We start from the raw sequence: 101,176 nt of genomic DNA, 5'->3' as shown, positions 1-101,176 counted from the left end.
GAAAAGAGAAAGTGCTGAGTCAGCACCTGTACCTGTGGAAGGACAGCCACTTGACGCCATCACACAACACCACCCCCGACGTCATCAGCAGCTCTGCAAAGTAGAGCGTCTCGATGCCGTCGTCCTCGTGCTTTTTGAACTGAATCCCTGCCGTGGTGAGCAGCTCGATGGAGTCCTGTGCGTACATGTCCTCTCTGACGGCACAAGAGCAACACTGCTTGTCACCAAGCAACTACGGGCCATCGAGCGATTAGAGACAGAAGCAAGACGAGTAGGGTAGAAAAAAACAACTCATGTCTGATTCTGTCAGCAGTGTCTCTTTTGTTCTAGGATGAGCCACAACATCTATGCCTAACCAAGATACACTCACTTACGTGAGGTTAAACTTAAAATTGAACTGCCAGGTGGACGTTCCTGGAGGATATTCTCCTTGCTCATTCAGAAACGTGAGGCCCAGCTGGATTATCTTCAGCAAATCCACGTTGCAGCGCAGCAGCTGGTACTGGTAGTCTGCGTTGCTCCTGAACTCCCCGATAGGTCTGGCTACGACACCGGGGAACTCTGTGTCCTGCACAGACGGACCCCGTTACCACCCCAGGAAGTCCACGAGTGGGGGAGGAGACATCAGCGCCACTCACCATAGCAATGTAGTTGTATTTCCTAATGACATGTCGGATCCTCTTCAGCTCCTCCTCCAGGTTGTTGGCCCAAACCTCACATATTCTTTGACTGTGGTCCACTGTAGCTGCGGGCATAGTGCCACTTCAGCACAAAAAGAGACAATAAGAGGTTAACACACAAAGACCAACGCTATGCTAACATCTGGATGTCTGTAGAAAGGAGCAGACAGATGTTGGATCAGTAAAAGGCTCATACTTAAGTGAGGTTTTGATAGTCATCTGACTGACACTTGGGATGATCTTCCTGTCCTTTTAAGCATTGTACTTGTACATAATGCAGGACCTCCAACTTTCCCTGATCCCGGAAAAACGGACGGAACATACCAAATACACTTCCTGAAATGGAAATGGCAATATTGCTATTATCATTTTTAAATAACTAGTACAGTGCCCGTCGGAAGTGTGCATTCATGTGGGAGTTTAAGTCGAGTTAATTATGGCAAAATGAGTATGTGTTTGAAGGTTGGATGCACAAAGACGTGTACATACTCTGTACTCTGTAGTGTTATAAAGGGGTTTATTTGTGGGTGCAAAGTAAAATAGTGTGTGTGATTTCCATGGTTTAATTCTATGAGACATGAACATGATAAATGTGTTTGTTGTTGGGTTTTTTTTTTACTCACTTTTATAATTTTTTGTCTGTAATGTATGTTTTTTGGAGTCATTATGTGTATTTTTGTATCTTTCTGTTGTGTTTTTGTATAATTATAGTTTTTTTTGTTGCCATTGGAGTGTGATTCTGTTGTCATTTTGTGTATTTTTTGTGTAAATATTTAGTTTTGTGTATTGAGTCATTTTTATGTTTTTGTTGTTTGGTGTATTTTTCTGACATTCCACGTCAGAAGGAGCTTCGACTCCCACCTCCGGGAAAACTTCAACCATGTCTCGGAGGAGGCGGGGGACATTGAGTCCGAGTGGGCCATGTTCCGTACCTCTGTTGCTGAGGTGGCTGATTGGTGCTGTGGCCGCAAGGTAGTCGGTGCCTGTCGTGGCGGCAATACCCGAACCCGTTGGTGGACACCGGGGGTGAGGGATGCCGTCAAGCTGAAGAAGGAGTCCTACCGGGCCTTTTTGGCCTGTGGGACTCCAGAGGCAGCAGACAGGTACCAACGGGCCAAGCGGAGTGCAGCCACGGCGGTCGCAGAGGCAAAAGCCCGGAAATGGGAGGAGTTTGGTGAGGCCATGGAGAACGACTTCCAGACGGCTTCGAAGAGATTCTGGACCACCATCCGGCGTCTCAGGAGGGGGAAGCAGTGCACCGTCAACCCTATGTATGGTGCGGATGGTGCGCTGCTGACCTCGACTCGAGACGTTGTGGATCGGTGGGGGGAATACTTCGAAGACCTCCTCAATCCCACTGACACGCCTTCCAATCAGGAAGCAGGGCCCGGGGACCTGAGAGTGGGCTCTCCTATCTCTGGGGCTGAGGTTGCCAAGGTGGTTAAAAAGCTCCTCAGTGGCAGAGCCCCGGGGGTGGTTGAGATCCGCCCGGAGTTCCTCAAGGCCCTGGATGTTGTGGGGCTGTCATGGCTGACACGACTCTGCAACATCACGTGGACATCGGGGGCAGTGCCTCTGGATTGGCAGACCGGGGTAGTGGACCGGAGGGTGTGTTCTAATTATAGAGGGATCACACTCCTCAGCCTCCCCGGTAAGGTCTATTCAGGGGTACTGGAGAGGAGGGTCCGCCGGATAGTTGAACCTCGGATTCAGGAGGAGCAATGTGGTTTTCGTCCTGGCCGTGGAACTGTGGACCAGCTCTACACCCTCAGCAGGGTCCTTGAGGGGTCATGGGAATTTGCCCAACCAGTCCACATGTGTTTTGTGGACCTGGAAAAGGCATTTGACCGTGTCCCTCGGGGATTCCTGTGGGGGGTCCTCCGGGAGTATGGGGTATCGAACCTCCTGATAGGAGCTGTTCGTTCCCTAAATGACCGGAGTCAGAGTCTGGTCCGCATTGCCGGCAGTAAGTCGAAATCATTTCCGGTGAGGGTTGGACTCCGCCAGGGCTGCCCTTTGTCACCGATTCTGTTCATAACTTTTATGGACAGAATTTCTAGGCGCAGTCAGGGCATTGAGGGGGTCCGGTTCGGGGGCCTCAGTATTGCATCACTGCTTTTTGCAGATGATGTGGTCCTGTTGGCTCCAAAATACCGTGACCTTCAACTCTCACTGGATCAGTTCGCAGCCGAGTGTGAAGCGGCCGGAATGAGAATTAGCACCTCCAAATCCGAGTCCATGGTTCTCGACCGGAAAAAGGTGGAGTGCCTTCTCCGGGTTGGAGATGAGGTTCTGCCCCAGGTGGAGGAGTTCAAGTACCTTGGGGTCTTGTTCACGAGTGAGGGAAGGATGGAGCAAGAAATCGACAGGCGGATTGGTGCGGCGTCTGCAGTGATGCGGAGTCTGCACCGGTCCGTCATTGTAAAAAGGGAGCTGAGCCAAAATGCGAAGCTCTCAATTTACAGGTCGGTCTACGTTCCAACCCTCACCTATGGTCATGAGCTTCGGGTCATGACCGAAAGAACAAGATCGCGGGTACAAGCGGCCGAAATGAGTTTCCTCCATAGGGTGGTTGGGCTCTCCCTTTGAGATAGGGTGAGAAGCTCAGTCATTCGGGAGGGACTCAAAGTAGAGTCGCTGCTCCTCCGCATCGAGAAGAGCCAGATGAGGTGGCTCGGGCACCTAATTAGGATGCCCCCTGGACGCCTCTCTAATGAGGCGTTCAGGGCACGTCCCTCCGGAAGGAGGCCCCGGGGAAGACCCAGGACACGCTGGAGAGACTATGTCTCTCGGCTGGCCTGGGAACGTCTCGGGGTCCCTCCGGAAGAGCTGGAGGAAGTGGCCGGGGAGAGGGAAGTCTGGGCCTCCCTACTGAGGATGCTGCCCCCACGACCCGGAAATGGCTAAGCAGAAGAAGATGGATGGATGGATGGTGTATTTTTCTGTAATGAATGTTTTTTGGAGTCATTTTGTGTTTTTTTTTTTTATCTTTCAGTTGTCTTTTTGTACATTTTTTGTGTAAGTGTTTTTGGTTGCCATTATAGAGTGAATCTGGAGTCAATTTGTGTACTTTTTGCATAAATATTGTTTAGTTTTTTGTTTTACTTTACTCATTTAGAATATTTTTATTATAAATAAATAAATACCTTGTGTGTGTTCCCGGGAAATGTTTGAGACGCTGATAACCAAACTCCATAGACATTGTAGCGCCATCAGAAAAGTAACAAAACTGTGCAAAACAAAACATAAAGCTCCAAACTACAAGAGTGAGTAAGTAATAAATTAAAGTATCATCAACAATTCGGCTGTCTTTTTTTTTAAAAACAAAAATAATTTTTTACCTTCGAACCGAATCGTCAGAGCTTAGCTTCCATGCACGGCACCACAGAGAATCTGCAGTTTTCCAGATGAAGTATTGAATGTGTTGGGAAAGTTGTCTGCAAAAGACTCACCAGTGGCTGACGGTTTCAAATGATCTATTCAGAGAGCTCCCGTGTCTCGGACTAAACTATCTTCTCTATCGCTTGTGTGTTTACAATCCGCGTCTGCTTTACTGTGTTCGCAGCGATTGGCTCTGGCCGCACACGTGACTCTTGCTCGGGTGAGGAGCTGTGCAGTAAAATAGATATAGATGGTGCACTCGCGCCTCCTCACACCCTGAGGTCAAAAGCTGAATAGGTTTCATTTCGGGGCCGTCCAGAAGTGAAATAAAATTAAAATAAACATTTTGAAATGACCAAATTACTCCAAAACAACAGATACACACACTTGGGGTATTTGGAACCCGTTAACCAAGTTTCAGGTCGAACTTGAACCGCTTGTGGGAGACATTTGCTCCGGACGCGCGCACGCACGCACACGCAACTTGTTTTTATAGGTAGATATTTTTAACAAAAATCAAGCAGAAATTGTAATGCAATTAAGTAGGGGTGTTGAAAAAAATCGATTCGCTGATATATTGCGATATTACGTCGAGCGATTCTCGGATCAATTCAAAATGCATCCATAACAATTTTTATTTTCTTTATTCTATTTTTTACCTTTATCTAACCAGGAAAGTATTTTTTACTGCAGGAGACATTGTAACTGCACAAAGAAATGCACTGAAACCTGGGAATGTTGACCAGCTTGTGTTTTTTCAATAAAATCTAAAAAGAAAGTACTAACTTTCTGCATTTATTTGTTGATCGAGGCATATACCTCAGTTAAGTTGCACTAAAGTCATGTTGCACTAAAGTCAAAGTTGGTTTAAAAGCCACAGGCAGATTGTATGTTATATTTTTATTGTTGGCACATGGCATGTTAAAGCCAATGTTTTGAGTGTAAAATATGCAAAAATATTTTTCATACATAATGTTTTCATGAAGGTGTACACATTTACAGATTTGTTGTTTCTGAAGTCATATATAGGAAATTTTATTTGCAATAAATGCCTTATACTTTAATGTCAGGATATATCGTATCGGATCGTATCGTGACACAAATTGTATCGCCAGATGCCAGGCAATGCACAACCCTACAATTAAGCAATATAACACGAGAGGGAGTGCTGTTATGCTAAAATATCAACACTGGGTTAATAGTATATAAGTGACAAGAGATTATGATTTGTTTATTTAATCATTTGACTCTGCCAACAAAAATAGTTCCACAAGTGGAGAGCACATAGTGTACCGCGGTGTAGTTAGTCAAGATTGATCTTTTTCGCATCTCGTCTTCGTAAACGATTAGTTAGAGAGACGGAAAAGTAAATTCTCAAGCAAAATATGACCTCATTGGACTCTATATGATGGACTTCACCTTCTGAAATGGAAATAGCGATATGACACAGACTAAACCCTTACCAACATGTCTTGGGACAATATCACATTTACACAGATTTTTCACCATAAAACAGGTTTTCTAGCAAATAGATGGATATCAAAATCGAGCTCCAAATACCGCATCATCTCCGCACGTACTTGTTTCGTTGCTTTTCTGCCATGTATTATTATCAGATTAAAGCCATTAGTTAACTACATTATCCATATTAAGCAAGTTTTGAACTTTAATAGTCTGTAATGACATCTACGTAGGGAAAGCCAATGAAACGCAAATTAAACGAAAATGTGTGAACTGATGCAAAGATGACACGAAAAACAGTAAACTGAAACGTTTTTTGGGAAATCTGGAAAGGAAATATAAGATGTTCTAATATTGTAGTCAATAAATTTAACGCTTCAAAACCAAAACTGTTTCACAGACGACACAACGTCAGACACTAAAGAACAGGGATGTGCATTGCCATGAATCTGACAATATGATACAATTCAGGATTTGCATGTCACAATACAATATATACCAATATATCCAGATACTAAACAATATGATTTATATCGCAATATCAAGAATTACAAATTCCAGCTGTACAAGTACAAAATGGTATGAAATACAATCTAGTTCATATATATATATACTGTATATATGTATCCGTAGATATCTTTATATTCTGTTTTGCTCATATTTTTCAATCTGTTTCGATTTTTCTATTCTCTATTACGTCTTTTGAACTATTACATCACAGTATTTGCAGCGGAACTACCAAACTAGTACATCAACTCCAGGTTCAACACTTTGAGCAATCCGCCATTTTTATTTCTCGCTTCTATTTTGTAGTCCAAGCTCCAGGATGCCGAAGTTACGAGAGGATAAGTCAAAATGTTCGGTTGTTGGATGTAGTAACCCACACGCTTCATTATAACGTCTCCCAGCATCAGAACCTTTTCGAAGTGCCTGGTTGAGTTTTATTTTTCACGGAAATATACCCACATCTGTGGGTAAGGTCATTTTTGTGTGCGCGAAGCACTTTAAGGATGACTGCTTCTGCAACCTCCACCAGTATAAAGAAGGATTTGCCGAAAGACTTCGTCTGATTGAGGGGTCAAATCCTTCTATCTTTGGAGACGACGAACAGAGCACTTCAATAAGCTGTAAATAACACTAAAAAGTGTGATAAGACGTCCCTGTCATTGTTTTGTTAGCATTAGCAGTTGCACCGTCTTCAGACTTCATATGTTAGCGCTGTGTGCTCATTTTAGATTCTTGATGATATGGCCTACGTGATTTAATTTAAGTCTAAAGTTTTCATTAATCATTTCATTTTGCCGTTTTTGTCTTTGAAAAGACTGTATTAAAATGCATTTCGTGACGTTAGCTTGGCGCTAGCGTTAGCTCGGTGCTTGTGTTAGCTCACTTGTTAGGGTTCTGCAGGTTCATCATCTTCATTTTCATCTCGCTCCGCCGGGTCAGACTCTGGCTCAAACATGTAAGGCTGGATGGACAAGTATTCCGTTGTTGACATTTTGTAAATAACCTCTGAATAAACTTTTTCTGCACCGCTACATAGCCGTATCTCTTCTATCAAACTACAAAAATGGCCGAGCAGGGTGGAGTTGAAAAGAGTGTCACCTGAAGAGGGGGCGGGGTATGGAGCGTCTCATTTACATTTAAAGAGACCGCACCAAAACGAGTTGCTCTCAGGAGCACATCAGAAAAGGGGTAGAAAAGGGGCCTGTGGAGCTACAATAATGAGAAATTCAGACCCAAGCATTGCAGTTCCGCTTTATATAGACCACAACTGTATGATTTATATGTAAAAAGGAAGGCTTTAAAACCATGATATGTCCCCTTTAAGCCAGTACATGTCCAGGCTCGTCTGATGTTTGCAAGAGAGCATTTGGATGATCCAGAAGAGGATTGGGTTAATGTCATATGGTCAGATGAAACCAAAATAGAACTTTTTGGTAAAAACTCAACTTGTCGTGTTTGGAGGAGAAAGAACACCATACCTACTGTAAAGCATGGGGGTAGTAACATCATGCTTTGGGGTTGTTTCTCTGCAAATAGACCAGTACGACTGATCCGTGTAAAGGAAAGAATGAATGGGGCCATGTGTCGTGAGATTCTGACTGAAAACCTCCTTCCATCAGCAAGGGCATTGAAGATGAAACGTGGCTGGGTCTTTCAGCACGACAGTGATCCCAAACACACCGCCCGGGCAATGAAGGAGCGGCTTTGTATGAAGCATTTCAAGGTCCTGGAGTGGCCTAGCCAGTCTCCAGATCTCAACCCCATAGAAAATCTTTGGAAGGAGTTGAAAGTCTGTGTTGCCCAGCGACAGCCCCAAAACATGACTGCTCTAGAGGAGATCTGCAAGAGGAATGGGCCAAAATACCAGCAACAGTGTGTGAAGACTTACAGAAAACGTTTGACCTCTGTCATTGCCACCAATGGGTACATTTCAAAGAATTGAGATTAAATTTTGTTACTGACCAAATTATTTTCCATCATAATTTGCAAATAAATTCATTAAAAATCCTACAATGTGATTTTCTGGATTTTTTTTCTAATTTTGTCTCTCATAGGACGAACAATTGGTGGCTGACTAAATACTCTCACTCATGCTGGACTGCTTAGGTGTTTTTTTTTTTTCAAATACAGTATACTGTATAAACAACAGCCACACAAACAGGTGCAGATTCATCAGCCTGGGGGGTATTTTATCAAAGTGTTCTTAGTAGAGCCAGGCCTACGGTTTACACCTGGTTTAAAGCCGTCTTTGACTACGCTGGCTTTTTCCATCCCATCAAACTCTTCTCAGCTTGAAACTCTCCAGCTGACAGTGTTTAGCTTTAGTGCACGTCTTCATAAGACCTACGAGATCGATCACAGATTTAATGATTAGAGTGAGGGCGCATGCGCTGCAGCTTTTACGATGAATAAGCAACTAATAGAAATCAATGCTGAGACCAACAGGACGTGACGTCATCGGTTACTGAGCAGTGGATATACAAGTATCCTTATATAGACATATTATTACTGATGACTTAAACACATGGAGACTGTGATCATCTAATTAAAAAGCATATTCTCCTTGTTCATTCAGAAACGTGAGGCCCAGCTGGATTATCTTCCAAAATTATCTTATTTTGGAATTGTTCTATGCATTTTAACTCTTGAGGACAATCACAGCAATAAAGTTCCACTTTTGACAATATATAAGATGTCTGCAGTCATTTTTAAGTGCATTGAAAAATAAAATAAAATTAAAAATCGTAACAAAACTTCAATTTTTCTTTAAAAAAGTTTTTAGGCAAAATCGCCCAGCCCAAATTCAAAATCATAATCAAACATTTACTATGATTATCTGTTTAGTTTCCTTTTAAAACACCGTATTTAAGCAGAATTAAAAAAAAATAAAAGTATAACATTAGTCTTTTAGACTCTTTTTTTTCCTTTTGTAAATATTTGTTGAGTGTTTTAAAGCATCACTAAATGACTTGTTTAAAATTATGACGTGGTTTCATATGAGTGCGTCTGCAGCTTAAGGCAAGCCTGCTGCTTAAACCTGGTCGCCAAGGGCTGTGTTACGATGGCAACTAAGGTGTTTTCTCATTGATGGAAAGGCCGTTCCAGATAAAACCCGGCTTAACGGAGCCAGACTCTCAGATTAAACCTGGACTTAACCCCGAGCTGGGTTTGATGAAATACCCCCCTGTGCAGCTAACACGGTAACACACACACACACACACACACACACACACACACACACACACACACACACACACACACTGGGGCTGAGACTTGGTCACCTCTCACACCAGCACCCGGATGCTAGTCAGTGGCGGCTGGCCAATAGAAGGCGCTAGGGCACAGACCTACCACTCACCACGTTCGTTTGAGTGAGACATGAAAAAAATAATACAAATTGATAACTAATTAAAAATACTACAAAACAAATTTATATCTGTATTTAGATAATCAGAATAAATATTATATAGATAATGATAACATAAAGTTGTTTCGTTCATTTGTGTCTGATTAGTGACGTATTTCCGCTCTAGGGCGCACTCATCTTTGACCATTCACTAGGGATTTAACGATTCACTCAACTCCCGATACGATTCGATTCACGATACTGGGTTCACGATACGATTCTCTCACGATTTATTTTACAAAATGGGACTGTAGACAAATGATGATTGAAAAATATTCCTTTATTTTTTTATAATAGAAAATACTGTATTATTTTCCTTTTATTTTTCATTGTCAAAAGAATTCCTTGATAAACTATTCAAAACAATGCAATTTAACTAAAAATAAATCTTGAATTAATTAAATAAAGGAATGATACAAATGAAGAAGAAGCTTATTAATTTAAATTCTGGTTCTATAATAAACAATGCAAAACTGCATAATAGCTCTTTTTCTTTTTAAAAGTGCCACTGAAAATGTGTTTTGTGCCTTAACAATTGGACTTAAAAGAAAAAAAAACCCGTCATTGCACTGATTTACGTCAGATATTTGTTTGGACCAGCAGAGGGCGCTGGTAACCCAGTGGTCGGTTGGCATGCAGATATCTTGCAGTGAAGAAGAGATGCTATGCTAGCAGACAGAGCTCATAGAAAAACATGACTTTTACAGATATTCACGTAATATTAGATATTCTGTCGGTGCTAAAGGGTTAAGGAATCATTTATGAATATATTTAAAAGTAGAAGGCTGCCAGAAAGAAAGTATTAGCAGATTTTGCTCACCACCAACACATCTGGGTAGCACCCTCTGCTGGTTAAAAAAAGTACTGCGATTCAATTTTCAGAAAATCGATATCAACCGTGATGCCTATGAATCGATTTTTAGCTGCCTTACGATTAATCGTTACATCCCTACCATTCACTCTAGGTAAAAGTTGTACATGCTCAGTAACTCCTCTTCAATACAAGTCTATGGACGGTCCCTGGGCAACTGCGGCTGCGCAAAGTTGAATGCAGCCGGATCATTAACACAGCAACACCCTCCCTCTATGGGAGGGGCTGACGTTAGGGATGTTCCGATACAACTTTTCAACTTTTTCATTTCCGATATGATACCAATATTGTAGCCTTACGTATCGGCCGATACCGATAGTGATCCGATATCAGCATGAATCATACATACTTTTTTTCTCTCTCTCTTTTCTTTAATAAAAAATAATTACTTATTTTGTAGTGTGGAATGTTAGAAAAGGCTTGACCAAGTGATGTTACTCAAACAGAGAACAATAGTCAGAAACAGGAGGTATGACAAAAATGTACCCATTTATTATTAACCAAATGGTTACATAATTTTTAACCTTAAACATAACATTTACAGTATTCTACAATTGAATAAAATAAATAAAACGAGTTGAAAAAAATAATGATCAGAAAATTTGGAAATTAAATCTGATATTCGTTTTTAGGCTAATATTGAACCGATATCCGATATCGGATCAGGAAATCTCTATCCGACGTCACAGTCGTCCGTCATGGAGCGGCTGATTGACAGGTGAAGCCATGTGACAATAGAAGGAGAGAAACAAAATAAAGAAAGAAAAATTTATTAATTCTGCTTTCCCTGCCTTCTTTTTCAAATGTCAGGATCAGAACCAACATGGATAGAAACCGGTAGGACCCATTTAAATCACTATTCAGAAAAGGTAAAGAAACATGAACAAACTAGGATTTTAAATCTTGAACATGTCAATATTATGTAAACTAGGTCATAAATTATATTTTGTCATTTTTTAAATGATGTATGTTCATTTACCATTCCTTTGTTTTTATCTAATTATTTGTTAAACTAACTGAAACAAAAAGCAAAAAAATAAATAAATAAAATGAAATAAAATATCTAAAATAAAATAAAATTTCACTCACTCTATTGTATAAACTACATTTATTCTTACTTGTTTATGGGTTCTGTGGCAATAGACGTGGTTGGTTTGAAAGCAGTTCTGTGACTGCAATGTTACTTACTTATTTATTCAAAGCTGCACAAACCCTGTTTTTAGTGTATGTCTATTTTGGAGTTGTAGCCCCCCCTGGAGAAAAATGCACCAGCCGCCCCTGGTGTTAGTGGCGCGTGACACCGTAAACTCACCGTTCCCGTCTGCAGCTGTTTGAAAGGAGAACCGTCTGAATGCAGAGGTTTGCCTTTGCTTCGACTCTTCTCGGACTTTGAAACACTTTGCATTCAGCGCAGTGTTGATATCAACCAACAGCCGCCATCATCGCAGAGCTGACGGCCTGACGTCATGACGTGTAAAGCGTACGTCACACGTTTACAGGGTCCTTGGCTGCGTCCGAATATTCCCTCCTATCTCCTTTCCTATTCACTGTTCTTTCACCCCCGGAAGTGTTTACTGAGGAAAGGAGGCGCGGCCGTAGGATTATTACGTCACCTTGTTGAAGTGCGTCTTTGATCGTCAAAACAAACATGATCACCTTTTCCTAACTCCTCTCCTAACCCCTTTCCTTAACCCCGTGACGTCATCCACGGGGTTATGAAACTCTTTGCAACATTAAGCAACAAACCAAGTTACTTTTGACCAGATTTACAGAAATATTTGCATCATTTTTTCCTCGTAAATATGTGAATGTCAAATCTAAATGTTAAAGCTAAATCTAAATGTTACATATTAAATCTAAATGTTAAATGTAAATCTTAAATGTAAAAAGTGATTGTTAAATCTAAAAAGTAATTGTTAAATCTAAGTCTAAATGTTAAATCTAAATGTCTCAGATGAAAGTAATATATTTAGGTAATATGCAAATTCCCCGGAAGTACCAAAATAAAAGCTTGTTGACGCAAACTGTTGCTATATGTTATTTTAGCATGCGTAACTGTACAATCGGCACCCCATTGATTTGATGAACTAACTTGAACCCGGTTTGCAATATTTTCCACCCTCCAAATTAAAAGAGATTTTACACGAAATATTACTTTTGCAATCAATGCAATCAAAAATCTTACAAACTATCTGCAGTAATATCTTTTCAAGTTGCTAACAATTAATCTCTTTTTGGTTTATCTTTATGGTATTCACATATGGTGTACCTCACTGTGCCAACCTGTACAGATGAAAATCTAGAACAAACTATTGGATTTATGACATTTTAAACATTTAATTGTACTGTATACATTTCTATTTAAAGCAAAAATAGACTTGCTACAAACAATGCATCTGATAGGCCTGAAAAGTGATGTTTTTTGTCTGTCAAAAGCTGACGATAAGACTTTAATAAACTAAACTAAAACTTAACCAAAATTCATTCGAAAGCCTCTCCCTTGAAAATTGTAATCCCAAAAACAAGATAGAAAAACCAACTTTATTGGTTCTAGTTCAGTTCTGGGACCAATACTCTTTACATTATATATGCTTCCACTAGGTAACATTATCAGAGAACATAATATACAGTAAATTTCCATTGCTATGCAGATGATACACAGCTTTATCTCTCAATGAAATCAGATGAAACTCATCAGTTATTAAAACTCCAGGCTTGTGTTAAAGACATCGCATTCTGGATGAGTCACAACTTTCTCCTTCTTAACCAGGATAAAACCAAAGTGATTTTATTTGGTCTAAAACACCTCAGAGATAAATTATCAGAGCAAATAGTGTCTCTGGATGGCATTACTCTGTCACCCAGCACCACAGTAAAAAACTTAGGCGTTATCTTTGATACCGACTTATCCTTTAAATTTCATATTAAACAAATCACAAGGACAGCCTTCTTCCACCTCCGTAACGTCTCTAAAATCAGGAATATCTTGGCCCAGAGTGATGCTGAAAAATGAATCCATGCATTTGTTACATCTAGACTAACTTATTGTAACTCTTTACTGTCAGAATGTCACAGTAACTCACTAAAAAGTCTCCAGTTAATTCAGAATGCTGCAGCTAGAATATGAACAGGTATTAACAGGAGAGAGAATATTTCTCCAGTATTGGCTTCTCTTCATTGACTTCCTGTAAAATCTAGAATAGAGTTTAAAATCCTCCTGTTAGCATACAAAGCTCTACATGATCAAGCTCCTGTGTATCCTAAAGACCTGTTAGTGCCCTATCGTCCGGGCAGAACACTCCACTCTCAATCTGCTGGTCTCCTGGAAGTTCCTAAAGTATCTAGAAGTAGAACAGGAGGCAGATCATTCAGCTACCAAGCGCCTCGCCTTTGGAACCAGCTCGCAGTCTTAATACGGGAGGCTGCTACTCTCTCCACCTTTAAAAGTAAACTCAAAACCTACTTATTTGCTAAAGCATATACCATATAATAGCGTTAACCTAAACACTAGGAAAGAAGCTCTAAACTTAAAAATAGGAACTAAGAACTAAGATTATATAGTAGAACGCCAACATTATATTCAAACACGATCCACCATCTACACATAGCTCTAATGGGCTGCAATGAGATGTTTTGTTCAGCGACACGGTTGTGCCAGGTTGTAGACAACCCCCCACTTCTGTTCCTTGTTGCATACCCATCATACTGCTTCACACCATTTACACCGATATCCACCCCATATATATATATATATATATATATATATATATAGATATTTATTTTTTATTGTTTTCCTGCAGTCTGTGCCTTCTCCTCGCCCACCGCTCTCTTTTCTGTTTCAGGTGTCTTGATGCTGGAGATAGCGGTTCCTGATCGATGGCTCATCTGGGACACTTGGATGGGCTGATCAATGGTTCGCGGCTCAACTAGTCTGGGACACTTGGATGGACTATCCTTCTATCCTATACTGTTTGTCCCTCTGCTCACTAACCCCAACCAGTCGAAGCGGATGGCTGCCACCTCTGAACCTGGTTCTGCTGGAGATTTCTTCCAATAAAAAAGAGGGAGTTTTTTCTTCCCACTGTCGCTAAATGCTTGTTCATGTGGATCTTGTTGGGTTCTTTCTTCTTTTTTATTATGGACTTTATATTTTGTTCAGCGCTTTGAGATGACTTTGTTGTATTTTGCGCTATAAAAATATTTGAAGTTGAATTGAATTAAAGTCCTGTAATTCATCAAGCATTTTATGCAGATAAAAGGAAAACCACGATAAAACTATAGCTGTTATTACACCAAGCCAGACTACAGTGCAGTAACTGCAGACAGACATGGCTAAAGGGTCATTTCAACAAACTGCCAAGAAAATTGTTAAACATCTAATACTGTTTAACAATTTAGTTACAATGGGGCATTATTACAATTGACATAAAAAAAGAGATTTGGGGCAATGATTTTATTTATAGACAACTTTACATTTTGATTACGTTTTTTCCAGTTGAAAGAAATTATTCTTAAGGTTTTTCAAGACAAATGACAAAAACATGCAGACATATATATATAAAAACAGAATTAAATACTGTAAGAAATAAGGAGATGAAAATTTCAAATGAAAATATCATACAAAAATAGAGAAGCCACATGCTTATTCAGCAGCTTCTGAGCACATATTATTATTAACTGTGTAAAGGCCGAACCTGAGCCGTGGTCACGGTTGAGTAGTTAATAGTTCAGTCTCAGAAAATCATCTTGGGTCGTGAGTGTGAGTGTAAGGTCTAAGGTTTTCTGAAGCGCAAAGAAGCTTGGCTACATTGTTCAAAGACTGGCAGTGATCAGTAAATAATATTAAAACAAATAAAATTCAGTATCCAATGTTTGATTCACTTTCTGTCTTGTTTCGCATTCTTAAGTTACCACAGAGTTCTACGTCGTGTGCTTTTTTCAGTCTCTTTCCTATTACATATACTTGAATATGAGAGCTTAATATCAATACATTTTGTATGTATATTTCTTAAATAATTTGAGTATTTGTTGTTGTTTTTAAACAGAATCAGTTATCAAACTGTTGCTACATTAGTCTTTACAGCAAGATGAGTCATAATGACTTACATTTGTTGCAATTTATTTATTTGACTAAGTTTCTCAGATCTGATCAGAATGCTACGTTCACACACACCAGATATATCTTGTAAATAATCAAAATAATCTTGTTTGCACTTTGATTCGTTTTTTTTCTCCATTGATGCCTTTAGATTGATGGAAGACCATGTTTGGAAAGCTGCACACAGTGACCAGTGTTTCCCAGTACATTATACCCACCCTCAATTGATCAGTGTGGCTCAACATTTGGATAAACTAAGTTAAATACTAAATGTAGGGTTTACAGTGGTTAGGGTTTAAAATCACTGTAAAACACTCAGGCTTACTGAATGTTCCCACTAATCAATAGTGGTTCTGGTCAGTTATACTAAACCAGTGGTTCCGAAACTGTGGGTTGGGGGGTGGGCGTTGACCTTATGGCAAGGGGGGTGTGATTCTTTGCACTCAAAGCACTTTATTATTATTGTTTTAAAATATGTGATTGCACATTTGATGTTAATTTGATGAGTTTTGAAGAAGAAGAATCACAAATTTGACCTTTTTCAATAAAGGGAACATCTTGTTTGTGGGGGGTGGTGGGGTTTGGAAACCATTGTACTAAAGTATTCACTTTTTAAGTTTGGCAGCAAAGCAAACGCACCTCATAACATGCAGACAAAAGTGCAAGTGTATCCTGTATCCTGGCAAATGTAAGGTAGTGTTTAGTGTTTGTTCAGTGAGCGGCTGATTGGCTACATTTACTCAGGCATTGACTCAGGCAGCCTCATCAGAGTCCGGATCCCTGCTGCTGTCCTCGCTGGGAGGTGATCGGCAGCTTAAGTCTGCAATCCCAGACTCCTGGTCGCTGCCGTTAGAGAAGGAAGACTTGGTTGTTTGGTTTGAGTCTGACAGTTCACCAAACATGCTGCTGTCTGTGGCTACGGGCTGACAGGGGCTGCTGGTGAAGAAGCTGCAGGTGTAATCTTGTGGAGTGTTGGCCGCACAGAGGTCATTACTGTGACTCTGTGCTCTAGAGCTCCTTTCACACGTGGCTCTTTTCGTGGTAACACTGAACCGTTGCTCCTGATTCAGCTGAGCAATTTTCTGCAGAGTTAAAGAGAAAAAGACTGCAGTCGTTATTTTTGAACTGAGACGGGACAAACTATTGCAGAGCAATGTTGCACCTGTTTGTGTGAAGCTCGCTGCTCCTCCAGCTGCTGGGTCTCTTCTTGGATGGTGATCAAATAATCCTCTACAGACTGTCGAGGATGTACCCCGTGATCAAATCTGTTAAACAGTCCACTCCAAAACCTATAGAGAGGACAGAAACCCGCTAGGTATCAGTGAGAAATTAGTATCAACTTCCTTATGTTCATTAGTATTCTAACCCTCTTACAGCATCGATATGGAAGCATTTCAAAACCTGTTTCGAATTTCATTGATTCACTTTTTAAAGAGTAACTAAACCCCTGTTTTCTGCTGACCTGCCACTAGGAGGGAAATTCAAAGAATCCCTTGATTATGAGCATTACTGTTGTAGCAGTAAGACACGCCCACTCAGGATGCCCAGTGCTGTACGCAGAGAAAGGCTGTAATACACACATAGCGAGTTCATAGGCTGAAATATGTCACTACAACCACAGGCACCAACAATCATGACGTGAAGCTCAGGGCCCTGCTCTCCCTCCACTGCACACATAGCGATAAGACCTACACACACGTCTGTGCACACACAGAGACAGACGGGAATACACACACAGCTTAAATGTGTCTGTAAATACACACATAGCTTGATGAACCCTCTGATTAGACCAGAATCTGCTGTTTATAGAAGCACAGAGTCAAAAACATCACCACAGAAATGCTCACTGAGGGCTGTGATTGGAGAAAACCCTCCTCCCTCCTCTCAGCGTTTACAGGAGGGGCGGGGCCAACAGTGAAAGTTGATGATGCAGGGGAATCTTAAAGAATCAGTTTCAGCCAATAACAAAATTCAGTTGTAATAGCCGGCGTTCAACCCTTAGTGGCCAGTATATCGGACATTTTACAACTAAATATGCAAAATTTAAATACTTTTACTAAAATGTGAAGAGTGGGACTAGGATCAATCAACAGCACTACTTATTAATACCCAAATACATATGTATTCAGCAGAAAAAGGTTTGGGGTTTAGTTACTCTTTAAGTTACTGTTTCTATTGATTTCTTTCAAAGATTCATATTTGCATTTGAAATTATTCTTAAACCATGTGTGCTCTTCTTTTTTGATTAGATTGGCTTGGAATTTTGGAGAGAAATTTCACTCAATGCAAAAGATGCAAGAAAAAAACTGCATTTTAGGCTAGATTCCTTTTCTTACTGATTCAAAATTATTTTTTTTCAATACAAAATAAAACAAAACGCAGTTTTCTAAGTTGAAACACAACACACAGTCTTAACTGTATTCTATACTTTCACTTTCTCAAATATAAATCTAGCTTAAATAAAATGCAGTATAAAAAAAAAGAACAAAGACAAAAAAATAAAACAGTATAAAAATTTATAACAAACATGATCAAAAAGTAATTATAAAAAAAAAATGTTTGGTGGTTGCCATAAATTTGTGACATAAAAATGAGGTCATGATCCAAAAAAAGCTTTGTAATATAAGTTTGTAATATAAGTTCCCAGTGTTAGGCAAGCATCTTCCTCTGGTGTTCACGCTAGTGTGTTTAGTAGGTTGTAGGCACCTACTTGAAGCAGTGGGGGGCAGTAGACGGCCTGAGGAGCCCTTGAGTCTGGCAGTGGTCAGGCCGGTACAAAGGGTTGGTGTAATCTGCTCTGTTAGTCCATAGATCACTCCAAAGAGAGTGAGTTTTCTCACGCACTCTGCAAAGTAAGAATGACAATTTTCTTTTCATTTTAGGTGGAAAAAGAAAATAAGCAATAAACTCTCAATGAATTGTTTGTGTAAGCAGTCACATTTGCTCTTTGATCAGATGTTTGCATGAAATGTAAAGGAGGTCAGTGATTGTGAATTCAGATTTCAGTCTCACCCCAGTTGGATCTTTTCCCTCTGGTTGTTCCCAATGAAGTTACCGAACTGGCAGGAGTAGACGTGGCTGTGAATGGTGATAAGGAACCTCTCATTGAACTCAAAGCCACAGGGGAACTGCTGCATAAGCTGCCAAAGGCACTCCAGAAACTGATCAAAAACTGGGGACACCTCTTTGGGATCTCCTACCAGGTGGTTGCATCTGGGAAAAAGAAATAAATCTGGTTTTAATCAAGTGTGCACCATGTCATTGGAGTCAAGTCTGAGAGGCAAACCTGTGAGAGAACTTATGTCCAAATGAGATCCAGTCTTTCTCAATGAGAACCTGCGAGCAGGAAAACAGCAGGTTTAAAATGATCCGAATGATCACCTGCCAGTCTGATGATTGTCCTACACATCAACTTAATTACAAAGCAAGTGTTTGAGTAGCTACCATGAGTCCTTTTATGGTTCTGTAGTACGGATCCAGTAGCACAGAAGCCACAGAGCAAACCTGGGCTGTACGATCCCAACCGTCTGAACAGTGAACCAGGACACTGACACCTTCCACAGCAACAGCCTGCAACACACAAACTCACATTATTGGATGTTAAATTGAAAAAAAGAAGTTGAATTGGAACCATTTACTTCTAGGGCTCGGAGGACACAATAAACCTGATATGGGCAACTGGGCTCTCTGGGGCCGAGAAGTAAAGGCACCAAGTAAACTCCAAAAACCACAATATATGATAGAAAAATACACTAAAAGACATTAAAAATACACAAAAGGCAACAATAATAAACACAAATTATTCCAAAAACACACAAAATGAGAGGAAAAAAATTACAAGAAAAATTGATAACAAAAAACCTTGGTTCTTACCAGTGCTAATGTTCAGATTGGTTATTATTCTTAATGCTGACATGAATGTTCCCAGATAGCACGCATAGGTCTCGCCAATGTCGCCCTCAGATCGTGCGTCAGCATTCTAGTCCTAATGCGTCATTTTGTGTGTTTTTTCGCCCCAAATCGGTGATACCACATATGAAATTGTCGAACTGTAAAATGTCACTTCCATGAAGCTGTTTTTGGCTATGCTGCTGAAAATGCATTTATGATCATGAACTGTCTCTCTTTATTTTGTCCACACACAATAAGCTATTTAATGTTAGTATATTGTTTTTGTTGTTGTTGTTGTGATATTGCCATATTCCTATCAGATTTAAGTAAATACTCGACTATGGATATGAAGATATTTATACTAATTGAATGATCTGAGCTAAATAAAGGTTAATATAAGCTGAGAGGCCGCGCTGAGCATCTTTAATCCATTGTCCAAAACATCGGCTAAACGCCGATGTTTCCACAACGTCTGCCCAATGATCAAACGCTCTCATAATACGTCTCGCCGTTGCAACTTCATTCATCGTGCCGACGTCGGTGAGATGTATGTGTGCTATCAGGGTTGATAATATGACCAACAGAGCAAATATCACAGTATCGTGGCCCTTGCTGTGACAAAAGTTGCCCATCTCTGGAATAAACTATACATTCACAAGCCAATATTGCAGCGGTGGCCAATCCTGGTCCTCAAGAGCCACTATCCAACATGTTTTAGATGTTTCCCTCTTCCAACACACCTGATTGAAATGATCAGGATCGTAATCAGGCTTCTACAGAGCTTGGTGATGAGTTAATCATTTGAATCAGGTGTGTTGGAAGAGAGAAACATCTAAAACATGCTGGATAGTGGCTCTTGAGGACCAGGATTGGCCACCCCTCCAATATTGAGAGTGGAAAAATGCAGACACTGGGATTACCCCTCAGACTGACCTTGGCAATGAAGACGCCTGCATTCAAAACAGATTTTATGTGCCTCAGCCAGCCTGAGCTCTCCAGACCCTCCAGGAAGTCAGACATGGAGGGGGAACGCTGCTCACACACTGCAAGCACAACGCAGACTACCTCAGACCCATGAAGCATACCTGCTCAGTAGAGTTCATTAAACTTCCCACAGGATCACAACGGCATTCTCTTTCAGGTTTTTAGAGAATCAGGGCATTATTTAACAAGTACGACACCAACTAAATAAATTGTGCATTTGAAGACACACAGCTCTCTGTGTTGTTCACTGTATTTCAAAAAGGGACAGAAAAATTGTTAACACTTTACTTGAAGTTTCATACATAAAGCTGTCATTATTATGACATGACACTTGTCATTCGCATGAATAAGGTGTCATGAAGGCTGTCATTAAGTGTCATTTGTTACCCTAACCCAGGGTTCTGCAACCTTTACTCTCAAAGGAGACATTTTGCCTAATCTGACTTGGATTAAAATTCTTCCGGAGCCGAAAAAATACATTCTCATTGAAGACAATATAGTGTATTAAATCATATAGAGTTAACATTATATGGAAAAATTTTATGAATTAATGAATTTGAAGGGCAGCAAAATATAACTTGAATTTGAGAACACGTGATCATGTCGATCAACACATGCCAATTGCTAATTTCTTGCAACATATCAGGCATGCACATTAAGCCGGCATGTTGACAGTTAAATAAATCTTTCCCCACACAAATAAAGGCTCTATTTTCTTCCAGAATAGTGTTTTTGTTAGTTTAGTTATCTTAGCAGGGATTTAAAATTTAAGATTAGCCACAGGTGCAAGGAGAGTTGATGTTCTGTAGATGTTGCAGAAGGTGAAGTAGGAAGATGGCAGGTATTGCACAATGTGATGTATGTTTCGGTTAACAAAATGTTTTCCCATAATTTTATTTGAAGTTAATGTCACGAATCATCATTACCATCTGTAAGAAATAATATATTTATATATATATATATATATATATATATATATATATATATATATATATATAAAATATAATAATATATATATTTTTTTAAAGCTATAAGAAGCCTTTGCAAAAGAGTCAAAGAGCCACATAAGGCTCCAGAGCTGCAGGTTGCAGACCCCTGCCCTAACCCATAACCTTAACCCTAACCCCACTAGATCCCTCCACCTAACCCAAAAAATGCCAACATAGCTCCAAAGGTGTCATAATATAGTGAATGACACTTAGTGACAGCCTTCATGGCACCTCATTCATGCTAATGACTGATAATGACAGCCTAATGTCAGCCTTATGTATGTATGTAACCTAAATATTTGCACACTGAAAGCAGTGAAACAGATTCTTTTCTGCATGGACAGCATTTCACTGACTGATCACTTCACCAACCGATAACAGAAAACACCTGTTCACGTCTCATTCACTCAGTGCAGCACTGACACAGGTTGGGGTTTCTTTCTTTTTTTTTTTTCTCGAACAAGTCTCAAAGAGCAAAGCGTCAGGTGAACAGGTTCATCCTGCCTGCAGCTCTGTAACCTGTCTGCATTCAGGCAAGGCTGGCGCTGATGCTGCCATCTGGGAGGTCGTCTATATTTCACTCAAATGTACAGGTAGACTGAGAAAAAGGCTCGGTCTCTAAAGATATTAAGACTTGCCTCTTTCTGCCAGGGGGGCAAAGAGTTACAACAAATCGCAGCTCTAAGTTTTCAGACTTTGAATCACATCATTCTCACGCTCTCCGTTTGTCTTTAGGGGATAATGTCCAGAAAAGTTCACTCCGGGAATCCAAAATATCCCTGGAATAAAAACCAGATGGATTCAAAGTTTTCTGAGGAGCACCCTGCGTAATACCAAGAAATTCTCCTGTGGGCTCATTCAAAGGCTGATAGCAACACAGTTCAGCGTGCATGGCTGTATATTAAAAAACCACAGGGGTGGCACAGGGTCAGTGATCTGCAGAACCAGCTGCTTTCAACAGGCAGAGCCAGGAAATGTACATTATTACCCCAACAAACAACGTAACAGTCATTCAAAGATGGCTGCACTCAAACAGTTTCCAGTGGAAAGTTGACATGATAATTACCATCAAGAATTTTCTGCTGGCTGTTCCTCATGACGTGGATGTTCTCGATGCCAAGAAACTGGAATTTAATGTTGGAGTAGTTGTCTTCATTTTCGTAGCCTTTTCCTGCTGCTCGGTTTGCAATAGCGTTTAACTGGAAAGACACCAGCAGCAGGGAACGTGTTTCATGACTCAACTGTTTTTGTTAGGAAAAAAACAACTTTTCAATTTCGAACTTGCTCCTGTCTAGGAGTCAAAAACATGTAGGTATGAAACTCATTTCAGTTTGATCTCAAACAAGAAGAGTTAAGTGGCATTTTAACATTACTGAGCCTTAGTTTTAACACATCCACATGTCAAAATCTGTATATAAATCAAAATATAAACAAAAAAAAGGGTGTGAAGCCTTGTCACAGATATCGGGTATTGAACGCTTTACAAAATAATTAGCCGTAATTGTCCTACAACCTGGCCAACTGAATTTGATCTGCATACCTTATATTTAACACGCCCACTGTAGCCTAACACATTAAATATATAATCAAACATTCACCAGAAAGAACAAAGAAAACCCAGTAAAGGCAGCACTCCCAATGGCTGCAGAATGGTTAAAAACAACAAAATGCCAAGAATCAGGATCATCTTTCTCACTTGTTTCATGTCAGTGTTGCATTGAGAGAATTTTACTTTAGTTAAACGTAATAAGAAGTTAAAATCCTTCAAGAAAAACACCCTCAGAATAGTCCAAAACAAGTGTCCTCAAGTAAAGCCCACACCACGTTATGGAAATGCACCATTAAGGTTATTATTATATAGAGTGAATTACAAAAGGAACCTGAGAGAAATTAATGTAACCATCAGTGAACTTTAGCACTCAAATAAATTGTTGTCTTTTAATCTGCTAAGCTCCAGCCTCTTTTCTGTGAAAATCACATACCCATAAGAAATAACGCTTTTCAAAGCTTCTACATGACATACATTACCCTTAGTGGTTATAGTTGATGTGAAATTTTGGAAATATATGATACTGAGTGACAATAAATCATGCTTTAAATACAGAAATCTGAAGTCCACCTAAAAAAGAGATTTTCATCAAATATAAAGCCAATTGTCAATAGGGAAGGCTGCAAAGCCAGGAATTATAGAACTAATGTATGGACATTAACTGCAGCAAGTGTGATGATAATAATGAACAATAGGCCAAATATACATGTTTTTGTAAAATAAAAATATGAGGCGGAAGTTTACTGTATTATTTAGTGTGTGGGGTTATCAGTAAAATCTAGCAGGCTTTTCTAAGAAATCCACAAAAAGTTCTTGAAAGTCTTACAAAGAAGTCTTTGAAATTCTGTGAACTATTTAAAATAAGTTTGCAGAAAGATTCAGACTTAAAAACATCTGTGAAAAACTGCAGACGGGGGGAGGATTTCAGAGATTATAAAAGGATCCCATGACTTATTGCTCCAAAAAAAGTGCAGAACTTATCAACATTTTCCCATTTCCCACAACTAGAAGAATGTTCTGCCGGGAGCTTTATTATCTTACTGATAATTATTTTTTTTTTTAAATCAAGGAAATAAACTGGGTTGCACATATTTGATGTAAATGGAAGGGATGTCCCCCACCAAAAAATGCATACAGTGAGCATTTTTAAGGAGTTTGACAGAAATTATCTTATAACAGTGTGTATGGTAGATGAAGAACACGTTGGATACTTATTTGACTTTTGAGAACGGAGGAAGGCAAACAATTATTTAAACTCTCAGAGAGAGTTAAGTCAGGCCACAGTTTGGAAAATGTGATGATTGTAGTAATCAGTTCCTATTCATTTTTACATTCTTCTAAATGTGTTTGTTTTAGCGTGTGAAACTGAATATTTCATGAAGTAATGGAGGGTGATATGAGCCCAGTCAGGATGTTTTCAGAGCCGTTGCTGTGAGGACACAGCTGGCCAAACGCACTGTGGTAAATAACTCCCACCTGAACACACAGCACAGTACTGTATGACTGATACGTTCAACAGACTATTCCTGGGACACAGAGGCCTCACCTTGGGCCTGGTGTCCACCACATAGATGAAGTCGCTGTGGGGATTGGACCTCAGGATGGCCTCTAGCATCTGCTCGTCTTCCAGGCAGCGAGCGCTGAAGCCCGACAGCGGCTGGCTGCTGCGGCAGATGGACGCCTGGGAGGGAGTCAGAGGCACTCAGGAATGTCCTCATTGGTGGATTTAGACTCGTGTTTGTTTTGATTAAACCACAAAAGCATCAGAACTACAGGGAATGTGCACACAAATCACATCGCAGTACTTGTCTATTTATGTATCTGATTCATTCATTCATTTTTATTAGTTTATTATTCATCTATAGGGATTACGTCCTGAAACACTTCATAATATCCCTTCAGTAGACACAGGGGAAAAAGCGTGAGAGTATCTTTAAAAAAATGAAATATGAACTGACCAACAAGCTACCGAACCATGAGAACCTGATCTCTCACTCATAAAGTCTAAATTACGACCATTCCTACTTTTAATAGTTATGGCCACAGAACAGAAATCATCCAAAATGAACATCTAATGCTGTGTTTGTGTTACACTTATCATTTTTAGAGGCTTTTCCTGGAATGAATCCTAAACCACTGGGCTGTGTAATTGTTGACTTAAAGGGATCCTCCACTGTTTTTACAAATGTGGCCTAAAACCTTTGAAATATCATTATACAGTATATATTTATTTTATTCACTTTTAAAAATTAGACTGCTTTACTGTTTTAAAACCTGTATTCCGCCATCTTGAAATTACGTGATTGATGATGTCACACAGCCCACCAAAAAGGACTTCTTGGATCTTCAAAAGTCTGTGATTAATTACTGTCTAACTTTAGCCACCAGACCGTCAGCCGCTCACTGAGCTCTTCTTCTCTGGTTCATTGTCTACTACCAAACAGCAGAGTTTCATCCCCTGCGGTCATAGATTATTTTTTGAGTCGTCCTCTTTCGGTAAACCAAACAGGTTTACATCAACATCTTAAACTTATCCTGATTATTTAGAGCAGTGGTTCCCAATCGTTTTTGTCCCTTGTACCCCCTTCGCATTTTTATTAAATCATTTGTACCCCCTCTTCGCATCATAAGTACCTTCTCCATAATTTCATATGCGTTTTAATTTGTGGAACAGCGGCGTCTCCTAAACCCATAAATGTGTCTTGAACATTGGTTCCCTAAAGCTTAATCTACATATTCAAAACAGTTAATGGAATTTAAAGTGGAATTTAGTTAAAGGAAACATATCATGGTTTTAAATCCTTTCTTTTTACATATAAATCATACAGTTGTGGTCTATATAAAGCAGAACTGCAATGCTTGGGTCTGAATTCCTCATTATTATAGCTCCACAGGCCCCTTTTCTACCCCTTTTCTGATGTGCTTCTGAGAGCAACTCATTTTGGTGCTGTATCTTTAAATGCAAATGAGACACTTCATACCCCGCCCCCTCTCCAGGTTGTAGAGGTGACACTCGGTTCAACTCCACCCTGTTCGGCCAATTTTGTAGTTTGATAGAAGAGATACGACTATGTAGCGGTGCAGAAAATGTTTATTCACACGTTATTTACAAAATGTCAACAACAGAATACTTGTCCATCCAGCCTTACATGTTTGAGCCAGAGTCTGACCTGATGGAGCGAGATGAAAATGAAGATGATGAACCTGCAGAACCCTGACAAATGAGCTAACACAAGCACCGAGCTAACGCTAGCGCCAAGCTAACGTCACGAAATGCATTTTAATACAGTCTTTTCGGAGACAAAAACGGCAAAATGAAATGATTAATGAAAACTTTAGACTTAAATTAAATCACGTAGGCCATATCATCAAGGATCTAAAACGAGAACACAGCGCAAACATATGAAGAAGGTGCAACTGCTAATGCTAACAAAACAATGACAGGGACGTCTTATCATCACACTTTTTAGCATTATTTACAGCTTACCGAAGTGCTCTGTTCGTCGTCTCCAAAGATAGAAGGAATTGAACCCTCAATCAGACGAAGTCTTTCGGCAAATCCTTCTTTATACTGGTGGAGGTTGCTGAAGCAGTCATCCTTGAAGTGCTTCGTGCACACAAAAATGACCTTACCCACAGATGTGGGTACATTTCCATAAAAAATAAAACTCAACCAGGCACTTCGAAAAGGTTCTGATGCTGGGAGACGGTGTAATGAAGTGTGTGGGTTTCTACATCCAACAACCGAACATTTTGACTTATCCTCTTGTAACTTCGGCATCCTGGAGCTTGGACTACAAAATAAAAGCGAGAAATAAAAATGGCGGATTGCTCGAAGTGTTGGACCTGGAGTTGATGTCCTAATTTGGCAGTTCCGCTGCAAATACTGTGACGTTATTGTTCAAAAAACGTAACAGAGAATTGAAAAATCAAAACAGATTGAAAAATATGACCAAAACAGAATATAAAGATATCAACGGAGCACCTGAAGAGACTAATTTGAACCTTTCTGTACTTCTAAGCACTCTAAATATACAACAAAATGCATTTAAGGGCTAAAAGTGAATTTAGCATGATAATTTGATTTAATGATTTTAAGTGATTACTTTAATAGTAAGTAAATACAGTCTCCTTTGTAAAATGTAGCTAATTATAGTCTCCAATTGTCAGAGGTTTGTTAAAATGGCCTCTACAGCATAACATAATGTTTCAATAAATGACAAAAAAATATAGTATTTTATTGAGCAAAAGTACTGCTAGTTTACGGTGAATTTGTCCCAAAAAAGCTTTAAAGGGAACTAGGAACATTTCCCGATTGTTTTTAAATTAATTGTTAAATCTTTCCGAGTACCCCATACAATGTGCTCCTGTACCCCGAGTTGTACACGTACCCCTGTTTGGGAACCACTTATTTAAAGCAACAAAAGGCAGCAAAAATTGTTATTTTGTCCGAAAAAGCTGTTAAATGATCTGAAAAGCAGGCTGAATGCTTCACTCTAATAGAAAACATGACATGTTTACAGGCAAAAGGGTGTGTGTGACATCATCAATCACGTGATTTCAAGATGGCGGAATAAAGTTTTTAAAACGGTAAAGTGGTCCCATTTTTAAAAGTTAATAAAACAAATATGGTGCAAGATAATGTGTTGTGTTAGACATAGATCTTCTAATCTTTCAAAGATTTTAGGCCACGTTTGTAAAAAGATTGACTGAAGAATAATGAGAGAAGTGAAACACACAAGGGGATCTTACGTGATTTTCTTTGGAATAGTACGCCAGGGTGGGAAATCGGCCTCTGCTTCTAAACTTGGAGCTTCCCACTATGACGGGAGGTGTGGCTGATTCCGGTACGAGCAGCTCAGCAGGATAAGTGTCACACACCTTTACTCAGAAACATAGAATAAACACTCCAACAATATGCTGCATTGATGAGTGACTCGGTATGTCTCGTCTTTTATTGAATTCTAAGAAAACTGTGTGTGTTTTCAAAATGCCCAACAGCAAGAACAAGCTCAGATGTATTCATAAAAGGAGAGGATTGTGGACAAATTTAAATATTTTGGCGTTATCTTTGGCTCAACTTTATCATGTTTTAAACATATGTGTAAAATTGTCAATTTTAATCAAATCCTAACATCACTGCCAGAAAATGAAGCTAAAACGTTACTTCGTTGTACGATCTTTTCACATATTGAATATTGCATTACTAACTGGTCACTGACAAATCTGACTACTTAAAAACCAATTGAGTCTCTATATAAAAAAGCTTTAAAAATATTTGATAAAAAACAATTTTTATTTCATCATTGCCTCATACTTGAAAAATATAATATTCTAAATTTTGAAAATTTCAGAAAATTGAAACTGGCTTGTTCGGTTTACAAGATTATGCATGGACTCTCTCCACCATCCTTGAATGAATTAATTAAGTTCAAATCTAGTACAAGTGGTACAGTGACTAGAGCCTCCACCAGAGGCGACTGTGTGGCACCTTATAGACCAGAGGTCTGCAACCTGCGGCTCTGGAGCCTCATGTGGCTCTTTTGAAATGGCTCCCTGTAGCTTAAAATATAAATAAATAAATAATGAATTATTTCTTACACATGGTATTGATGATTAATGGCATCAACTTCAAATAAAATTATGATAAAACCATTGGTTAACTTAAAAATAAATCACATTGTGTAATAACTCGGCCACCTTCCTACTTCTTCTCCTGCAACATCCGCAGAACATCAACTTTCCTGCACATGTGGCTAACCTTAAGTTTTAAATCCCTAGTAATATAACTAAACTAACAAAAACACTATTTTGGAAGAAAATATAGATTTTTATTGTGTGGGGAAAGATTTATTTAATTGCCAACATGCCGGGCTTAATATGCATGCTTGATATGTTGCAAAAAATTAGCATGTGACATCACATGATCATGTGTTATCAAATTCAAGTATTTTTTGTATCCCTTTAAATCTATTAACTCGTTAAATTATTCCGGAAGGACTTTAATCCTGGTGAGATTAGGCAAAATGGCTCCTTTGAGAGTAAAGGTTGCAGACCCCTGGTATAGACACACAGCATTTAGTCAACAGGTGCTATCAGTGAAAGGGACCAAGGTTTGGAACAGCATCCCAGTGGACATCAGAGACTGTACCACACTCATAGTATTTAAAACAAAACTTAAAGGTTGGCTCAAAGGGAACCAGACATGTGACCACTGACCACAATGTTTTGGTTTTTTTAGTCTCAAGTTTAATTGTGTGGATGATCTGTGTGATGATTGTTTGTCTTTAATGTTGTACATTGGTCTTTGTATTTCCTTGATATACCAGGGACTACAGATGGAAAATAGCCATTGGCTAATTCTGGCATATTTACATTTATATGTTTATTAATATGCATTGTCCCTTTAAATAAATAAATAAACACTCCATAATCAGCTCACTGACCTTATAGTGGTGATTGACAGGAGTGAGTTTCCACTGAGAGTTTGGGAGTCCCATTCTGCTGTAATCAGCTCTGACGTCCAAAAGGTCCCATTCCTGCCTCCTCTCCTCCGCATTCACATTTGGCTTGTAGGAGAAACAGTAGAGCTCCTCGTAGCTCTCTGCAAGACGTCAGGTAGTAGATAAACAAGATTAAAAAAAAACTTTTCTGGCAACATTTTGAGAGTCTGAACTGTTTCAAAATAAAGAGGAGATAATAATGAGAACCAGAACCATGATTGGTTTTAAAATAACATGTGAGACTAAGTCAATTCCCTTGAAACAAGAAAACAAGAGCAATAAAAAAATGAATTAAAATGCTTTGAGTGAAGATGTGCCGCTGCTTTTTGATTGTAGAAAATATATTTTATCTGTGTTCCTGATTTTATCTGAAGGAGGAATTGTGGCGTGTTTGGGGTAAAAGTGCTTTTTGTCCATAATCTTTTCTTGCCCCTGATAAAGTGACCTGACCTTTCTCCTGTTTTTCGACGTAAAAACAATCAAATTAGTCTAAAGGTCTGCAGATAAATAATGTAACTGCACATTGTCCTTTAAATAAAACAATAATAAAAACAATATAAAAAAGCACATCTGGAATATCTTGGTGTTGAGTGATCAAATATGGATCTGACCGTATCGATAGACAAAATACATGCAAAAAGCAAGATCCTAATAGTCTTAACAGTTTGTGAATGAACTTTTCCATACAAATATGGGCTTGTACATTCATGTTCTGTCTGTTATTAACAAATCATACTCACCGGGGCGGCAGAGACGCTGCAGGGACAGAAGAATGTCGTGGCAGTCGCGCTCTTGGGGGACGATAAAATGAAGAACCCTGAAATTCTTACAGCGAATCAGCAGTGGAGACCCTGAGGAGGTAGAGGCCAGTTGTTCCACACTGCACACCAGCCCATGAAGCACCTACAACAGTAATTAAAACATAGTTATTTCACATGTATATAGTGTCTATACAGGGGTCATCAACATTTCTTAAGCTGTCAGCTTTTTTAAAAGATACAGAATATCCCAAAGGGCAGTTTGAAAAACACTTATTAAAAAATCAATTTGAAGTAATAGATAATAACTTAAAAGGTATGAAATATTTACTAATACCAGCATCACTTTCTTCATCCTAATTTATGAAATTGTTTAATTTTCTATTACATTCGATAGAAAACACTCATGTTCCTATTTTATTAGCCACTAACAAACAACTTTTAACTTATCGTAAAACATTTAACATTTGCACAATTCAATTTTATAATATTTTACAAAAAAATTCACTTTGTGTTTTTTAAAAACGCATCTAAAACTCATACACCAAATCTGTGAAGCTAAAAAAAAACAACATTTGTCCCAATGTTTCAGTGAAAATAAACATTCAAAGATGTTTCATTTAATACACAAACTTGTGTGTGTAAGTCTGCAAAGGCTCTGACTTCATCTGTATTTATCTTTGTGGTGAATCAGATTTTAGGCCGAGCTCATTGGTGTCACGTTAGAGAACAGAACCCCTTTAAATGTGACGCTGTTGTATTGGAGACAATATGATCTCAGAGTGTGACGTCCTACCCATGTTTCATTGCGAGCAGCACCCTGGCTCTCCACAAAGATGCTGTGGGTGGCAGTGAGGTAGAGGGTGCCCAGCCTGCTCCTCCTGGGGGACACCCTGTCCAGGAGCCGGACATGCTCTACCTGCAAATGACAGAAGAAGACCAGCATCAGGGTTTGAGTCAATTATAATTCTACCAGTAAGTGCATTTGAAAAAATATATTGCTGTTGTAACCATAATTTAATTGGTAATTGAGTTCAGATAATTGACTTTGTAATTGTAATTGGCATGGAAACTGCCAATTACAATTTAATTATACGCAACCCTGGGGAACAATGCTACAGTTCTATGGCTTATTAAACATATGTAGTGAACAATTATTAAAATAAGCTCTGTCAGTGAATTTTGAGGATTATTTTACCATTTAAAAAATATATATATATATAAATCTAGGATTATACAGTATTTTTCATTGATTAGGAATCCTAACAAGGTAACTAAGAGATGAAAAACAATTTAGATGATAGATAATATTTTTACAGCTGATTTAAAACATGGGTCAAAACTGACCCATTATTACAACAAATGCTAACATGAAGCTAACACAAGTTACGTTTTATGGGGTTATTTATTTCAGGATCAATAATTGTGATTAACTGTCATTGAACTTTAGTAATAGATAATGTAATTGAATTTCAGGGGGAAAATTATAATTGTAATTTGAATTGTAATTGGATAAAATGCAAGTCACCATGATCATAATTGATTGTGATTAATTGTATTTTAAATGTATTTTCAGGGGAAAATGAATAACCGAGTTGTAATTGAACATGGATAACTGAAGACGTAATTGTAATTGAAAAGTGTAATTGACCCCAACCCTGAAATTACAGCATCATCCTCAAGATGCACACACACACACAAACACACACACCTGGACACATATGCACTGCATTGTAACATCTGGTAGTATAGTAGTACACATCAGCCAACGTGGTGTACACACACACACGCACGCACGCACGCACGCACGCACACACACACACACACACACACACAGACACACACACACACACACACATACACACACGCACACACACACACATGGACACGTGTGCACTGCATTGTAACATCTGGTAGTATAGTAGTACACATCAGCCAACGTGGTGTACACACACACACGCACACACACACGCACGCACGCACGCACGCACACACACACACACACACACACACACACACACACACACACACACACACACACACACACACACACACACACACACACACACACACACACACACACACACACAGCCCTCTCTGATTGTGTAACGATCCCACCGTACTGAACAGTAATGGAGGCTAATAATAATGATTCCTGCAGTATTTTCGTTACCTTCGGTAGCCGGATGTGCTCCATCAGCCGCTGTGCGTCACACTGCGTCAGCCTCAGAGCAGCATGTGTACAGTACAGTGTAATACCGGTGTAATGCAGTGCTTTGGTTGTAGTTTGGTGCTGGTGCAGAGCTTGGAGCTGACAGTCAGCAGGTAAACACAGCCATGGTGATAACACAGCAGCACTCCAGGGTCCTAGCGCCCGTATGATATGCCATTCAAAATGAAAATCACGCCCTCAGGCCGCTACACACAACAGCATGCTTTGATGATAATGTACATCTGAGGGCTTCAGAACTGTATTATTGACTGGTATTTACAAAGGTCAAATTATTAGGCACACCATCAAATCTAAAAGTAACCCAAGTCAGTGCATATTGTGGTTTAAATAGGTCAGACCAGAAAAATCACATTCCCCAAATCCCAGTGACGGACCTCCAGCAGTGGAAGCTTTAACATGACTGAAAAAACTCATTTGGACTGCATATAATTCTCCATTAGAATATATGAAATTTTTATTTTATTTTATTTATTTTATTTAATTTTGTTACCAATTGTTCCTTAATAATACAATTGGCACACTGTACATTTTTAGTTTGATCGAATTGATACTTTTTGAGATATGGACAATTTAGTGAGGGGGGTTTGTGGCAATTTTCGTGCATCCTTATTTTTCTTCCATTTTCCGCTTCCAATATCTCAAAAAATTACACCACAAAGGAAAGTGAAATTTGGTATAATAATACAGCTCTACCTACTCACTCAGAATATACAAAAAGATCTGCTATACACCCTGTTCGGTGTACATGGCAGCCCCTCAAAACTGGAAAAATGTTTGTCAGGGTTTTGGGCTCAGTAAACAACTATGCATAATGTCTCAGCTCCCTGTAATTTCATCGGCTTTGAGCCATGTATATATGACTGTTAAAATCATTAATGATTAGTTAGATATATTCATTTTTTATATATGTTATTTACATTTTACATCTGTGAAATGACGTGGAATGACCCTATTAGGCTTTAGTCCACCTATAAAAGGAGGAGCAAAACTTTGATGAAGCTACAGGGCTTTCAGCTCAGACACACCAGGTATGAAATAATAGGTCAACACAGGTGAGATCAATTACACCTGATTGACAATCACAAGTTTAAATGTTGGTTTTGATCAGATGATAACATGCAAAGTCAGAACATTGAAACTAATATTCGTAAATAAATGGTAAAGCTACAGCAAGCAAACCTCCGCCATTTTCTTCGCCAGATGTTCGCAGTTATCCCCTTATCATTGATCCTGATCATGGTACATGATCATTCACACTTTAAAGGTTTGCAAGAAATTTCTATCCCCAAAAGTGATAATACAGTAGGTAAATGTATGGGCAGGCACCCCCGTTTTGTTTTAGAAAAGTCTCAATGAAAAGCACAATCCAGATCCGATCTGGATGAAACTCAGTGGGATATTTGAAGAAACCAACTCAACAAAACTGTGTCACATTTTATAAAGATTGGTCAATTATAACCAAGATATGAGTTTTAGAAATGTATATGAAATCTTGCATGGTATAAGGTATATGAGTTGGCGGGGCGGTGTAAAAACACATGATATCTCTCACTGTAAACATATTGTTTATAATGAATTTACGTTAACAACACCAGCAGTTTGTACATTAAATAATATGTGGTGCCATCTATCATATAGGTTTTCCAATGAGTAAAAATGATCAAATTAAACATTATGAACAATATAATAAAGAATACACAAGAATAACGTGGACACGGCACCGTCCTGTTTCTCCTGTCGGTGCAAACAGTAAGGCCATTATATTGACTTCATAATCTGTAATGTGAAAAAGAAAGCATTTAAAACAAAAGAATAAAAAGACTAAGCAGAGGAAACGCTGCACCTGAGCTGACCATAAGCTTTAATTTCTTACTGATAAAACATTACAGAGACATGAAAAGGGAAATCTCACAGCTGTGAGGAAGAAATATCAATCAGAATAATAATGGGCTTAAAAATGATGCAATTTTTATTTTGACGCATGCTCATCAAAATACTTCTATTAGTTCAAATTTAAGGTTAAAGAAAACTTGGGTTTTAGAAATGTCCATGTTGTGATTTATTCTATAACCAGCTGACCAAAAAACAGCCAAAATTCCCATTTGAGTTGAGTTTTTTATAGGACTTGTAATATACAAGAGGCTAAAGTTATCCAGTTGTCCAAATTCTATTTTTGCAGGTCACTTGCTTGTGACCTGTAAAGAAAAGCATAATTTTAAACTTTTGAAAGTCGGAGCTATTGACCCACCTAACTTCCATTTATCCTTTTTTCTACCTAATAAAATAAGACTTGTCAAACTAAGCACAGGGTACGTCCCCCGGCTTTAATCTGACAGAATAATATGAAAAGGCTTTGCGTCATTAAGGTAAATGCAGCATAAAGCATTGCTGTTGGTGACCTCCAGAACTCATCCCTAAACCCTAATGTACTTCTTTTTTTTTTAGAGTGAAACCAAGTAGGATGTTTGGGTCGGTTCAGTTCGTCCCTTTGAACCTTTATTAGGACTAAAAAATTGCTCTTCATTTGCTCATTTTTCTATACCAATGTGTTTTCTGTACTTATCAATAATCTGAACGACAGTGAAAGTGCAATAGTTGTGTGTCTTTATATCTATTAATAAATGCAAATATTAAGGTTTATAATACTTTTTTCAGCTGTGTACAATTGGAAAACAAATGGAACCCTTTTTTTTATCTTCAGGATGTTTGAACTGTTTTCTTTTCTGTTTTAGTGTTAAGAATGAAATAAAGCTGAAATGAACAGGTATTATCTTTCTGTTGAAGTTTAAAAACTCACATTAACATTTACTTTATCTCAGCATCTTTTTTGGTCAGGTTCAGACTTTAAATCTGGAAATCTCTCGCTCAGATTTCCGCCTTATCTGTAAGAGTTCACTCAAACATTTCCTGGTGACAGCACTGTTAACTGAAGCGAGATGCAAGACAAACACCACTCAATCTGTTGACCATTGCCATGTTTTTGAAGCTAGGCCATTCAGCCATCAGCAAGCAAATGCATTCAATTGGCTTCACACAATTAGCGCATGTCAACAGAGAAAATATGGTGAGCCAGTGACCCCTGTCCATCCTTTCCATGGTTACAGTACAAGGACAATGCAAGGAAACATGCTCGGTCCCAAATGAACTCTTGTTTCCGGTGGTTTATTCTAAACGCTGCTGTTGCTTTTTTTTATAACAAAGTGTAAGTTTGGAGAAGCCCTGCTATAGCTGACTAGAGTATACCTACAAGTTTGTGCTTGGGATACCAGTGCAGTTTACAATTAAGTAAAGCATCAGCTTTCCCATCAGCATGCGTGTCAGGTATATCTGCCCCTACAGCCAGGGTGTAGTGGGCAATCGTCCATGATATGTGGCTGCTTGGCTGGATGGGCACGCTCAGACAGAGGTGGTTGTTGTCAGGCAGTCAAGCCTCTGCGCTGCGACTGCCTGTTGCTTCCTGGGGGCCAGCTGCCACCTTCCCACTGAGGCTTTCAGCTGGTTTGAGCTTGTCTCAGCAGTAAGACTCTCTGCTTCCAAACACACCCTCAGAACCAGTTTCCATATCACGTTTGTTAAAAAATAAATAAATGATTTTTTTTTTTTCACTCCAATATCTCATGCTTTTTGAGTCAGAAATGCTGTGAAATTGATTTTTTGTTTGGTGGTGACCCACTGCAAGCTGTGTTATTGATTTCAATATGTTCCCGGGTCCAATAGCTCAGGGTACATTGAGCAATACCTGTCTTACATTAGGAGGACTTACCTCCTCCCTCCCAGGACTATCCACCCTTCATTGACCAATCAGCACTCATGCTTTTAGCTGCACTCCTGTGGGCTGCACTGGGTAAACAGAGTGTGCCTCAATGTTTGTCAGTGAAAGTTGCCTAACCATTTATCAGTGGTGGTTAGTGAGCATCACTACAGCTCTTTTTAAAGAATACATCAGAAATATAACAATTTACCAATAAAAGCTCCATCTTTATCTACAGTCGGAGCCTAGATTTGGTGCTGATGATCTAATGTTGCCTCCACTAATTTTACGCCTCCAAACCACAAGCATGGTCTTAAGATACACTCCATTCTCCCTGATTCCACCTCTGCTGGGTTGCCTCCTCCCTTTGGGGACGTCACTCCTGTGGCTGTGGCGGGACTGGAGGCTGCGTACGGGGGCAAGGCAAGGGCAGACCCTATGAAGAAAGACAGGGGACAGAGGGGAGGAGTAGCACTACTGCTGCTTTTTGCACTACATGCCAACATAGTGAATTAGCCTTCTGGTGAGTTCAGAGCCTGCAGTTCATTGAATCAGTCGAACCTTACCTGCAGCTGCTCTGCTGAGTCTCCCTGCAGAAACAGGCTGGAAACAATACGAGTAGACAGAATTTCAACTTCCATACAGCACGACTGCAAGGTATGTAACTCATAGAGAAGAGACTAATTCTGTGGAGAATGAGCATAGATACAAAATCACTAACTGAACATAGAATTTATGAAAAAAGTCTTTGACTGTATCTTTGATGTTAAGTTTACATTGGATTTACATTGACAACAGTTTAGGTCTTAGGATACACTTTTTAATGTTCGCCTTACTAACTACTTTTGTTCTTTATAAAAGCTTAAATTAATCAAAGTCCTCACAGGTAAAAGTTCATCATACAAACTTCTGTCGTATCTTCTTTTTTCACATACTGTATCAATGGAAATGCTGTAATTCAGCCCACATTGTAATGCTAATAAGATGTCCCATTTCAATCTCTTGGTCTCGCTTCACACAGTAGAAGAGATTAACGCTCATTTGAATGGTCGTCAGTGTTGATTTATGGTTACGGTGATCAAAGTTTAGGAACCCCGACATCAAAGCAAATTACAAATATTTCACCAAAAGAGATGCAATACTTTAAGCCTTTTCATCATATTGTACTGATTCTATTATACGTAGCAGCATCTGCATCAGTCTTTCCAATGAAAAAAGACATTCCTAATCCATGGACAACTGCAAATTCTATACAGTTTAAGTTCAATTGTGTCTCTTTTGCATGTAATTAGTGCACAGAGTTTCTGGAATTTCTTTATGTTAGGACACTATTGGCCTCTTTATGAATGCAGCTCTGTGAAGACTTGGATTTGCACCATAACTCCAAACAAAAGCTTTTGAAGGGACTCATACTGTATAACGGTAGGATTACTGGTTCACTGGTTGGATTGTAGGGTTAATTTCCCCTCTCAAAACTCCACCCTCGTTTCATCTGACTTATTATGCGTCTCAATTTTCAGCATTTTTCTTTTGAATGTCATCACAGCTAAAAATGCAAAACAGGTGGAGCAATTTATCTGTGCAGAAAGATCTGAACGTTGAAGAACTGCAGCAGCCTTCTTTTGAGTTCTACAGAAATGCAAATGCCGATGAAAATAGTTGCTATTATCTGAGTGTTGCTGGAGATGCTAGTGTTGCTTTCATAGAGCTATATTTTAAAGTGTTCTCTTCTTGTTTCTTTGCACTTAATGTGGTCTCACCCTCCACATGCACACAGTCATAAACCCAACAAGCCAAAACATGAGGTATTTCAAGCTTTTCTTTTTGTAATTCCTCTGTCAACAGCTGTCAACATGCTGGAACAGGTTCTGTCGTTCGGCCGCTCCTTGGTTCGTAGAAAAGTGGTTGACCTCAACAGTCTGGAGGACTCTAAGCTTTGCCGCTGTCTGGGAACAGTGGACCTCATAGCCCTGGGAGTGGGTAGCACACTAGGAGCCGGCGTTTATGTCCTTGCTGGAGAAGTGGCCAAAGGCAATTCTGGTCCCAGCATTGTAATATCTTTCCTGATTGCTGCTCTGGCCTCTGTCATGGCTGGCCTATGTTACGCTGAGTTTGGCGCACGGGTCCCCAAGACGGGCTCTGCTTACCTTTACAGTTATGTAACAGTTGGGGAGATCTGGGCCTTTATCACTGGATGGAATCTAATCCTCTCCTATGTGATTGGTAACTGGTGACGATCTTTTGTTAACAGCTCGTAATTTAATGAAAGCTGTGGTTCTTTAAGGATGTTGGCTGCTTTTTTTCCGTCAGGAACTTCCTCAGTTGCAAGAGCATGGAGCGGCACCTTTGATGAAATGATCGGAGGACACATAGAGACATTCTGCAAAACCTACTTCCCAATGAATGCTCCTGGTTTGGCCCAGTACCCGGACTTCTTTGCTGTCTGCCTGATTCTGCTTCTCTCCGGTGAGGCAGCGATTTAGTGCTGAAAATCCTAAAAAAAAGCATGTCTATTGTTTAACAGAAGCAGCATTGTCCCAACAGAGGCTAATTTATAAGCTACAGCTGATGTTATTCATCAACGATGTGGCACATCAATGAATGGAAAGTGCTTAATGGGGCAGATGCACTCTGGAGGGCTGTTGGAGTTTCCTCATTGGCTAACAAAGCCTTCCTCCTCTTTATTAAACTTCTCAGTCACATAAACAACCCCAGCTTTGTAATAACCAGTAGGTTAGTAAAGCAGCTTCATAACCTCAAATCAGAGCTTGTATCATAAGTAACTTGGATGTTAGTCATTATTGTTTCTTGAGATACAAGGTGGACCCCAAACCTTCCACTTGTATGACCTGTTGGCTCATATGCTTTGTATTTTGGCATTGTCTCAATGCCATTACGACTGTTTGTTTGCATTTGGTTGTTTTTATAAGGATAGAACATGTGGAGATTATGCAATGCTGTTTCTTTGTTTTTTTTTTAAGAGTTTCTTGGCAAGAAATGTAAATATTTATAAACCTAAATGACACAACCCATTACATCTCAACCATTAGTTACAAGACCTTTCAAATACTATAAGATTGACTTGTCAAACTTGTCAAAAACCAGCCAAGATGAGGCTGACACCCAAGCAAACACAGTGTGACCAGACATATGCTAATTATGCATGAGGTCAGGTCATCTAATTTACTGACACACACACTCATGCACACTGATTATACTGGAAGTGGCAGAAAAGCAGAGACCCACACATACACTGAGGGGCAGATTCACTTATCTGAAATAAAGGGTGGTAAACCAGGTGTGTCCCTAAATCCTTTGGTGATGCAGTTTCCTCACCTGCTGCGAGGAATTCACTAAGATTACGCCAATGATTAGTGCACGTGCAGAAGTGGTGCAGACCACCCCATTTAAATGAGCGTTTTGCCCGTTTAATGTGGAGACGTCATTGCGCACAAGCACACTGACATTTGAGGAAGTTATATTGGAGGCAGATGGACTTCTCTGTCTGCAACAGAAACATTTAATAACGTATAAAACTAAATAAACAAATAGAAAAGTTTTTATTTTAAATTTTTTAAATTTTAAGTTTTTTAAACAATAACTTCAAAATCTAATAATATTTTCCCTCTTAATTTAATGTGGCTTCTCCATCAGGTCCTGTAACTTTGTTCTGATCAATCCATGAAAAATAGGCAGATTTGGACAGAAACCGTCCTATTGATCTGTTGACGCCATTGATCTGAGTTAATACAGCAACGCAGTCTGTCAATCAGTCAATCAGCACCATTTTAGGATAATCTACTGACCATCATCCAGCACGTTTGACCTCAAGAGTAGCACTATGTCACCACACTCTCATATTGTGCCATCACACCGCAGGTGTGAAGCTTTTTCTCTCCCTCACACACACACTTCTTTCCCTCACACACACACTCACACTTTATTTTCTCATTCAGTGGCTGTTAATATTGACTATTCTTTTATTTCAATTATTTTCTCATACTAGAAAGGGTAACTGGAGCCTTTTTTTCCATCTTTGATGTGTTTTGTGTCAACATTTCTTGCTGTGGATCTCTGCGTGTGTGTTTGCACCTGCTTGTCAGGTGTATTGTATTGTATTGTATTTTTCTGTGCTAAAACAATCACAGCAAACAGTTCCAGATTTGATTAATTGCATTGCTCCCACTGCATTAATTTATTTGCATGTCCTCCTCTCATTTTTCTGTGCGCTTTACGAGATCTGCCTACTTTACATATTCATTAGAGGGAAACACGTTAAATGGAATGAGGGCGCATTCTGACCTGCTGAAGACGCACAGTCCTGATTCCATGGAGTTTGTTCTCCTAATTAGCTGTGACTTTTGCACATGTTTTAATACCACTAAACCTTTAGTGAATCCGCCTCTGAGTTACGGTGGGGAGCGAACAAAACGGAACTGAAATCTAACAGAAAAAATATCCACCAAACAAACTGAAAACGTCACAACAGCCCCACGAAAATCAATACTCCACTTAATCTAAAACTAATCAAATATTTGATTTTTGGTTTAGGGAACACAGGTCAACGCATATGGGTATAGTGCATTATTAAAACATGATAGAATTGCGGTGGAGTTAGTCAAATGAACAACGGCATATAAAATGGTGCTCACTTCGGTTGTCTTTGCGTTCTCTCAGGACTCCTGTCGTTTGGGGTGAAGGAATCTGCCTGGGTCAATAAAGTCTTTACTTCTGTCAACGTACTGGTGCTCCTGTTTGTCATCATCTCCGGCTTCGTCAAAGGAGATACAGAGAACTGGAGAATAACAGAAGAGTCCCTCATAAATGTGACAATAGTTACAAGGTAACTCATATTTATTTACTGGGAAAACTGTGTCAAAAGGACTTGACAGACTGCATACTTGTTGAGAAATGCTTTTAAATGGATTTGTGCATTTTTCAGGAATTTGTCCGTGACCGCCAACGTGACCAGTGACTATGGAGTGGGAGGATTCATGCCCTACGGCTTCAGTGGGACGCTGGCAGGAGCTGCCACATGCTTTTATGCTTTTGTGGGGTTTGACTGCATTGCCACAACGGGTGAGTTATGGTCAGAAATATGATGTGATTTGACCTTCACTAAAGCAGAATCTCATGTTTCCTTCATGTGTGTCAGGGGAGGAGGTGAAGAACCCTCAGAGAGCTATTCCCATTGGCATCGTCGTGTCTCTGACTGTGTGTTTCCTGGCGTACTTCGGTGTGTCGGCTGCACTCACACTCATGATGCCCTACTATCGTCTGGATGAAAAGAGCCCCCTACCAATGGCCTTTGAGTATGTGGGCTGGAGTCCTGCCAAGTATGTGGTCGCTGTGGGTTCACTGTGTGCCCTCTCAACCAGGTAAAACCAGCATTTGATATCAGAAATTAGGCCCAGGATTATAAAAAAGACATGTCTCTATTTTATTTAATACATTCTATAGTAAAAAGGACAGAATGTACAATATCCACACATTGTTTTGGAGATTGGACCAAAGTAGCCTACTTGGTCCAATCTCTGCGTCTTGTCAATGGATTGATCGCTTAAAAGTGTGCAGTGTTTCCTTACTCTCAATATGATTAGATCCTTGCATGTCTTTGTGATGTAATTGTAATCATTCAGTGGTTAAATGTACAATGAGCAAGTTGGGGAGTCTTTTAGCATGGTGTGACCTAATTGTGTCTCTCTTCCCTAAAGGTTCATCATAAAGTTTCCTAAACCATGTTTCTAATTTTACAAATTAGATTACAATTCGAGTGTACCTGTTTATGTTTTAATCTATGATTCGTATTCAAGAATTTTTTAAAGAAAGAACATCATAGTTTGTTTATTATTTGTAGCTCATATACAACCACAGAGAAGATGTTATGCCAGTTACCTAAGGAATGGAAACATTTTCTTTCTATTGCCCTTAATCGGTCAAATCCACATTGACTATAAACATTTAACAAGTTAAATCCATTTTATTGAACATAGAACATGATGGTACACCCTTTAGAGAAGAAAGACGGCACTGATGTTATTCGCTCTCTGAGCCTCTCATGATGTGATTGTTGGTGTGTGATTGTGCATCGGGGTTGGGGGCTCTTGACTAATGTGTTGGTCTTTGCATGTCTTTGCTGTCTCATGCAGTCTGCTGGGCTCCATTTTCCCTATGCCACGTATAATCTATGCTATGGCAGAGGATGGGGTGCTTTTCAAAGCCTTAGCCCGAATCAATCCTAAGACGAAGACCCCACTTATTGCCACTATGAGCTCCGCTGTAGTCGCAGGTGAGAGCCTAGGGTCCATTCAAAACAGAAAACTCAGCAAACCTTTGTCCACCGATCAACTGTGAAAGACAAAGTTGTATTTAAACATTTTCCTTCTATTCCTACAAGAGGTTACCATCTCACCCTGCATACTCGTCTGTCATTCTTTCACAGCTATGTGGGTGTCATGTGTTTTTGTGAATGCCCATAACTTAACTATGAACCCTCTTCTTCCTAGCCTGTTGGGTTCCATGTTCCCTCTGCCGCGCATTCTCTTTGCCATGGCACGAGATGGCATTCTGTTCAAATTTATGTCCAAAGTGAGTAAACGCCAGTCGCCCGTGGCTGCCACCATGGCGGCAGGTACTACTGCCGGTAAGCTCCCAGAGAAGGACTCGCCGATGCTGGGAATGTTTGGTGGATGTGTTTGGGTTGGGTTCTTTTTTTAAACTGGTGCTTATGGTCATGGTGGTGGTGAAGGGGACTGCATGACAAATGTGGTGTAGGGTATTTCAGACATGGACATGATAATTTTTTTTTGCTTGAATCTGAAAATATTGTTTGTACTGCACTTTTTCCTTAATTTAAACCTTTTCCAAACACTCCTTCCATTTTTGTAGAAGCAATGGTAGATGATGATCTAAAACTATATTGTACAATATAATAATTTTATATTTCAGAGATGCTTTTGTTGCCCTTAAAGGAAAACTTTTGGAAGAGAATAAATATCAACAAGCCAGCTCATACTTAACTTAGCCATAACTATCATGACTTCTAGAGGCCGCTGTGAATATCACCGATATTTGGACACTACTATCACATTCCCAAGAAATGGATTAAACCAATTATGATACAGAATCTGTGTCAACAGGAGGTGTGCATTGTCAGTGGGTGCTTGATTTAATTTAATTCTGAATATTTTAATAGTTTTATCAGCAATCTTGTTCAAATTGGTAATAGATATAAACATACACAGGCCTCTATACCAAAAAAGTCACTGTCTCCAAAAATGACCACAAATTAAACAAAACTGTGCAGATTTTACAGGGTTTGTCAAAACAAAGAGCCTTTAGATGTCTAAAAGGCGAATGACCAGTGGCTTGAGGATTATGTTAGTTTGTTGTCAGTTCATTGATGAATGTCCCTGAATTTCCAGACATTCCATAATTTTGTAAATTACATTAATTGATTGCTTTAATAGTGTCATATCTTTATTTCTAATGTCTTTCTGCTCTGTGGCCCCAATTATACTGTATATTACAGTTTGAAATGTATTAGTGGAAAATGAGACATGCACAATCTTGTTGTAGTGATATAAACTATTGTCATACAGAAGCTAAATCGTGTTATAAATCTTGTTTACTCTGACTGTCAAAATAGATTATTTGTTAGATCTGGATCCAATGTAGCCACAGTATTGATACATAATAGATTTACAACAGTTCCACAGGTCAGAAACTATCTGTGTTGGGCATAAACTTAAAATGTGAATGACCTGGTGAAGCGGTGAAGGACATGGGACAGCACAGCAGCACCACAGCACCTGTTATTATTTTTAATACACCACCGTGAGGAGCTGCAGAAATACCACTGCTGTGTGTTTGAACCATGCTGCTGAGATGAAGCCTCGTGCTGAGATTCACAGCAGCAAACTAAAAGCATCACCCCAGTATTTTACACCGCAAATGCAACCCTTTTGTGCAACTGATCCAAACTATTGTGCCATTATCAGTTGTGTGCTTTGAAATTGTGTCTGCATGGTATTTGATTTGTATCTGCTTTTAATCATGTGTTTTATTGGACGATGAAGAAAACAACCTTGTGACTTTTAATGAGAAAAAAAATTGTATTGCATTAATGCTTTTTTTGCCACGTATGACTGTGAACAAATGTTGCTAATAGACGTGTCATACACGTTTAACACTCATTTCAATGCTAAAAATGTTAACTGAGGGTTTTTCTGTGCGTGTTTTTTTACTCACTGCAGCGATCATGGCTTTCCTGTTTGATCTCAAAGCCCTGGTTGACATGATGTCCATTGGAACTTTGCTGGCCTACTCTCTGGTTGCTGTGTGTGTACTGATCCTCAGGTGAGCACAATTATGGCGCGCTATGGCAAAACCTGGAACAAGTCAGCATGAGATAAACGGGGAAACAGCTCACAGTTTTGCAAAACATGCTCGTGGAAGTGACGAAGGAAGCACTCCGTGGTTCAAATAACAGTATGGGAGGTTTGAAAACGGTAAACTTTGTGTTTGAAAACGGCTTGTTTTAATGCAGAGTGATTTCCCCGTTTCATATGCTGACTTTGTTTGGCTATACAAACGCTTTAGTTTTTGGTTTGAGCCTAAAAACCGCACGTTGAAGTAAAACACGGCTTCTAAAGCATCTATTCTAATTAAGGCTGACTAACAATGCTTCAGGAAGTGAATGTTATTATCATAGCAGCAGCAGAGTAATTCATAACTACAGTCAACTATTTCAAATACTTACCGGGTGTCGCTGGCTTCTCCTCCTGAGTTTGTGTCTGACAGAAGAAATACTCAATTTAGGACAGTAATGCAAAGTTTCCCTATAGCAGCAGAGCAGTGCATTGAGTCAAACAAGCTTGAACATTTAAGATCATCCAATGGAGGCAATACGAGCAAAGTTTGGCTCCTAAAAATGAAGTTGTGTTTCTATATGAACACTGCGCTTTGATTCAACACTAAATTAAAGACAAATGTAATTATTTATGGATGTGAATCACATTAAAACAGTTAAATGACATTAAAACAGTTACTGTAAATGACAATCACTGCCGTGGGTTGGCTTAATGCAAAGTAATAATGCATAAACATACTGTAGCTTTTGTTACTGCCCCCCCACCTGCCTGCTCCGGTAGGTGAGAAAACCTTCGGAACTTAAGGGCGGATTTCTCCCTTATGTAACTTCTCCAAATTATCTTTGATTTCTATGGGTGTGACAAAATTTTGAAAGCTTAGAAATTACACATTCAGAATCTGTAAATAACCCAAAATTAACTGTTTCCTGGTTTTCTCGTGGCGCATCACATTTATAAAAGCTCCCAAAGAAATATTGTGAAATAGCTTCCCAAGCTGCTTGTTTAAATGCCTGCGGGCATGATTATGCGTCTTTGTGATTGCATCACACCTGTGATGTAAGAGCTGTGAATGCTGCCATTGTGAGAGTATTTAGTGTCTGCACGCTCCAAAGGAGCTGCTTATTTAGGTTTGCGTGATTTCTATACTCTCAAACTGACATGTAGGCATACACCCTGGTAACTAAACACGACAAGCAAACAAGCTTGGTCGACACTGGTCAGGGTTGATTTTCAGCGTACAATGTGGTTTTAGGCTGATAACTTGATTATTATTTAACAATTTGGGTGTTTGAGAGCCAAACCTTATAAGATTTGGCATTTTTCACACTGATCCCACGGTTCATGGTGTTAAACCATCCATTAACCTGTATCTCAGGTGCAGAATGGACTTATTTATCTAAACTAGTGGTCAGATCAGGTTTGGGATTGGCATCTTTCAACAGTCTGAAAGCAAACTCAGACTTATTCACCAATTAAAGCGATCCCCAGTTGAGTTTAAACACCACTTAGGTTTTATTAAGTGTTATTCTGTCAACAACTTTTTCGAAGCAATCTTGTTCTCATTGTCACTTTAACACACTAAAACTCCAGGCCCGGTTAGAGCACTGATTTCAGCCTACAGGAGAAACAATGATGAATAATTGTGTAAGTGACCATTTAGTTCAAATTGTTGTAGATTTCTCAGCCTCTTCAAATACACAATTACAATGAAACTCACAAATATTTGCAGCGATTCAAGTTTTCCCATACTTTTATCAATTTTATGTCACTTTAAATACATTTCTCAAATTGTCCCGCATAATGTACCCAAATGAAATTAAAATTGGTCACAAAATGAAGGAAATTTATGCGAAGATGCTGATTGTCACTTATTGCTTCAATATTGTCAGTGTCTTACATAATTATAATTTATAAGAAGAGGTGCAAACAAAAGCCACAAACTGCTTTGTATTTGGCCCCTGAACTAAAATGAATTTGACGACACTGCTCTAACATGTCAGGAATGGAAATGTACTTTTTTTGTCCACCTGCCACAGTGCAGGGAAATAACTAAAATACATCAGTTTGGAATTCGTTGCATGTAGCACAATAAATATGTGGAGAAAAAAAAAAGTGATAGTTTTGTGTAACCCGTTCCAATGGTTTTTAATAGTATTAAGTGTCTGATCTTGAGTCTTTGTCTTTCAGGTACCAGCCGGATGGACCTATGGAGCGTCACACAGGTAAAGGAGAGAGGGACAATCTGTCATCTGAAATGGGCGAGTCTGACCTGACAGAGTCCGAGTCTCATCTAAACATGCTAAAAGGTGGCAGCTCTGCCCTGCAGGCTGTTCTACACCCGCCTGCCTCGCCCTCTGAACAGTCCTCCAGTGTGGTCAACATGTCCATCGGAGTGCTGGGTAGGTGACAATAGCTGTACCACCAACTGACTACAGCTCCTTCAGTTTGTGTTTTCTCTGTTTGTGTGTGTTTGCAGTCATGTTTGTGTGTGTGATCAGTTACCTCACAACATACCACATCAACTCACTTCTTGGCCTGGAGGTGTGGATCCTGGCTTTGCTGTTCCTGTGTTTGCTCATCTTCAGCATCTGTGTGTTCATGGTGTGCAGGCAACCTCAGACCAGCAAGAAAGTCTCCTTCATGGTATGAAGCTGCACCTTCAGTAGAACACAGCAAATTATTTGCACTTTGTTTGAATAGTGGGGTAAATATTCCCCCCCCACAGGTGCCTCTGTTGCCCTTTCTGCCAATTCTGAGTATATTCGTCAATATTTACCTCATGGTTCAGCTGAGCGGAGATACCTGGATACGTTTCTCTGTGTGGATGGCTGTGGGTGAGTACTGACCTTAATGATCGCCTGTGACAAGGAAAAAATAAACTTCTCCAAATGATTTAAAGAAATACAATAGCATACTGGACGTATAAACTAGAACAGGGATTCTCAACTGGTCATTAAATCACGACTCGCTTTTTTATTTTTTAGAATTCAACCAAACAAATTTAGTTTTTCAAAAATAGTTTTTGAAAACACACATACACAATTTTTATTTTTAACAAATTTATATATTTCCCTGTGCAACATGCATTTCATAGCGTGCCCGTCAAAAGAAAAGTTTCTTTTAAAGTAAAAGGCAAGTCTAACATGAGAGACATTAAGAATTAAATTTATTTTTGACCTGCGGTCCCGACCCACCAGTTGAGAATCGATGAACTAGAATATAAATAGTGTCTCATATTAGCAACATGAAGAAGGCATACTTTAATCATTGACCAAAATGTCTGACACAAAAGTGTATCTAAGTATTTTTTCTTTTTATTGTATTTTAATAACAAAGTAGAGGACATCAGACTTAAAATAAAAGTCTCCCTTTTCAGTGACTTGATTTTAATCAATATGCCATTCTAATTTTTGTTTTAATACTGAGCGTTTTTTTTTTTTTTTTTTTAATACATGTTCTGTTATGTTTTTGTTCATGAAATTTAAAATAAATGACAAACTTTAATGACAAAAACTAAAAATATTTTTTTTAAGTCTTTTATTGCCAAAGTAGGGTTTTCAGTCAAAAGTCCTGTTTCTGGTGGTGCTGGTTTCTCTGAGTTAGAACTTATTTCATTGGAAAGCCTTACTAAGTTTGTCATGTCAGAGTGGAGTACAACCTGCTCACTTGACCCATTGCCTGCATGGGTTATTAAAGAGCTTTGGCCCACATTTGCTCTTATGTCTTACATATTCTGAATATGTCACTTTCCACTGTCGTTTTTTACTAATTACTTCAAAAAAGTAATTAGTTATAGTTACTCTCTACTTGTTCCAAAAAGTAACTGAGTTAGTAACTGAATTACTCTATAATAAAAGTAACTCATTACCAAGAAAAGTAACTATTTGAGTTACTGTTTAAAAAAAAAAGTTGCTACATGTCAAAGAATTCAGATTTTTTAGATGCGTGTGTCGTGAGGTGCTTCATTAAATTCGAGTTGTTTACAACGGATGTGGACAAAGTCTTCACTCCTGGATATAATGAACACTTCACATACACGTTCTTGCCTTTGACCACAATTAATTTAAAGTAGTGTTTGTATCGTCACCTTAAAAATGTCAACATTTCATCGGACTGTTCCACGCTCGCCATCTCTGCTGCTTCATAAAATCTGTAGTGTGTGTGTGTGTGTGTGTGTGGCGCGTGTGCTGGCACATGAATAAAAACACTGGCTCTGATTGGCTACCATGGAGCATGACGCCGCCTTAGCCAATCATAATCGCTCACCTTGTTTTTAACCCACCTCCTCACAACAGCTGAGTATGAAGCCAGGGATGCTTTCGGAGTTTATTCAATCAGTGCATGTAATGCACCGCATTTAACAATCAGTAACGATAACGGCATTGTAACGGCGTAAAAATTAATTAGTTAGATTACCCCGTTACTGAAAATCAAATGCCGTTACCTAACGCCGTTATTTTAAACGCTGTTATTCCAAACACTGGTTAAACCATTGTTAAAAAAAAACCCGGATTGGATGCCGACTCTCCAATTAACTACAGACTCGTCTCAAACCTTCCATTTTTAACAAAAATCTTTGAGAAAGTCGTCTACTCTTAAATTATGTCTTTAAAAATCTCTTTGATCCTTTTCAATCAGCTTTTAGGGCAAATCACTCCACAGAAAAGGCTGACAAAGGTGGTAAATGATCTGTTACTGGCTATGGACTCCGTCACATCATCAGTTTTATTGTTATTGGATTTGAGCTCGGCCTTTGATACGGTGGATCATTGTATTTCATTAGACAGACTTGAGAATTACTTTGGCATCTCAGGCCAGGTGCTCCGGTGGTTAAATTCGTACCTGTCAGAAAGATCCCAAAGAATTGTATTTAATAACGTCTTCTCTGAGTTCTGTAATGTCAAGCAGGGGGTACCACAGGGTTCTGTGTTGGGTCCATTACTGTTTTCCCTCTATCTGACTCTGCTGGGTCAAATTCTTAACATTTTTGGGATCTCTTTTCATTGTTATGCCGATGACTTACAGCTGTACATGCCGTTGGTTCTGCAAAAGTGTATCCGACATAAATATGCTTCAGGCGTGTATTTTAGCTGTTACTCTGTCAAGACAGAACTGATTGTTGTCGGTCCTGCGAGTTTAAATCAGCAGTTTGATAACCTCAACCTGATGTTAACGTGTAAAACTGTAAATGGCATTGGGCCATCTTACTTGTTAAATCTGTTAAACCCATATGTTCCAACTATGAATTTGAGATCCCACGGGACTGGGCTTCTGAATGTCCTAAAGGTTCATGAAAAACTGTTGGGAGACTTGCTTTTTCATTTCGTGCTCCATTGCTATGGAACAGTTTATCTACTGAAATTAGGCTGGCTCCCTCCATTGATGGTTTTAAGGCAAAGCTAAAAACACATTTGTACACTGTGACGTATGAGTCCTAAAATTCCTGTTTTTATGTATGTCTTTCATATTATTGTTATGATTATTTTTACATGTTTAATGGCTCATCTATTTGATGTATTGCACTGTGATTGATGTACAGCACTTTGATTGAAAGCGCTCTATAAATAAATGTTTTATTATGATTATTATTATGAAACAAAGTTTACAATAACGCATCAATATTTACCATTTTAAAAAACTGAACTAATAACAGATGTTTAAAGGCTTCAACAACAAAAACTAATGTAACACGCTGTGACCCACTGAAAATGGATCTGCAACCCTAAACCTGCAAGTTGAGAACCTCTGGCATAAATCATTTGTATTTAATAGGATAAATAGGTATAGAGGATGCATGAATTAACATACAATCTAGAGATAAAATATCTCACATTTTACAGTATATAGAAGGGGAATTTCCAAGCTAGAACTATACAAACAGTACACAATAAAATTAGATAAAATGTACAAATTCAAGGTAAAATATAAAATACTTTTTTATGAATGACATCTCAAATGAACCACACAATATTTGAAAAACAGCTACACTCTGTTGGGTCATAATTTGTTTTTTAAGTAGTCTAAGTAGTATTTGGATTGGTATGTGTGTCAGAACACTTAGTCCTCTGTCTAAAATGTTCATGCAGTCTTTATTTAGTGAAAGCGCTAAATTGGAGAGGTTACACTGATTTATTTTGAATTTATTTACGCCCTGAGCACAACAAACTACTTTTAGGAATTCCCCTTTCACTGAACCCGCCTATACACAAGGCAGGAGGAAACTGGGTGTGTGTCACGCACACAGCAGTGAGCCAATCAGAAGAAAGAGTCAATGACTTTAACAAACACTTTCACCTTTGTAGCAAAGATTTAAAGGAAATTGAAGAACTATAAAACAGATCATTTAGTACCTTAAACATACATGAAAATGCTCAAATCAGAAAAACACAATCCATTCAAATAGCAGTGATGACTGATGGATGGATCAGAGTGAAGGTAAAGGTATTCCTTATCTAAAAAGAGTTTCCCTCCAAGGATATCATGGTATTTGCTTGACGATTGCACTTCATTCACAGCACAATAATAATAATGAAAACCTCTACTAAACCCCATATGAATCAGTTCACCCTAGACACAAACTGATAACATGTGTTGCTCTTGGAAAGACGTTTATTGAGCTTTTATTCACTTCTTTTGCAACAAATGATATAGGCAGTGGCTATCCGTACGGTTCCGTATCAGTAAACCGACATTCTATCCGTACACAGCACCCCTCATTGGCCAGTTTAGGTCACGTGACAAAGACTAAACCTAACCCTAAGACGCTACGTACGTGTACTTCGGTAAACATACCAATAGCACCGGGGGTTGTCCGTACGGCAACTGTACGAATAATAGACACTTTCAATGATATACAGTACAAGTGCATCACAATACAGTATATTAAAAACACGCAGGATGATGATGGCAATGCCCTAGTGATGATTTTGCACATTTCCCTGTTGCACTTGGCATATAGTTGTATGCGTAAGCAAACAAATGCAATATATATAAATGCATAGGTGAAAAAGGTCATATGAGGTCAATCGTTAGCAGCTTGATAGACATTCGACAACATAAAAAACAACAGACATTAGATCATTGGAGCAGTTTTGACTCTTCAGCGTCAAAAAAAAAACAAAAAAAACATTGACTCTTTCCAAGTGTTCAGTTATGACTCGAATGCATCTGATTTTTTTGCTTTCTTAACTGAGCGAATCCATGATTAACCTGATGAAGTAATCCCACGTTGTCCAAACCTTCTCAGGCTTCCTGATCTACTTTGGCTACGGCATGTGGCACAGCGTGGAGCGTCAGCGTCATCTCCAGCGTGCCGCCTGCAGCCAAAAGAGCCCTCAGGAGAAGGAGGCTGGTTTGGTTTCAGGAGGAAAGGAACAGGAACATTTCATCAGCCCAGAGAAGACCAGCCAGTGTTAAAGACACACACACACACACACACACACACACACACACACACACACACACACACACACACACACACACACACACACACACACACACACACACACACACACACACACACACACACACACACACACACACACACACACACACACACATAGGGAAGCGGCTACAGGCTGCCATGCATTGATGCACCTGTACATACATACAGCTCCAGCGTATGTGCTTTACTTACAAGTACAGCCCGTCTGTAAAGGGCCATGCCATTCATCTTCACACTCAGGAGCCACTGAAGGGACTACTTCACTTCCTGTAGGCCACACCCTACAGCTTCATGTCATGGGAATGGCTGAATTTAAAAGGACAGGTAACACTAAGTTACAGCTGCAGCCCACCTCTTCTGTTTCTTCATGGACTTATATGCAGTTTGGAGAAGGCGGCTCCTTGTTATCGTCTTCAGTTTGAACAGATTTGTACAGTCTATAGTTTTTCCAATGTGAACTCCTGAAGTATTTGCAAGAGTTTTTAGTATTTACAGTGAATTATAATGTAGAAGATCAGACAGAACGTGTTGTTTTTACTACATATTTGAGACTTTCTGTAGCTGTTGAGCAGTATTGCTGCTTTGGCGTTCATGTAAAATGGTCCTGCTTGTATAAAGCCTCATTTACTCCACTGCACTGCAATGGCTTTCCCAGCACTTACAACATCATGCTCGACCTCGCTCACTAGAAGTAGCCCGCGTATGATTTTCAACTTTTCGTAGATTCAAATTAATTAAAAAGCCCTTCCAACATTTATTGATGTTAATGATGTGCCTATACATTAGTTGTTGCTTTTAGTCATATTTAGTTTACTTTTTACATTTTTGTTCGTATGACTAAAAACATACAGCCAAACAGTGTCTTTAGTGTATGTGCTACATGATATATTTTGATATTTGGCAAAAAAAAAAAAAAAAAGAAGTTTGCTGTTTTGAAACAATTCCAGATATGCTTCATAATAAGCTGGAAAGGCCAGAGAAATGGGCAACCTGCAACCTAACAAGAAGCACAACAGTTACTTATAAGTGAAAGTATTTAATGAAATGATGTTTGAGTCTCTGTGCCAATGTTTGACATTGATTCCATCTTTCCTGTGGGCGTTTAACAGAAGCAGTAGTGTTTCACAGTAGAAACAGCTCTGCCTTCTCATCCTCGTGCACTGCCAGTGTCTGACATCAGGCCATTTGGACAATCCTTCCACTTTTCAAGGGGTGGGACGCAAACACTGTTTGTAATTGGTTGTCCTGTTTGGATGGTTCAGTAGCATGAGTCAATTTCCTAACATATCCTCCAGCATCCACACATGTAATGCAGACGTTGGTCATCTTGCTCTTCTTGTTGCTGAAAGCTTGAGCTTTAAACCAGAGTGATTATAAGAGCCTAGCTGTGTTGAATAGAAACAGAATGGAAGGACCCTTACAATGGTGTAGTGTCCACTAGCTGCTAAAATAAACACCCAAAAAAGTTTGTTTCACATATTTGTTCTATGTTATTTCCTCATCCATAAAAGCTTTTTGCTTAATAAAGTTTACCTCAAACCACGTGAAATAAGCAGTAGTCTGTACAGTATTGTTGTATAAGTGGAAATGCCTTTTTTTCCCCTTTTTTTTTAATTCTTTTTTTTTTTTTTACAAAAGGTGAATGAAGTGAGTGAGTGAAAAAAATGAAGAATAATTGTAAATCAAATTATTGTTCTTCCCCTTTAAACCACAATGCGTAGGTTAAACTAGGTATAATTAACAAACAGGTGGTAATAGACCCTTCATTTGATTAATGATGAATGTCTTGTCAATATATGGACTATTTTCCAATGGGGCGGTGCATTTATGTAATGTACATAATATACAAATATTTTTTGTTTCATATCACAGATGTTAGTTGCACCTCAGGTGTGCAGTATACGTTTTCAGTGAAATGGTCCCAAGCATTTGATACTTTAGGTTGGTTCTTCTTCTGTTGCGCAATTCTACTTCGCAATGTAAATGAAGCGACACTGCCCCATCAGTTCGTGTATGGTACTGCAGCAAAAATGAAGCAGAAAGCTTTCATCATGAATTTCCGACATTAAACGATGCGTCGATGCAAATTTTTGTTGTCAACATTATCAATTATGTTACTAATCATTTTTGCATTATTGTATATGTTACACGCAGCTATTTTCCTGCACTTTTTTTTATTGTTTGCATAATAGTCATTTTTAATCATAAACTAATCGCAATTGAGAAGAACACTCCAGTCCTATAATCCTGCAATTTCTTAGAAACAATCCAACAAAATTGCTATACACGAACATTGGTCATAAAATTAGGGAATTTTAAAGTGAAGCTCCATGACTGACATCTGTCATTAAACTTGGGCATAAAGATGGTGGTGAAATTGCACTTTTCCCCACCTAAAATCACTTCCATGGCATATTTAGACACTAATGAATGTTAAAAAAAAAAATTTAAAAATAAAATCAAAGTGTGTGTGTGGACTAGATTGAAAACAGAAGCACCCACAGAAAACATGTGCACTCAAGGATTGTAAAATAAAACCAAAAAAAACCAACTTGAAATCAAATCCCAGTACACTTCTTTTGAAGAAACATTAAGATAAAGTCCACCCTCTTGTGGTACAAAGAGGTATTACAAGAAAGAAATTAATTCAGACTCTAGCATGAAAATGTCCCACAGAAAAGAAATGTAACAAAGTGTTGTCGCTTCGTCGGAAAGTACAAATAATGAACATATAATGGGACTGAAGTGTTGGTATTATGAACAACACTATTTTTCCTTTATTCCAGTGTTCATCTCAACTCAAAAATACACACCACTTCTGTTTTTAACATACAAAATGAAAGTATCAGTAATAGATAATTAAATTTCTTCCATTATCAGTTAGGGGAAATGGGCGGGAAAAAATACACACAAATTAAGGTTTTCATAAGAAAATAATCTTTTTGAAAATCAATGCAATCCACGTGTAAAATTTGACGATATTCAAACAAAATGAGAGGCACAATTACTATTACAGTCTTGTAATTTAAACTTGTAGTGATGGTGAGAGTTGTTTTTTTTTTTTTTTTTTTTGTCAATGTCAAGTAAATATTGAGTATCTCAGAAGAAAAATATAGTCACACCAGCTAAGGTTCCATTTTTCTATTTTCATTTCATTATTTTTGCCTGTTTACACAAAGTATTCTTTAGCATACAGTATTTTACTGCTAGAAAACAGGATTCAAGAACAGTCACATCCCAAAAACTGCTTTGGCATCACTGAGCATTTTCTGACTAGAGTTGGGCAATATATCGTTATTCAAGATATATCGAGTTTCATATTTTGGCGATATGGTAAATGACAATATTGCCTATATCAAGATTTTTTTTACTAATTTTGATTTATACAATCACACAGTACAAATCACATAATACAATATTATTCATAGAGTAAAGTCAAACAGTGTCATTCTTTACAATGTCAATTTTATAGCTTGTTTTACATCAAAATACTACTGCTTTTGCTACTTATCTAAACAGCATGAAAAGCACAGTTAGATGGATTACTGAGTGTGTCCTAACCAAGACCTTCACCTATCAAGCCACACTAAAGAACTCACTCACACATGCTGTCGCTTATAGGAGAAAAAGGCAAAAGTGGCACGTATTGATCAGCTGTTAGTTAAAGGTGCAGTCCGCGACTCTCAGATCCCTCTCTCCCCCTTCCCTCCCCGCTGCTCTCTTGCCCTGCCTCCAAACTTTCCAAAGTCCCTCCCTCAGAGGAGCTAACAAGCTAACGTAAGTCCAACAGCAACATCACAGTAATATAACATGCTCTGTTAAAAGCGTATTACTGCAGCGCTTCTCTCTCTCAATGTACACACACCTCAGCAGCAGCAGCAGCAACAACTCAGTGTCACTTACAGCAGCTCACACGGAGGCTGCTGCATGCACACGAACAACACACGCACAACAGAGTTCTAGTGTAACAATTACAAATCAAACATAATGTAAATCAAGCAGCACTAATTATCTTTCAAGTAGAAAAGTTGCTAATTCCATGTTCTACTCCTCCAGACCATACACTGTAAAAAAAGACAGTGCTACAGCGCCGGGAAAGGGGCAAAGACTTGAGCAACAGGTGTCAGACAGCCCATCAAACACAATCCTGGCTCTGATTGGTTCTTTTTGCTCAGTCGCGGTGCATTCTGGCAATCTGTCAAAGGCTGCAGGAGCAGCAGGAGGGACTCATTGAGCCTGTTTTTTTTTGCACAAACTACTAGTTTGACGTAAAGCTGTCCTTAAATAGTGACAGCTTTAGCAAATATGACAAAAAGTCACTTTTATAAGAGTTGCAGACTGCACCTTTAATACATGTGCCGCTGTGTGGCATTTTTCATCAGCAAATTTAACCCAGAATAGTTTTTCAGGTGAGCCTTTGAGTTAAAAATTTCAAGATTAATATTTTATATTGCCATTTTGAGAAAAAATATCAAGATATGAGATCTGGTCCAAATCATCCATCCCTATTTCTGACCCACATTTCACCCATTAAAACCTGTCTCACATGTTATAAACAGGCAATCAGTTTCAATGCTTCCTTCAGATGTCTAGTTTCTAACTCATGCTGGGGTCCAGCAGAGGGCTGCACACTCCAATCCTGCTCTCTGCTCTGAGAGGAGGGAGTAGAAAGTCCATCTCTCATGGTTTTTTATTTTCTTCCTTCCTGGCTCTGAGGAGGATGAAGCTGCAGATGTGAGCAGGGCAGCCTGCAGACTTCTAACAAAGCTCCGAACCCTGACCTCCTCTCCTCAGGCAGGACCCACTCACAACCACTGACCATGAAGCTGTGGCTTGTGTTCTGCTTGGCTATGCTGTGCATGGAGCTCCAGTATGGTGAGTACAGCCTGCATTCCTTCATCTGTGTGTCATGTGGAATAAAGCCCCAGATTGCTCCATCATGACAGACTGGGCTGACCTTGGAAGGAGTGTGAACAATAGCTACAGGAACTTTGCTCCGATGGGTGCAGAAATGTAAGCTGTGTTCACATATTTATATAAGCAGGATCACACACAAAGAAGCAGAAAAACCATTTTCTGAATTGAAATTATGTTCTTTCAAAAAGCAATAGCGGATGATTTCTATGTGTCTGCGTGTGTAAAGGAGGAGTAAAAAGTGGTGACATTGTGTAATAGTTTCCAAAGTGTTTTAGCAGGCTGAACAAAAAGCAGCTGGATCTGAGGCATGCAGCATGCGTTTCTCATTATGTGGCCTTCACAGCTGACCGTTTGATTCAAAATGCAACATAGAGGAATGAAAACAACACATTTTGGAAAGGCAGAAATCTGCTCTGACCTTTGCTTGTTGTTTCTGTGGTCACATCAAAGAATTATTTCATAATTCTCTGTGGAAAAAAAAGAAAAAGAGTTGAACTGTTCAGAAAAGTTACTGCGTGAAAAGTCTATTATGTGATTAACTCTAGTTTAGTAGAAAGCTGGGACTGAATTTCAGTCAGGATGACTTAAGTCAAATTGTTTATTAGCATACAGTTTAGATTTGGCGGTATAGCTCTGTTCTGGGACCTCTTTGCCCTTCCAGCAGCTACCAGAAAAGCCCAAAGCAAAGGGAGCTCCCCCTCACTCTTCCATGAGCTACATAGAAAAGCACAAGCAGAGAGAGCGGTCAGCAGGACCCCCTGGAACAGAAGCACGAACGTTAGATGCCAACAGGAGACACTGTTTAATTAGACAGAAGAGGAGGAGCTGGGGTGGGAGTGGGACGAAACATGCACAAGTATGCGTGTTTCAGTGGTTTGAATACAGCGTTGTTACTAACTCTAACCAATGGAAAGCATGGAAAATGATCAGCAGGAGATTTACTGAATTAGGGGAATGCTAACCCAGCTGATGGGGCTGGGCTAGCTTGACTACTATGCCTGCCTAAACTAACGCAATCCTCAACATTAGTTGGACCTTTTTTTCTGACCCTCAGGATTGTGCCAACAAGTCAAGCGAAGAAAGGTGGTTGGTGACAATGGTGGCCGTCCAGGTGGGAAGCGAGTGAAGGTTCGTCAACCCAAAGTCAAGGACGGATCCAGTCGAGGTCACTCCCTGCTGACGCAAGTGCTTGACAAAGGCCGCTTCTTGCGCCTCGGCCCAACCCTAACTCTGACCCCTGGCAGGGACGTGGAGCTACGCTGCAAAGGCAACAACATCGGATGGTCCTACCCGACCTACTTGGATACCTTCAATGACTCGCGCCTTAGGTGCTTACAAATCAAAAGCTTCTTTGTGTTTCCTGCGATGAGTTTTAGTTTTTTCATGTTATGTGTCTGACCTCCAGCATCAAGCAGAGCGACAAGTACGGTCAGCTGGTACTGACCTCGCCCTCTGCTGCAGACACTGGGCTCTACAGCTGCTGGGTCATCTTGTGTGACGGCAGTGAGTGTGAGAAGGACAGAGAGAAAACCTACGTCACCTACATATATTTCACAGGTGAGTGACACACAGGAAGGATTCACTTTGCATCAATCACTTCTGATATTTGTTGATTGAAGTCTAAGTCCTCTCTCCAATCAGACAAAGACAACCTCTTCGTTCCGTCCGCCATCTACTTTGAGATCGTGTACCTGCGTCCGGACAGGCCTGCCGTGGTGCCCTGTCGGGTGACGGATCCAAAGGCCAAAGTGTCCCTACACAGAGAAGTCCCTCCAGAGGAGATCCCCTCAAATGAAACTCTGGTGACCTTTGACCCCAGGAAGGGGTTTGTCCTGAAAACTCCAAGCCCTGAAGATCAAGGAGTCCTCTATTGCAAAGCAGTGACCAGAGGAACGCCACAGATCTCTACCAAGTATCAGCTGCTGTATGTGGAGGGTAAGGAAGCGCCACTAACATCCCACAACAGACAACGCAAACGCAAACTGCATTCTCCTTTAGACTCAGGGATTCTGGTCTCACACTGGGACCCACATTTTGCTACGGTCATTAAATTGCAACCTACTTTTTGTTTTTAAATCAACCAAATTTAGTTTTTCAAAAATAGCTGTTGAAAACACACATACATAATCTTTTTTAAAAACACTATCTATTTTTCTGTGCAACATGCATTTCACAGCATGCCCATCAAAAGAAAGGCTTTTCAAAATAAAAAATAACAAATATTTGTTTTTGACCGGCTGTCTGCCACCCACTTTTAAGTCCTGACCCACCAGTTGAGAATCACTTTAGATGGGAAAAACATGCAGGACTGCTGTTCAAAAATGTGGGAGAAAAACTATTTACTGTATTTTTGTATATTCTAAATGTCAAATGAGGCCATTTACTCGGTCAGCACATTGAACGAGCCATATATTGGTTGTAAAGGAATTTCACAGCCATAAATCATCCACTGCAGACTTTACTTCAAGGTGAAGTGAAACTCCTTTGGTTTGTTTCACGTGCGCATTCACCGAAAGGAATGGAACCATGTCTGGATTAGTCGGAGTTTGACAGATGAACTGTTACAGCAGTCTGTTTAACCATCATTCAGCAAAGAAATGGACAGTTTTAGGTTTGGAAATGTCCTTTTCCACACATAGGTGAAGCACCAACTTCCTACTGCTCAGCAGCTCGCGAAACAGTGACAAATTTTACTTTACTTTTTCCCCCTCTTCCTACAGTTCCCAGTGGGCCTCCGTTTGTGAGCCTGGAAACCTCATCCAGCTCTGTGAGAGGAGGGGACCACATCAACCTAACGTGTACAGTACTGGGGGAACCCGAGGTGGACATGAGCTTCACCTGGTCCTATCCTGGTCAGGTAGGAGGGGGAGCAATGCACTAAAAACAGATGTCAAATCCTGAGCTTTAGCTCACAGAGCCATCTTAGCAGCATCCTACAAGAAAGTGAAGGAAATAAACTCCATCGATAGCTTTGTTTCTGTGCCTGTGACAAAGCTTCTCTTTCTTCTGATACATGATTTTTTTCCGGAGTGAAATTTGATGTGACTTATTAACTGTATGTATGTGTAGGGTCATCGGCCAGTTCACATTGAAGCATCCTGGAGGCTGGTTAACAGAGGAATGGGCTACACCACACGTATCTCACAGAGCGTCCTCACCGTAGAAGACATGGAGACCATTGACTTTGGAAAATATGTCTGTAAAGTCAAGAACCAGCAAGGAGAGACCATCATGTCGACCAGTGTCACCTCCAACTAGCCTTAATGATGCAGATGTGGCTCTAAATGTGTATATATGCAGTGCATCGAAATTTGAGCTGTAGATTTCAAACAATAAAGATTTGCTGAGTATGTTTTTGACTAATCCATACTGGTTTTCACACTTGCTGCTGGCTTTAACATAGAAATATAACTTAACATAAAATGACTAAAATTACAACACTAAACAATCACTGAAGAAAATATGTCAAAATACGTCACTTAAGATTTTATATAAATCTTTATTTATTCACATCTTAAAGTATAAAAAAGCAAAAGGCAAAGAACAAGGTGGCCTTCCATATAGAGTGCTTCTGTGCAACTTTTAATTCAGTCTATAACGTGTCTGCACACGGTGTCATCTGAGTGAAGGCCACAGTGTTGTTTAGCTGAACAATCAGAATCTCGAATTCCAGAACGGACAAATTAAACTAAATTCTGCTTTATTGGAGCAGGTGCCACATTGTTATCTGGGGGAGACCGGGGAGCTGGAGAAGAAGCCTGAGCTGGGGGGGGCCTGAAGGTTGAAGGAGTGCGAGGGTGAGCTGGAGGTTGGGGACACCTTGCGGGGGCTGCTTAGGTCTCCGTTATGGAGCTTCCATAGCAGCTCCTCGTTTTCCATGGACAGACGCTTGTTCACCTTGGACTCCTTCTGAAGCGTTTCCTGCAGCATTGCCTGTTCACTGGAAAGTTGCCTGAGTTGCAGCAAACAAATTAAAATCACCATAAGTTAAAAAGGAACTCAAATTGTCCTGGAAAGAAAACAGTAAGAGATACGATGTCTTCATGTCACTTTGCATATTATAGAAACCTAAGAGTTAAATATTGACCATGTGCTTTTGAAATTATCAAAAAGTGACATCAATGAAAATTAAAAACATAAATTAAACCATTCACTTCTTCGTATGAGTACAATGGCAAAGTCTGTTATTGATAATTGTTTATGCTAACTTTAGTTCCAATGTTTGAGCTAATCTATGATAAATAGTATTTTCAGTATAATTGGTGGTTAGTTCCTTAGTTGTTTCCATCTCTAGTGTGTAAATGACTACCTTGACAGAGCAGAGTGTCTCTCCATGCGGGCTTTAAAGTCTTCATTCTCTTGCTGCACCTTCCTCAGGTTCTCATCCAGCTTCATGTTTTTCTCCATCTGGGGAAGAGAAAACTAGTTTAAGATTTGGTTTATTTTGGGGGAACTTGTTGATTGTTCTAGAAATGTCTATTTATTCTGTTGCCCAACTATCTTTTTTTTATGAGCCTGCTCTCTCACCAGTATGTCAATCTCCATCAGCTTCTTCTCCTGTTGGTGGAGCTGTTTGGTTTTTATATCCAGCACTACTTTCAGGCTTTCGAGCTCCTGCTCCAGATACAGGGTGTGAAGGTCCTTCTGTTTGGGTAAACAAACATAAAAAGCTATTTCGGGCGAGAATTCTGCAGCTCGGGCCTAAAAATGTCATGTAAGCAAACCACAGTCCCCTAGAATAAACATTATATCCTGTGTCAGGTAAAAAAAATTGTTAAAAATCTCACTACGGACTGAGTTGTTACTAATGCAGCTTTGTTTTCTTTTACCTCACTCTTTTCTGCCGCCTCCATCCTCCTGTTCTCCTCTGCAGTCAGTTTCTCTATCAAGTAGTTATTTTCCTCAGTCAGCTCTTTAATCCGTCCCTAAACATACACAACAACCAAGTCACTGGTAGTGGTTCACTGAACTAAACAAAGACGCTGGTCTATAACAGTAGTGATGCTGTACTCACAGACACATTAGCTTCAGCTTCTTTCAGAGTTTTGTCTAAAGACTGCAGCTCCTCATCGTGAACTCGTCTAAGCTCTGAAAAGTAAACCGGCTTATAATTAAGACTTGTGCAAACTGACGCCACAGCCAATAATAAAATGAGGATTATCGTTCCACAAAAAAATTCTTATGCATTACAATGCTTTAGTGAAGTACAAAGAATACATTTTGCTTCACAGACTCCCTTCACTGACCTTCCAGAGACTTTTCATACTGTCCTATAACACAGTGTAGCTGCTCCTCGTAGCTGTTCTCCAGCTCCTGCTTCATCACTTCATGACTGGCTTTGAGCTCCGACACCTTTGAAGTCAGGACAGAGAAGGTTAATATTCAGCAGCCAGAATTACATATGAATAATTTATCACGTAGAAGAGTGTTTCACAAATCGAGGTACATGGGGTACGAGAGAGAGAGAGAGAGAGCGAGAGAGAGAGAGAGAGAGAGAGAAGAAAATTAACAAATGAAAGCCTTAAAAATATATGGTTTTATAATGTTTATTTTTAGTTAAAAATGACAATCATACTAATTATTACCAGCAACTCACAAAACAACCACAAAAACACACAAAATAAGAGAAAAATATACTGAATAATAAAAAGAACAGACAAACAAACAGAAAAAAACCCAAAACGACAACAAAGACATTAAATGAGAGATAAATACATAAGATCACTACAAATTATACAAAAAGAAACATACAAAACCACATAAGAAACAACCAAACGAAACCAAAAAACACAGAATAATTTAAATAAATAATACCAACAATGCACAAAAATGACAACAGAAATATGAGAGTAAGCGAGAAATACTGAATAATAAAAAGAGCAGACAAACAACAACAAAATACACAAAAAGATGACAAATTATTTTGATAAGGGTCAGTCTCTTGGTCCCACATCAGGCAGGAAATGACCGTAAATGATAAAACTGAAGAAATAAATCTATTCAGGAGGCAGTAAATATAGTTTCATTCCACTTATTTACAAAACAAAATTTTTTAAAATATGTTATCACTCATTTATTCCATCATTATGCTCTATAGTGGTTTTTTCACAGAATTCGGAGCCAAATGTTATCGTCGGTCATAGGAGGTACTTGCATTCCAAAGTTAGAGAAAGGGGGTACTTGAGCAAAAAAGAACCACTGACGTAAAATATAATGCATCAACATTTTTCTTCAAAGAAGCAGTTTCCTAAAAATGACATTAGATTTTCCAACGTCCACCCACTGTTACACCTACAAAGGGATCAGCTTCCTGTCAATATGAAATCATGAGTACACACCTGCTGCTGCATGAGAGTCCTACACCTGTCGGCCTCCTCCTGGTAGCTGAGATGCATCTTGTCCCACTCAGCCTGGTAGAAGGTCTGCAGCCTCTGCTCCAGCTGAGCCAGCTCCCTCTGGTGCTTCCCTTGTACTGAGTGCAACGCATCGTCCAAGGCAACACGCAGCTCCTCTTTCTCCTTTTCCAAATGTTGTGATGAATGAGTGGAGCAGACTGTGAAAGCAGACAGGAACATTTTACTGAAAGTGGAAAGAAACCATTTCCTATGTTTAGTCCGTGTCTGTGGGCTGCAAACAACAAAAATCTCTAAAGTAACAATTTGCAATGGAAACACAATAATGTAGATTATGGAGCCTCTGTTAGTAGATTATATACAGTTGTGCAGTTTACATACATTGGCAGATATTACAAAATGTGTATACAATGTTTTTTTGCAGGTCTTAATGCACAATTTGGAACTTTTTTTCAGAAATCAGTGACTTGATGAATAGAAAATGTGACATCAGTGGATTAAGTGAATGTGACCCTGAAGAGACCCACATGTACAAAAGAGGTACTGAGGCAATACGTGATCATGCTGTGTTTACTGAAGTAAATATGATGACATATTTTTAAGATAAAGACTGAAATGGGTTAGAAAGTGGCCTGAGTCAGATTTAAAAAATAAATAAATAAATGTTTCCATCCTGTTAAAGAAAGTTTGAACAGCACCAATAGTAAAAAATGGTAAATGGACTTGATTTTATATAGCGCTTTATCACCACACTGAAGCAGTCTCAAAGCGCTTTACACATCAGCTCATTCACCCAATCACTCTCACATTCACACACCAGTGGCACAGGACTGCCATGCAAGGCGCTAGTCCACCACTGGGAGCAACTTAGGGTTCAGTGTCTTGCCCAAGGACACTTCGACACATATTCAGGTACTGGGATTGTACCCCCAACCTCTCGATCAGAAGACGACCCACTACCACCTGAGCCACGGTCGCCCTAAATCCAGACACATATGGGGTTAAAAAAAAAAAGGATTTGGGCCGCATTTGTCTGCAGTCTGAACGTAGCTGTGTCAACAAAATAATTGAGTTTTTAATCAGACAAAGATGCACCATGAAAAAAAGGACTACAGCAAAAGAAAATAAAAATACTGAGGATTAAGGATGAATATTTTTTTTTGTTTCTGCAGCTAAAAAGAGCAAAAAAGAAGTTGGAAATAACCTTTATCAGGACAACTTCTCTGCACTTTGCAGCTTATCTTTACCAACCAGTGAAAAACAGAACCAAAGACCATAAGAGTCTCCAAAACGGTTTCCATATTTGTAAAACCTGTGCTTTTGTTGTTCTTCTGTAAATCCTCACTGCTTATCAACCTTGTTCCATTAGGAGGCGTTCACATCTGCTCTGAAGTGGGTGAGGGAATGTGAATCCACAATCTGTCACCTCTTGAAGTGGCAGCGCACTAAGTGACTTCCATCAGGTGCCACAGAAGTTTAGTTCAAACTTAATAAAAAAAATTACTTTTACATCTACAGAGTTCTCTGTGATTTAAATAGTCCACAAAGCATTACTTAAATGTGAGTACAAAACAATCCTGAGGCCAAATATTATTCAATTATAGACAACACAAGTAAGAGTATGACGTTTCTCTATTTAAGTAATTATAAAGCACTGTAAGAGTCAGAAGATTCACCTTATGACCATCCAGGAATATAAACAAACATTTTTCAAAGTCCTGACTATAGTGATGACAATTACAGATCATGCAAAGCCAACACTAATGCTAACATTGATGATCATAATAAGTGTGAAGGTCTTGTCAAACACATTGATGTGTCTGAGGGGTTAACATAAAAGGAAACAGATTACAAATACAAACAGTGCCTGCAGAGATCGGGCTACTACACATAGCACTAAAGATCCACTTAAGGTCGGCATAGATTTCACAGGCACTCCACTGGGAAGAATGTTTAGAGCACAACTACAAACATGGTCAGCATTTAAGAGCAGTCATGTGGAAGTCCCGAGGCCACAGGGGAGGAGCTAAAACCTGACTGTTGCCCTAAAGTAAGAAAGATTAAAGGTACTGTGTGAGAGCGTCTTTGAGCATGCAATTAGGGAAGGACGGCACATTGGTCATTGCTTATCCAAAGGACGTGAGATTTTTTTTACTTTAACACTGTTTAGTAGAAGGAAATATTTGATTGAAAGACAAAAAAGCACCCACTTGCATACTAAAGTTAAAATAACTAAAGCCTGAAATGCTTCTAGCAACCAAAGAAAGACAAACACTGCACTGGGAATGGGTAAAATGTTAAAACAAAACCAATATGACCCAACTTACCCAGCTCTCCTTTAAGACCAACCAGTTCCTGGGACAGCTTGCTGCACTGGCTGGTGGCTTCATCCCGCTGCAGGGAAAAAATGTAAACAGTCAACCACGTGTTTAGAAAACAGAAATGATTTGAAGACGGTAACAAGCTGATTCATTTGATGATGTGTCACCAATGACAGACTATTCAGAAAAGATCCAAATCTGTGCACAAAACAGCAGAAAATATCAAAATAGGACCACAGCCTGTGTTAACTGGTGAAGGGTAGAAGAAACAAAACATTTACAAACACTGTTACTTGTCCACTTTACAGCAAAACAAGCAGCTTCATCACTGCAGAGCCTCAGAATTCAAATTGGGAAACTCGCAATAACAGCCTGACAGTTCTAACACTACTTCACATGGTCTACATCATCTGTTCACATTACATTAGGATAAAAACAACCAGTTAAGAAAAATTATGAAAGCACAAAGGTTTCTACTCCGTCATTGTCGTCTTCTTTACTGGAACAGTGCAGACAGTTACCCTCTCTTCAGTGTTGGCAGCCCTCAAGCATGCTTTGCTGCCAGAACAGCCCATGGTCCAGGCTCAGCCTGAGGCTTGGCTGCTGGAGTGTCCCACCTTTCTCCAGTGGCTTTGTAAAGCCAGCCTTCCAGAAGAAAACATTGGTCCAGGTGGACACACCACCTCCACCCACACTGCTCTGACTACATCTGAGGCACGACTAAATAAGAAGCTTCACAAGCTGTGGTGAGAGAGTCTATTACCGTATTTCACCTAAAGGAAAAAAAACAAAAGGAGCAGAAGGGGGCAGGCTGCAGTGTGCCTGAGTGTGAGAGCAGCCTCCTCCTCAGTGAGGACAGGTCCCTTTAAGACAGCACTACAGGCAGCGAGAGGACAGCAAACATAAATCGTACAGGGCTGTCTGCCATGAGGCTGGTGGAGCAGGTCTAGTGCTGTGCAATGACCTTATCCAAAGGGATCCGCAGAGGGGCTTCAATACTACCATCCCCCACCCACTCAATCAAAAGGGATCGTACGTATCAAAAACTGTGTCCGCAGTATGATCACAACCTGACTCGTCTTTTCCTGAGCAGATGATCCAACAACTGATCACATTTCCAGCTTGTGTCGTAACATAAGCACGTTTTAATGATTTAGAAATGTGCCATCAAAAAGGTACAGGGTTTTATTTCCTCTCTGTGAATCTGGCATCTATTCCTCACATAGAAAAGTATCTGTATAATGAGTAGAGAAGTCCCTTGTGTATATCTACATGATCCCATATCAGGTGTAGAATAACATATGATGGTGAATTCAGATCAATGACTAATTGCTACAGGTCAGATTGCAAAATAAACTCAGCAAGAAAGTAAAAATATGTTGCTCTCTAAAGAGTTAACATCCAATATATTTCACTTTAGTAAAAGGCAAACAGATCCTTCACTTACTCAGTCCACCTAAAGAAAATCAATATAACACTGAGTTCTTCATGCTTCATGTTTGGTTGTTTTTCATTTCCACATCAAGGCAACAGCTGTGAAACTCTCACACTGATGGCAAAGGTCTGCGTTTGTTTGAGTACGGGTCAGTAAAAACACACCAGTGCCTCTGTTTGTTCAGCCTACATTTTAAATTCATGAAATTATGTATTTATACATTTCCTCTAAGTCCAGCTTACCCTTCATTAGGGAAGGCTGGTGAGGTTCAAAGCTAAAGTCAAAGTAAATGTATTCAATTTTTTTGCAACATGCATAGCAGTCATAGACAAACATATGTAGGTTTGAAAGAATAAGGTCAGTCTCAAAACACAATTTCATGTATCTTTTTTAGGCATTAGGACTTAAATTAGATATGAGCAGTAGAGAGAAATGCACGCTCATGGGCCATGTCAGTGGGAGGGAGTTGGACAATGGCTTTTTAGTTCAAGAGGAACCAGCGTGTTTTTATTATTTGTTGATGTAATCCATTTCACAACCTTGCCGCCTTAACAGAAAACTTAAAACACAAGGGACCTGGAATCCCACACAGTGCCACAGTCGCCTGTGAGAAAAATAGTTGCAAAAGTCCCAATATGTTTAATATGAATATGTTATTAAGACCATCTGAGCAAACCAGTCATACTCGTGTACACAAGAATTCTAAGCCAAATAAAAAAGGGAGTGTGGCTATCTGGTTCAAACAACCGGGTGAAGACGCAAGTGCTGCTGAAAATAGCATGAACTCATCATCTTCATCACAGTCACACACTTTAGCATTTCCCTTTATGTGTTTCAAAACATTTTAGTTCCCGTCTTAACAACAAATTTAGCGCAGTGTCATATGATACATATGACATACAAGTTAATCATGTGATTGTGTTAATCATGTTAACTTGATCAACTACACTGTTACCTGCAATACCAAAACTAAATTTAGTGTATATTGTCAGTTTAGTTTTAAATGCACTGTAATATAAATAAGTGGAATAACTCAGATGGGTGCTTATAAAATATGTATTCATTTTAACCAGAAGCTGAATGGTACACACACGCATACACACACACACACTTGCCAAAAACAAAAAATATATTGTGAACCTCTGCTACATAGAAAATACATAACAGGCAAGTTTTAGTGTTGATTTTTTCAAAACCATAGTTGCATTTCATTTATGCTACATTTGTTTGGATAAATCGTTCACAGTCTGCGGAAGTATCTGTGGACGAGTTAAATAAATCAGTGAAGTATTATTTTACAAATTAAATCAATGGAGCTGTAACTTATAACCTTTATGTGTCAAACTCAAAGACTGTGGGCCTAATTCAGCCCTTTATTACATCAAATCCAGCACCCAGGCTGCTTATTATTATTAGGTCGTTATATATACGGTAACATTTTAAAACAGGTCTGTTCTAGACTGAGCTCGGTTTGTGAGTGCTTTGCTTTTGACCAGAATATTTGACATCTGCGAGTCATAATTTATATCTATAAAACATTGTGAAAATTGTATGTAATTTATGTAATGAAGTCAGTTGTTGTACTACCAAGATCATTTTAATGCTAAAGATATACTGTTAATGTGACAGTAATTAAGTACATCCGTTGCCAACATGAATAAATTTACAACAGATGAGTCAAATGGTGTTTTTATTTTGACAAATCTATTGCAGAGTGTGAACGTCAGTGGTATTCAGCAGTAATAATAATAATTTCTTACCTCAATCAAAGATTGCTGCAGAACAATAGCAACCGCCTCAAATCTGAGGTTACTGGCAGCCAGGAGTTCTTTGAGATGCTGAATGTCGTTATCTCTTCTGTCGGTCTCTGGGGTATTTGGTCCATTATTTTTCTTTGGTCGGGATGTTTGCTGCTGCAGGGGTTGCTGTTCAGAGCTGGCCTTAGATTTATTCTTGTCCACTAAAAGAAGGCATACATTTGGATTTGTTAGGACTCTTGACCATCAACAAACTCCCTTCCATAACCCATGCAGGCACCCTGACAACAGGCTTTCATATACAGTACACAGAGCCTCAGGGTTAAAGTCTGCTGTCTAAAACAGATCAGCCTGATGATTTGCAGTAACACTCCTGACAGCGTTTCTATTAAAGTGGATCCAAATAACACAGTAAATTCTACATATCCTAATTCATCCTACCGTTAAACAAGAATTGGTCACACGGACAGTTTATTTTAGCATGGCAGGGCTACTGTAGGTTTGCTTTACAACTTTTCATCACCGATACATAATAGCAACTATTAATTCAAATGGAGAACATGTTGTTTAACGTGCTACAATGTCAAAATAATTACACTCGGCAATACTACAGTTTTGTAAAGAGCAACAGATAGGGACAATAAATAACACATGTAAATCTCCCTTTATTTACCTCATCCTCTGAATAATGCAGTGGGGACAGTCGGACATTAAAAACACCTGCTTTAATGAGTGGCATATACCAAGCCAGCAGGAACCTTTTGGGCTATATGCTGCTCTGTTCGCCTGTTTGTATTACAGCTGCAACAGGCAGTTATGCATAATAAGCAAAACATTGCAACTACTGACGTGAGTTGGTACAACAACAAAAAAAATTACCAGAGAGCACTTCGAAAAAAAAAAATCTGGAGTGTAGCTTAGTTATTAAAACCAAAAGAAATATCTAGTCAGAATAGTTTCCACCACATCATTTGAACAGACATTTAAACCCAAGTAAAGCTACATCTAGATGCTTTCTGGAAAATCATTACAACACTACAGCAGAGGTGGAAAGAGTACTAAAGGTTTGTACTTGTGTACAAGTATTTAGGTTGCTTGAATTTTACTAAATTAGTACTACATGTAGTAGTACTCGTACAAAAGTACTTCTCTTAAAAAAAAAAAAAAAAAACTTATGTAACTTTCTACTAACTGTTTTTTTGCATTGCTAACAGCTATACAAATCTGTTCATTAAATTTCAACATTTAAATAAATTTTTCAGTCAAACAAAGTTTAGAAATATGACACCAAGGCAATTTGTTTTGTAAAGAAATATTAAAAGAATGACTAATGTTTCTTAACCTGCCTAGAACAGTTCAAACATTTTCCATTGCACTGCAAACAACATGATTGAAAGTGTCTTAAACTATTGGACAACACTTCTGAACCTTTTACTCCATTTCAGCAGGAGCTGGTTTTCTACGATCAGTGTCACATGTGCTGGTTGTGATCATCGAACAGCCTTATGCAATGACGCAGATGAAAGGTTTGAGAATTAAACCACATTGTGTGCGTAGTCAGTAGCCACTCATTTTAAATTTAGTGACATGGTGTAGATTGTGCTTAAATATGAGTACAATTATAGTCTTGTAAATGGTAAATGGACTTGATTTTATATAGCGCTTTATCACCACACTGAAGCAGTCTCAAAGCGCTTTACACATCAGCTCATTCACCCAATAACTCTCACATTCACACACCAGTGGGACAGGACTGCCATGCAAGGCGCTAGTCGACCACTGGGAGCAACTTAGGGTTCAGTGTCTTGCCCAAGGACACTTCGACACAGTCAGGTACTGGGATCGAACCCCCAACCTCTCGATCAGAAGACGACCCACTACCACCTGAGCCACGGTCGCCCTTATATAAGTTAGTGCCCATGAAATGTGCCTTATTTAGTTATAGTTATGTGAGTAATACTAATTCAAAACTTCCATCATTGTATCCCAGAAAAAAACTAATGGCTGTAACGTAGAACACTAATAAATCTGAAACCATGTTTATGCCAAACAGTTCAGGAAGGACAACTTCTGACAACTTTGAGAACCCTGAAAGATGACAAAAATATCAATAATTAATAATTAAAAATCTCTAAATCAGGGGTGTGGCATTTGTCTTTTAAGATGTCATGGTACTTGTAATCAAAGTATGTTGGAGCAAGAAAAGAGGCAAAACATTGCAGGAAAGATTAAAACCATTTGAATTTCCCCGATCTAAAGGCACCCTTATTGTAAGTGATAGCAATAAATTGTAAAATTTATAAAACAAAACAGAGAGCTATCTGTGGTGAAAGCATACAGATGCCTTAATGAATAACAATGTAATACAAAAGGTGGCTTAAGTTCTCTCTGCTTCCACATCCGTGTGTGCAGCTTCTATTAAAACGATAATCACGGTGCCAAAGTAAACTGTAACACAAAAGAGAAACCCAGCCCTCAAGACAAAGAAAGATGAAAGAGCAGGGGAGGTTAATTCCAAATTTGTCAACAACTTAATTTATTGCTTTCTTTCTATCAACTAAATAACTTCTCATTTAAAAAAAAAAATGAATACATAGGAAAAAATGTATACACGCATGTGCTTAAGCAGCACGTTCACGCACATCCTAGTGCACAACTAGTGTATCCGTTAAACTTTATTACTGAGCAAACACTGTACGCAGGTACAGCCCCTTAAAGTAAGTGTTTTACTGCATGTTATTTAATTTGACAATTGTAAAATGATCCACCCTGAGGCTGAGAGTGTGAAAGAACTATAAATGTAATTCTCTCCACAACTTTGCCCCCCTCCCCCCTCCTCAACATTTAATATCTTCTGCTCAATGTTTTTCAGAGCCATTAAAAGATGAGCTTTATAGTGGTGGATTAGGGTTAACTTTAAAATATTTCCTTGCCACAGACATCCATGTGTGTGTACAACTGGCTGCTACGGTTGGGTTTCCACTCCATTCAGGCTTTAGGGATGTCCAACAGGTGACGTAAGATTGATCAGCTGGGGTTGGTGTCAATTTCCCCACTCAGCAATCCCTCAATTCGTTTTTACAAAAAGTGGGCCCAATAAAATCCAGAAAATCTGATCAGAACATAACTAATCTATAGCTTTTGAAAATAATACAAAAAAGCTGACAACACACCAAGCTAAGCCAAAATCTCCCTCTCCAAATGTAGCAGGAGAAAACAAGAGCAATGAATAAGACCTTTGTCATCTATGCATCTAGTACTTTATGCAACTAACTAAATATAAAACACATGCAAAAAACAAAAACAAAAAAAAAAATATATTCGACACGTGCATGCACAAAAACACTTTCTACTGGTTTTATTACTAGTGCCATCATAACTGGTGTTTCTCAGAGCTATAATGCCCTCTGCTGGTTTGGTCAGATAACCACTTAAATGACAGAATGGATAATTAAAACGTCTGTGCTTCCAGAATGGCAGTACTCTCTACAAACAAACAATTCTCTATAGGCTATTACAATAAAGTCAACAAAAATGTCACCGTTTTCTCAGTATAACCATTATTCTAAATATGAACCAGAGCATTAGGCTCACTGCTGACATTTTATTTAGATGGAGAAAGAAAGTGTCCAAAACCATGAGTTAACCTGAAACGCATTCATGCAGAATGTCATGAATGATTCAAAATAGTTGAGCATGAATTATAAATTGTGTACAATCTGAAGAGAAGTCCACTCTACATTTCATCATACAAGGCAAGACATATGTGCTTTACCCAAAGGAAGATGTAAATGTCACCATTTGGACGCTGCTGCTCCATGACAATAGAAAAACTGAAGCTATTGCCATTAATGTCTGAATGCAGACAAGACTAGAGGACAAGTGTTGCTCGCATTACATCGACACTTTAATCCAGGTCACAAACTCCCTGTCTCCCTCTTAGTCTTGTACACTTAAAGAGAAGAGATACTGGTAGATTTACTGATCTATGGCATTGTGCTCAATACTGTGTAGAGATGTCGCACCACTGCACAATGCATGACTGTTGTGAGAATCACTTACAATCAAGCACTTGTAGTGGTGAAGTCATACAAATTGTAGTGTAAATAGTGAGGAGTTTAAAAAAAAAAAACAGAACAGAAAACAAGATTGCTCACTGTATTGATGAAGAAAATGGGGAAAAACCCACAACAATGTTGAGTATTTTCTGGTATTTGAATGTCTGAATAATTAAGAACTATTTCAAAGATACTCCTGCTTGGAGCCACGAATTAAGATCAAAATATGGTGAATGAGACTTGAAACTCCATCGTTGCAGACCAGTAAACAGCCACACTAAAAATAGATTTCAGAACATGCCAACAGTAAACAGCTCCTGTAACAGCAAACATTGATAATCACTGCTTAATATTACAGCACATCGATTTAAAGAAGTTGGAACACCTTTTAAGATTTATTAAACAATCAAAATAAATCAACAGACCTGCTTTAAAAACCACGGTGCTTTTCCTGAATCCTGACAGCAACTGCAGGTTTCGAATCAATCCCTTGGCTGTCAGACGCACGTGGATGTTTGAAAGGGAGAGCTTCGGCGACCATAACATGTCTCAAAACACTTTGGTAAAGCCAACAAATACTTCAAATCAAAAACCAGAATCCTATAGATGTCCAGCAGCCATCTTTCTTTCTTAGGTTAAACAAGCCTTTGGTAAGGAAAGCGTTGATCAAGACGGGAACAAAATAGTTGAATCGATTAAAAGCAGACGTCACATTTACTCCAAATCTGTCTTTGGCATCCAGCCCGGTATGGCAGATCTCCAAGCTTAAAATTAGATTCAAGCGGTGAACACTCCAATAAACAGAAAGGGTCAAAGGCTAGACTACAGTATGTAGCACAATCTGATAAGATACGGTAGGGTGGATTGGGAAAAAAAAAAGAAAAAAATAATTTAATCCTCCTGGTAAAACCAGCCTTTGTCTCTTCTCCAAATAACACAATCTATCAAGGCAGAGAAATATAGCATCCCTGAGCTTGATGGCAGCGCTGGAGCAGAGCCAGGAGGCAATAGGGAGGGAGATGAGGGGGTTGGGACTGGTGGGAGGGAGGAAAAAAAAAAAAAACTGTGGGTGGAGCACAGCATAACTGCATCCAATGGGATTTCAAATCCTTTTTTTTTTCTCTGCGTCACCAGTTGTTGGATGGCAGAGGATGACAACCTCATGCTCAAGGCAAGGTTTGTATGAGAAAAGGAACGTAACATCATGGCTAGCATGGCTTGCTGACACAATGTGTCCTTGGCAATGACTTTGCAGTACACAGATGTTATTTATTGAAGCACATGTTTCCAATGACATATTTAGAGAATACACCAGCCAGGGATTCAACTCTAAAGGTCATAAACATATATACAGTATAATATAGCATAATTCAGAAAGAGAGCACCAGACTGACTAAATGAAATTATAAATATATTTTTTGTGTAACAAAACAAATTACATAGTATAACATTACATTTTGTTCAACAGACGTCTTCTCATTATGAATTAATGCAGTTGAAATTATTTTCTACAACAGTGATTCTCAAAACACCTGGCTTCAGCAGGTTATGACACAAACGATGGAAAAAAAAACTACATTTTCAAACGTTTGATGAAAAACAAAAGCAAAAGCTTCATTTTAACCATGTAGGCTATAGTTTTGATACACACACTCAGGAAAAAAACACAAAATGTTTTCAGTTGTTGTTGGTAGAGGTGTAAATTTATGCACAACAAATACTTTGTCAAAATAAAATATTTCATTTGTCCGCAAATAAATAAAAACGGGTTTATGACCCACTTTTTTCTCTCGACCTATGAGCTGTTTTGTTCTACAAAATATAAAGACAGGGGAGACCAACGCTCTTGGTAGGCAGAGATAATGTTTTCATTGTAAACTTTACATTTTCACATTTTACATTTTCTTAAAAAAGGCTGAACTAAACCGTGCCAATATTTGAACAAAATTTCTGTTTTATTTTTTTTTAAATGGAACGAGTTAAACTTACCAGGTGTGCCCAGAGTTGGTCGAACATATCTTGCAGACGCTGTCCTTCTTAGACTGCTGGTTGTTGAATTGGAAACCACTTTAGCTGTAAACAGAGCAGGCTTGTTTGTTGTGTTCCAAGCTGACAATCAGATGGTCCAGGCAAAAAAAGCAGTTCAAGGAAATATAACCCATAATGAAGCAGGCATTTGTTCAACTGACTACCAAGCTCAGAAATGGTTGTATTTCTAAATGTAGTCTTGTCAAACAAAAATTAGCAAACAGTAAACACTGCTGACCACTTTGATTTAATCACAATCAAAGAGCTTCTAACAAGTGTTGACTGGCCAAATAGCATCAACATGTACAATGAGTACTGTTTACAGCTGATTGACTTGGGACCCTCTAAAAGCCCTATTGTTTAATAGGGGTCATTACTTTAATTGATTAATAGAGAATACAATTCATTTACATTCACAGACATAAAAGAATGATTAAAAAGTGAATGATTAAAAGAAACAACTAATTACTGTGCATAAGTGAATTAGTTAGTGAACTCTTACCTGTTCCATTGTTTGGCCTAGTGGTTGAGATGAGCCTTGCTTTAAAAACTCCAGATTTTAATGGAAGTGGTTTAGGAGTTCCTCCTCCGGAGACTGTAACACAAGAGGACCCAAGTTAAAATTTTGTACAGATACACATTTTCTTGATGTAAATGCCAAAAAGACCCCCACCCACCCCCGCCTGCAAAAAAGAAGCAAAAACCTTGATGTAGTCAATACTCGTCGTCACTAAACACAACACCTCTTCAAATCCCAAACTTTTGGTTTAGTCATTGATCTTTCAAAGATGACATTGTCTGACCAGATAATGGCCACCTTTTCAAAAGGCTCCACCCTTTTGTTCTTTGATATTTATGATAAATCAATTCACATGAAGCAGTAAGTAATCATAGAAGCTAAAATACAATGTTGGTGTCCTACAAAGTGAAAGATAAAGCAAGTGTCAAAATCCAATTTCACTTACTTCTCCAGAGGTTTCCCTTTATTCCATTAAATGCAGCTAGCAAAGGAACGATACAGAAACGATAAGATCCAATGAGAAAGCACGTAAGAAGTGTAAGGTCACAGCTAGTAGCCGTACTCCCTTCAGCAAATACAGACGAATTATTAAAAACAAGAGCTGTAGATTCAGTCCAAGTACAACTTCGTAGCTCAGTGTAACCAGCCATTGGTTTTTATTTTTTAAAAAAGTAATCCCAGGTTTTCTCTTTGTGTCAGTCTCAGATTAAACCAGAAGTGGATGTCTGCTTTCTCTCCTCTAGGCAATGCTGTGTGAACTAGAGTGGAACAGAACCTGTCGTCATAACAACAGCACGAGAAGGGGGGTCCCCCAGTTTGGTAGGTAGGGCAATTCCACCAATCAGAGACCTGCCTGCTGTTGGTTATTCAGAGGATAGGAGCTGGTTTTGCATATGAAACACAGGCCAACTTGGATGGACATATTTCTTCTCTATTAAATCTGTCACTCTTCTCGCCCTTTCTGTGTTTTTATTGGAGGATTATCACTGACTCATTTAAAATTAAAATGTTTTGTCATAAAAATTCAAATGGATATTTATTATAAAGATGAAATCAAACCAAAAAAACTGTTCTATAATTTTACTAATAACATCTGATGTATATTAGTCGAAGCCAGATGTAATTTATGGCTTTGTTTTTGGCTATCAGTATATTACCGTCTGATGTTAGGAATTTAGAGGCTGCTCATTCCCACTGATCATGTCATTTGGTCGTACAAAACTACAGTTCAGCTCATTTAAACAGATTAACTTCCTAACTCATACATTGTTTTTTTTTGTTTTTTTGAGTTAAGGCTTAAAATTAGGGAAAGATTTGCCCAAGAGGAGATTTATATATCAAGGCCAAGGCTTAAACTGGGTCACCATCTAGACAGAAGCCCCTCCCCTGGTCCAGATGTGTCTTTCTAAATCCCATAATCTGTGGCACAAGCATGGAAACGGCAGCAATCATGATGACCTATTGTACATCCTAATGTAATGTCAGGTATAAATGTGTGTTTGACTGACCTTTTGTATTCTCATTGCTCTGAGCAAGCTCATTGGCTTCAGTGGAAATTTTGGATGTTCCCAGGATCTTGCGTGGTAGCCGGAATGAAGGAGTAGATGGAGGGCCATTAAGAACAGGGTGACTAGGTGTTTGAGGAGGTCGGGATTTATTCAGCTGGAGCTTGACACGAGGTGTTAATGGGTTTCCCAGCGCTTGCTTCTCTGATGGTGTTCTTTGATGACCTGGGATAGAAATTAAATCATCAATAGAAGCACTTTTATGCCTTCTTTAGAAAAGTCAATTTTTCTTTGAGATAGATACCAACAGATTCAATAAGCTAGTAGGTAAACGAAAATCTACATTTTAACACCCCATCATATAATACTTTAAGGGGCAGATTCACTACAGGTTTAGGGGTATTAAAACGTGTACAAATGACACTCCACGCTCTAATAAGGGGTACAAATCCCAGTGAATCAGAACTGCATGTCTTCAACGCGTCACAATGCGTCCACAATCCATTCAGCGTGTTTCCTTCTGATGAATATGTAAAGTAGGCAGATCTCGTAAGGGGTGCAAAAAAATGGGAGGAGGAAATGCAAATAAATTAGTGAATCCACCTCTTAGAATTTTAAAATCTAGACTGCCTTTATTTGAACTCAATTAAAAAAAAAATCTAATCAAAGTTATAAATCTTACTAGTGATATATCACACTTCAGTCAATGACTATATTGTATTTGATCAGGGTGACTGTCTCTTAAAATGGTGTTACAGTCTTTCAAACAAGCTGCATTGAGTTGTTATCTAGTGGATTAGAAGCACTCGTCACTCGTTCAAAAAAAAAAGAAAAAAAAAAAAAAAAGACTTCTACCTGTGCTGCTCTTTTGCTTTGACTGAGGTGTAACACCCCCTTTAGATGTCCTGAATTCAAACTTTCCCAGGGTTTCCAGTCTCAGCCTGGTCGATAGACCAGTGGCTTTTGGAGTAGCAGCAGAACCTTGATGTAGTAGGGATCCTCTGGTTTGTCTAGGGGATGAACACACTTGAAATCTACCCTTGCTTTCCTTCCCTGAAGCACATTTGCTTGCCTCTGCCTGCAAAAGATAAGAAATTTGATTAATTGATTAGTGTTAACTCTGAATAAACCCATTTACAAAACCACAGCTTTTCATATTGGCAATTATCTGATTTGACACATCGCTGTTGAAAAGGGAAGAATTATTCAGAAAAAACAATTAAATATAAAATATTAATGTTCTCATGAGTTGATTCCATTATGGCTAATGCAGCAGATTTTGTGTCAATATACTAATAACATTGGCTGAAATCAGATGGAATTTCATACTTTATATAAAAAAACATCTACTCACCATTAGGCTCATCTTTTTTACTTCTTTCTCATCATGTGGTACATCTGTTTTGTTAGGCTGTTGGATCTTTTTTCTATGAGAAGCATCCAGAGCTGCTTTTGTTTGGATACATGGAGTGTCAACGTTGGGGATGCGGAAACTCAAGAACCTTATCATTGTCTTCCTCTCCTTGGGTAACTGAGATGCAGAAGACAAACTAACAGATGAGGAACGCAAGCGTGTCCTAACAGGAGTCTTGTTCTGGCCAAAGGCTGAGCCTGGCCCAACCTCCAGTTTGTTTGAAGTGACCTCTTTAGGAGCAGCAGCAGCTCTTTGGCCACATCTACCAGAGGATTCTTCCAAAGACATCTGGCTTCCAGCATCCTGTGAGGAGATTGCTTGCTCTGTATTACAGGTGGCATACTGGTTTCCTGAAGTCGGATCACTGGCAGCTGCAAGATGGTTTGATGGAGATCCAATGCGTTTACTTTGCTCATGCACAACAGGCTGAGCACCTGTGGACTTCACGGTTGCTGGTGTAGTAGCCAATTCTGTAGGCATGCGTCTCTGTGAATCCTTTACCATCTTTGATGCAGCAGCACCGACTGCAGAGTTCCATTTTGGTTTGATAAGACTCATTTTAGCAGCTGTTACTTTGTGTGTTTCAGAGTATTTACTGTTCATATCTACGTGGGTTTGTTGATATTGTGAACCAAGTCCTGATGGTGCTCTATAGTTGTAAGCTCTTGTCATGACTTTAGATTTCACATGACTGAAGTCTGTCTTTGGAAATGTTTTAATGTCCATTTTCTTGTTTTTGCCTGCTGTAGGTGTCAGTCCAACTGCAGACTGTTTATGAGTTTCAGAGGTTTGAGGCTGTTTAACAGAGGAACACCCTGAGCTGCTTTCACTTTCTCCGTTGCATGCTATATTAAACGTTTCATTCCAGAATTCTATGCTACCATTAACAGGTGTGGCATTAAAAGTCTGATTTAAATTTACAGTGGCGCCGTAGGGAACGTCATACAGTTCTGTGGTGGTCTCATACAAGGAGGTCTCTATTTTATTGATGTCTTCAGTGTCGCTCATGTTAGAATTGCTGTTGTTGGAGTCAGGTGACACCGACATGGATGAGTTACTGTAATGACCCTCTGGAGAGAGGACGAGCTGCAGGCCTCTGTGGGAGAGAGAGACGCCGCTCTCAGCTTGGTTACTGGACATTATGAACGTCTTATTAGACATTCTGGAGAGATTAGCACCACTTCTTCACTTGCTAGGATAAAGTTCCTTCACTGTGACTTGGACTTGGGTCACTGCTCTAACGCCACCATTACATTTTCTGATCAGGCCAGAACATCTGGAAAGAAGAAGAAGATTATTTAACTGTTAGGTTGCAATTTTTTTTAAAAAGTCTACAGTGTGTTACTTCTCTGAACAGGGAATTGCTTTGATGTATCCCTCTCACAAAAAAAAAACATCAAAGTAACGACTGATCACTTCCATGCAAGTAAATATTGAATTACAAGTTTGCAGCTGTCCTTTTATTTGTGTAAATATCAGCCTACACATTTGAGAATATTTTTTCTCTGACTTCACGTTCAGATCATGCATGTGTGAATTTTTTTATTTGGGTTTAAATTTTAATTCTACAGGTTCACATTTTTTTTCCCATCATTTGTGACATGAAATTAATTTCACGTGTGTGGATTTTTTTTATCCACGAGCTCACATCACATTCTACAAGCTCTCCCATTTTGCAACATATCTACCTTCATAGAAACATTACATATTATTTCAAGAACATTTGCAGTTTTTTGACCAAAGACAATTTAATAGATTTTTCCAAAAAGTTTACTAATTAATAATAATAATTTAAAAAAAAGAGTATTCCCAATGAAAAAGAGAAAATTGTTGTTAAAAAAAGAAAAGAAAAAAGAAGGAATATAAAAAGATACACCCACTTTACATTAATGCACCATTTAAACTCATTTTAATACTCATGTACATCATGTAACAAAAAAAAACAAACCTAAGTGAACAGGTTACATTCTTACTTTTCTAAAGGTAATGGGGTGGTTAATAAGCCCAATTTCCCAATTCAATTCCAATTATTCAAGTGGATTTAAGATTGTTTTTAACAATCATCGATTTTTTTATCTTCCTTTTAACAACATTAAATGACAAAGTGTTAACCTTTTTATGTTTATATAGATAGTGTTTGTCTTTTAGTTATTTGTGAATGCAGGTGAACTGTTTAACTGCACTGAACCGTTCAATTATCTTTTCATCAGTTCTTTTGTCTGTTTTGGTTCACTGCAAAAAGACAACTACACTTTCATATTTAATCTGAACAACTACACTGTTTCTTTATTTGCCTGTTCGTTTGTAGGATCATTTCAAACATGTACGCACTGAACTTAACTGGATATGAAAGCTTGCACTGCTATGTAGATATTACTCTGTGTTAAAATGTGCCACAGAGGTGCCTCTGTTGTGGTGGCTGGTGAGCTTGGCGGCACATTCTGATTAAAGATGCATGTAGTGCACTGCAAAGCATTGGACAGCTAAATATAACAGAGGAGCTGGATCGAGGCCAACTGAACTATCGTTACAGTAACCGGTTTTATTCAATAAATTGCATCTGTCAATATTTTCTTTTAAACAAGTCAAAAAAATATTCTAGCATATTAGTGTAATTCAATATGGAAATATTATAAAACACTGTGAAAAAATATATGTACACTCGGTCAAAGTTTTAGAAAACCCTAAATTTCCAGTTATTTATTGCAAGTCCAGTCATGCAAGTCCAATGAATAGCTTGAAATGATACAAAGGTAAGTACTGAACAGCCAGAGGTTATAAAAAGGTTTGGTTACCCAAAACTGAAAAATAATGTACACTTCAGAATTATACAAATAGGCCTTTTTCAGGGAACACGAAGTGGGTTAAATATTTAAAGCTGTTAAAGCAGCAATGAAGGTTGAATCAGCCTTGAAAGCTAGTGCTACTAATTCCTACAGGTGTTCCAACTTTTCCTGGTTACTTCCACCACCCTCTGTCTGCATAAAAGCAGTGTTGGAACACACTGTAGTACCAGACCCTCATGAGCATCAGGTGAACAGTATTGTTCATAGATTCCAAATTTTTTTTTTTCAACTCAAATTGTTTATTTGTTCTAGGCTTTCATTTCAGAGTGCAATGACACAATAAAGTGAATAATTTTCAGGGGTCCTGATTGCAAATGCCCTGTCGCTTTTTGCCTTGACCTTGGAACAATACGCACTAGCAGAAATATTCACACAATATTTTGTGCAGGATTTGACATCCAGCGGTTTGCTAAACTTGTAAAAGTTAGTTATTACATTAGACCACCCATTTTACAGCAGAAAATATTGTGGCACTGTGTGATATCAATAAGTGTTTAGTTTGTGTCTATTTCCATTACAGAGGGTAACATTTGTCATATCGCGTCGATTACACCATTTTTTGCAAGAATAGACATTTCCGTCTCTCTGACCAACCGTTTACAAAGACAATTTAAATGGAAATGCAAGATATTTTCCTAAAACATGCATGTCAGGGTATATTCAGTGTCACCTTGCAATTTCTGGTGAATTTTCATTAAAACAATGAAAATAATTCAATTTAAGGAAGTTAAGTCCATATTTTCCCTCAAGACATGAGTTATGTTCTCTATTATTTTACATATTCTTCAGTATGGAAAATATAAATTAATGTTTAACTCCTGGAATTTACTGCATGTCTTGGAGGTGTGGTTCTTAAGATAAGATGTGACTGAACATAACTTGTGCAACCTTTAAATGTGTATACAAAATACAGGATTCCAGTCATGACATTGAGCCAGAAAGTTGTAAAAACACTCTACAAAAAAACAATGACACAACTGCTCTTAAGCACTTACGTCTCCTGAAGTTAGAGGATTCATTCAAAACATCAAATTCATCTGCAACTCCTGAGTTGCAGGCAGCAAGAAAATATTTCCACACTTAACTTCATGGTGAAAATCTCTTTTCGCCAGTCCACACAGCCCATTTAAACTTTTCAGAGACAATCCAATTACTGCTTTCATTCCAAAGCATAAAATCCAGCAAACTGAGCAGACAGTGAGTCTTACACCAAGAATCCTCCCATAGGCAGAGGCAGTGGTGCTTCAGTAACATCCAGGCCTGAATAAGTATGCCCTCCAATGTGCAGTCATCCCCCCCTCCGTCCCTCCCCGTGGTAACGTGACTCTACCCTTCAGGCCAACACTCGCACTGGATCTGCAGGCTAACTAGCTCCAGCTCCTGTGTCAAACAGCATCAGTATCTTCACTGCACACTAGTCTGACCAACATCCAATCAGGGAGTGAGCTCAGAATAAAGTTACTAAGCAGCAGCAAGGAAAACAGCATGTTTGTTACCTTTTTCCAAGCCAAGCCCTATGAAGGGGGCGTGGCCATGGCCCGCTACACCGAGTTGGCATTCATTGTTGCCAAGCAGCCAAAGCCAATCGTTTATGCAGGAATGGATGAGGCGTAGCGTAGAGGATAAATGAAACGTGAGACAGAATTAATCGGTCTAGAAGCAGGAGAGCGCTTTGCTGCAATCGAACTAATAACACTACAAATGTTACAACGTAATCAGCTGAAGATCAAACAGTCTTAAAATGTCAGTAAAACAAGTATTTACACAAAAACTCTAGTGTGACAAAAAAGCCTAAAGTTGTATACAACCAGCTCAACACCTGATTCCAGAGATGTGACACTGGAGCATAAGACCCCTTTAACACTCTTTCTATTTCTGCTTAATCTATATGAGAGCCTGACCCTAAGAACTACAGTATGTCTAACAGAGACCAGTGCCCGTATTCACAAAGCATCCTAAGGCTAAACATAGCTCCTAGTGATGTCACTCTTAAATAAATCTTAGAATTCCTCAGATTTTAGAGTTTTCTTAGAACGTTTCCTTGTTAGAATAAAAGTTATTCACAAAGCACCTTAGGCCTTAAGATAGCTCCTGAGGTGAAAAACTGTAAGGAATCGTGAGGACGACTTTTAAGAAGCCTAAACGTGTCTTAAACAGAAACAGAGAGAGGATGGAGAGATTTAATAAGACAGTACCGGCTTATATTTATAATAATTATCTTTATTATTATAGTGTTTCTGGTTTGTTTTTGTTTTTTTCACACCATACACCAAGTCACATTTTTTGTATTGTTTTAATTGGCAATAAAACTATTCTGATTCTGACTTCTCACACAGCTTAACGTAATAGCAGAGTGCATGGCAGCGCGATTTTGTTCGCTCCCTTGTTTGTGCTGTAATTTCTGCCCTTGCTTTGTCTGCAGAAGGTAACAGTGCTACACACTCATATCTTGTGCGCACACAGGAAAGGGAACCACACACTATTATCAGGGCAATGAGCTCCCAGCTCTGCCTCTTCCCTTGTGATGTAATCCCAGGACCCAGTTTCAAACTTAATAATCTTGTAATTCACTTTTTAAAAGAGCTCCAGCAATCACAGTAATCACTGACAGCTGTGTCTGCTCCACCATTAATATGAAACACTTAAAGCGGTAAAATTACCAATGTGGACAGTTAATAAGTAAATCAATATAATAATCGGCATGTGAACGACATTCAAACATGTTAAGATGTGGACAAATTAATAACATTTTGATGAATTAAATTAATTTCATGATTAGACATTTCTTAATGCAGTCGAGGTTTGATCAGTTGATTTTATTCTCCATTCATTACTAGGAGCACAGTCCTTTTCTTTTTCTCCCCCTCTCTAACAACCAATCACAGATTTTAGCAGACTGCATCATACCTAGCAACAGGGCCAACCACGCCTCCTCACTAAGATACTAATTTATGTGAACTTCTTGCGTAGAGGTGCTCTCAGAAACTTCCTGAATCACTTTTAAGCTAAGATTCCTTGCTGGGAATTTTTAGGCTAAATTAGGAGCTCTCTGAAAGGACTGTGAGAAGCTTTGTGAATACGAGCACAGATGTAAATAATAGAACAGTATTAGTCTTATTAGCTCCAACAGTTCTGGGAGATCAATTTACAGCTTGGAAAATCAGTTAAGGGATCATGATATGCAAGAGAATCACCTAAATAATATGAAAAACTAGAAACGGTAATTTGAAAACAACATTTAATGCACAACAATAAAGACTGAATGAATGTGTTATAGAGTTTGTTTTGGGTGAGAGTACCAGTGGCAACAAATATATTGTATAACAACTCTGGAACATTCATAGATTACATAATCTATTCACAATTTCAAATTCCACTTCAAAATCCATTGTGAGCGCATTATAACAGACCACAGAAATGGGTAACATTCTTCTTTCCCTGGCTTTACTCGAGTGACAACATATATTAGTGTCACACTATGAATGACTCGAGTTACCAGTAGAGCTATCAAAGCCACCGCTATAGTGCTGTTCCACACTGTAACAAACCAGCAGGTCAAACTGGTGGATTCAACAGAGCAAAACACTGATATTCTTACAAAGCACATGAAAAAAATAACTACTAAATTGTGTCTGAACTGGAAAAAAACATATCTATAGATGTGTAAAAAACTGTCTCACTTGTAATTTAAAAAGGGGGAAGAAAGAGGACATAGCTGCAGAAAATGTATCCAATAGATAGGTGCTCTACGGCTCTACCCTTTTTCTGCAACTAGACCCAACTTGCCATATTCTAACCTATTTTCATCACTTTTTCTTGCCATATTTTTGTCTCTTTAATTGCATTTTTGCTACATTACTCCCATTTCTCCATCAAGTTGCAATGCTCTTCTGCACATTTTCCACTTTCAGGACATTTTCAGACTTATAATACTTTCCACCAGTTTTCCTACCTAATGTTGCATATGTTGACCCATTATTGTCACTTTTAACCCATTTTATTTCTGATTAAAACAAGGATTTACATCTTTAAGATGACTATATACTATAGTGCACATAATAATACACTTTCTGAATAACAGTGGATATTACTTAGATAAATAAGCGTGAGGGTACAGTCGGGGTCCCCAGTCTCTGGCACTTTTATTTTGGGTGTCGCGGGCTGAAAAGGTTGAGAACCACTGCTCTACAGGACCAGGCACTAGGGGTGAGTATTGGCAAGGATGTTGCAATACAATACGTATCATGATACTTGGGTCACAATATGATATTATTGGATATATCGCGATATTCTACCCAGTTAATATCAAAACTAAACGTAAAGATGAAAAATCAAGTTGCTGTATATGTTCATCAGAAAATATTGATTATTCAGAGGACAATTGATTATTCAGAGGACAAATTGAGTCCGAACTATTTGCTTCCAAACATCCAATATATTATTTATTATGAGTGTTTTTGAACATTTTCACTGAAAAATGAAAATGTAGTGTTACACACTGCCATCATAAAATAAAGTGCAACAAGTTTCTTTTCAATGAAACTACTGTGTAGAAGTCTCAAAGTAACCATTACAACATAATGACGGCATTGTAACAACTGTAAGTGAGAACATTAAGGATAAGTTACTGATAATACACAAAAACAAGTAAAAATAATTTATGCTATTGTGTCAGTTTAAACACTGATCTGAACAGATTATATGAAAATAAAATACCTGTGCATACATAAATATTGCAGGCATTACATGACACGGCCATCATAGAATCAAGTGCATCAAGTAACCATTGCAAATCACTGAAAGCATTGTAACCACTGAAATATTGCACAAATACACTCATTAAATATCCCACCCGAAAAAAAAAAAAAAAATCGGTTACCAAAAAACGCAATGTATCATGAAATCGATTTTTTTTCACAACCCTAATAGGCACTTAGTAATATTTAATTGTTTCATTTTAATAATTTTCACTACATTGTCATTTTAGTAATAACAAGTAATCTACAAATATTAGAATCTAACTATTCATAATGTTCTTAATTCATTAATTTTGAAATGTCCGTACACATTGGAAGGGTCTTAACACTTATTAATGCATGGGGGGAGGTGTAAATGTGAGACAAGTAACTGTAGGAGAAAATGCTACAGAAATAGACGTGGGACATGAGAGATGTTAATGTTAGAGAAACCATTAGAACCCAACCTTAGGGCTTCCTCACAGCAAAGAGTTTATATGAGATCACATCCCCTAGTTTCTCCTGAGCAAGACTTGCCTGTTATCCTTAAGTGTGCATGGGCTTTCACTGAGTTCCTCCAAGCAATTCACAATATAAAATAATGTATGGTAGTCAGTAGGGATGTAAATATTAATTGTGAGGCAGTTATATATATATATATATATATATATATATATATATATATATATATATATATTACAGCAAAGGGCACTATCTATTTAGAATTTGAAATTCATGACGCACCATTGTGTTTTAAATCAGTGTTAAATCAGCATTTTGGCTTCCCCAAGACAAAATGAAAGAAGTGAGAAAGAAAGAACATGTGAAATCCAAGGTAAGATGGGCTCAGAGAGGAAAGGGAGAAACAAGAGATAATTAAAGTCATAGTTTGTTTATTTATATAATTTCTTTGAAATTGGATTTGTTTTAAAGTCCAATGGTTAAGGCACAAAATACATTTTCAGTTGTATTTTTTAAAAGAAAAGGAACTATTATGCAGTTTTGCATAGTTTACTGTAGAGCCAGAATTTAAATGAATAGGCTTCTTCTTCATTTGTACTATTTCTTTATTTCATTCAGGATTTATTTTTAATTGAATTGCATTGTTTTGCATAGTTTGACAATGCAAGATAAAAGAAAATAGTACAGTATTTTTATTTTTGAAGAATTTTTTTTTTTTTCAGTCATCATTTCTCTACAGTCTCATTTTGTAAAATAAATCGTGAGAGGATCGTATCGTGAACCCAGTATCGTATCAGGAGTTGAGATTATTGTGTTTATATCTCACCTTTAACACCTTTAACAATGTGTAAAAGTGCTATGGGTTAGGTTTAATTTGAAAAAGGAGATTCTCAATAAACAAGTTAAAATATTCTTACAAGATCAGCTTACAGTGAAAACTGTAATATTTACTAAATGCAAAGTTAGTCAGTGAGTTTGCTATGTCAACATTGCCTCACAGGGTATATTTGTTGGACTGATTCTGCCTGCAACAATGTAAGCAACTTTTATGAAAGTCAAGTGCTTTTTTTTTTTTTTGTAGAAATAATTGGTGTTATTCATAGACTGCCGATTACACAGATTCTATGAATGGATCCTGCTGTTTGTAGTCACTGTGCACCTGACGGCTAATCCCTGTGTGAGGCCTCTCCACTGGGCAGTTTGGTCTAAAACCAGAGCCATAAGCAAGCATGGGGGTTTCTACTAATAGCAAAGAAAACACTCTTTCAAATCCAGGCCTGGTTTACGGTTTGGTAACGGGACACCCCTGGGCACTACACCAAACCTGAATATAGAGACAAACACAGCGAGTCCCACGAAATAAACACACAAATATAACCCGTAAGAGTCAGAAATACAACAGCCAAACAAACAGCGTTTAGCTAGTTTAGTTTAGTGTACTGTACAGTGCCAAGCAATACATAGTTATTTTCTAAATACCATGATTACAGCTTTTCGTAGTCATCACATTTAAATCATTTTAAAGTTAATCATTCTCCAGAAAATTATTATGATTCTTACCGTGCGCAAAATGTACGTGAAGACAGCAGGAAACCGAGTGAGTTTGAACCGTTAACTGATGAAAAGTTAACACAGCATGCTCACGAGCTCACCTGACACGAGAGCGCGCGACAACATCGGGGGCGCGCACGTCGTCCGGCAGGTTGATTGTTTTCACCTGCGTAAAAACATAAACAGCAACAGTAGGCCTATCGCCCCACAGCAAAACTCACTGAACTTTGTATCCTGGGTGGTTAATGTAGCCATGTGGCTTGACTTTTAACACCGAGGAATACTTTAAAAACCAACAAAAAATGTCTTCAACATCGATTACCTTATTAATATTTGTTTTTATTTACCAGAACCAGCTGTACATACTTTGTTTCAGACATTCAGGGGTGGACTTGGACAACAATTCAGCCCTTGCATTTTCTGTCCAGACCAGCCCAATACATTATCAGAGGACACCACGTAGAAACATTTAATAATGCTCAACATGTGGCTCTTTATGTCTTCATTTTATTTTAATTATTACTCCCCCAGAAAAAAAATATAAGAGGGGAACCTTTAACCAATTTCTTTTGGCCATTTTGCAACCTTCTATATTTGTCCAATTTTTGCCCCTTTTCAAAAAGTCCTAACACTTTTTTTCAGACTTCAGCTACCTTTTGCCCATAAATATCAATTTTTCCTATTTTTTGCAAGTGCTTTTTGAGACTTTTATCAAATTTTTGTCCTTTTAATTTTTTTGGCTACTTTTCATCCAAATAATCTAACTTTTGCCCAATAAATATCATTTTCCTTTTCCCCAATATTTTGTTCCACATTTTTGCCTTTTTTACTGTTAGACACAGTAAAACACAGTTTTGCCTATTTATGCTACCCCTTGTCATTACATACCACCTGGTTTCTCTTTATTTGGTCATTATTTACAGCTTTTGCACCATTTTAGTTAATTTTCACTCTTTTCATGCCATGTTTTTGCCATTTTGGGCCATCTGTTACTGTTACCATGTCTGCCTCCACACGCTTGTCAAAAAAAAAAAAAAAAAAGGCCAGATGGCCAGTCCACCCCTGCACACATGGCACTTCTTTTAATTTCCCCGTGTAGAAAAACACACATGGATTTTCACCAGTTTTTATTTAAATTTGCATTTACAATAATTAATTACAAGCTCAGAAGCAATATGATACCATAAGGCAAATCTATATACAATATAAAAAGTGCAGTGTGTTACCAGAAAGAAAACGTATGGGCACATCGTTCATCCTAGTAAATGTAAAAAGTTAAAGAGTTAACTATCTATCAGGTTTACGAGCAAGAAAGGAGATAAGTTTCTCCTGAACCCAACTTGCCTCGCAAGATCATTATCTACAGGCAATCATTAATCAAATGTATTATATTTATTTGTATGATCATATCTGGTACATTTACAACATATTCTATAACTTTTCATAAATGCCACTGTGCTTGGTAATAGTTTTTTCACCTCCTGACTGTAGAACATTTGTCAGGAATGACTTTATTATTTTAAGAAGTGAAGGTTCCTCTGATGAAACAACCACAAAGATTTTAAATGAAAACCAGGCCAAAACAATTAAATATTCACTCTGTGATCATTAGGTCATTGTGTGGTTTAAAGTTCATTTGAAGGCTCACAAAGCTGCAGTCCATTCTTATGGGTTTGAAGTGGGACTTCGGTTGCAGAAGGCAAATAAATGCGTGAGTATAGACAGTGGGAGCGAAAAACAAGGCTGGAGGAGAAGTGGCTTCTGCTGATGTTGATGGAGAAAACAAGGTCTCCAAATGTGTCCAATGGCGAGAAAACTCAAACAGGAACTCCTCCTCCTTCACGAACCTTTTCTTCCACTTTAATTCTCATCCTCATTTTCTCACACAGGATGGCCAGCTGAGGCCTCCGCAGGAAGCAGAGACAATGACGTAAAGGATCACCTGAAAAGTACAAAGTAAACAGCTTTTTAGTTAATTAATCACGTTGTGAGCAAACTGTGACATCACACGGAAAAAATAATGGCAGCATGTGATTGTATTGTTTATATCCCTAAACATGGAGTAAACAGGAATGAATGCAGAGTGCAATGGTGGTTCAATTGTTAAGCGCAGAGGCCAAATACAGACAAGTTTGACCTCAGGTGGGCCGCAGGTTGAGAATCGAACAATTTCCACATTAGTGCTACATTGCATTTCCATGTAGAAATGATATAAAAGTCTGTAGTATATAAGGAACCGACAATATTCAAGTAATAGGCGACAGGTAGTGACAATATGTATTTAATTTGGGGAAATCTGTCAAATAATTTGAGGATTGAGCAGGATTTTAGAAAAAATAGGATTTCTTTCAACAATCTGAGAGTAAAAACGACTTCCATCGTGTTATACAAGCATGTGAAAACTGCCAACCCCTGCAAATAATGTAGAGTTTCCTTGAATTTGTGACAAATCCAATGACATTCATCTAATAAACACTTTGAATTGAATTTGAATTGCATTAAATAATTGTAAAGTTCTACTTGCAAATAAATCTGTTGTTTTTAAAGTGTTTTTTTTTTTTGCATGGATGCCAATATTTATGTATGGATATGATACAGTGATTTAAAATTACTTCCAATTTCTGATTAATTTTGATAAATAATTCCCATCAAAAGTTTCTATTTTTTGAATATTGCCAAAACTCCTGAGATTTGCACATATTTTACACCCTTTTGCAACCCTACTGAGATATCCACAACTGAATTATTTGGTCATTTACACAATGGTTCATGTTTTCTCAGACATTTTTACTTTCCCCTGCGGACCAATTTGGATGTTTTAAAGGGTCGGATTTGGACCCCAAGCCTCGAGTTTGACACGTGCTTAAGAGTGTAAAATGTTTCATCACAAGATAAATACAAAGAATAAGGACATTTTTCATTTTTTTTGTCTCTAAACAGAAGATATTCAGGTACACAACATGTCCTTCATATGTTGTTGAATGTTGAACACTGAAAAAACTTAAGGTACCTTTAAACAGGTAGATTGTGGACTTGATGTGTGAATGTAAATATTTAGAGCTTTATTCTCCCATGTGCGTTAGTCCAAAAAGCCACGCAGCGGCCCTGTTTTTGGCTGCGCGCTATTCTCCTCCTGTACTTAAGTCAGTCGCAGCTCACCTTCATCCCAGTTATGCACTGTGGGTGGAGCAGCCCTGAAATGTGGGTGTTCCCATTCAAATCTAACTTTATGCACATTCTCCGGTGTGCGCAAGTCCTTTTCCTCTCACGCGCTTCTAACCCTGGAATAAGTGCAGCGCCCTGATAAGGTGAAACATTATATTGCACTAGAAATATGGACTTAGTTACATTTGAAGCCACACGGACATCGTGCAGCATCGTACAGCAGCAGCTGTGATCACTCAGCTGCTGCTGCGTGATTAATTAAAACTCAACAGACACCGACTTCTGTCCATGTTGGTCACAGTGATTCAACTATTTTCATATTATGTCCAACATAAAGTCACAGTTTGATCCACTACAGAGTGAAACAAGCTGTCATATGTGGATGAGGATGGACCAGAAACTGTTCCCACACATATTTTAATGAGGCTCAGCTCAGGTCGCTTTAAACCATTCATATTTAAAACTGCATATTATGGAAGCCAGTAGTTCTGTTTCACTGCAAACATCCCTCTGTATTAAAGCAGGACGCTCTGCGGCCGCATTATATCCTCATATCTCCAGCACATCTAACTCTGTCATGCTTTACAGGGATGATGATGATGAAGAAGGTGATGATGATCAAGAAAAGAGGTTTTAACTCTGACTCAGTCACACTACAATAATCTGATCAAATCAACCTGTTACATTGTTTATCAATGAGGGCGTTTCAAATTAAAAGTGAACTTTATCATTTTCACGGATTTCAATGACATTTACAAGCGTTGGGAAAACTCCTTGTCCCGTGATTTCTAAACAGCCCATAAAAAATGACATCAGTGCCTCCTTTCCTTCAACCCGCCTTCATTCACACATACGTGCTTTTGGTCTACCTTACGCGAGATGGGCGTGTCAGCAGCCTGGCCCGGAAAATAGGCATAGGAAAGAAGCGCGTAACTGCAGGCGCACAAAAAAGCGCTTAAGTCCAGACAATAAAATAGACCCCTAAATGCCTAAATAAATGGACCTCATCATGACCCTTAGAACTCATTAATATGTGAAGTAAATTCACATGATCTGAATACTAATAAAAGTTGTGAGACAATCGAAAATATACTGTTGTTCAGTTTGTTTCCAGCAAAGAGTACATGAACGATAAGCCCAACAATTATCACTCACCAGGCACACCAGCACGATGACTAGCGTCAGCTTGCAGTTCTTCGCACACATTGCACGTGTAAGGTTACGACTTGTGGTCTTAAAGGTTACAGACTAGAGAAGAAGTCAGAGAAAAGACCATCACCAACAGCGTCTATGCAGGTGCATCCATTAAGAAGTCTAATTATTTACACAAAGGAAACAAAGCTGAATGGAAAAGACACAACTGCTGATTTCAAAAAATAAAAAAATCTCACTGAATCAACAAGATTTTCTGTCTTGTCAATCAGCAACTCCAGTTTCTCTCCTCTTTGAGCAACCAAATCTGCCATAGGAAGAAAAGCAGTCAATATATTACAAGTTTTACACTCAAGGGACAATTTTAAACTCCACTTTCAAATTGAAAATCATGTTATAATCAATGTATTAAATATGTATTCGTGCAAACCTAAAGTAACTAAGAGTAACTAACCGATGTTGCGGACCATAATGCCTTTGAGGTCATCAACCTGCATCTGAGTCTCAGTAATACGATCTGTCCCTCGTGGGTCTGAATGGTGCTTCTGTTTAAAAAAAAAGAAGATAGAAAAGTTTTTAAAAAACATTTAAATGTAAGAATTTACTCTTGACTAGATCTGTATATATCTCAATAGGTAAAGGATGCCTTTGCATGGACTCACCATCTGAGCAGCCAACGTGGTGGAAAACTCACTATTCATGGCATACGGTAGGGCTGTCTGAGCTCGAGAGCCGTATGTTGTCTGGAATCGCTTCTTGACTTCACCCAGAAAACTAAATGCACGTGACCTCTCAAAGTCCTGTTGTGTAGAAAATTGAAGAGAAAGAAAATTGACCCCAAAGAAAAAGAGATAACCAATTTAGGAGGTATGAGATCAACATGTTGTCATGTCTGCTGATCCAGTAATCCTTGCACATATCTACCAGCAGCTTTTAAAAAGACTTTAGATTTTATAGTCCCCGGGTTTACCATTTAATCTTACACTTGCGGGTACTGTCGGCACTAATACAGGATTTCACATTAAAACACTGGAGGGCGGATTCACTAAAGGTTTAGGGGTTTAAAACGTGTGCAAACGTCACTCCACGCGCTATGAAGGAGTACAAACTCCAGGGAATCAGAATGCACTCTCAATCCATTTAACGCGTTTCCCTCTGATGAATATGTAAAGTAGGCTGATCTCTCAAGGGGCGCAAATAAATGGGAGGAGGAAATGCAAATAAATTAATGCAGTGGGCGTAATGCAATTCATCAAATCTGGAACTGTTTGCTGGAACTGTGATTGTTTTAGCACTGAAAACAAAAGAAGGAATACAGTAATTACGCTGAAATCCTGCAAGAGTACATTGCATGCGCGACATTAGCCGCACTGCTAATCACCTGTTTAATGGGAAATTGTTAATGGAAATGCATGATATATTCCCCAAACCTTCAATTACCACCAACCAGCAATCATCAATATAAGAAAAAAAAGGGTAATTTATCAAAAAAGTGTTATGCTTACATCATCAGTGATGCAGAGATAAATGATTCTGTCATGGCAGATGTAATGGAAGAGATAGCTGGAAAAAAAGAGGACAAAAACACTTGTCAGTCAAATAAAATCTGCTTTCTGATGATGAACAGGTTATTCATTGTTGTGATGCATTTACAAAACCACACACCAGAAAGTATTTGTTAAGGAATGCAGTTTGCCCAAGAATCAACTGGCATTAATTATTGCCTACTTATCCACCTATCTTGTAGGCAGTCGCTGTCAGTACGTAATATGTGTCAATAGACCGGCAGTCTATCCGTACGCAGCGCCCCTCATTGACCAGTTTCGGTCACGTGATAGGTGCACCACGTGACTTAAAGTTCCATCAGTTTTATTTTAGCTCATATTTTTATTTTTTTTAGCTACCCTGCTAACACTTTTATTTTTGCCCAAACCCTAAACCCTATCCCTAACCCTAAGCCTTTTATTTAAGCCCTAGCCCTAACCCTAACCCAGGAAATACCCTAATATGTTTATTTTTGTTCGCATGTGTATTTTTAAAGATGGAATTTGCTGTGTTAAATATGTTTAAATGAAAAAAAATTATATGTCAAAAGTGGGATTCGAACCCACAGCAGAGGGAAGGAAGAATCCTTGAGTCAAGGCGCCTCAGACCACTCGGCCATCCTGACACAGTGATAACACAGGCACATTACGTTTATGTAGAAAAGATTTGGATAGACTGTATCTAGATACATATTACATACAAGGAGACACTATGAGACTATGAGCAAACCTGTCAAAAAAAAATACATTTTTAAAAATGTTAAAACATGTTGAAATTCACACATAGGAGACAGATATAAAAATTAATTCTGAAAGTAGAGAAATATGCCGTTAGTCAGATTATTTTACAATCAGAACAATAAAATGGATTGAGGCTGTCAGGTTTTATGCCTGGGTGTAAAAAGAAAAGGTTAACTGAAGACGAGAGCCATACCTGCCATGGCTGTAGGTTAGTTTGTTGTTCTCCGAAGGTATTTTAGCTAGAATCTGCTCAGTGACTTCCAGGAAGTTGCCCCCACACCAGGCATGCTTGGCCAGTATCGTGGTCCCACGAGCCACCACAGCAAACAGAATTGCCATGGCAACAGCTTCGTCTCTGGCTAAGAAGACGAAGAAGATCAGGGTTAAGATCAGTTAATGCAGTGCACACTGTGAAAGCTGTTTATATGAGAGGAATCAGATTGTATGTGAATGATTATCAGTTATAAATATAGATGGTATTTGAGTTCATATATAGAGTGAGAACGCATAATTAAATCAGTTATCCTGGTGTGAAAACAACGAAAAGCAGATCACCAGACCTAGGTAAACAACAGGCTAGCTTATGTTGTTGTATTTTACACAACAGATGTAATCGACTTTAAAACGCAATGCAGGCCGCAGCTTCTGGCTATAGTACGAATACCTTTACTAGTTAAATAAAAATAAAAACTCGTTACCTTAGCTTGTCAGCGATGATAAATTATAGCAAATTCCCACATATAAGGAGCTTTCTGTTGCTAGCAAGTTGGCTAATCCCTTTCGAGTGACTTCTGCTTCGCAAACGCTTTACGAAAACGGAAGTCCTCTAACCTGCTGGGTAATGTAGTTTTCTTCTATCGTGTTGTTTTATCGTTCGCATAAAGTCTTTTACAGGTTCATAATAATATAAAATAAGAAATCATTCAATTTGGGTATATGTAAAAATAAAATACAGAAATAAAATTTACATTCATTGTGATTGTAGGAAAACATTGTCTGCATAAATGTGTTAATGATATAATTTTAAAAACAAATTTTCATTTTTTCTAAATCTGTTACATACACAGATAAGAAACGGTCTACAATATTTACAGACATGATTAATTAATTAATTTTATTTTGTAAGTTCCACTGAAAGAAAAAAAACAAAAAAAAACAAAAAAAAAAAAACGCAATATGACATTTACCTTAATTTGCATATGTTGATGTTTTAATATTTATAACAGGGAAACAAATCATTAAAATCTATTACTATTTTCCAACATTTTTCCGCCTTTGTTTTTTTTTTAACTTTGTATCTTATTTTGTAAGCTGAAGCATCCTGTATGTGCTTTGTTGTGGTCATTACCCATTTTGTTTTTTAAATCAAATATATTTTTATATATGTATATATTGTTGCCATGATTGTTTCTTTAGTCTTTATTTATTTATTTATTAAAAAACAATATATATATATATATATATATATATATATATATATATATATATATATTCTCATTCATAATCACACACACCAAAAATTACTAAATGTCAGTGTGTAACTCCCACTGAGTTAGTATTTTAATTTTACTTACATTTGAATACATTGAAATAGCATATTACTATAGTATATTGTCTTATTCTGGCATATGCCATGTTATTATATTATTATATATGATTGTAGTTCAGATTGGTTGTATCTATTGATAATATTACTTTTCACTCTTTATTTGTATATTATTTGTCATCTCTCGGGTACTAGAGAGAAAACAACACTGAAGCCCTTGTGCGCCTTGTGCCTGTCAGACAAAGCCGAGGGTTTTATTTTATTTTAACCAGCGCTGAGCATCGTGGGAACTACAAGAAGCATGGCCGGCGAGGAGGAAAAGAAAGCTGTCCTGGAGATGGTAAATAAACTCCCAGACATGTTTCACACTTCCTATACAGTCGTGTAATTCAACAGCTTTGTAAAAATGTTTAGGGAGGACAACATTCAGTGGTTGAAGCTAACGTTAGCTTGATTCCACGCTGTACTGTTGACACGTGAGGGGGCTACATTAGCCACCAGCCAGGTACAATCACGCGCATGTGCTTTTATTCTAACAATTGATGTGTTCTGTATGTATAAATACATTATAAAAAGCAATTATATCTCCTAAGGTGACAACGTTAATATTCTCATTGTTTCTGTGTCCGTGTGTGTGTGTGTGTAGAGTAGAGTTAATCCACTAGGTGGCAGTATTATTTTATTTATTCTTCATCTGCAACACGAGGACTGACCAGGGTTTGGGTCAATTATGATTGGAATAGCGTAATAGATATTTTATTACACTTATGGCGTAAGTAGGATTGTAATTGTAAAAATTTGTTGCTGTCGTAATCATAATTGCATTGCAATTGAGTTTAGACAATTGACTTTGTAATTGTAATTGCCATGCAAATTCTATTTTAAAAAATGTGTCAAATATAACTCCAAACTTGGGAACCATGTTACAGTTCTATGTATGGGTGTACACATATGTAGTTAACAATGATTAAAATATGTTTCATATCATGATTTTCCACATTTTACCATTTAAAAAAAAAAATAATAATAATAATTTGAGGGGTGTACTGAAACAAATAAGTCTCACACACCAAAAATATTAAAACCTATATTTTCATTGATTAGTAATCCTAACAAGGTTATCGATAGATAGGAAAGAAATTAGATAATATATATTTGGTTATTTTTTCGTGTATTTTACAGCTGATTTAGGCCCTTTTTTAATCAGAGATGCTCACGCAAGAGGAAGGTTAACTTTATTTTAGGCTCAGTAATTGTAATTTAACTTTTGTAATTGAGAATATGATTGTAATTGACTTTCTGGGCATATAAAGTAATTGTTACTGAAAAATGTAATTGACCCCAACCCTGGGAGTGACATACAACGTTTAAAGATCAGAGAGAAAAGTGTCTACTGGTAATAATGCTAAAGACACAGTATTCATTCATGTCTACGGTAGAGCTGGACAGTGGTTTTGTTTGGAGCTGATGGTTTGTCTGGGTTTCAGGTCCAGGCTGACGGGGCTGATGAAGGCTGTGTGACGTTTGTGCTCCATGATGAAGATCACACGCTTGGCAACTCCCTCAGATATATGATTATGAAAAAGTCAGTGCTTTACTTTTGATAATGCTGTTCAGTTTTAAACAACGTGGACTGTGTATACCTGCATAAAAAGTCTGCATTGTATTTGCAACAGAACTATTAAGATTTTCTGATTGGAATGGATTTCCAATTTAGTTTAACTAAAGGATTTACATGTAAAATATAAAAGTTAGCCTTTGATATGTAATCCTGTCAGTTTTTCAACTTATTTTTGCATCTCTTTGAAAGAAAAGCACAAATTTCAAATGCTTACACCAGATTTTAGTCTGCAGAAATAGAAGGATGCATTTTAAATCCAATTAACGGTGATGCATGAGGCTCAAACAGAAACGATGTATGTTACTTCTCAAATACTTATTGCATAACGTTGTAAACTTCTCTCACATCTGGCTTTTTTGTTGATCATTTAGGATTTAATAACTTATATAAATGTAATGATTGCCTCCTTTTTGACTATAAGAATTGTTTAACAAGTGTCAAAAAACATGATCACGTTCAGGAATTTTAACAAAGTAAGATCTGATCACAAATCTTTCCTTTGGCAGTACCGACGTAGAGTTTTGTGGCTACACTATCACCCATCCTTCTGAGAGCAAGATCAACTTTCGCATTCAAACGAAAGGTAAGTATCCTCTGTTGAAGTGAATCTCTCTGTGTGTGTGGAGTCCTATCTATGCATGCAACAATACACACACTGAGGTCAGTGTAAACAGTCTGACCAGAGTCTTTCAGCAGCTCTTTGAATATTTTTCTTATTTGCTTTTCTTTTTTTTGTCTATCTGAGTAAATGATAAACAGCTTTACTGCTGTAAGGTTCTCCTCCCCTTAGGTCTTTTTGAACACCATCTGCACACATGCTCGTTTTAATAGAATTCAAATGAAAATGTTTTGGCGTCCCAGACTATTTTATAATTTTGCTTTGGGTTTCAGGTGGAATTCCAGCGACAGAGCCACTAAGGAAGGGCCTGAATGACCTAATGGATGTCTGTCAACATGTTCTCCACACATTTCAGGTAAATTAGAATCTAAACCTCATTAGTGGCTTGATTTAATTGGTCAAACCAGTGAAAAATAATGAATAATTTATTTATTATGCAATTTTAAAACCACATGTGCCACTTGGATTTGTGCAGAGAATCTACTTAAGTCCAAAGATTAAGTAACAGCTATCTGTGCCTGATTAGTTTATTGTTTTAGGAACATCAGCTCCCACAGCTGCTGGTGTTTAGGTGGTACTATAACTAGATTGTTGACAGAACCCATTCTTCCATCTTTTGTGCTACCGCTGTTTGGATGGTAGGTTCATCATGTTTATATCATGTGGCTCACTGGGGGCATGTTTCCTTTAGAGCTGTTATTGATGATTACCAAAGTGCACAACTAATGCACCAATAAATCATTAGGGCCTCTTCATATTGTATTGCCTCTCTCACATTGCTCGGAATGCTGTTGCTGTGCAGCTTGAGGGATGACATCATTGGCCCCAAAGGTTTGAGAAACCTTTTTATTAAAAGAGTTTAGACATGTCATTATATATATATATAAAAAGTGGTTCTGCCTACAATTCATCGGCTGCAATCTGCCCTCCCTCCAGGACCTGTACGCCTCCAGGATGTTGAGGCGTGCAGGAAAGATTGTGGCCGACTCCTCCCACCCCGGTCATAAACTGTTTCAATCTCTCCCTTCTGGAAGGAGGCTTCGGTCCATCAGGACCAGAACCTCCAGACACAAAAACAGCTTCTTTCCCTCTGCCACCATCCACATGAACACACCCCAAGTCACCCACTGAACCCCCCCCACCCGATCGCCACCTCCATGATGACATTATCTGCTGCACTGTATATACAGTATATATATATATATATATATATATTTATCCTTCATTCTCTATCTATCCTTTATTTATCCCTCATCCTTTATATTTATCATTATTATTATTATTGTTGCTGGGTTGTTCTTTGTTTTGTTTTGTTTTTTGTTTTGTGCACCAACTACCAAGACAAATTCCTTGTACTGTCCTTAAAACTGTACATGGCCATTAAAACATTTCTGATTCTGATTCTAATTTTTCCTGAGATCCTATAGTCATACAAGAGGATAAGGTCATAAACTTATGGTTGTTTCATTTTCCACTCCAGTTAATGTCACAATTTTAACTCCGCATGAAGACATTTCTAGAAGAATTGATCAGGTGTACGCCACCTCAGTTGAACGTGCAATATGTGAGATTTGCAAGCAATTCCTGCCACCACCAGGTGGCACATTACTGCGTAAAGCCGACATTTCTGACCACTGAATGTTCGGGTGACAATATTCTCTGCTACACCACACAGATGTTTTCGGCGGGCCCATGCATGCCGATGTAGATCGTCAAGTGTTTCCACTTCTTTTTGCAACACATTTCAATATTGGAACGTCTGAAATTCCTTCTCATTGCGTTTTTTTTTTTAGATTTTGTGCATTTCTAAGAGTAATAGAACCACAGCTACTGAAGCGAAGGCATGAATAAAGTTGAAATGGATGAACATCAATGCAGTTGTTTGGCTTAGAGGAATAAAGCACAGGGGTCTGTGTGTACACAACAGGATCAGAATAAATGTGTTATATGCTTTTCTAGGAAACTGTTTATATTGTGATTGAATTACACTCAGTGGCCTTGTTTTCTTTGAATATCGCCATGTAAAGGTAGATCCAAAGCAGACTTTGCTTAGTTCTTCTTGTATTACACACACTGGCCTACTTTGTGCTGAGTTTCCACCAAATTTTGAGAAATGTCTTTGCGGTATGGAAGGCTTGTGCACGGAGCTGGGAGGATTTTTTTTTCGTTTTGCGCCTTTTTCGGCTGTCACAGCTGTCTGCTCTGCTGAGTTGGGTCTGTCGTTATTAATGTGATTCAGTTAAAAAAGCACACATATGTCTACATAGACTGAAGAGGGCACAAACTTATTCATACATCCAGAGGAAGAATTTGTTTTGGATGAACTCGTGACTCAGAGTCACCTGAAAGGAGTGTTTAGCTGGCACTGAACAAATGTTTCCACCATCACACACACACTCAGCCCAAATCTAATCAGAGGTTTTTATTCTTTTTCAGAGAGAAGTTGACGAGTTCAAAGCAAAACAAGAGCAACCTATGGAGTGATAAGTAAACAGCTTCAAAGTGGAATTCCAAACCTGTCATGCTTCCTCCTAGATTCTTGGACATTCAAGTGTTTGTACAGTATTATTTGTTTTCTTTAAGCTTATATCTGATATTTGCACCTGTGCCTTAATATATGCTCATTGATTTTGTGGTCATAGAAGTACATTTGTGTTATTAAAACTGGCGGCACAACTTCCCTCATACCTCTTGGATTCTCTACCATTACTCAGCCGTTTGATTCACATCTGCTATATTAGTTTTCAACACGACTCATGTAACACCTTTTTTTGAGACACTTCCAAACCCTAAACAGTGAATGTCTTCCAAAAGCCAGATTGCTTACATCTGTTCTTTTGAAGCTGTGTGTGTGACTTGTAAAGAGAAAAGTGAAAGCTGGAATGTTCAACTGAGGAATTTCAGTTCAAGGGACTTCATGCAGTGCCAGGAGGACAGACGTAAAGGGAGGGGAGAGATGTGCGAATTATACTGGGTTCATTTATTCAAGGATAATCACATCCATCTG

The 101,176-nt window shown here is 38.5% G+C and overlaps 7 protein-coding genes across 12 annotated transcripts; 3 read left to right on the top strand and 4 right to left on the bottom strand.

Moving 5' to 3' along the window:
- Positions 1-8: 8 nt before the first annotated feature.
- Positions 9-11,850, bottom strand: cnot7 (CCR4-NOT transcription complex, subunit 7). Of its 3 annotated transcripts, none has more exons than XM_028459488.1 (5): positions 11,619-11,850; positions 877-1,016; positions 639-762; positions 375-568; positions 9-194 (listed from the first exon to the last, which is right to left on the bottom strand). In XM_028459488.1, exons 2-5 carry the CDS (start codon positions 897-899, stop codon positions 20-22), a joined length of 516 nt encoding a protein of 171 aa, XP_028315289.1. In that variant the 5' UTR covers positions 900-1,016; positions 11,619-11,850; the 3' UTR covers positions 9-19. The 3 variants fall into 3 exon arrangements, with proteins under 3 accessions (XP_028315289.1, XP_028315288.1, XP_028315292.1); XM_028459487.1 differs by having other exon boundaries at positions 877-966; XM_028459491.1 differs by lacking the exon at positions 877-1,016.
- Positions 11,851-14,753: 2,903 nt separating this feature from the next.
- On the bottom strand, positions 14,754-32,440 carry mtmr7a (myotubularin related protein 7a). Its single transcript, XM_028459935.1, has 14 exons — positions 32,252-32,440; positions 30,875-30,997; positions 30,061-30,223; positions 29,264-29,421; positions 27,570-27,698; positions 24,364-24,498; positions 22,335-22,467; positions 20,229-20,338; positions 18,849-18,974; positions 18,691-18,740; positions 18,417-18,617; positions 18,115-18,249; positions 16,567-16,693; positions 14,754-16,486 (listed from the first exon to the last, which is right to left on the bottom strand). Exons 1-14 carry the CDS (start codon positions 32,273-32,275, stop codon positions 16,157-16,159), a joined length of 1,944 nt encoding a protein of 647 aa, XP_028315736.1. The 5' UTR covers positions 32,276-32,440; the 3' UTR covers positions 14,754-16,156.
- Positions 32,441-36,457: 4,017 nt separating this feature from the next.
- slc7a2 (solute carrier family 7 member 2) lies at positions 36,458-52,816 on the top strand. Of its 2 annotated transcripts, none has more exons than XM_028459839.1 (12): positions 36,458-36,719; positions 37,908-38,285; positions 38,373-38,528; positions 40,740-40,905; positions 41,005-41,141; positions 41,218-41,440; positions 42,569-42,705; positions 44,318-44,420; positions 46,622-46,833; positions 46,911-47,077; positions 47,160-47,268; positions 51,681-52,816. In XM_028459839.1, the coding sequence occupies exons 2-12, from the start codon at positions 37,916-37,918 to the stop codon at positions 51,848-51,850; spliced, it is 1,950 nt and encodes a 649-aa protein (XP_028315640.1). In that variant the 5' UTR covers positions 36,458-36,719; positions 37,908-37,915; the 3' UTR covers positions 51,851-52,816. The 2 variants fall into 2 exon arrangements, with proteins under 2 accessions (XP_028315640.1, XP_028315639.1); XM_028459838.1 differs by lacking the exon at positions 42,569-42,705 and adding an exon at positions 42,212-42,351.
- Positions 52,817-56,506: 3,690 nt separating this feature from the next.
- pdgfrl (platelet-derived growth factor receptor-like) lies at positions 56,507-60,147 on the top strand. The gene is made up of 6 exons (XM_028459789.1): positions 56,507-56,753; positions 57,850-58,123; positions 58,201-58,352; positions 58,437-58,730; positions 59,516-59,652; positions 59,865-60,147. Exons 1-6 carry the CDS (start codon positions 56,699-56,701, stop codon positions 60,051-60,053), a joined length of 1,101 nt encoding a protein of 366 aa, XP_028315590.1. The 5' UTR covers positions 56,507-56,698; the 3' UTR covers positions 60,054-60,147.
- Positions 60,148-60,274: 127 nt separating this feature from the next.
- On the bottom strand, positions 60,275-87,910 carry mtus1a (microtubule associated tumor suppressor 1a). 3 transcript variants are annotated; one of them, XM_028460340.1, is made up of 15 exons: positions 87,791-87,910; positions 78,127-79,462; positions 77,628-77,850; positions 76,776-76,997; positions 75,250-75,342; positions 74,709-74,792; positions 68,665-68,864; positions 65,476-65,542; positions 63,134-63,348; positions 62,042-62,147; positions 61,810-61,883; positions 61,625-61,720; positions 61,323-61,439; positions 61,105-61,202; positions 60,275-60,747 (listed from the first exon to the last, which is right to left on the bottom strand). In XM_028460340.1, exons 2-15 carry the CDS (start codon positions 79,345-79,347, stop codon positions 60,519-60,521), a joined length of 3,045 nt encoding a protein of 1,014 aa, XP_028316141.1. In that variant the 5' UTR covers positions 79,348-79,462; positions 87,791-87,910; the 3' UTR covers positions 60,275-60,518. The 3 variants fall into 3 exon arrangements, with proteins under 3 accessions (XP_028316141.1, XP_028316143.1, XP_028316144.1); XM_028460342.1 differs by lacking the exon at positions 87,791-87,910 and adding an exon at positions 82,028-82,297; XM_028460343.1 differs by lacking the exons at positions 74,709-74,792; positions 75,250-75,342; positions 76,776-76,997; ... (1 more) ...; positions 78,127-79,462; positions 87,791-87,910 and adding an exon at positions 73,145-73,658.
- Positions 87,911-88,893: 983 nt separating this feature from the next.
- On the bottom strand, positions 88,894-95,215 carry sybl1 (synaptobrevin-like 1). Its single transcript, XM_028460432.1, has 8 exons — positions 95,082-95,215; positions 94,577-94,742; positions 93,604-93,661; positions 92,761-92,898; positions 92,553-92,643; positions 92,338-92,405; positions 92,102-92,194; positions 88,894-89,723 (listed from the first exon to the last, which is right to left on the bottom strand). The coding sequence occupies exons 2-8, from the start codon at positions 94,720-94,722 to the stop codon at positions 89,655-89,657; spliced, it is 663 nt and encodes a 220-aa protein (XP_028316233.1). The 5' UTR covers positions 94,723-94,742; positions 95,082-95,215; the 3' UTR covers positions 88,894-89,654.
- A 932-nt stretch (positions 95,216-96,147) lies between these two features.
- Positions 96,148-100,856, top strand: polr1d (RNA polymerase I and III subunit D). Its single transcript, XM_028460433.1, has 5 exons — positions 96,148-96,269; positions 97,417-97,514; positions 98,057-98,133; positions 98,442-98,524; positions 100,606-100,856. The coding sequence occupies exons 1-5, from the start codon at positions 96,231-96,233 to the stop codon at positions 100,651-100,653; spliced, it is 345 nt and encodes a 114-aa protein (XP_028316234.1). The 5' UTR covers positions 96,148-96,230; the 3' UTR covers positions 100,654-100,856.
- The last annotated feature ends 320 nt before the right edge of the window (positions 100,857-101,176 follow it).

The sequence above is a fragment of the Gouania willdenowi genome, chromosome 10 (genome assembly GCF_900634775.1).
Source record: "Gouania willdenowi chromosome 10, fGouWil2.1, whole genome shotgun sequence".
NCBI lineage: Eukaryota > Metazoa > Chordata > Actinopteri > Blenniiformes > Gobiesocidae > Gouania > Gouania willdenowi.
The sequence above is the reverse complement of the archived record's forward strand: the minus strand, read 5'-3'. Positions and strand labels throughout refer to the sequence as shown.

Bases quoted from the DNA above. Each gene is read 5' to 3' on its own strand.
- mtus1a (XM_028460340.1), bottom strand. From the start codon at position 79,347: ATGTCTAATAAGACGTTCATAATGTCCAGTAACCAAGCTGAGAGCGGC. The intron at 74,793-75,249 runs GTAAGAGTTCAC...CTCTGTTTACAG, and splicing joins TAGGCCAAACAATGGAACAG to CTAAAGTGGTTTCCAATTCA. The intron at 61,884-62,041 runs GTCAGTGAAGGG...TTTACTTTTCAG, and splicing joins GTATGAAAAGTCTCTGGAAG to AGCTTAGACGAGTTCACGAT.
- polr1d (XM_028460433.1), top strand. From the start codon at position 96,231: ATGGCCGGCGAGGAGGAAAAGAAAGCTGTCCTGGAGATG. The intron at 96,270-97,416 runs GTAAATAAACTC...TCTGGGTTTCAG, and splicing joins AGAAAGCTGTCCTGGAGATG to GTCCAGGCTGACGGGGCTGA. The intron at 98,134-98,441 runs GTAAGTATCCTC...TTTGGGTTTCAG, and splicing joins CTTTCGCATTCAAACGAAAG to GTGGAATTCCAGCGACAGAG.
- mtmr7a (XM_028459935.1), bottom strand. From the start codon at position 32,275: ATGGAGCACATCCGGCTACCGAAG. The intron at 24,499-27,569 runs GTAAGATCCCCT...ACTCCCTCCCAG, and splicing joins ACTATTCCAAAGAAAATCAC to GCGTCCATCTGCCGCAGCAG. The intron at 22,468-24,363 runs GTGAGGCCTCTG...GTGTCTTTCCAG, and splicing joins TGGTGGACACCAGGCCCAAG to TTAAACGCTATTGCAAACCG.
- slc7a2 (XM_028459838.1), top strand. From the start codon at position 37,916: ATGCTGGAACAGGTTCTGTCGTTCGGCCGCTCCTTGGTTCGTAGAAAA. The intron at 46,834-46,910 runs GTAGGTGACAAT...GTGTGTTTGCAG, and splicing joins CATGTCCATCGGAGTGCTGG to TCATGTTTGTGTGTGTGATC. The intron at 47,269-51,680 runs GTGAGTACTGAC...AAACCTTCTCAG, and splicing joins CTCTGTGTGGATGGCTGTGG to GCTTCCTGATCTACTTTGGC.
- pdgfrl (XM_028459789.1), top strand. From the start codon at position 56,699: ATGAAGCTGTGGCTTGTGTTCTGCTTGGCTATGCTGTGCATGGAGCTC. The intron at 58,124-58,200 runs GTGCTTACAAAT...TCTGACCTCCAG, and splicing joins TTCAATGACTCGCGCCTTAG to CATCAAGCAGAGCGACAAGT. The intron at 59,653-59,864 runs GTAGGAGGGGGA...ATGTATGTGTAG, and splicing joins CCTGGTCCTATCCTGGTCAG to GGTCATCGGCCAGTTCACAT.
- cnot7 (XM_028459488.1), bottom strand. From the start codon at position 899: ATGACTATCAAAACCTCACTTAA. The intron at 763-876 runs GTATGAGCCTTT...TTTGTGCTGAAG, and splicing joins ACTATCAAAACCTCACTTAA to TGGCACTATGCCCGCAGCTA. The intron at 195-374 runs GTAAGTGAGTGT...TTGTGCCGTCAG, and splicing joins AATTTTAAGTTTAACCTCAC to AGAGGACATGTACGCACAGG.
- sybl1 (XM_028460432.1), bottom strand. From the start codon at position 94,722: ATGGCAATTCTGTTTGCTGTGGTGGCTCGTGGGACCACGATACTGGCC. The intron at 93,662-94,576 runs GTATGGCTCTCG...CTTTTTTTCCAG, and splicing joins CTAACCTACAGCCATGGCAG to CTATCTCTTCCATTACATCT. The intron at 92,899-93,603 runs GTAAGCATAACA...TCTACACAACAG, and splicing joins ATCTCTGCATCACTGATGAT to GACTTTGAGAGGTCACGTGC.